Source organism: Parus major, chromosome 2 (assembly GCF_001522545.3).
Source record: "Parus major isolate Abel chromosome 2, Parus_major1.1, whole genome shotgun sequence".
NCBI lineage: Eukaryota > Metazoa > Chordata > Aves > Passeriformes > Paridae > Parus > Parus major.
In genome coordinates this window covers 29,391,547-29,535,725 of record NC_031769.1, presented here as the reverse complement: position 1 = coordinate 29,535,725, position 144,179 = coordinate 29,391,547, and the positions used below count along the sequence as shown (strand labels likewise).

At 37.2% G+C, this 144,179-nt stretch overlaps 1 protein-coding gene and 1 long non-coding RNA gene across 7 annotated transcripts in view; both read left to right on the top strand.

Moving 5' to 3' along the window:
* Positions 1-44,746: 44,746 nt before the first annotated feature.
* Positions 44,747-111,307, top strand: SNX13 (sorting nexin 13). 6 transcript variants are annotated; one of them, XM_015618826.1, is made up of 26 exons: positions 44,747-45,030; positions 66,711-66,823; positions 71,342-71,444; positions 76,304-76,393; positions 76,829-76,950; positions 79,281-79,402; positions 79,549-79,650; positions 80,297-80,385; positions 80,834-80,917; positions 83,288-83,426; positions 83,868-83,956; positions 84,609-84,708; positions 86,198-86,391; positions 87,445-87,549; positions 89,131-89,263; positions 89,993-90,030; positions 94,316-94,385; positions 96,939-97,078; positions 99,439-99,546; positions 100,282-100,392; positions 101,702-101,863; positions 103,072-103,143; positions 103,998-104,143; positions 105,904-105,972; positions 107,137-107,249; positions 107,724-111,307. In XM_015618826.1, the coding sequence occupies exons 1-26, from the start codon at positions 45,019-45,021 to the stop codon at positions 107,969-107,971; spliced, it is 2,874 nt and encodes a 957-aa protein (XP_015474312.1). In that variant the 5' UTR covers positions 44,747-45,018; the 3' UTR covers positions 107,972-111,307. The 6 variants fall into 6 exon arrangements, with proteins under 6 accessions (XP_015474312.1, XP_015474310.1, XP_033367765.1 ...); XM_015618824.1 differs by having other exon boundaries at positions 44,793-45,030; positions 96,906-97,078; XM_015618827.2 differs by lacking the exons at positions 44,747-45,030; positions 66,711-66,823 and adding an exon at positions 73,689-73,795 and having other exon boundaries at positions 71,369-71,444; positions 96,906-97,078.
* Positions 111,308-133,005: 21,698 nt separating this feature from the next.
* The window catches only part of LOC107214509, a 15,185-nt gene continuing 4,011 nt past the window's right edge, over positions 133,006-144,179 (top strand). The window contains exons 1-2 of the long non-coding RNA XR_004495801.1: positions 133,006-133,715; positions 139,776-139,967. This is a non-coding gene — a long non-coding RNA (uncharacterized LOC107214509). The remainder of the gene's footprint in view (positions 133,716-139,775; positions 139,968-144,179) is intronic.

The window sequence follows — 144,179 nt, the reverse complement described above, 5'->3', positions numbered from 1 at the left end:
TAAAACACCATAACGTTCAGTAAACCATTAGACACGTATTTTAGTATGGTTAATGCTGCTTTTGTCAGAAATAGCTTTTGGAAATTCCATGCTTTCACTGGAAACTAACTTAGGTATTAAAAAGGCCCGGAGGTATAATAGCTTATCAAAAAGTACCCAAAACACATCAAGTGGTGAGCAATTCCCTCACTATGATACTGAAAGTGAATGTCTAGGGTGCTCTGTACTGTATGACCATTAAAAATTCAGGTGATACTCAGCTATATCCCTTTCCAATCCAGTTCATAAATCAACATTTCACAAGAGTGAAACCAATCAAGATGAACAGAAAAACCCTTGGACATTTAACAAGAGCAGACTAGACTTCCAGTGTACACGTGCAAGTTAAATTGTGGATATGAGTAAGATGCTTTTACTAAGAATATTTGCATTAAGTCATTCTTTGAAATTTTAAGATTTGTCTTCACTAAGAACACCATCAAAATTTGGTGAGGTGAAGGAGTATAACTTATTTGTGGTATCTTAGTTAGACTGAGAATTAATTAAAAGCTCTTGTTTTGGGTGAGTCTTCCAGTCTTTTAGCAAGTGTCTTGCTCAGTAGCTCATAAACATTTTTGCATGTTTTAGATTGGGTGTAATTGTTGATTTTGTTTACAGAAAGTAGTTGGGTTTTTTCCTGGGAAAAGATCAGCCATTTAGTAGATCGGTTTTACACAACTTGTAAATAAGCTCTTAACTGCTACGGTTAATTGCAATCTAAGTAAATTAACACAGATGCCAACATGTTAAAGATAATAGGATTTTTCAGACTAACATTAAGAAAAGGAATTGTTTTATATATACTTAAATGTCTTATGAAAATATATTTCCCACACATTGGAGATAATTTAATGTGTGATTAGCTCTTTCAGTGCCTGGGCTTTCAGGAATGCGTACACATACCTACATTCAACAGAAACCATTCAGGTGGTTAAAATTTAAACGTGTGATTACATGTTTGTTTTAGTGCCAGTGGTTAGCCAATATTTGGAAATGTGTGGGCTATTTCTTAAAGACATGATAGAGTCAAGTGGTGTTTGATCCTGACCTATTTGTATGCAGAGAATACAGACATATCCCTGTGAATGCACTAAGTCATGAAATGAGTGATCATACTGGGCTGCTCACTTCAAATGTCAAGCCTGCACACAACCATGCCCCCAAAGTGTTTTTTTTATGCACACAAGCAAGGGTGTTTAAGTGGCCCCTAATGCTGTGGTGAGCAGTGCAGAACTCACAGTGAGTTATATAAAAAGCAGATCTAAGTAGAATGCTTTTGAAAGGTTGCCTGTTAGCTTTGGACTAACTGGAGCTGAAGCTGAGTCCTGTCCTTACTTTCCTATACTGGTCTTGATCCTGAGTACTCTTCTGTCCATATCATAAACACTGCTGGTGCAGTTTTGCCTGCTTTTTGTCCAAATCCGCTTTTTCCCCATTTTTTAATGTTGCCTAACTATTTGAACTTTGTCTTGAAGACACTGGTATGTCCCATTATACTGGTTTAAGGGCCCCCTCAAGTATCCTAACCCAGCTCTGATGTCTGACCTTGTCTTTTACTCATTCTGAAGCAGGTGTCTTTCTCAAAGTCATCTGACAATAGACCCCAGTGATAGTCTTATCTGGAGTCTTGTTCAGGCAGAGCAGCAAGTTCTGTCACTCCATCCCTGTTTACATATTCGTGGTGTTTTCTTACTGTCTCCTTGATTTTCTGATGTCCTTGCTTCTTCCTGGCATAAATATGTACAGTTCCAGCAAAGGACTGCATTTGTATTCACACCTCTTTGTAGAAATCTTGGCTTACAGACTGAGAACCTTTTCCTGTCTATGCTGATCCCCAGTTTGGACAATGGTTTGTATTCTTTGCCATTGCTAAGCTAGCAGGCATTTAAGTTTTTCTTTACCTACCCTGAACAAAACATGGATAGAAGAATAGATCACAACTACATCAAGAACTGCCAACATACCATAAATTTATCTAGCTTACAAAATTCCAGATGCATTAGTCTTTGCAAAAGTGCTTAATAATTGCAAAAATAAAATTACTGGCCTTTGCACTTAATGTGTTTTATTTGTTGCTCATAATCATTGTTAGAGGGTAAAGAAGGTAATAGAGGTGAATTTCTTTAGTTCCTAACTGAACAAATTGTGTTTAAGTTGAGAAGAGGAATTCTCTGAGGAACATTAAACCTGACCAGATTGTGCTTGTTCAGATGGATGCTTGTGTCGGGTTTTGTTATGCATTTATTGCAATTAACTGCAGTAACAGATTCTGAATGAAAGAGTAAGCTGAATGACACAAACCTTCCTCACTATAATGATTCATCAGGTAGGATTTGTTTCGGCTTTCTGAATTATCTTTTTTTTTTTGTTATTATTATCCCACGCTCTGTAGTGATGACAGAGGTGTGATGGAGAACAGGCAGAAGTTACTGCTGGGAGCTTTTGTCAAAAGCTTGACGCAGGCAGCCTGGACCTGATGATGATTCATTGATGATCAAGTGCAACAAACAACTCCATGAGAGTATCTGAGCAAGCCATTTCCTGGGGTACACAACAATTTAGTGACATTATTATTCCTTCCTGTAATTTCTTGTTCTGAATTGCTAATTTCCAGTATTGTTTCTTGCCTGAGATCCCACATCTTAGTACCAGGGCAGCATGAACTACGATGTTCACGGAAAGAGAGCTTTTCCTTCAGTTTTCAGCCAAGAGGAAATATCTTGGATTTTCAGAGAGAGATAGACTTCCATGATATGATATAAAAGTCTATTGGTAAAATAAAATTTGACATGTAACCGCTAATCTGGTGGAATTGGAAGAGATGGGCTTAGTCCCCTTGTCTTTTGTGAACTTTTGCAAATGCAGTGTGCACTTCCCAGAAAGTAATACTTGCAGGTATTACTGTCAGGCTGTGTAACTCCTCTTTCAATTTAATGTTGGGCAGAAAACACCCTACAATTATCAGGTCTACTTGGCAACAGCCTTGTCAGCTCCCTTTTGGTGTTCATGTATTATCAATAAAATAACAGTAGTTTCTGAAAATGACCAGTTCCATTTACATTTCATAATCTGTTGAAAGGAAGAACGTTTGTGACTGAGTAAGAGAAGGAAGGAGCTGTCAACCCTGTTTTGTGATTACTGCCCACAAATGTTCTCACATTTTGCTTTAAGAAAGTGTTCTGACAAAAATATTAGCACTAATAGTACAGTATACATATGTTCTCAGAGTATAAATAGTGCAACTTCATCTCATGAGATAGCTCAGGGCTCTATCCAATGACTTTAATGAGGTTTGAGGTTGCTCAGCACCTCACAGCAGATGCTCAGTACACCCAAGGAAGGAGACATGGTAATCACGTGAGGTGAAAAGCACCATCTGTACTTGTCCAAGCCAATGGCAGTCATAGAGCCTTGGCGCCTGCAGCATCAAACCTTTCATTCTCCAACGAATGCAAAAAACCCATTTCTCTATCGCACTGGATCAGCATACTCCAACAGATGCACCCTTCAAACCACAATATGTATTGGCATTCTGCTTTCACAGAAGTGGAACTCTTCTGCCCTAACTCAGGTGACTGCATTGCCCTCAGCTCCCTGCTCAAGCAACAGAGAGAAATCGTGCTGGAGAACAACTTTTCATTAAACTGTGGATGCTGAACACACCTGCAGTGTCTGCTGTCTGTTATTCAGTCTTTACAGGTTTCTTTTTTATTACATTATATCTTACAGGGGAGTTTTTAAGTAGTCAAATGGCCAGAAAAAAAATAGCTTATTTGCAGACCACCAAGGAGACACATGTCTATTCCTACATAAATTCTGGATTTGTAGCTATTATTAGTTTACAAATCCATGTGCCATCAAGGTGATATATGTGTTCAAGAATATCACATGGATGCTCCTTCTAAAATTGTAGTGTTTTGCAATTTTAACACTACAGAATGAAGTGGACTTGAACAATACTAATACATTCAATTTAGAGATGTTGATAGATTGGGTCCTGAAAAATCCGAGGGTGATTTCAGCGGAAAAGTCAGAAGTGAGAATTAACAAGGCATGTCTTTTACTTACAAAAAAATCCTATTAGTAATTAGTCAATTTCAAATATTCCACTCTGGTTTTTTGTGCATCCTCCACAGTTTCATTCTTTTCTTTCTGATCAATCATCATGATTATTATCTCTCAGCTACAGAAATTCAGGAAATGTTGCTGAAAAGAGCCTACCATTTCTTTCTCATGTAACCAAATAACTTTGTTGAGGTCACTTTACTGAATGGATTCCCAGTTTCTGAAAGCTTTCACACAATCTGTTATACCCTAAAGAAAAAAAAAAATGTACTTGTTCACTGAATACCACCTATTCTGTAAGAGTGACATATTCTGCATTTTAGAGCCTTATACATTTTTTGTGTTAATGGCTATTAAAAAATTGTGCAGTACAGCATAAAATCTTACATACATATATATAAATATATATGCATACCTGCATATGATCTCTAGCATATAGGTCTACCATGTAAATATATATACATATATCTTACTTATACATAAGTATGTATAAACATTTGTATAATATTTAAGTATGAACATACAGATATATTCCAGATCATAGCTGAAAGCTCCCTCTTCTTCCCCCTACACAAAAAGTAAAAAATTTTATCTCAACTTCCTGTAGTCTTTTTATTGTATAAAAAGAATTCATGATTTTAACAAAATTCACCTGTACATAACCTTTGAAACTCCTCCTATTCCACCGAGTCACAGTACTAGAATTGCATAACAAGAGAAGTAGACAAAGGCTGTTCTTTCTGGATTTCTGTCTTTCTATGTAAGGGAGAGGAAGTCTGATCTCTGCCCTAAATCTTTTCTGCATACAATGTAGCTACTAGAGAACATTCAGCTACTTTAAAGGGTGAGACTAATAAAATAGTAGTGATATAAATTGCCACAGAATTCATTTAACACACATATTTATTTGTGTAAGCCTGTTTAAATGAAAATTGTTATGACATTTTATCTTGAGGGTTAAGACCATGCAATGTAAGTAATCACTATAACCAAAACTCTAGAAAATTTTAAACTCAGCTATAAAGATTCATATTAAACAAGGATTTATTAATTCAAAAGTTATTATTTATTTACTATTGTTTGAAAAGCATAATATGTGAGGTGAGGGTCTGTAGTGGTGCAGAGTCCCCAGGCAGGCACAAACAAGGGTCACTTTATTCTAAAAATCTGTCAGTTTTAAGCAATTAGCTAGTTATCAGCTACATATCATTACAAACACAATTCAACTGGGCACCGTACACCACGATGTGAACACACAATTGTTATGTAATTTGCTTTTCTACCTCTAATTCAGCTGTGTCACTTTCCCATAGTCCTTTTCTGCTCAGAAGTGGCAGGCCTGAGCCATGATTTTACAAGACCTTCCTTTTATTTGGTTTTACCTATATACAACAATAATATATACATATTTCTGTATTAATGTGCTTCCTGTATAAGACAGAAATTGTCAAAGCTATTGCTAAATAGAGCAATTATTATCTTACTTATTTGTCAGTAGCATATATGTAAGACAAATTTTGAGTACTCTGTTTCTCAGTTTTTCTCTCCTAACCTTCCCTAGTTAGTTTGAATTTGCACAGCTTCTTGTCTAGGATGCAACAAAGGACAATTGTCCATTCTCTAGAAAGCCACATTTTGGCCATTTGCCAATGCCTTACGTGTGCGTTTTTTGATGGTTGTTTTATGTTCTGATACTATGATGCCATTAAAATTTTAGAGTACAGACAGTTCTTGGCATAATGAAAGAATCTAAGATGAAACTACTTCATTTTGATGACTCAAACCCATTTTGTCTTTAAAGGTGATGTACTGGTCAGCAATGACCAAACTTTTGGTTATTTTGAATTAAAAAGAGTTCTTTTCACTATTATATCCTATAAAAATTGTCATGCTGCTTTAATTCTGTGCCTGTAGCTGTAGCTGTGGCTAATGTCTGGCAGGATTTAGTACAAAGCTAAATACTGTCAGCACTGCTGAAACAGAATGATGAAGCATTATTCCTGGTAGCATGGTAAAGAATGGGAAATCATAGAAATGTAGAATCATATAAAGGTTTGAGTAGGAACAGACCTTAAAGATCAGGTCATTTTTAACTCCTTGCTTTTGGCATGGATGCCACCCACTAAACCAGGTTGCTTAGGGTCCATCCAATCTGGCCTTGAACACTTCCAGGGATGGAGCTTCCACAATTTTTCTGGACAACCTGTTCCACTATTCCAATTTCCTCACCACCCTCCATAGGAAAGAATTTTTTCTTAATACCTGCTCTAAACCTACCCTCGTTCAGTTTTAGGCCATTACCCCATGTCCTATCCCTACATACTCTTGTAGAAAATCAGTCTCCAGGTCTCCTGTGGGTCCCCTTTAGGTACTGGAAGGTGCTGTAAGGTATCCCTGGAGTCTTCTCTTCACCAGGATGCACAAACCCAACTCTCTCAGCCTTTCCTGTTAGGAGAGGTGCTCCAGCCTTCTGATCATCTTTGTGGTCCTCCCCTGACTCACTCCAACAGGTCCCTGTCCTTCTTGTGTTGAAAGGGCTCCATTTCCCCTGTTCCAGACAGCAGCAATTTCACCAGACAGCAACAACTTCTCAATTATGGTAAACAGTGGCATAGTCACCTAATCTGTCTGTTTCCTCTGACCTGCAGAGGCATCTCATCAAGTTCCTTGGACTTGTGCACCTCCAGGTTCTTTACATGACCTTAAACCTATCTTGTCCTACAGCAGGTGCTTCTTCATTCTCCCAGTCCCTGTCTTTGTTTTCTGTGGCTTGGCTGGTGTGGCTGGAGCACTTGCCTGTTGAGACTGAGACAAAAAAAAAGTACTGTTGCCTTCTCCATTTGCCAAGTAACCACATGTCCCATTTCCATCTGGTAGGGCACATTTTCCTCGTGCTCTTTCTCTTATCACTGACATACCTTTGGTAGTTTTTCTCATTGCCCTTGATGCACCTGGCCAGATTTAATTCTATCTTTAAATCTATTAGCTTTCCTAACCTGATCCATGTCTGCTTGAACAATTTCTCTGTATTCTCCTGAAGTTCTTTGTCCATGCTTCCAGCCTCTGTAGGGCAAATTTGTCCAGGAGCTCCTTGTTCATCCATGGATGTCTCTGGGTGTTTTTGTTTGATTTCCTCTTTGTTGGGATGCATCACTCATGAGTTTGAAGGAGGTGATCCTTATCAGTCCATGGAAAAATCATTTTCTTTAGAACCCCATCAGAACCCCAGTGCCAATAGAACAATCTGAATGAGAATTATTTTGGTACATGTAGAAAAGTACTTTTTTAGCAGAAACTGAGGACTGGTACAAAATTTAGCATCTTAGTGCATTTTCATGTTACTGACTAGTGACTATCTCTGATTGCTAACGAAAAGTGTTCAATAATAGTCCCTGTAAAAATATACAAAATGTGTCAGATCTGCTTGTGACATCTCAAACAGTGACCAGTAGAACAATTCAAACATGGTTATATTTGGCAATCATTAGATACAAGGAATTTGCTTTTTTACCTTTGCTCTGTCTGAACCAAATCATCCAACTATATTTTCTGGTATTTTCTCTATTGCTCTTTACCTTCTCTTTACCTGAAATCACCTAAGCTTAGGTTTTTGGCCTTTCCCAGTAAACGATTCATATAAGGAATGGCTGCTATATTTTTACCCAAATCTTGCAGAAAACTAATCAGCAATTCATTAGGATTTTATTGTATACTGTGCATAAATGTCTTACAATATCTTATATCCTTTGGAAGTTTAGATCAGTGCTTTGGTCAATGATGCAGAAGCAGATTACCTGCAATTGCAGGTAGTTCTGAATGATAGGCTGAGAAGCTAAAAAATAAAGCAACTTTCAAATTCCAGCTGTCAGCAGCTGAGGAGGGATCCAGTCATTTCTTCAATACAGAATGATGTTCTTGTGATGTTCTCGTGATGTATCTTGTGATACCAAATCCTTTCAAATACAGGAACCTAGAACTGAGCACAAGGAACTTGTACCAACATGAGTTGTTTTTCCTTCTCATTGAAGAGTACCATCTTGACCCAAGTGGCCTCTGAGCAGACATAGTGATAGAATGGCACAATATCCTTTTCCCTCCTCAGCATCAACAGCAGTGCCATTAACTGGTGTATGTGGGTCTCTGATGTAAGAATTTGGAGGTCAGGATTTTGAACGGGTATAGTGCAGAAATACCTATTTTCCTCAGCAGTGAAAGATCTATTTGCCTTGAAGAAAAGCCATTTATTGAAAGGAGCCTTAAAGTGCTTTCATCTAAATGTGAATGTTTTGTTATTGCATTTTAATTTTTCCCAAGTTGGGTCAATGGCTCCCTTACAGACATTATCTGGGAAAGTGTTGGTTATTTTACCCTGATGGGATATTTTTTACTGTACTTAGAAATATGTCAATAATAGGAGAAATAGGAGAACAAGTCTGACAAACCTCAAACAATTATAATCCTAAAGATTAGTTTTCTGACACTAAAAAGAGTTGAAATTGTTGGTTCTTCTAATTTTCTGATAAGCTTCATAACAATCAGAGTTACTGCCTAAAGCTGTAAAATAAAATGGTGTACTCCCATAGCAATCCAATAATGTGAAGATTACTTCTGAAATAGCTAATTCTTCTTTTTTTGTTATTTCTGAATGCATACATGCAAATATGACATTTCCTTAAAAAGAGTCAGAAATATTTCTCAAACAGAGAAACATTTTGCAGTGTTTTATTGCCAAGCAGGATTCATGGGTTAAATGAATGTGAAGAAAAGATACTATAATTTATTCACACAGGTAGAATTTATTCACATATAATAAATAAACCCATTAAGTCTAGAAGAGACATACAAGCTCAGCTGAGTATGGAACTGAACAAATAATAATAATAAAAAAAAAATGTTGATGTTACATTTCAGTAGTTTATGGGCAAATTAATTATGCATACCTGAGACATCCTGTAATCTTTTACTCCCTAAGATTTTTTCATACAAGTGAATAGAAGGGAAGATACCTAGGAATATACAGCCTGTATATTCAGCCTGTTCTTCATGAAGAACCCTGAGATACAAGATGATGGTCCCTGTTCTCAAAGCAGTATTTGAATAGAGTATAAATGAACCAAATAACTCTGTCGTTTTCCCAAATGAGGCAATAAATGCTGATGTCTTGGAGTGCAGAAACAGTAAATTTATTTTCACATTTGTGAAATAGCAAACATTTATTTGAGTGCATGTCATTAAGGCTAAGTGAATGGTCTGTAACCAGACAGAAACAGGAGAGCTACCCATTCAGAATTCAAGGGCTAAAGCTGTATTACTCAAGATAGAATCTCACAAATACTCTTGAATATTTTATGATCTTTAGGAATGAACACAAGTTCATCTATATGCTAGTTACATAACACTGTCACTCTTATGAAAATAGAAAGTGCTAAAACTTCAGCTCTGCAAAAGGTATAGCTGCCCACAGTGTTCCAGTTTATGGGTTCCGTCCTCCAACGCAATGAGCACTTTGGTCCCCGTCCAGCAAACAACTCAGAGATCTGCTTAACAGTTTGCACGTGAGTAACTGTCTTATGCTAAACTGCTACTATAGCTAAATAAGAGAATAACAAGGTCCTGATATCATAGATTACATCTCTTCCTCTCTCTATGAAATGTTAGCTTTACACTTACCTAATTCACTAGGGTTTTATACACCACCATTCATAAAAGTTAGTCTATAATGTGTCATATTCCAGTGAGAGAGGACTACAAAATGAATAAGGAGATGTTTTTTTTTTCCTCTTACCAGTTTCTTCCAGGAGGAGATGCTTTTGGGAACTTGAAGAGATTTTTGGCATTTGGAGCAGGTACTAAAGGAGCTGCCTTCTCTCCATTAACTGTATATAATGCAGTGTATGGTGGACATCACCTAACTGGAAGATGTTGCCTCTCTCTTTCTCACCTCTTTATCAGCCTTTGCAGCAAGGTTGAATGCAAAGCTTTTTACTGTACTGGTTAGCAGATTTAGGCACTGGCAGCTGACAAGGCTTATGCTGCACTCCTCACAACATCGAGGTTGCTCCAGCATGCTCACCTTGAGAGCTTCCAAAAAAGTTCTGTCTGACCCAGCCAGGATTCCTGCCCATGGCAATACAATTCTTCTTACCTCCCTTTTCCCCATGCTGTTTGTCCTCTTAACATCAAAAACATTTTGAAAGCCACATCAGATCTGGCCTTTAATGACACACAAAGTAGTTTGTCATCAGATGAATTATCCTTTCTGATGCACATTATTATTACTAATACTTTATCATTTTTCACATCTCACATGATGAATGTGGGCTAGTGCATTATCCCTTTTTCTATGTGCATCATGAAGCTGCTCCCTTCAATCAGCATTGTTGCTGTCTCAGTTATTTGCTTTCTTGCTATCTATCCATCCGTGTATAATACGACACATTTCCTACTCTCATCTCAGTATGAAAACACCAAAAGAATTCTTACATCTCCAGAGCACCGTAGGTTACTTTTTACCTAAAACAATGTTCAGATGGCTGTCACAAAGAAAGTTAAAGTGAAATGTCAAAAGCTGTAAGGATGAAAAGCTACACATGGTAGATACAAGATTCAGTGCACGGCAACTCCCTCTTAATAAACAAGCAAAGATTTATTGGAAGGAAAATTTCCCTGCATTTGAAATTTAACTGCCAACCATCCACATCCTACACATAACTGTCAGAAAGGATGTCTAAATCTGTCCTCATTTATAACATGTGTTGTGACAAGATTTGACAGTCTCTGAAAGGGCTATAATTGCCACCTAAACATCCAGCATTTTGTCAACTGCGATCATGTTTAGAGAAAGCATTTATTTCACTTTAAAAAAGCTAGCATTTTTTCTTTCTTCTGAATGAGATGACAGATTTTTTTTTTTCCTTTCTCATTAGGGGTTGCAAGTCAGACTTGAGGATTTTTTTTGTTCCTTTTTCGTTTCAGTTCTTTTCCAGTGACAGGAGTTAGAACTTTTGAGACTAAAAGAATGATTAGCTTGAGGAAACCAATAACAATTTAACAGAAAGGGTGTTTACTGACACCACTGAAAATTTCTGAATGTCAAGCTGGTTTTGATAAGCACTATTCTGGAAATCACAACAGGAACCTAGGTCAAAAAGGGGAAAGAGTATCCTACTATTTGCCATTCTATTACTCTGAATAAATGTTACATAGTATTAATCTGTGCATATAGTCATTCTAATATGACCATAAACATTTGTACAGCCTAGAGATGGGAACTGTTGATGATATTCCCCCATCCCATGATGGAAACTTTTGGCCTGGGAATTGAAAAAGCATTTTGGATGAGGGAAATGAGACTCATCTCTTGGGCATTAACAGCCCAATCCATGTCAGGATTGCAACTAATGCATAACCAATTAACTGCCCTAATGTTTCAGTAGTACGAGCTGTTACCAGGCCTATGGCTTAATTGTATTTTCTTGAAGTACTAAGCATTAAAACTCCCTGCTACTACAGCAAACACTCCCCAGCAGTATTGCTTCAACACACTCTAGCAGCATACATGGTTGTTCTGTGTTTGTTTATTTACCAAAAACAATCCAACAATAAAATTTTATTAACAGGAACATTGGCAAAATTCAACAACAATCTGTGCTTTGGAGAGTGTGGTTACTAGAACCGGTACTTTTCCATACATAGTGGCTGCAGTGGAGACATGGCAGCAGGGCTGCATGCAAAGAATTCCTGAGGGTCCCCAGTCCTGACCTGTTCATTCTTACCTGGCCTGCCCTTGCCAGGTGCACTGTTGGTGAGAACTGTTTGTCATCTGGCACATCTGTACTGGGCAGCCATGGGGCTTTTGAGGGAGAACTTGGTAAACTCAGGAGGGTTCAATAATGTGCTAAAAATTTCCTCCTGACTGGAGTTTGTCTAAGAAATGGATTGGGAAGCCAAAAGTAAAAAATTTGCTGGACAAGTAAGAGCACAAGCTTGCATTAACTTTCTCCACCTGTTCCATTCTAATTGCAAGACTCCTACACATTATATTCTTTAACTGCTAGTTAAGGATCTCTTACTCTCAAGTCACAGCCATAACTGGTTCCTTCTCACACAATTAATTGTCCATAATGGGTGTCCACAGCGATGCCACACTACAATCCTGAATGAGAAGTAGAATGGCTACACTGTGTAGTCAATCTAAAGCTCAGTTTCAGATCAAACAACTCATAAAATAATAATCTGACACCAAGGAGGCAGGAAGACTCCTGTTGAAACAGGAAAAGCCTCACAAATTATTAACTGCTATTAGCCAAATTCATTTCCTTAAATGTGTCTGGAAAGGACAGTCCAAAATCTCCAACATCCACAAATGCAGTGAGGCATTTGATAAGACATCAGAAGATGCTTAAAGGAAAAAAAACAATTGATGCCGCTAAAAGCTTTTATGAGTTTACACTGAGATACTGACATCCAGTCATTTTCCATCCATTTTCTTAGGAGTACCCTTGAAAAATAGAAAACTTATTTCAGGAAGAAAGTAAGTAATGATTCAGGTTTATCAGTTCAGCTGATCTATTTATATGGGAATACAAAATTACTACTTCTGGTTCATTTAGATTCACTGAAAGTTAATATCCTTCCATAAATCAGACTCAGTTGAAGCAATTAATAATGAGGGTGTTGGGTGGGGTTGTTTTTTTTCTTTTGTCTCAAATTAGATATCCCTTATATGTTGAGAACTTCTCAACATTCTTATGTTGCAGTGATGTTGCTTGCTTAGCAAAGCCAGTCTCCCACCTATATCCTCTGATTTCTTTGCTGATGCAAACAGAACTTTTGAGTTCTACCCCTGAGTGACTGCCAGGATCAATGGAAGCTGGAGGAGAAAATATTGGAAATAAAGGGCAAATTAAGATACTGACATTGTGAACAGATTTCCAGCAGCTCCAAATGCCTTTGCAGCTGAAGACAAAGGGTTGTCTTAGGTTTTGCCAGCTAGTAAACTCTTACAGAGAAACTATTGTTTCATCATCTCTCTATTGATCTGTACAGTGCAGCTTGTAAACACTAGCATCCTGAATGACCTAAAAAAGTGACATCCTAGTATAAGAGGAGGGAATGAAAGTATTTTCTGTGGGATGAGGGTAAGAAAGAATTACCTAGGACCTCAAGACATCTGTGATAAATACACTGCTCAGAATTTTCAGCAAATTCAAAGTGAATGACAGAGCCCCTTTGATGTCAGGTTTCAAACAGTTGGAATTTATGGTCAGAGGTATTATCAACAAATATCTATAAGGAAAATGGAAAATATTCTTTTCAAAAAAAAAGCTATTTTAGAAATTTTAAGTAAGTTGCCTTTCTTTTTGAAGAAAGGAAAAAAATTCTACTCTCTACTGGTAAACAACAACTTAAAAATTTGACTGAACTTTATGTTTCTAATCAACTGTAATACCAGTGCAATATTGTAATTAAACAAAGCAGTGGTTTTTCACCCATTTTGTTTTTATGATTCCTTGTATATGTCTACATATAATCAGACTGTATCTAACCTTGAAGTGGGTATACATCCAGGAGAGGACAGCAAGCAAGAGTTTTTGAGTGGTTCCTTCTGAGAACATTGCTACACCTGACTTTGTATAGGTATTCAATTAGTATTAAAATGTAGATCATATTTTCAAACCTTTCCAGATGGTAATTTGGAATTCCCTCTGGGGTATATGTGTCTAGTTAGCAAAGCAGAAAGATAAACTCTTATGTCTGTGAACCTATGCAGCCAAGTCAAGGAGCACAATAGAAAAGATCCTGCCTATCCTAAAATGTCATCCTCACTAGACATAAATAAGGGGTTTTGAACATAAATGCTAGCTTACATCAAAATTTTAACTATGTAGATATGAAAAGAAACCTTAAAAAAATATAGTGAAAATTCCATTCTCTACTCCAGGGGAGTTTTAATGGCTATAGTCATTAATGTCTGGTAGTAGCTGTCCTTATGTTTATGTGCTAATTACTCCATTGCCAGAGACTTTAGTAACCAGTCTTTGCATTTTCCTTTTGAGATCAGAAACATATTATGCTGGCTTTTTCTGAGTCACCTTTTTCTTAATACTGAACAGCAAGCATTTGGTTGTAAAAATAAGACTAAAATAGCTGTTTTGATGCTCAAAGGGATGGAGCTGTGCAGCTCTGAATGCTAATAAGCTGCAGGTAAAGAATGTTTCCTCTTGTGGGAGTTGGCTCAAGCTAAAAATAACCAGCTGACCTGCCCTCATCACAATAACATTGTGGAACTTGTTTCTCCTTGAGTGACTGAAGAGCAGGTGACATAGCCATACATTTTAGGAAGGAAAGAGGCAGTTTTTCTCATCTACAAGCTGGCTTCATGCTGGAATGCCATTATTTATGTGTCTGATGGGAAACTTGCTTCATGAATTTGTACTTAAAAATCATTCAAACATAAATGTCAATTCAGGAGTTCTCCAATTATTTTTTTGTAACAAAACACCTCTGCATTATTCATGCTTTGCATTCTCTTGTGTTGCTATGATACAAAGATGCTAACTTTAGGTGAAACAGTGCCAGCAGGCTAATGGCCATGAGAGGAGCACAGAGGACCTGGCTTCAGGTGCCTGCTAGGAGGGCTATAGGAGGGTGTGTTTTGGTGCTTGTCAGAGGCCTCAGCTGAATGCCCATGCAAGAAAGCTTCTCCATGTGAGATAAAGAGCTGATCTTGATGAAAAGGGAGCAGAAGGTTTGCTCTCTAATCCTTACAAATGTGCTGGAGAAGAGCAAAAGAACTGGGAAATATGTTAAGAACACAACAATAGTATTTTCAGATTTGGAATAGGTCAATAATAGATTAACAAGATGAAAACATATTTATCTCAAATAGTTATGTTTCTCAATTATGTTTGTTCCATATTAATTTTCTCATTACAGGATGACTTAGTTGCTGTTTGAGAAAAGTTTTACTTTCTCTTTACTAATTCAACTGCATTCAAGGGAATGCAGCTGTGCTTGTTTATTGTTCTTAAAGACAGTGATGTTCGTGTTCTGTGACTATAAAAAGATGACTATACAAATACACAGGCAACAAATTAATTCTGTTCTGCAGTTTTTCTCTCTAAGATTAAACTATTTGAAAAATAGTTAAATGGATAGAAGAGTTCAGTTCATCTTTATCACATGCTCAGGGTTTTATGGGAAAGGCAATAAACTGGAAGAGAATATTTTGAATGCTCCATGTTACCATATTATACATAAAGCATTTTATTTTCTATTAGATGCTATATGTGCTGGATTTTAGAAAATAAAATATGATCACAGAAAAATAGATCAGCTGTGCCTTGCCAGACTTGAGAGAGATTTTGCTTTATCGTTGCTCTCAAAAACCTCTATAGGAGACGATTACACAACCTCCCATGACATCTATTTTAGTACTTAGTAATCCTTACCAAAAGAGTGGCCTTGTCTAATTTAAACTTTCTCTGCTGCTGCTCTGCAGAAGGGCTGAGGCAGTTTGGTGACTCATTGTTACCTATAAAAGGAACAATTCTTTTTGCCTAGCTAAAAAAAACCAACCCAAAACTAAACCTCAAAGCCACTATCTGACCATGTAACCTTTATGCTCAGTTTCTGGGAACTATTAGTGAATGCTGTTCAGACCATCAGCTTACAAAACATAACCTCTTCAATTTAGTTGTGTCCAGATTGCCTGCACAGAATTTATAGATTAATTCTGTCAATACAGAACACAATTAGTTTACTGATGGCAACATAACCCACCCACCTTGTTAGATGAAAATAGACAAAGCTGTTTGTAAAACATCATAAAAAAACTGGATACCTCAGTTGTAGTTTGAAGCATTGGGAATGAAAAATTGCATGTAAAACAAGCAGAATTCACCTAAAATAATTGCAGGTTGTTCCTCTGGAAAATTGCATATGGATATTTGAATTCCTTGTGTAAATTCTTTGTTCCCTAGATTCTGTCTTTCTCTCCATTGCTCCCTACAGTCACACATAGAATGGAGGCTCTGAATCCCCACTTTCCCTAATGATTTGGATTCACTCAGGCACCCACATCAATGCCCTAACACATTTCCTTTGAGGTATTGCATATCACATATATTAAATATTAGATGCATCTAATTAAGCCTGTTATCTCCAATATATTCTTTACTGGATAACAACATGTCCTGTTTGGATCCACTGTGATGAAAGTCAATAAAAAAGAGAAAGGCTTTGCTTTCACCAGAAATAATTTGAAGAGAAGCTTCTCTTTCCCCTGCTCTCCAGGAATGAGTACATCCATACAAGCACCCTCTCTCACAGTTTAAGTTCCAGACTCCATGTAAAATCAACAGCACAAGTAAGGAATAACTAATTCCATTCCTCTTTAATGTAGTCTTCTACATATTTTTCTGGTTGTTAAGTGTCAGTATATGAATTTGTAGACCACAATGATTTCTGAATTTATCATACTTTTGGGTGGGTTTTAACAACTCTTAGATATTTTCCCCAATAACAGTCATTCAATTTAATTGAGTATCATATTTTCTAAAATCAATTATCCTGTACAGAGTAACTGTCAAGTCTTCAAATAAAAATCCCATGTAAATGTGTATCTTTCTTTAACTTTTCTAGAATTTTACTTGCTTCACATAAAAATGCAACTTTTGATTAAATATAATTTATTTCCTTCAAGTTGAAATGTCTGTTTTTTCAAGATTATTTCTGCACTCTTCTTTGAAGACTGAGATTACATGAACTCACTGTCATTTTCATTTTTAAATTTAAAAAGTCATATGATGATCCTGACCCCTCAGTGGTCATGCCTAATAAGCCTTCTTTCATTCAGACTCAATAGGAACTGCCAAAGTTATCTGAGATTTTTTAGAAGGAATTTAATATACAAATTTGTTCCAATGTGAACTCTGATGAGAGAAATTATATTACTCACATATTCAACCAGGATCTTACTGCAAATACAGGAAATATAAGAGGGACTGAATGGAGGAAAAAAAAAGGCTGGAGATTCTGCAGTTCAAAGTACAATTTCTTGGAAGTGATGGACTTCCCTCGGAAGTGTCACAGTCAGATAGTGTTTCGCATACAGCACAGAGCTCAACAGGCTTTGATTTATTTATATAAACAAAAACATTTTAAAAGCTGCAAATAAGTAACATGATAAAGTAATTAGGCATGCAATGTAATACTGCTCTTCCATAGTTTCTTTTCATCACTTGTATTAATCACTGCAGAGTAGATGCATTAAGAGTGTTCCAAGGTTAAAGCAAATATAAAATAATAAACTGGAGCCATAGCTTATAACCTGAAAAACTTTTTGATTTATAATTCTGAGACAACCTGTTGTAGATTTCAATATCAACTTCATGTGATTGTATTTCCTTTTTAATCAGTCCGTCTTTGATCATGGTGATGTTTATTTTGCATTAATTTTATGTGCCTTTGGAGGTAACGTAACTGTTATAAAGGCCAATTAGTTTTGCACCATCAAGAAGGACAATGAATTGTGACTTGGCAAAACAAAGATAAAATTAGCCATTTGCCTAAATGGTACTGTTCATTGCTGTTTTCTCAGAAGGCTTCCTCTGTAATGTTCAGCTCCATGAACAAAATAACTCAGAATAGGCAAGTTTACCTAAAGTAAAACACATTCTGAAATCAACACTACACCAATGTAGCAGCACAGTGCAGTAATCCAATGTGCATTTTCCACAAGACATTAGATCTGTCTAAAGATTCTATTTACCACACATGAATAAGTGATGCAGTGAGGAATAAGCAAGCAGTTCAGTTCTCGTGGTTAAGGCTTTTTAAATAAGTAAATTGCATTGGGTGGGGAATGCTTCATACCAGCCATATGAAGTTAAACAGGGGCAAGTCCAGATTCTGCAGCTGGGACAGGGCGACTCTGGGTGTACAGACAGTTTGGGGAATGAGACACTGCAGAGCAGCTCTGCAGAATGGGATTTGGGTCTCATCAGCACTGGCAAGTTGAACATGAGCCAGCAGTGCCCTGGCAGCCAGGAGGGCCAACCCTGTCCTGGGGGCATCAGGGACAGCATGGCCTGCCGTGCAAGGAAGGGGATTGTCCCCTCTGCTCTGAGCTGGGGCAGCCTCACCTCCAGTGCTGGGGGCAGTTTTGGGTACTACAATTAAAAAAAAATACATTAAACTGCTAGAGAGTGTCCAAAGGAGGGCAACAAGGATGGTGAAGGGCCTTGAGGGGAAGCCATGCAAGGAGTAACCAAGGCCACTTGGTCTGTTCAGCCTGGAGGAGACTGAGGAGAGACCTCATTGCAGTCACAGCTTCCTCGTTGAGGAAGGGCAGGCACCGATATCTTCTCTGTGGGGACCAGTGACAGGATGTGAGAGAATGGAGCTATTATATCTGAGGAAAAAACAGACCTAAAAGGAACCATAGGTATGCTGAATCAGAAGATCAGAACTCAAATTCCTATTCAGAGATTAGCAGAGAAACATGAAAAAATAAAAGATGAAATACAATTATGAAAGTAAAAATACTATGCTTGGCCAAGAAGAGTGCAAAAATACTGTGTTTCAGTAAAGGTAATTTGAAACAAGAGCTAAGAGTTATATCCTGCTAGAAAGTGAGCATGAGTTAGCTGCTTCATGCTAAACATCAAAAAAAAGCCAAACATCACACTAGAATCAATTAGCAACAACAGAGACTGCAGGAGACCTGGCACAATATTCCTGTTCTGTTCAGATAAATTGATTAGATTACCTCCAAAGGTTGCATCTATTCCTCTTTATAACGCTGCCAGAAGCACTGTTACAATACTTGCTTTATTTCAGAAAAATAATTTTGCTTTAAAACAATGAGATGTTGCTTTAAGTTTGAAATTTTCAGACCTAAGTAGACAACTACTACAGAATTCAGAAAGGTTTGGATTGCTGATGGTAACTGAGCAGTTCCTGAAATATTAGAGAACATTAACAAATGCATAATTCCAGAAAAAAGGTTAGTCACTTTTTAAAGTGAGTAAAAATGTTCTCATAAGTAATACTTGAATTAGCTCAGATATTATTTTTTTTATTAATTATCTCTATTTTGATAGATTGCTGTAGCCCAATTCACAATACAGATTCCTCTCTTTTGGGAATCCACTTTTGCTTTTCTGTAAGCCTAATAGCTTAGCTAATAGCTGCATTTTGATTGGGATTTTTCTTATTTTCAGGCCTGTGTTTCTCTGATAATTCCCACTGCTTCAGAGAGACATTCCCAACTCTCTGTATTCTATATCTAAAACACTATATACTTAGATCCATCTTTATTGAAGTACCTGAATTCTCTCATGTTTCAAATATTTTTTATTGTTCAGAAAGAATATTTTGGAATAAAATCTGTTTTTCAAAAGATCTCTGAATTTTCATGTGTAAGGAACTTTCATATCTTTAAAATTGCCCTGGGACCTGTTAAGAGTTTAAACTTTTAAGGAAAAATAGTCACATTTCATAGCAATTATAAAAACAAGTTATTACTCAATCATAGAAACAACCAAAAATAAAATGGAGAATCAATCCACAAAACTATTCTGTCAAAATAAAACCTGTCATAATTTCAACTAATAGGCAAGAAAGGTCTATTACAGTTTCTTATTTTCATAACAGAGAACACAGGATTGCATGCAATGGATAGCCTAATGCTAAGAGCTGTGATCTGTACAGAAGATAACACAGCATACTGTTTCCATACTGGTGTGTAAAGGAGGGCAGAGAAAGCTGTTTCAGCTTATAAACCTCATTTGTTCTTTTAGAGCACAGGCTAATTTTTTTTTTCCTAAATTTCATTCAGAGACATGGCAAAAGAGTCTTCTCAAAGAATGAGGCTTCCTATTAGCACATTTGGAAATCCACTTGAAGATGTGCACCTCTGGAGGAATTCTGCAGCATTGGAAAAGGTACAGTGGTAGCCATAACAAATGTCTTTAGCACAAGGGGAGAATGAGAGGAAGATGGATGCTTGTTCTGCTGACTTGAGCTTCATTTACCTTTCTGACTGTTTACTTCTGGTGATCAGTGACAAATTTCGAACATGCTTCTGTACAAGTGTGAATTCAGGGAGTTAACAGCATATGAGATATAGGGAATAAGCATGACAGTTTAAACTGTAGAAGAGCATAAAATTAACTACTGATTACCTTAAAGCAATTTGTTTTTCCATGGAAATTTGTACCTTTCCCAGCTAGCCTCTTTTAAAAGATAATTTCACTCTGTTTTTCATGTAGTAATAGAAATATTGCAATTTCAGCAGTTAAAACAAAAGAATTTGACACTGTTTTGATGAATTAAATCAATGATAACTTAATGATAGAGCAAGATAATTTTAAATAATATTAATGCTAAGAGTGGTTTTAACCTACAACTGAATGCTTTAAAATGAGAGTGCATTAAACAAAACCAGTTCTGGATGCCTTAACTTCTCTATAAATATAATTTCAGGAAAATCCAACCCATGGTAAATCATGTTTTACCATCATGCTTTCTGCTATGGGGGTGGTGACATTTCTAAAACATTCCCATTTAGACACCAAACTTCCAAAACTGAAAAAGTAGAGCTTATACTCGACAACCTAAGCTGTCCCATCTTTTTTTTTTTTTTGGTAGTATATATTTTTGAGGAGAAAACTAATTGACAGTATGTATGAATGCAAGAAGGTATTAATTGAATGAACTTAATTTCTGAATCTGGAAACAGAGATGGAAGAAACCCTGGTAATGAAGTCCTTTCAAGCCAGAAGCCTGAGAGATCAGGATTTTTATATTTTCACAGTTAAAATAAAACCAAAAAAGATGAACCCCAAGAGACACATATGGAGGAGTTTAATAGAATTAAACCAAACTGCCAACCTTTTTTTAATGACACCACTTCAAGAACAAATGGTGCTGTAAGGGCCCAGCAGGCACAAGAGCAGAAAGAGAATGGGGATTTTGAAAAGAGAGATGATTGAAGTAGACTAGGGATTTTGCCTTGACTTAAATTGTCATTAGCCAAAAAAAAAAAAATCTATGAAAGCTTGTTTTAGGTTTGTTAGAGCTTGTTTTAGACATCTTACGAAGAGTTACATAAACACAAGAAATTAGGTTAAATTTTAGGCACTCCACATGCCAGTTTGATGCCCATGTCTCTATTCCAGCTAAATTGTGTACAATCTAATATGCCTTCCAATAGAGAAATACTTAAAATGAAAATTTGTATTACTGTGAAAAGTTAAAATTCCTTTACTTCATTTAAAGAACTTAAATTGTCTGCAAGGGTTACATTGGTCATCCACAGAGAGTTTCTGACTCTTAAAGTGAAGTAAACTGTTGGGTCTACTTCCCATAGTTACTTGCAGCAATCTATTGTTCCTCAGTAATCACATTCATCTCAATTAGAGACAAGCTTGGAATTGGATTTCTATGAATATGCAACACTGCATTTTGAAATAGGTATGTCTACCCAAAACCTCAAATAATCTTTAAAAATCTATTTAAATTAAAAATTTAAAACTCTCAGTCTTATCAGCAAGATCCATGTAATACAACAGGCTTGGATCAACTGCAATGCATATAATGACATAGTTCCTTAGACTCTCCCCTAGCCCCTAAATATTTAGTCACTTTTGAAAGCAATACTTAGCTTTGGAATATGTAGATAATTTTAGAAATACTGAGCATCGCCCAAAGTATATTAATCCCTCTCCCACAGGGGTTTTAATACAAAAAAAAAAAACAACATAATTTTGGGCTAAACTGGGGTCTTTTCCCATTCTAAACCAAGGGGTTGACCAATGGTAAACCCTGCATGTTGGTTGGGTAGAATATACTGTTCCCACCTCAGTTAATGGTGTTGGAATTAGTGAGTCTGACGTGGCCACAGTTGAAGTCACAGAATATTTCATCACTGGCATCAGTTACAGCTTCTACATCACTTTCTTTCTTGATAATTTTACTTCCTTCTCTGGCTTCTGTTCTCAAAACATACCAAATTAATACTCTTCTATGTAACTTTGGACATTTTATTTTAACTGTACATCTTGCCTTCCTATTTACTAAACCAGAGTTTAATCCATCAGCAATAACTGCTGGAATTTTAAATTTTAGTTTTTCCAGCTGAAAATCACAGCTCTTGATCATTCCTGCATTTCAAATATATGCCTGAAATGTCATGGTGTGTCAATTGAGACCACTACTAAAATTTTTTATATAGCTCAGGTCTGTGTAGGATGAAAAGGAAATCTGTTGAGTTTTCCTAACATAACATTCAATATTATCCACTGAGTCTCTCAGTTATGACTTATACTGTCAGTCTCAGTAATTACTTCCTATTAAAATGAAGGATGGACATTCCTTCCCCTTGGCTTTCTTTGCATGTGTAACTGAACACCAAAGTCATCAGCCTGCAAAATTAACTTCTCTGCAGAGAGCAGAGTAACCTGGTCTGACTCCCAGCTGACCATGCCTTGAGCAGAAGGTAGGACTAGAACCCTCCAGCACTCTTCCTTTCCAGCCTGAATTATTTTATGGTCCTGCATATCCTGAACATCAGAACCTTCAACAGTGAGGAGCTGAAAAAAGGGTGCAGACTGCTCAGAAGCAGCAGCAGCAACCAACATCAAATACTTGTAGCCAGACTACTAGAGATCATTTATTTAGTAGCTACTGACTGGTTTGGCCAAAAGTATGGTAAAAGCAGAATTGCAGAGGTGTTTTAGAGCCAGTATCAAGTTATTCCCAGCCATCTCAGAAATATAGAAAAGACTAATAATTCAGGAAAGTAAAACTCTAATCATACTCTCTTAAATCAGAACCTTAAATGGTCAGTCACATGGTTATAGGAAGAAATATATTTAAGAAATCAGAATAACTGTCATCACAGTTTTATTTGCTTTCTCTTTCAGCATTTATAATGTTGCATTTACGAAAGGGTGCTGATCACTAGGCTTCTGCTTAGACTGCATTTAAAAAAAATACGGAATAAACTGCCACCTAGAGTTAAATCCTTGATGTTAATATTGGTTACATTTATATTCAAGATAGACAGCTTTACTATTACAATATTCAGGACCCAGGTACCAGAGTCAGCACAGTCTTCGAACGCTGGCAAAGGAAGTACACATTTGATGTACATTAAAAATGGAATCTGATGATGTGCCTAATTTCTTGACAGATATAAATCCATTTAAAAGTCAGTAAGGAGCTAGAGATCATTACTGGCATAGGTTATTCTCACCCTGTTAATGGTGATCAATGGTCTGAGCAAGTATTATTGAAACCAGGGTTTCTTTTTCATTTGGCAGTCACTTTCAGTCCATTGGGACTGCCTGTGTATTAGCAAATCTCAACAAATTCATTTGCTGGTTGATTTCATCCTAGGTGCATTTTAAAGCAAATACATATCTACTGCCCCCTATACCTGCTGCAACAATTCTTTTATTTTTTTTTAATTTGTATTTAAACTATTATTAACTATGCTAAGTAAATGTTGTGAGTTGACCTCATCTAACTGCCAGGTGCCCACCAAACTGCTCGCTCAGCTCCCCTCCTCATCAAGGCTGGGAGAAAAGAAGATTAAAAGCTCATGGGTCCAGATGAAGGTACTTTAATGAAAGAAGCAAAGGCTGTACATACAAGCAAAACAAAAAACAAAAGAAAGAGGAAGATTTATTCTCCACTTCTTATCAGCAGGCATTGTCCAGGCATTTTCTGGGAAGCAGAGCCTCAGAACTTACATGAGTCCTTCAGAAGACAAATACCTTAAAAACAAGTTGCCCGTTTCCACCTTCCCTACACCCCCATCCCTTACTTTTTATTGCTGGACATGATATCACATAGTGTGGCAAATCCCTGTGGTGAGTGTGGGACAGCTCTCCCAGCTTCCCAGCCCCCTGCCCACCCCCAGCCTGCTGACCTTTGGCAGGGGGGGATGAAGAGACAGCCTCGATGCTGTGCAAGCATCACTCTGCAATAGCCAAAACACACATGTGTTATCAGTACTGCTTGGGCTACACAGACAAGCCTCAGCACTACAGTGCTGCTATGAGGAAAGTTCATTCCATCCCAACAAGTAACCTGAAAGTGCTGACAAGTCCTCTGTTGCCCTGTAGGAAAGTAATCTCTGCATTAAGGCAGCTGTGGCAGCTGAGGACAGCAGTGAATAATGCAGGTGGTGATTGACCTGTCCTTTTGTGAAAAACAGAATAAAGCTTCAGAATTTTAAAAAAGTTTATTAGGGAATAAAATAAGAGACTAAAGTCCAGTGCTGTGGTGCTCCTGGCAAACAGCCAAAGAACACACTAGTAGTCCCCAACAATATAACTATACTGTTATATTACTGAGGTACGTGCATATTCATTAGGTCCACACATTTACATGCTGTTGTGAACTGTTTGATGTTACGGGAATTCTTCTCTTTGGTTTCTTCATTTTCTGGTCTATCTGCATGACCTCTTGTGTGTCAAGTTAATATATTTTATTCCTTCTTGTGTCTCCATCCTGTTGTTTTACATCCTCTGATAAGGGTTTAGTATGTCCTCTTTAAATGTAACATGGTATTTTCTAATTGTCCTCCAGTGCTCTGGTTTGTGTCATGGTTATCTTATCACTTGGAGAATTCAGTCAGTGAAGAAATGATTGCCTTACACCATTTATTTGGGTTACATGGAGGTATTTTAACACCCACTGTTTAGTTAAGGCCTGAAACACCACCCCACTACTATTTCTGTAGGCTATGCAGTACATACTTAAACTGGTAGATTACATATATTTTATATATGTATTTTGTTATACTAACAAACAGCTAAATAAAGGTATATATGATACAATATGTAAATACTTATGATCAGTGCAAAGATTAATATATAAATACAAAAGCAAATATCATATTGCAGTCCTTTCTAACAGTCCACAAATGCGAGGAACCACCTAATTATCTTACACTATTCTCTGAGTTAGTTACATGGATAAAAGCATTTTAACTTCACATAGTCTCTCTATTTCAATATTATGCTCCAGCCTAAGACATATTTATCACACTACTATTTATATAAACTATACAGTGCATACATAAACTGACAGATTATACTATACCAAAAAGCAGTTAAAAGGAAATACAAATTGTACCATATCAAAATCTTTGTGATTAATAATAGGCAAAAGCTAATACATAAATGCAATAGCCAATACTATATTGTCATCTATAACACTTTGAATACTTACCTTCTCCAGATACTGATCATTTGTGTCATCTGATTTCCCAGAGCAGTTTACACAGATGTTATATTTTAAAAAAATCTCCCAATCAGAGATGCAAGAAGTACATAAAAGATGCATGTCATGCAGTCTGTGGCAGGAAGGGAGATGGAAGTTAGACCCCTTTAATACCTTCCCTTACACTAACACCTGTCAATCTTTAATGAAGAACAAGCTTATTACATTTTCTTTTTCTGCTAGTATTCTGATACAATGTGGTTGACCAAATCATGCCATATGTTCACAAGTCTGGAAGCCTGTTCCCAGTAAGATATTCATGCATTTTCCCTACAAACCAAACTGGAAATAAGATTTCAAATCTTAAAAAAGCTGTGAAGAAATCTATGATTGAATAGAGAGGATAAACCTAAATTAGTAGCCACCTATAAAGGATTGGCCAACAAGATTAAGCCATTTTACCTCCCCCTCCCCTCTCCTTTTGGAACGAACTGATCAGCTTGTGAGTGAAGAAGTGGTAGGTCAGCTTTGGTGAGCAAAAATTGCTTGAAGAGAGGGATAAGGCAAACCTCCAAAAAAAGGCAGAAAGAGGAAAGAAGGAACTGATGAGAGGAAAAATATGACAGGGAATTATTTTATACTTTTTTTTTTAAATCAGCAGAGCTGAGTGCTTCTTCAGTTCCTGAACTAACATCCACAGCACAGGGAATGGACAGGAGGATGGAGAATGGTAGGATAGCTCACACAACTCTAGAGCTGTCATGGGTGGATGTAGGGTTTTTAGAATAGACTCAGGACGGCAATGATGAACAGGAACAGCCTGTAAAACCTCACTTGTAAAACAAGTAATAAAATGTGTGACAGCAACAGGATGCCCAGCAGTCTGCCCTGGGATGGGCAATGACACAGTTGAAAGCTTATAGACTGGGATGAGAGGAGAGATCAAGGATGGACAATGTTTGGTCGGTGTGTCCTACACACTGTCTGATGAATGAGGTTTCTTCAGGTGACTGAAGCGCCTTCACATTCCCAATTATTCATCAGGAATGACTTGAACCACCAGTTGTCTGATGAACAGACAACAGAGCAGAGCACAAGCCATCCAGGAGGTTTCTGGGGGGCATTGGTGGCCGCTCTCTAACATGGGCAAATAAGGAACAAATAGAGGGTAGCTTTGGCTGCACTGACTCCACAGGACATTGTGGAGTTCAGGATCCTGAGAGAAGGAAACAAATCCAATAAACAGAATCACAGTCCTGACTTTCAGGCCTCTTCAGGAGGTTACTTGGAAGAATCCTGTAAGATAGTCCCAGAGGAATGAGGATTGTAAGAGGTATAGTTGCATTTCAAGGATCCTTCCAGCTGGTAGGCAGGAGGTTAAGCAAAGGCCTGCATGGGTGAATAGTGAGCTCCTGACAAAATTCAAATGTAAAACAAGTAATAAAAACAAACCCAAAAAATAGGTTTGTGCATATTCACTCTATTGTCACTATATACTGGAAGCATGATGCTTTGCTCCTCTGTAATAGCTTACAAGCCTCAAATCCACTAGTAAATTCTATCTCAGACAGTAGCTGACATGATATAACCATGTTACTCCCTGTTACAGAGCTGTCATGCAGAATGAAGTCTGTCACTAGCACTTTAGAAGTATTTATAAAAGCCATGCTGCTACTGTTGCTATATCATCATCATGGTTTGTGAAGAGGACTCCTCACATCACAGACACTGAAATAGTGAAAGTTTGCACAGAGCCATTAAATATCAAAAAAAGTTGAAGCTATTCTTGCAATTGAAGTACTTACTCCTTAAAATACAGGGAAATTGTGCAGTTCAGTCTGTGTCAAGTAGTTGTTTATCAAACTACAGTTACAAAGAAATAAGTTCTTTTCTACTTTGTATGTCTGCTCTGCTTATAAGTTTTTCACACCTCACTTGTGCACAGCAATTCCTTTCCCTTTCATCCACCTAATTTTGTTTAAGTTGGATGACCTTGAAATTAAGGTTTAGACATGTAGTAATGGCAGATAATCCATTTCACGCATTTGGAAATGTTTGTTTAATTTCATTACCATTAAAATCCCTTAAAAATAGAAGAAAAAGGGACTATTATAAGGGGTTTTGTCCCTGTAAGGGACTCTTGTCTGCAATAATTAAGGATCCTGTTCTTTGTTTTGAGCCTACCTGAGATGTTCAGAATCAGAGCCTCATTTAGTATTGTTTGAAAGGGACATGACATGATATTTTCAGGAAATTAGAATTACATACTTTTTATTAAAAGTACATCCGTCTTTGTAGACAGTCAGTCTTGAAGGCCACAGATACCTAGGACAAGCAGCATGAATACCTGGACTATCCATAAATGCATGCCTGTTCCGTAGAAGCAGAGCACTTTTGGGTTTTATTAATGTAGAACTGCTTTCATCTGTAGTATTTACATAAAGGTTTCTTCAAGGACTTGTGCATCTCTGTACTTAAGTTCAATGACAGACAGCTATCAAAGCAAAGGAAAGTATTTGAAAAAGCATATAGTTTTTTCATTCAGATAACTCCATTAAAATATAGGTTTCTAGCTGATCACTTTTTTTTTTTTTAATTAGATCTATGCAGAGGCTGGGTTCTAACTCTACTAGTAGCTCAGGCAGCCTTTGTTCAATAGGCAGCCTGAGTATGGGCAAGATAAGAAAAAGGAGGTAGAAAAAGGAGGTATAAAAATAAACTGCAATGACCCAATTCTAATGTGAACAAACACAACCTATGACCGCCACAGTCTGGAGTTTTGAATCTCAGTCCCATCTGGAAGACAAGAGAAGGGGTCAAATATCCTGGTCTCTACCTGCCTAACGCAATTGCTTTGCTGCATTTGGGTTTATTCACCAGTCACATGCTTTGCCAACTTCATCCAGGACCACTGAAATCATGTGAGTGACACTGGAGATAGTGCTGCACTGCTGCTACACTCTAAATATGCTTCTGGCTGCAGAACTCTGTTTTGCAATTTGGAAGTCAAATTGCAAAGCTTAGCTTAGTTAATAACCTGCTCTGACATCTGTTGTCACTGAACAGGCTAAAAGATAAAGTTCACAATGAAGAAACATAGAAACCAAACACAGCAAACTTTCCTTACAGACCTTCTTCAGAAATTCTAATACTATTAATGTATACACCAAGTACTGATAGAGAGGCAGGATTAGTCTGAAAAAAATCCTTGCTTGAGAAAAGTTCTTTCATCTAAATTTCTCAAGCTAAGTCCTGTTTCTTCAAGCACTCATCAGTAAAGTAGTACCACTTAATGGCTGGTGGGTTTATTTAGTAAGAGCCATTATCTTCTGAAGAAAGAAAAAGAAAGTAAGACTAATGAGTATTCTCGATAAAGGCAGTGGAGTAGGAGGACTGGAGGGGGCAGGCTGAGTCACATTTCCCACCCTGCAGCAACCCTCTGGCACTGCTGGCCCTGCATCACCACAGGGCTCTGGCAGAGACCACAGCACTGACAGGAGCTGCAGGAGGGCATCTCTAAGGTCCCTTTCAACCCAAACCATTCTACAATTCTCCAACACTTCTTGCAGAATTACCCATGGCAAAAAAGATCAGCATGAGAATTCATAGCCCCAGAATAAAAGAAATAACCCCAGTACAAAACCAACATCACCTGGCACATGTTGTGAAAAACCACACAAGACCTTTTAAAACATAAGGAAGCATCCAGTACCTTTGATTCTCCTAGGAAAAGATAATCTTGTTTATTGCACTCCTACTGCTTTCCCCACCACTCCTTCCTCTGTTTTCTCGGATGCCACTGTGGAAACTTAGATCGAGTAATAAGTTAGCTGCAGACTTTTAGACAGAGAATTTGTTTTATTAACTCTACTCCAAAATATTGAGTATGGGGGCTTGAGAAAGAATAGATTTTTAGTACACATGGAAAAATGAGAGTTTTGGCATAGTTCTGCTCCCATTAACAATCAATTGTAGGGGACTTAAGTTTCAAGTAAAGAACAAGACAGAGAATAAATGGAGGTCTTGAGCCAGTGGCAGAAGCTGTGTGGGTCCAGGTCTCAGCTAAGTATTGTCGCAGAAATTTCAGCCTCTCTGTGCACTTGGGGCCCTGAACTATATGTCTTTATTCACCAGGAGAATTCCTCTGGAATTATAATCATCCTGATAAAAAAAAAATACCCCAGAAATTTTGTTCAACTGTTATCATCAAACAACCAGATCATCTCTGAAATCCTCTCAGAAAGAGAATTATCCTAAAAAGGTCATTGAACATAGGTATACCTCTAGAAACATTAATAACACCTGCTGGGATGAAGACTCGGGACAATACTTATTTCCAATTAGTAACAATCTGCTTTGCATCAGAGAATGCAATTTTTAATCTTCAAGAGACTTTGTACTAAGCAATTGTGTGATAAGATACAGTAATTCTTGAAAACAGTTTGCCCCAAATTTTGCAAGAAATGTGTTTTTTGACATGGCTGGATGTCTCACAGGTAACAACTGCATTAGAGTTATGTTCTGACTTTAAAACAATTGTGTGAATTTATACACCTATCAGTAGCTTTGTCCTTTAGTTGGAGACGTTTTTATTTCTAATTTTGAGTCAATTTTTCAGCTAAGCATAAATGTAGAGCCATCATTGTGGAAGATGTAATGCACTAAATTAGGTCCCCTGGGGTGTATATGGGAAAAAAGAAAGAAGGAAATGTGATTAAAAGGAAATTCAGACAGATTGTTAAGAAACTGGCAAAATAAAGAATCTTACGGTATTCCTGAACTAATGTTAGAAGCTTGGGAGAACATCAGAAACTACCACAGATTTTCATGAATAAACATAATTATAATTGGATTGACAGACAATGTAGAACGAGCTTCACAAGTGAAATGCTCGTCAGTGACACCCTGTACTCTCAGTTCAGAGATGACAAAACTACTGGGGAAGTGGCAGGCCTAGTCTATTATACACTTGAGCCACAGAGCAAAGGGTCATCTCTGAATACACATCCAGGGAATATGATGTGACTTCACATAAGATATATTGATTCAGAGGCCCATTCTTCTTCAGCTTTAGTTTGTTTCTCACTTTTTAGCAGCTCAAAATCACATACTTAACCCAATATCACTTTAGGACCTTGTGCACTAGACTGAATGCATGGGATTCAAAAAGATCATGATCAGAATTACTTCTATATAATTGTTCATGGGTTTTATGTTAAATGTACTATGAAAAAGAAATGCAAAAGAGAGTCAAAAGATAATGTGACTTTTTTAAACTTGAATTTGGCTCTCTTTTGCGCACTCCCCTCAGAAGTTATGAAATGGTTCTCCTTGTGAAAGGTCTTCTCCTGGCAATTTGGAAATGACCAGTGACCTCAAAAAGCACTATGGGTTCATGGTTGATATATATCTTCATATTCAGTGAAAAAGAAAATGACACCAATAGAGAGAAAAGAGCTGGTACTAATGTTCATTAGAAGAAAGACAAATAGAATGGAAACATTTATACCCTGTTTAACAGAAGTGCTTGACTGATCTTCTGACAGCACAGGTGTCACTGAATTAGCCATACCATAAAGATGGCAGGTAAAATGAAGGTAGATTTAGGATATGCTGAGTGCTGAGCTATTTGGGTTCTATTTGCAAATTGTGGAGGACATTGGAGATACTGCTAGGGATGAGGCCAATAAAGGTCTTGGAGAAGACCAACTCTGCAGTGGGTGTGCTATATAGACCTGTGGCAACATGGGATTATTACAAGAGTGCATTACTACATCATAAATCCACAAAAATACCAAACTTTAATATTAATTTTCATTTTTTAAGACATCTTATTCTGCTACTTAAGATTTATAACCAGCCTTTGAAAATAAATTTTTAACTTAAATCTACCATGAATATTAAGTTTGGTTATTCTAGGTAGAAAGAAGACATTATAGAAGCTTCCATCATTTTAATTTGAAATTTCATGCCTTACCTGAAATGGTAGGAAACTGTATCTTTATTTAATAAGATAATTTTTCTCCATTGTGTGTATTGATTGTAGTATTTAAGTGAATACATATTTAGTAATAAAAAAGTTTGTCTATAAATAAGTTTTTATGATTGAACTATGGAATGCATCCACAGATATTTAAAGTTTTTAATCACTCTGTTTTTTGATATCAATGGTCTTCCGTGCTAGTTTCTATAGCAAAGTATTTTAGAAATACCAACATTATCCAAAAGCTCCATTAAAGATCACAAGCTCCATAAAAGCATCCAAATTCTTACTATGTACATGCACCCTTACATGAAAAAGCTACTGATATTTGCCTTTAAAGCAATAGTTTCATGCATGGATGATGATTACTTCCCCAAATGCCTTCCATAATTACTTTAAAAGACATAAATACTTGTCCTTATATTTCTTACTATTTTAGAACTTGGAAAATGTATTGCAAAATAAAATATCTGTCAATTCAAATAAATATATCAATAAATCAATTTCTTTTTCTCCTAATTTATATATTAAATGCAGTTGCACATAGAAGAAAGCTTTAGTACTTCATCAAGCATTTTGAATATATTTGCATACAGAATAACCAGAAAAGACCAAATTACAACTTAGAACACATTTTTATAGTAGTTATAGCCTATGCCAAATGGAGAGTGTCTTTTCTATGCAAACAAAAAAAAAATAAATCTAAAAGTGGTATATGACTGTAGTTCTGCTGTTGCTATGGATGTTCTGAATGTCCTCCTTAACATCTTTACCTACTTAAGACAAACTACTAATATACAAGGACAATATAAGGACATATGGATTACTTAATCAAAATCACAAAAAAATTAAAAATTAATTTTATAAGTGTGAAGCTATGGGCTTTTTTTTTTCTTTTGTGATTTGCTTTTATGTTACTAATCATTTCCTAAAGCTTCCTCTTTGATCACAAACAAAGAAACTTTATTTAAGTGTGGGGTTTTCAAGAAAATGAAGATAATGTAAGCCCCAGAAGTCTGACAAAAGTGCCATAGACACATGTGATATTAATGAGAAATTTTATTCTTCCACACAGTATTTGGATAGGAAGTATCAGAAAAATGGGGAAAAAACACAACAAAACAGTTTTAAAGTATCAAAGGGGGCACACCCTGCAGAGTTTCTTACACTTTGGATTCCTTTAAGCTGCTAGATCTAGGGCTCTGGAGACCTTTGAAGGTGGCTGGCATCACCAAGTCTCTGCTAGTCCGTGGAGATTGGCCTATGACTTCAGAGGTGAAAATGAGCTGAGAAGCTTCTACAAATCTAACTTTAGAGGGTTCAGTGAATTATCTGACTGCCATGCACTACAGAGCATCCCAGAGGGTGGAGGGCAGGGTAGCAGGGCAGGATGTATGCTGCTGAGGGACACTGCCTGTTTGGTGCTGCTATCAGCAGGCAACAAACATCTACACTGGCTGGATGGAGGCAACAGGTACCCTTTAAAACTCTTCAAGTAATTTAATGGAGCTGGACATTCCAGGGACTTAACAGCTGTAACATCAAAGGCTGCACATGAATGGAGGACTTGGAGCCTTTACCAAGGCTGGTAAAGAAAGAACATAAAACCAGACAGCTATGCATCTTGAACGTATCTTAATATGCAATACCCAGTTTAGGTATCAGCTAAGAAGTCCTTCATCTGAGGTAATTGTCCAGGGTGTCCTCAAGGTAGCTTCTCTAGTGTCTGATTATGTATGCTCTTACACCACAGCTTCTCCTTTAAAAGAACACTGATAAGATTTCCTTATTTTACTTGGCCATTTTCCAAGCCTTGTAGGAATATATTTATTTTTAGAACTATGGTCCTAAGTTAATTTTGGTTTGAATTAGCCAAAGGGCTCAAAGGCATTAATGGAAAACAGAGAGATAAACATCCATGTGTGCATGCGTTTGACACACATACATATTTGAGCCCACACAGGCATTTTTGTTATCTCATAAAAACCAATTTGAAAATGCAATTTAAAACATACCCTTCAGCAGTAATCTGCATGTTATACAACAATACATTAAGAATAGCTGACACTTTATTTGGTTAGGAAAATTTCCCTATTGTTCATAAAAAATAAAATTTAACTATAGAATTAAACTTATATAGGAAAAAAGATTATTTTTATACTCCCAGCAAGATACTTTAACTATATGTAAGTCCCAACATAATGAAAGATTCCCTGTTTGCCAAGTAACAGCATGGTGGTCTGTAATAAATACTAATATAATATAGCATGTCAGAGATCAAAGCCTCAGTCCTAAAAGATACAGAATAACTCATGAAATCATAATTACTGTTTTGATTTAATCCAGGCAGTTTGCTTAAAGCATTTTTTAAAGACATGCAAGCATTTCAAAGAAAACAATTTTCTAAAAGCAAAACAGGAAATAATCTGGTTGCCTGTCCTTCCTCTTTTTATTTTCTGGCACACCTATTTTTGATATTATATAAAAAAGCCCATATCCAACCTACTAATTCCCTCATCACGGTTTTCCTTCAGTACTGTTGTCAACTGAATCCTATTGAAGTGGAAATAGATTGCTTTAGCAGAGGTCTCCTGCTTTGTGCTTAGTATCATATAGGTTATAACGTGATTAAAATGTGCAGTCATTTAAGATGCAAAACTCAAACCCACAGTTTTGCAGAATCAGGTCATGATTATACAGTCTGTTTAATGTGATTAAATCCTGCTGATTACATACAAAAATGGGTGCATGTACTCTAACTTGCCTGGCTCAAAAGCCTCCTTGCTTGTAGCAGCATTAAGGGAGATGCTGGGAGTGAGCAGCTGGGGACATGAGGAGACAGAGTCAATTTGTGTCAGGTTAACGTGAGTGTGAGCCATCACTGCAGCCTCTGATTTGCAAGTAATAGATGTAGTTTTGCTTATTTCTATGAAGCATCTCATACAGTTGGGGCACTTTAAAAAAGTGAATTTTCCTTGTAAATGTTGCCATTTTTATATAGACAACTTAAAAATAGTTATTATGGAGGAAGTACATTATTGGCTATTCATTAGTTCTACCATAGGATTTTAATGTCAAAACTGTCAAATCAATGCTAATGCCTACACACCTCAAAAGTGACCTTATGACAGTTTGTGGTCTGCATAACAAGATGCATTTTACCTCATTCTTGAAGAGAAAGGTCTACCACCAATACTGGTGAAGTCAGTGAAAATCTTAACCCTACTGCTTCCATAATTCTCTAGAAATATACATGATATATAAAAACTGGACGCAAAAATACATTTGGGGCTGTGTCATTCACAACAGTAAGTATAGTCCTACACATTAAAACTGAGACTTTTGGAAGAAGATGTAAGTACCATGTATCTGTGCCTAAAACCCTGGGAGTTCCAATCAGCAATCACACTAGTAGGCATATGCACCTGAGCCAACAAAATGTTATCTTAAAAACAGCTCAACTCTTAAAATTAAATGTCATTCCTAATTGGAAAACAAATCACAAAATGCCACTCAAATGATTTCATTCTGTACATTTAAAAATATTTTTTTTTGCAATCTTTTAATCAGCAGCTGTGTACTTTACATACATGATGAGTGTGTTAGCTCCAAAGAAAAAAAAAAGGAAAATTTTCCATGGAAATATATGTAGTTTTGCTTTCTCTATCTTGAATGCAGGACTCTAATTCATTCTAGATTCATTCCAATTCATTGAAATTCATTCCACGATTGAACTTTGTCTAGATAGAATGTAAAAGTTTAAGAAACAGTTTAGAAAGACTTTGCCAACTTCTGTGTAACTAGCCTACTCCCAGATACATGGATCCCAATGAATAAATGCAATTCTATTCATATCTCTCACCTAAGGTAAGGAAAGTATTTTTCCTTATCCTCACTGAAATAAATGTCCTTGTGGAACAGAGCTCTGTCTCTTTATAGTTATTTTTGGATAAAGACTGCTAAAGAGGTCTTCTGTGTCCTGGAAATCTCCAGATTTTGGAGAAGAAGACTGATCACATCTTTTTAAATATTAATCTCCTTGTGGAGCACTATTTGGAATAGAGCTACCCAGTCAGTAGCAGGTGACAGAAGATGTCCAAATGTGCTTTGGTCACAATCCTACAGACACTTTAGCATATTTGTGTTAAAGTATAAGTTCTGTGCATTGAACGATTATAAGTTATTCCAGTAGTAAAGTTAACAGATGCAAAAGTTTCTGAGGGCTTCAAGCATTAGGAGTAACCAAGGTGGAGGGGTTTGAATCCAGTGGTACCCATATCACAAACTAGAAATGCATTTTTTTCTACTTACCCTATTTTCTAAGACTTTAGGATTCACATAAGTAAGCATTTCTGTTCCAAGAGGAAGAATAAAAACTTGCTTGCCTACAGCAGAATCTTTCATCATCACATGGCTCAGGCACATGTCTTCACAGATGGCAGCTTTAGGTCAAGCAACAAAACCAACCCCAGAACCTACTATAGTGATGAACTCTATTTTATTTTTCCATTCAAAGCTGTTTCATATTTACTGAAACGCTATATAGTTTAAAGTTACAGAGCAAATACATGCTTTCCCCATTAGTGAGACTATTCTATCCAGAAACACTTTTGGTAGCTACCATCAGCCTTATTCCAGAGCACACTTACTTTCAGAGATAGAAGCTCTTTGGTTTGAGGGAGGGGCAGAAGATGGATGAATCCTGGCAGCTTGCTCACTCCCCTGGGACAGTATTTTCCCCAGGTGGCAAGCAAAAGATATGTTCATGCTGACCTGTGAGAAAGAGAGGTATTTCTGAAAGGAATGTGGAGTTGTTGCCACACCAGGGGCCTAGGAATAGAAAGGAAGCATATTTCTCCTATGAAAATGGAAGAATAGAACTAAGAATGTATTACATCCAGATATTGCTGGGTGAAGAACAAAAGAAAAAATAAAAATGATACTGAGTCAGCAGAGAAGGTACAGATGCATGAATACTAGACTTTGCAAAGAAGATATTTATTTTTCACAGCTGGATGTAAATGGGATTGTAATTATATTTTTATTTTTTTAAAAAATCTTAAATGTTCTCAACAAGTATGTTATTCTAACTTCATTTTATTTCTTTTCCCTGATATATTTTCTAACTGTGTGTTCATTGGATTGCTCCAGAAAGAAGCAAGAAAAGATCTAGCACAGCTGATTTATGTTTTGTAACTGGAAAATATTTGTTCCAGCCCTGTTTTTTGTCACTTCTGTCAGTTAATTTGCAACTTAAGTTAGAGGTGTTGTTTGTTTTTAACTCTGGCAACACCTGAAGGCATTACATAAGTTTTTAATTGCATCATGTATTGAAGTAGTACTTAATATACCTAATTGTTTCTAACTCACAATTTTAAATTTAATAGGTGGATAAAAATTCAAAATAACAATGATCAGATAAGCCATACATTAGGCTCGGACAGAACAAATCTTTTTTCTCACCTCGAAAGCACTGGTGAGTTTGGAGTAAATTGGGCTTTTTCTGGCAGTTATCTGTGTAAATCCAAAATCTCCATTACTATGATGACTAAGCAGATCTAAATTTCAACTCAAAACTGCACTGCAGACTCCTGTGCATAGTTGTTAAAGAGATTTTAGCTTAATTTTTTACTTTGTAATCTCAGCTTTGACCCCAGAGTAGTCTGGGTCAAATGATGTTTATATTGAGTGTTTTCAAACAAAATCCCTGTGATTGTACTTTTGGTTTGAGACTTATTTTGACTGCAGCATCCATACTGTTGGTAATACAGGACATAAGTAAGCCTGAAGTACTGTGTTCCCAGCCTGAAGAAAAGTTAAACCCACTGACATCAAGGAGAAAGGAAAAGACTGAACATGTATTTTAAGCTTAAAAATTCTTTTCCAGCTGGCATTTCCAAAATAACTATTTTAAGAAAGAACAGGAATTATCAGGAAATTATGGGATTTATCATAGAAAATTTCACCGTCCTACTTTAGGATATGCCTTTGCTGCAAGGACTACTACTCAGGCATGTGAGTCACAAAATCCTACCTAAGATTATGCCTTTACTGATTCTTTGTGACCTTAGGTGTATTGCTGATGTCCCTATGTCAGCAGTAGTGGCATAACACGGTCCCAGTTATTTCACAATAGACTGTGGAGAAATGGGTCTGTCTTTCCAGAAAACCAAACTTGTGAGAAACTTAAGGAGAAACCAGCATGTCATAAATAAAGCAAATAAACCATGGAAACAAGATAGAGAATCAAATCTTCATTGCATGCACCTTGCATATAAAATCCACCCAAATGAAATTCTTTGTAATGGCCTCTCTGACTATGCGTCCAAAAATGAGGAAGAGGAGTGCCTGAGGAACAGGTTTGTCTGGTGAAGGAGGGAGTTGGTAGTCCTTGTAATACATGAAAAACAATTTGGCATTGACATAGGACCAGTTTTTTAACTCTCCTTCAGGAGAGCAGGCACTGATTTCTGTTGTAAAGTCCACAGGGGAGAGTATTGTGAGAGTCCCAGATAACCAGAGGAAACGTTGTTATTCAAATAAGCAAAGATTGTTGTGCTGCCGCTTCTTAATGCATTTTGTCTCAGGTGTTTGAACTTACTGTGGCTGTTTCCAGTGGCTAAACTAAATCTCTACATGTTGTAGTTGCATCAGTGTCTGTTAAGAACAAACTGCTGTAAGTGGGCAGCAAAACAAACAAGCAGAAGAGTGCAGCCAATTCCCAAGGTGGCTTCAAAGGTCCAAAGCTTCAGCTCTGAGAACACATAGAGTACTAATAAAGTCCCTTGCACATAGTCAAGATGCAAACATCAGTGATGCACAGTGGAAGGAAAGTATAATAAGCTCTCCAGTATTCTCACAGTTTTTGCCAAGTCCTAAAAGTTTATTACAACTTACAACATTCAGCTTCTTTCTTATATAGTTTTTGCAGCCAAGTAATTTATTGCCAGAGGAAATAAGCTTTTAAAAGATTTTGTAGTGATTATGATTGCAAAGCAAAGCCTAAAAATATGACTTGACAATTTCTTACAGGTTCAGGAGACACAGAAAATGTAAACAACTTTCAGTTCCAATGTCATGATTCTTAGGGCTTGGCTAATGGTTCTGAACACCTGAGGTTGCTGATAATGCAGACAGAATATTTATTTTACTCACAGCTATTCAATTCTTCTCATTTTCTCCCCCACATCCATCCCCTATAAGTTAATTAACTGTCCTAGAAATTTTATTGATTATAGATTAAGCCTTTATGACTCAGTGGAAAACATTGCTTAAAGAAAAGAGGAAAAAAAAAAAGTTTTAGAATCACTTCTAATACCCCTCTGCTCAGATTATTTTTTTTTTAAATACATTTCCTAACCAAGAACATTTTGTACCATGTGATAACTGCAGTACAGTTAGTCCAGCTTCTTAGACTTCTCAGGATGATATATTCATCTGGATTTATGTAAAAAGGACACAATAGACACCAATTTTGCAGAATACAAATATGGTAAATGATATTTTTTTAAATGCATAATGAATAATTTTGCTTTCTATTTGGTTTTTGGTTTTTTTATTAGCTGTTAGTCTTATTAAGTGGATATTTCCTCCCAAAATGTTTTAGATATAACTTACTTAATGTTCTTTTTGCCATTGAAAATCCTAATTTTGTTCTTAAATTACTCACAAAATTCTGTATTGCTGTAACAATCACAGTGCTGGTATCACTGTAATCGCTACTGTAGCAGTTTGTAACCTGAAAATTCAGGCCCAAACTCCTGCTTGGGACCTACACCTAATGTCTGGAAGGATAACTATGATATTATGATGCAAACAAATTCTTCTTACTAGAAAAGCAAATTGAGCCCACTGCGACACCATCATTGAGCAAAACTAAAACTCATGTACACAAATTGTTTGAAGTATCATTCTAAAATTCTGCCTTCGTATGCTTGAGAGAATACCAAAAGTATCCTTTTGAAGTTTCCTTTTGATACTTTTTAGATGGATGGGCCAGTCACATAGGCTGATCTACCTAGCAGATACACTCAGGGGTTCAGATCTCAGAAGAGAAAGCATCTAAACCCTTTTGCATTGAGGAGTTGTTGATACCGCGTCAAGCTTGGGTAGCAGCAAATAGTCTGAAAAGCAATAGAAATATCTTTAAATCACAGATATGCTTTCATGACTCTTGAGCCACTTGAAAGGAGTGGGATAAGTTACCATAACATAGAATAAGAATTCCATTTAACAGGTTTTTTTTTACCATATCAGTCAGGTTACCATATCATTCAGATAAAGAATGGCACTGGTTGCTTCCAAAGGAATTTTAAGAATTAAGGTGAGTTTTCCAAACAGTTTGTTGCATTCTACCTTGCTTGCCTTTGTATCAGCAGCGTACAAATAGCATAGGGAGCCTTCTGTTTGTGTGCAGTATTTTCACAGAAAATCCCCAGCCAGCAGCTAAGCTGATGACTAACATCTATGTTACCATTCTGATATGACTCTAGTTGTGATAGACTCCTGATAGACTTCTGAAAAAGACACCATAATTTTGAAAATTCTCTTTGTATTAAAAAATATAGTTTATCTTTATTCTAATACTTACTTAGACAACAAGGATGAAGCTGCTAAGGCAAACAGTGTCTGACTAGCCTGTCTAGCTGCAGACAGCTGTTTGAATACAAAATGTTCACAATAGCAAAGATGTAAACTGGCAAAAGCTTTATAAGAAATGTCAGCCTCCCATAAACAATTCTGAGAACATGAACACAGGGGAGATATTGCAACCTTATTGCAAAGGATGAAGCAGGAATTAAAGCTGATGCTTCTTCAGTAATTATTTATCTAATGCCCAACATCCACATCATATTGCTTAGAGTGGGCCTTTCACATACAGCCTTGCATCTTCTATCTGTGCTGCATCTCAGGTGAATGATGAAAAAGCTTATAGAGAATGAGATATTTAATTGGAAATTATACAGTTGTGATCCTGACCAGAAACAAAACTTCTGATCAGGCCACTCAGACCAAAGGGCTTAGAACTGGCAACATCCTGAAATAACAAAACATTCAAATTTCACACATAAAAGGTGCTTTGAGCTCCCCTTTCAATCATGTTGCTATGTAGACTTTTGGGGTCATGTGACCTTATTTGAAATGAAATGGAATGCAATTACAGAGAATTGCTCTTAGACAGTCAAGACTTAACACTTGAAATATTTAATGACTAAAAAAATTCTTCAGATCTTCTTGACCTCACCTTCTCCCCCAACAAAAAGAGTGAATCCCAAACTGAACAACCCTATGGAAACTCTAACCATACTGCCAGCCTGAGCTACAAGCAACTTAAACAAGAGAACAGGAGCCAAACTTTGGTTTGCATCAGTTGTTATGGACAAACAGAACTAATTACAGCGTTCAGAAATAATTCTGTAAAAGATCTTTCTAGTTTATAAAGAAAGGTACAGAAGTTCAGGCTTGCTGATGTTAGAAACAGTCTTGTAGCCACTTCCATGAAACTGCTTTGTAAAGCAGAATCAGTCTGTTGTTCTTTCAATATGTCCCTCCCCCAACCCTGCCTGTAATTTCCCCTTTCCTTAGTCTTCACTTGTTTTCTTGTACAGGCTACAAGAGCATATCCTTTTGCTCTCCAAATGCAGGCTACTGCTCTATCAGAGGTTATCGTGATGGCAATTAGGTCACCAATTTCATTTTTTATAAGCTGGTGAGCTAACAGTCATTTAGGTTGTGGAACTGCCCTCCTTTCAGGGCTGGAAAATAATTTGCACACCTTTGTGCTTCACTGCAAGTTGGCACAGTTGCTCTTTTATTGCTAAATCCTGCTTCTGCCCCTGCTTCTGTGTGTGTTGTGTCCTCCTCCCCATGACTATATTTTTGCCTCTTAACTTAGTGCACTTCCTATGATTTATTTTACAAAATCTTTATAAACTTCTGGATGTAGAGCCTGATGGTGTTATCTCTGTCTCCTCCTGTTGTATTTCAGATTTTAATGCTGCATTCATCCATCATTTCTGTAGACAGCCCCATGGCTCCTAGTGTCCCCCCAGTGGGATTTCAAAATGGATCTAGACCATCAGACCACTCTTTTAGCTTATAGTGAAAACTGTAATGAGTGCAAAGAGCACAAAGATGTTTGGCAACAGGTCAGAGTTGTTTTATAACTATGAAGGTATTTGCAGACATCAGTTTTCAGATAGATGAACTAAGCATTTGTCTAGGCCTAAGAGAAAAAAAATTTGTGAGTATTTTAAGAACCGACTGCAAACACTTTCCACCAGGTTTGCCTTTGACTGCAGATATAAATACTTGCCCTAACACACTACTTCACACTGTGCTGTGTGTGCTTGTGGAAGTGACATGAAAAACAAGGCATATGCTGCTCTGCCTGGATGAGTGTGGTGCTAACGTGGCTGCCCTGCTGCTGTTAATATGCTGGCTTGTTGCAGTGCCTGTCCCAAGCTGTATGTAATGAATGCAAAAGGATGACATGGATAAAACTCTCTTATGGATGACTCATCAAGTCTAATGGAATTATTGTCACTTGAAGATGGGAAACAAGCATTCTAGTACTTCTGGACTACTACTGATAATTCTTTCAGTCTCTATTGAAGCTGCATTTCCAGATCTGTTCACAGTAATTTAGAAACACCCTCCTTCCTAGGGAAAAAAAAAAAAAACAAACAACAACAAACTAAACAAAAAACTTGTACATTTTTTCACTTTACTATAAGAATGGGAACAGGCAAAATAACTGCTGAGTTGCTCTCTCTTTCTCACAACAGTTTTTTAAGAATTCCCTGATATCATCCCCTTCCCAAGCTGCTGCCTCTTCTCATCTCTTCTTTATGAGGCCGCCTCTTCTTCTGCCTTGAGTCTGTGTGGTTCAGTCCTTCCTCATAGCCTCACTCCTTGCAGTTGCAATTACACTTTCCCTTTTGAAGTTGAGATGATATTGACCAAAAATTAGAACAATGGATTCTAGCATTAATAACAGTTTGGAACACTATTAAGGCTGTGCTGATTGCTGTATAATCAGACAACAGTTTTCAGCAGAAGTACTGGTAGGTTTATTCCCAGCAGTAAAAGAACAGAAGGTGCTTCCCAAACTATTACGCTGTTGGGATGCCAAATCCCAAGCAGAAGTAGGGGAAAATTAAAGTACAAAGTGTTAATTGTGACTTTGTCTTGCTGGGTCCTCTTTTACATCTAGCACACTTAGGATATATCCATCTTTGCAGTAAGTTGTTAAAAGGGATTATTTATTTTGAAAATTTAACTGCTATTCATAAACACCCAAAATAAAGAGATACAGTGCTTAGAAAGTTTGTTTTTCTACATTATTACCTTGGCTCAATTACTATTATTTATATATATTCAAAAATATAGAGCTTTTTTACCTCCTGCTTAACTCTTACTTTTTATGAAATTTATTTTACCAGTTCATGATACTGTGCCTTGCCCAGAGGACATATTTATTGACTCAATGATGTGTCGAGCAGTATGTGCTTTAAGTATTTTGATTCTCATTCCTATCTACCTATGTATTGCAGTTTTTTCATGATTACACACTACTGATTTCATAACTTCATAATTACACATTTACTGATCACTCTGCTACTTTATGGGTACCTTCAGGAGTTCCTGTAACATAGATCTGAGCACAGGGCATTATTTGACTTGAAGCATAGTGAAAACCACAAATATGGATCCCAGCTGTGTACATATATGACTACCAAATAAGCACCTACAAAATTTTAGGGGACCAAAGCAATACAATGGAATTGGTATTTCACAACTCTTGTTTCTCAGTGGTTTTGAACAATTTTTAATTTATCAAGGTGGTGAAATACCATGTGCAAGACCTCTGCATGGTGCTGTTACTGCCAATGCTATTGTTTAAAATAGAGTTGTGTGTGCTGTAAGATTTGGATTTTCACTGAGGGATCAGCTTGGGGGAAAGAGTACTGCTAACATGAAACATTCAAAATTATAGACTCAGGACTAAAAAAGCGTATTGGGCACTTAGAAAAAATAGTATTTTTTATTAATTATAAAAGGCAAATAAACGATTATGTGTATCAAGGGTTTGCTCTTTTTGCTTCACATGGCTAACAGCTGGGTCTCTGACAGGGGAAAACCAGTTGTATGAATAAAACTGAAACTCAGTAATACCCACAAATAAAAGTAAGAAGTGGTCAACCTTGAAATGTAAAGTATTTAACAATCCCTGGGAAAATTACAGAACTTCTACAAAACCCATAAGATCTGCTTAATGCCCTTTACATTTCTGCAAGGAAACAGACTCTGTTTTTACTGAGGGACAAATAAACACTGCAATTGAAGAAGGTTGGTTTTCTTCACATTAAAATAGCAGTGTTGTTTTTCCTTCATCTTTCCTTAAAACCATTACTATTTCTTTGGTGTGCATGTAGCGTTACTGGCAATGCAGGAAAAAAATCACATCTTGTTTCTACTGCCCTAATGCACCTAAGGTTAGCTGTGTAACTTGAAGTCTAGTGAAAAAGCAAACACACAAACAAAAGCCCACAGAACAGTGATTAAAGGAAGAACAAGTTTCAGACTGGAATCTTTCCGTATATTCAAATACTAAGCTGTGGGGGCGCATCACCCCAGGGCTCTCTGTGCTGTGGCAGACATTGACCTGTTTCTGAGATGTGTTTCTGTTCCATACTTTATGCCATTTCTTAACAATACTGTAGACAAAAGGCTTATAGAAGTTTCTTTCACGGAATCAATGTGTTTGGAAAAGACCTGAGATCGTCATGTTCGAACAATGACCACCACCACGTCCAGTAGACCATGACACTAAGTGTCACATCCAGCGTTTCCTTAAACACCTCCAGGGACAGTGACCCGACCACCTCTCTGGGCGGCCCACTCCAATGTCTAAACATACTTTCGTGAAGAAATTCTTCCTAATATCTGCCCTAAACCTCCCCTTGTGCAGCTTAAGACCGTGTCCTCCCGCCCTGTCGCTGGCTGCCCGGGAGAAGAGACCACCTCGCTACAGCCTCCTTCCGGGGACTTGTAGATAGCGATAAGGTCACCCCCGAGCCTCCTTTTCTCCAGGCTAAACTTCCCCCAGCTCCCTCAGCCGCTCCTCCAAGGACTTGTGCTCCAGATAGGACATGCGCTCTTCCTTAGCATCCAGAGCAGGGAAAGACGAGTAGCGCTGCATACGTCACTGGTGGATGAGAGATGTGCTGCTTGGTCAGAAATTTAACAAAATATTTCGATTAGCATCCACAGCACACCGGAGAGCTCTAAGACAGGTCACACCAAGGGAGATAGGGCAAAAAACGCGACCCGCAGTTCCGAGCTCCGTGCCCTGCGGCCGGAGCCTGCCGAGGGCCGCCGGGCGGGGCGGGGAGCGCAGCGCCGGCCCCGGCAGGGGCGGTCCCGCTGGGCGGGCGGGGCGCGGCGGCGGCGCACGTAGCCGTCCCAAGATGGCGGCCGCTCCGGACCGGGCTGCGAGGGCGGCGGCGGGGCCGGGGCCGGCGGGCGGGCGCTGAGCGGGGCGGCGGCGGGGGCTGGCGGCGCTCGCCTCGCCTCGCCTCGCCTCCCCTCCCCGCGGGGTGCGGGGTAGCTTTCCGCGCGGCCGCCAGGCTTCATCATGCTGCGGGGCTAGAGCCGCCGAGGCGCCGCCGCAGCGCAGCGGGGTAATAATGTTAACAGAGGTAAGAGCGCTGCCGGCGAGGTGCGGGAGCGCGGGGAGCGGCTCGCTGTCCGCCCGAGCGGGCAGCGCTCAGTGCCGCGGTTTAGCCCTCAGCCGGGCCTCCGGGTTGTCTCGGTGGCTGGCAGTTTCCCCCTTGGCCGCGGAGGGCAGAGGCGCTGGCCGGCTCGCCCAGGGCAGCGCCGGGCTCCTCTTATCAGCCTCCCTCCTCTCCCGGCAGGGCGGGACGGGAGCGGGGCGCACCGTCCGCGGCGGAGGCCGGTCCGCCGAGCCCCCTCCGTGCGACAGCTGGGCCCGGTCTCTGTTCCGACGCGGTCCGCAGACGGCCGGGCTGCACTCCCCGGCGAGGGCCCGTGGGGCCGCGCCCCCGCGGCGGGCCCGTGTCTGGAGGAGCGGAGCGCACCTGGTGAGGGGGAACCCGCCTGGGCCCTGAGCCGCGCCGGGAAGATGCCCCCGCCCGGGCCCGCACACCCGCTCCGGCTTCAGCCCCTGTGGCCTCCTTCTCCGCCGTGGCTTCGTGAAGGGAACGTGTTTGTTTTCTTCTTGGAGGATTTGAGCCGAGCGGTTCGGCTGTGCTTGCAGGAGTTTGTGGCAGTAGATAATCCTGAGAAGTTGGTTCCCCCGGTTCACCTCTGCCTGGTGAAGGGTTTCTGTTCAGAAGCAGCTCGGCTGTGAGGCAGGCGGCTACTTGAGGATTAGCGTGAGCTATAAAGGTCTGCTGTGTCCAAAGGCATTCTAAAAGGTGGAATCTAGCAGTGCTTTCCAGTTGCTGGAAATTAGACTTTACCCCGTATTTTGTTTTGTCTACAAAGAGCAATTGATTTTCTATTTTTAATGTGAGCAAGGTGTCCTGAGTGCAGGTGCTTGTCCAACACAATGACTGTGTTACCCATGTTTTATAATTTGTCATTTTATTCTACAGTGGTTGTTATTCATACTAAAGTGAGTTGTCTTAAGTCTTGCAGGCTAAAGGCTTGCTTTACAGCACCTGAACATTTCAGCTTTGGTTTCCTGAATGATATTAAACAGTACCTTCCACGTTTTAATTTACACCTGTTCAAAGTTTCAGGGCATTAAGAAAGCAGTTCTATCGAAATCTATGAGCTCTCAAGTTTCCCCAGGATGGTAAAATTTGCAGAATGAGTTAAAAAATATATGACCTATTTTTGTGTTGAGAGTATTTGGTGGGTGGTTAGGATTAATAAGCTGCATTAAAGAGAGTTGGTGAGTGTTATGCCATATGCATTAGCCATAGTAATTTAGATTATTTTAAGAGTAGCATAGAACATTCTGGGTCGGTGCCTCCTACTGGACCGTTTGTTCCTTTTGGTGGTGGCTGTGTGTGCCCATCCAAGACACTTTATCTTGGAACTGAATTTTTTTTTAAACAGTGTTGGAATTCTGTGTATTGCAGTATGGATGACAATCCACTGGCTTTTTGAGGTAAAGCTTAGTGATTTCATGTGTGATGATCAGTTATGACACTTATCCTTGGTGTCAGGAGGAGAGGGCTCTAATGTCCCCCACTTCTAGTTCCTGTACATAAGTTATTTGTAGACAAGATGCTTCAAGATGAAGTATTCTATGCTTGGTCTTTGCCTAGGAGATGAATTTAAATTTTAAGGGAGTCTAGCAAAATTGCAGGCTTTGCCTGCCTGAAAAGCAATTGTGGGGAGTTCTTCAGGCAGTCAGACAGCTTTAGGCTGTCAGGAGTACCCACCCAAGGTGAACTGGAGGAGTCCTTTCCCAGTGCACTTTTCTGGGTGTTCCAATGGTGACTTGGTAGCTACAGCAGCCTGGGGAAACTGCTCACAGTCGTACCCATGAACCCTTGCCACGCTTTGGAGGAATGTGCAGATTGTTTCAAGTCTACCGATACATTATTTCTTTGTATATGGAAATGGGGATTGGCTGTATGGTGAACTGACATTAGAAGCAAAAACTGCACTAGTTTTTGGTGCTGGATATTTGTGGCCTTGTCGAGTTTGCTACTGCCTAGGGTGGCCAAAATCACTGCAAATATTTTTTTGGCCATTAAAAATTTAGGTCTATTTTTCCTACCATATCTGCTAGTTGTATAACCTAAAAACACAGAAAATATTTTTTATTAAATATGTTTAAGAATGAAAGAAAGGCAGGTCAGGTTTTATGTGTATTGTTATCATGTAATAACACAGTGTTGAGTTTCTCAAGGTCAGTTTCCTACATCCTTTGACTGTATCCGTATATGCAGACCCCAGCAGATTTGTTTCAGTTTTGCGTGAACGCATTTAGGATTAGGAGTTTGTAATCAGTAATTTCAGGGGAAGATCATGCTTCCTGTCAGGAAAAAATACTCTGTGTGGTTTTTTTTCAGCCCTTTCTGCCCGTCTTATTTTAGTTGTATTAAAAACACATGCTGTTGGATGCCAGGTACATACATTTATTTACCTAGCTGGAAAATGCCATTTCCAAATTTTTCACCATAAAACATATTTCTTCAGTAATGTTGAATCCATTCTGTCAAGATGTGTTTATAGTCCTGCTGTGATGATCATTTTCCTAGTCTGTGCCTTTTCACTTGTTCCCCTTTTCTTGTTCATCAGATGTCTCCTCTGCTTTCCAGGCCAGTGTGGCCTGTTCCCATGTGACTTACTGCCTCAGCACTTTCTCATCTGGCAAGGTCATGATGGGCACAAGTTGCAGTGGTCTTTCTCTTGTTTTTTCGGACAACTGGCTTTGTCATGCTTGCCTCTTGTGCGGTGGTAACTGCTGCATGGACTATAGGGAAGCAGTTGGTGTTTTACAGCTTCGACTCTTGGAGGTCACTAGTGTCTTAAATTCTTATGGAACAAACATTCAGTAGGATTTTGACTTAATTTACAAGAAGTTTTAGATGCCTTTCAAATTGATGGCCTGTGCTGCCTTGCATTTGCAGCCTATGTTATCTCTGAAGAAAGCACTTTATCTCAGCTGAAAAGTAGGTTCCTTTTTTTTTTTTCCCCAGCTAATCATTAACTGCTTGGAGATGCTTAGGGAGGACTTCAGAATTTACCAGCAGCTAAATTTTTTGGCAACTTAATTCTCAATTTAGCAAGAGTAACTTGTTGCAGTATTAGTGGCAGTTGAGATTTTTTTAAATTTGACGAAGTAGGAATACTTTTTTTCTTATCCACAACTACAAATGAGCCACACTAAATGAGCTCTGATGTGCTGGTATTTCTTGTTATTGCAACTGGTCAAGATAATTCACTAACTACACGCAGTATTTCCTATCCATTAAACAATCTACATTTTATTGATAAGAGCGGTTTAAAAACTTTTTTTTTTTTTTTTGTTAAATTTTGGTAACTACTAGCCATTGAGAACTGTTTCTGGGAAAAACCAAGAAAATTAGCCTGATTTTTAAGAATAAAGGTTGACTCAGCAGCTTAACTTGCTCTAGAATAATAGTGAATTAGCCTTTCTGCAACAGTAGCACATTGTAAAGTATATAAGTACAGCTCTGAAAGATGCAGGACGCAGTTAACTAGTTGAGGTACTGTGGCATTAACTTTTTCTGTTCCTTGATACAGTGGCAGATTGCTCCGGTGCTTTATGTGTCTGAACTATGTTCTCCTGATAGAGTAATTTTCAAATGAGTAGATATTTACCAGGGTGCTGAAATAAATTAGTTTCCTGTCCTTTTGTGAAACTTATGTGCTGGGGCTTTCTTTAGTGCCAGTGTTTTGCTAGATGAGATGTAGCTGGAGCATTAGTTGCAAGCCCATGAGAGGTAAAAAGCCTCTTTCTCCTTCAGTATTTTCTTTCAATGAGGTTTCCCCTACAGCTGGTCTGTGTTGTGTCCCTAATTGTTCCTATTACAGCTCTTTTAATAACTCCATAGTTTATGAAGTGTCAGTTGAATGTATATGAGAAATGCTAAAATTAAGAAAACTAATCTTTTGTGAAGAACAGTTATCCTAAGTACTTATATATTCCTAAGTACTTGTTTTTAAGTATTTTCTGGCTACTAGTAAAAGATAGTATCCAAACATTCAGGACTGTTCTTAGAGTGCACAGTTGGGCCTAAAATGCTGAGATTGAATGCAGAGTTCTGCAACAACTCTAAAATGTCAGTCTGGACCATTCCCCAAACATCATGGAAGAAGAAAAGCATGAAGTTCCTTACTTCAACAAAAATAGTAATAGCTTGTCTGGTTAGATAGCTGAAGGAGCTCCAAATGAAGATTTCCCGTCTGGTTACACTCTAGGGAATTATCTCTCTTTTAAATATGGTCGTCTCTTCTTCCCACCCTTACAAAGATGACAAAGCATCTTTTCTTTGGGCTAGCATTGGGAGAATTGCTATTATTATAAAAGATAAGTCACTGATATTGTATATAAGTTATTTGCAACAGTGAAAGAATTAATATTTAGAAGTCTCACTAGCAATTTTTGCCATTTCTTGGTTGTGAATACCAAGGCTGGAATGATAGCAAAATCAATTGCAGTTGGCACTTGCAGTTATGTTGAGTGAGAAACTTTGTGAAGTAGAAGGCATTGTAAGGTTGGGCCTGATGCTTGCTCTTATGCCCCCAGCATGTAATGTCCGATTTCGGAATTAATAAAACAAGGCATTATTTTGTGATGTAAACATATTGACAAATTTGAACATGAGCACTTGTTTACATAATTTCTGTGGAATCACACCTCAAAATGATGACGGCATGACTGTGATTTACAAGTTTAAGGTGAAATGGGTGTTTATTTTTACTGTGAGTAAGCATAGATGATAGGTATGCTCAGCCAGGGGGACTACTTTTATAACTGCCATTTGTTTTGGACAAGAGGTCAGTTCCTAGACTGTCACAGTTTGGGAGGACGTGTTAAAGATTATTATTGCTCTGAAACAGGAGTAGCTGTTAAATCCTGAGAGAGTGGAGATGGATCTCTGAAGAAGTTGCAATGTTGATTGACTTTGTGTTCCTTGTGGAATGGGATGTGATCTCAGTGTTGCAGTTAAAATACTGTGAGCCAGATTTATTGCTGTATTCTAATGCTGACATTTTAAAAACATTTTAAGAGTCCCACAGATTTTTAACTATTTTTTTTTTCAAGTGGGATGTTATGAAAAATCAGGGATTTCCTAGGACAGAGTTAGTTTATTTTGAAGCTGTTTTACCAGTGACACTGAAATCTTTTCAGTCCTGCTCTTTTGCCTATTTTCTGAGACAGTGAACACAAGATTAATTTAATTTGAACCTCACCAGTTTGCCAGTCCACTAGTTGCTGGCAGGAGATGGAGATAAAATAATCTCTGTTGGTTTGAATCTCATTAAATCCCTTCATGCATCAGATGGCTTGTATGATGTCCTTTCTTCAATTTCACTTGGAAGGATTTTTTGATAATCAGAAATACTAAATTTCAAGAACTTTTTCTTTGTTTCACAGGTGAAAATAGCACTGTGTGTGTTCATGTGAGGGCTCATATATGCCTAATTAAAAGTTCACAGGTACCACTGATGTCTGAAGTGCTTAATTCAGTATCCCATTGTGACAGGAGTTCTGAGTAGGAGGATGAGCTTTGCATGCATTTTCTTTCTGAAAATGTTCATAAGTTTAGGAACATTCTATGAAGAGTATTAACTGCTTAAATGCAGTTGAGCTTCTGTTACAATGTTTTTTTAATCTTTCATGTCTGTCCCTTTGCTGTTCTTCCCTTAATCGCATGCTTCTTGGAGGAAAGAGGTGATCCTGGTTCTATTTGAATCAAATCTGTTTGTGTCAGAATGTTTTGGTTTCAGAAATGTCACTATTGTAAAATCATGTGTTCTTGTTCATCAGTATATTTTTGGAATTCTAGGGAATGACTACTCAGCACTTCTGCTGGAGCCTCTAAGGCAGTGCAGGTTAGGCTATCTCTATGATGTAAGGCAATGAACTTGAGCAGGAAGTTTGAATTGCTACATATCCTGTAGGGCTCCCTGCATTTCCACGCTTCCAGTCAGCACTGTTATACAAGACCAAGCAGAAAATAATCTAGAATAGCAAAATTTTTGCAGCAGCTGTCCAGTTAGTTATGAAACAGTGCCTCAGACCTGGGATGATTTCTCATATACCTCTTAAGTGATACTAAAAGCAATGGGAAACAAATGTGTATGTTTTCCAAGTCACCCTTTATTCAGGATTTGGCATTCCATACTGCATGAGTGAGTTGAAAATCTGGTGATGTACATGCCTGGGGAAACAAGTGTCCAACCTGTGTTACTGTAGAAAGAGTGATTGCTTTGAAATCTTGCTGATTGTCAGAATGGTCCTGGAACTGTCTGACTTGGGGAGATCAGGGAGCCTTGCTTGTTGCCCTGCTGCTGTTAAGAGCTGATGCAGGCTGAGATATCACTGAGTCTTGAGTCTTTTCTCCTGTGTGAGGCCCACTTAAACCTTTACATTCCATCTCTGTTATAATAAATCAAAACTTTGTTTAGGTTGGGTTTCCACAAAGTTTATGGTGTTTCATACTGTTGTATCAGCTTACTTTTCTGAAGCCTATGGAATGATTTTTTGTGATACCATGAAAATAATGGGAACAGTAAAATATATATATATATATTTGTTATTCATTGAGGGAACTCTTTGTGCCTGAAATTGCATCTGTATTTATCTGTATTTGTGTGATTATTTTTTTTTTTTCCTAAAAATAAATGCCAGTGGTTTTGATTCCATTCCCCACACTTCCCCTCCCAGTATATCTTGGTGCATTTGTTACTGATAGCTATCTTAATTTTTAATGAAGCCTATTGGGGATTGAGGTATCCAACCTCTTTTAACATACTTGGAAGAAAAATACTTTTTTTTTTATAGTTCATATACTCAAACTAGTATTTTTGACCACAATGGTAGCAAATGGAAATTTTTTTTTTTCTTTGTAAAGTAGAATCATATACTGTGGAAGTCTTAAATCTTGTGATTTGATGCCTGAATTGGTACATATAATGAAATGGTAATTACTTTTTACGCTTGTTTATTTCTTCTATAAAATTAAAAAATTCTTCTGGAGAACAAATTTATTTATGTGAATATAATTTTTTTATTTTTTTGATAAGAAGTTATTTATTGGGCTAGGAGAATAAGGTTTTATTTAAAATTTCCACACTTAGCAAAGTTTTTCTCTTCACAGCATTTTTTCTAAATTGAGTTGTGTGTAGTAGGTGTGTTAAAAATAATTTAATCCTAAATAATTTTTAGTCCTTACTTTGTGTATATGAGCACATTATACTGTTACCTTGCTTTATGGTCTTACAACTGTGTACTTAATTTCTTCTTTTGTGCTTTGTGCTTGACTTGCATGTGTGCTTAAACTTTGAAATAAATTTTATATTTATTTCTTTATGTTGTTTTTAAGATCTGGGCTTTAAATGGTACCAGTCTTCTGTCTTTCAGTTGGCAGTTGCCCTACTGCAGCTTCCTAGAAATTGTTATGAAGATTATGAATTAGCAGTAGTGATACCAACAACAAACAATATGTCTATGAATGTTTCTAAGCTCTTCAATTACTTTATTGGATATTTTCCTTTATTGAATTGTCCAATTAATGATGGTTGGCTGTTGCCAATCACTGTTTCTTTTAATTGTGCTTTATTTATTGACATCTTTTTTGTTTGAAACATTTTTTCTATTTTAACAATCTCTGTATGATGCTTGTAGTCTTCTTTTTTTTTCTCTCTAGATTTGCCCATAACTTTTATTTCCTTTATTCTCTATTTTTTTATGCATTATGCCAAATGTTTTTTTTGTTTTCCAGTGATAACAGTAGCTGCATTATTCCTGTGGAGAGTTGTGTACCTGGGTTGGTCTATGAATGCTTCCACCTTGCTGTCTGTGTGGTTTGTCTTTTGTTCGTTCTTTGTTTCTCTCTTGTATTGCCCTCTTCTTTATAATTTTCTTTATATATTTTTGCTTTCCTGCTCCTGTCACTGGAATGGCCATATATTTTTTCTTTAGATGTCATCCATGCATAAAGGCATTTAAGATGCTAGGAATGCCATTTCATGTTTGACTTCACTGGATCTAGTTTGGCTGCTACTAAAGTGGTTTTCTCCCCTCCACCAGACACAAGCTGGTCTGACAGCTTCTTGTTTCAGGTCTAGCAGCTAAGTAGCAACTGCATGAAGAATTCTTTTGCCTTGGTGAACCAGTCTTGTGGAGGGATATGAGGGTGGGAACACAGGATAAGTTGCCAAATCAACAGCTGCATGGTTTGGTGCTGGGAAAGTGCATAGTGTTAGTCTGCATTTCCTTCTGTGTAGATCTAAAATGAGTCAGTATCCAAAATAATTCCTATACTTTTGAAAACAGGGAATGTCACTATTCCTTCTGTCACTTCTCAATGCATCTCTGCCTTTAGAAAAAAATACAAGTAAGGTTTGGTAGTTCCAGTTAGGTTTCTTTTTTTGTTCTTGGCCATGTGGCAATGATTGAAGTTTTTACATATCTTCTTTAAACTTGCCCTCGGAGCCGGATATTCAAATGACTCAATTAGTTTAATCTATAATTAGTTTCAGTCTATAATCTTGAAGTGGTAAGAGTTGATATACCATTTCTGTGGTTTCCTTCCTCCCTGAATTCATTGAAATCTGTTGGAAATATTCCATGCCCTTATATGAGAATGAACTATTCCACCAAGTTCAAAGAAGTGTCCCTTTATGTAAATGTTATTTGTAGGTATTTACACTTACTTTCCCTCTTCTGTGTCTTCATGAGAGAGGTAGTATGTGAACCTGGAAGACACCCAGGAACTAGCTGACATGCTGATTCTGGGCCCAGGTTTTGTATGAGGAAGGAGAGGACTACTTGAGGCTAAAAGATTCATCTAGAATACTCAACAGCCTCTTTACTTCCATAGAGATGGACAGAGGTCATGGAGCAGAATCTTGGAAGAAGTTGTAGGAGGCTTTGCTTTACTTACACTTACCTGCAGTGCTGTCCACAGTGTTCTGTAGCAAACCATTCAGTGAAACTTGTGGAGTTTCTCAGGGTTGTGCAAGCAGCAGACAGCAGTTTTCTCACTAATGGTGTTCAGGAAAAGGCAGAAGTGCAGAAAGGATTGTGAAAGAGATGCACAGAGCAAGTGAGCCTTCCCAAAAGGAATGGGGAGCCAAACATCTCTGGAAAGCAAGCATGTAAAGCACACAAGCAGTAAGGACTGTTGAAGGTATTGGAAAAGGGAGATATTAAATACATGGAGGGGAAAGGTTTTATTTGTTTCTGTTACATTCCCATTACATTTGTCACATTGGAAAAGGACAATAATATTTAAGCAATTTCTCCCCCTCTTAAGCAGGGGCTTTTTTGCTGATTAAAAGCTAAATCAGAGTGCTGATTTTCTGTGTTGGCACTGTCCACTCAGTGAAGAGTTAGGCACATCAGCTGCTTATTAAAGAGATCACAATATATAAAAATTTCGCAGACTATTGAAAAACTTGTTGACCCTGAACCAATCTCTTTCTCTTGCTTTACTTTGTGCCACTGGATGATATTCTGTCCAGAAAAACAGTTGAGAGGAACAGGAACTTTTTATGCTTACTCTAGCTTTGTAAAGGTTTGTGTCACTTTGTATAACAGCTGTTTCCATGGTTATTTTGTCTTCATCCAGAAAGCATGCTTCATATGAAATTTGGCCCTGTAGGAGTTCAGATGTACTTTCTGAGACCACTGGGAATTTGTAGGGAAATAGTTGTATCAGAGTTTGTATTTTGTAACTAGAGAAAACCTGTGGCACTCAGAGAACTGCATAAAAATTGAACTTTTGAAGAAAATGTTGGAAAAACATCACGATCTCCAGAGGAAGGTGCTGGTATTCTGTCAGTGGTTTTAAGTTTCTTAAATATGGGCTATATTTGCAGCTTGGGATCCTTCTTGTTATTTGTGTACTAACAACAAATTCTTTGTGGTGCATACTCTGATCTTTGGAGTTGTATTTTTGATATCCATTCCATTTTCCAGTTTGTAAATTACGATGCTGATTAAAAAGCACTACATAGTTTTAAGAACTGTTGTGAAACTATCAGTACATTTTTGACAAGAAATCAGATCTAGTGAAGGGGTGATCATTGCAAGCACGAGTCCAAACTGAAACTAGTTCATGATGCTGGCACTGAGGTCTTGGAATTAAAAGAACAAAACAAATCTGCCAAAATCAGTGAATACAGTTTTGGTAGCTCTTTCTTCAGTATTCAGTGTTTAGGCAGTAGATGCCCTTTATTACTTGGTGGTAAGAGTGTAGAGACTATTACCCTTCTTTATTTTTGAAGACAAAGGTGAGCACCAGGGAGAGGAGGAAGGGGGTAATACTTGAAAAATTGTGTTACTCCTCAGTCATATAAAAGGGGGTCAGAATGTTGATTGGGAGTACCAACAAGCTTTCTAAATCTACCCTTGGTGGCAAGTGTAGCCAGTGTGTGGCTTTATCATATGGATACATTTTATTTTAGCACAAAAACCTTTGTGGTGGAACTGAATATTGTTTATCGGTTTCCAGATAGATTTGTATTGCAACAGGAAGACCAGAAGTGGACTTCAGGGATGTCCAGATGGACAGGATGGTTCACTTTGCTGTCTCTGCTGGTGACACCTCTGCTGATAGAGGGTATAATACCACCTTTGGTACTATTAGCAAGGCATGCTGCTGACTCGTGTTCAACTTATAGCCCACAAAGAGTGGGCCCCACACTTTGTTGTGGCCCAGGGTTAGTCCACCCCAGATGCAAACCTGTGCTTGTTTTTGTTGAACTTGATGAGGTTCCTGTAAACCCCTTTCTCCAGCCAGTTGACACACCTCAAAACCCTGTGGTATAATGTGCCCTGCTTTAGGATTCTGTGCACCCATTTACTGAGAGTTCAATGTGTCACATCACCTACATTGCTCAGGCATCATCAGTCCTGTATTCATCGGTGAAGGTTCCCACCTAGTCACTGTCTGTACGCTGAACTCTATACCACTGATCATGTCTTTGCATCCAGCATTTTTCACTTACCTTTTCATCTACTCATCCAGCCCATACCTCACCAATTTAGTGATAAGGAAGCTGTGGGATATTGTGCTAAAGGCAAAGTGCTGATCACCTAAGGCCTTGCCCTTGTCCTCTGCATCATGGCCTCACTATAGAAAGCCACAGGGTTGGCCAGACGTGATTTGCACTTGGTAAATCTCTTTTCGTTGCTCACAACCTTCTTAGAGACTGAGGTGATGCTGATACACTGATATGCTGGTATGTATTTTTCCTTGCTCCCTGCCCCAAACCTGCTTTCATGCTGATGGGCTTAAGCTGCTACTACAGTAGATGAGAAATCATTTGTAGTGGCTTTCTGTTAAGCTTTGGTTTTTTTTGGATTCCATGATAGCAGTTACAGCACTGTATTTAATCAAGGTGACATTTTACGTTACAGATGAGAAAGTCAGTGTGGTTTTCCTTTCCACTACATTATTGCTTACAGCTTTTTTCCTCCTTTCTAGTAAATTAAAAAAACAAACAAAACCCCCAAACAAACAAAACCCCTCCCAACACCCTCCCCCCTCCCTTTTTTTAGGGGTAGTAAAAAGGATATGTATATTTTAACCACATTATTTCATTTGCCAAAATAATTCTACAAGGATAGATGGCATGACTGACTGAATTTAGAGACAACAGCCTTTATCACTATGGACAATGAGAAAATAAATTTTTAGTCTGGTTGAGTATGTGTCAATTATGATAAATAATGTGAAATGGCTTCTTCCACTTGTATTCCTTCAGATTTCTAACCCAGCCTAATAAGGCAAGTAGAGTCAATCTTTATATTTAGTACAGTCCTTGATAAAAATATTCTAAAGTTATGTTTTTAGTATAGTATTTTTAAAGTAACTCTTTCATTTAGATAGGAATGTTGCTTATTTGGGATCTATTAGATTGTGGTATGCACTATTCAAAGAATACTGCATCCAAAGCAGTTGCATCTTAACCTCAGTGGAATAATGCTGAAACTTTTGCTGCAAGTAGCAAATAGCAACATAATATTACCAGTGGATTAAAGAACTATGCAAAACTCTTGGATGACGAATTTTATAGCCTGAGGAATCCAGAGTACTAAAATGTTGATCAGAAGTTAATGACTAAATCTTCCTGCAATAAACTTAAGTACAGGATTTTGTGGTTATATATTATATATATATTATATTTATGTATATGTGAAATTGGTATAAACACACAATATGTTTAACTCTCAGTAGATATCCTGCAGATATATATTTAAATATATGTTTATCAGCCTGTTTAGAAGAAACTACTGATTTTAAGGAATTTGCTTGAAAATAATTATTTGCTTATTGTTGCTTTCAAGCAAGTCATCAAATGATAGAAACAAAAATCTTAGTATATTTGAAGTAGTATAAATATATATCTTATATATTTATATATATATCTTATATATATAGATATATATATAAAAATATATATCTTAGTATAATATTTGAAGGTGTTGTCTGCTGTTTACATGTCATGAGTTGTTTAGCAAAAGCAAACCAATAAAGCTCAATGACTGCTGCAGTGAGCAGTTCCAAAATATTCCAAATTTTATATAATTTATCTTAGCTTATACCTTCATATCTTTGACACTTCTGTATTTGCAAAAACTGTGTTCTTTCACTTAATTTCACTCTTTGTTGTGGGGTTGTTGTTTGAAGTTATCATGATTTTCCAAAGCAGATACTGTATCATTGTGCATCATTTTTGTATTTATTCTTTTTTATGCTGGTTCTGTCAAATCAAGATTGCACTAACTGTTTTGGACACAGCCACTGCTATGAAATTGTGTGGTATCTCCATAGAAAAATAGATGTATTTTAAGAAAAGTAATCGTTGTTTATCAGACAATAACGCATCTTTTTCCACTTTGTCCTCCCTGTAAAGATCATAGACAATAATGCGTTGTCTTTGAACAGGAGGCTCTTTAAAAAATAGTGTTTATATTAATAAACTTTATATAAATTTTTTTAGTAATGGTATAAGTTGGGCAAGTGTAATGGAGATTTAAGTTCCAGGAGTAGGCAGATGCTTATTGCTTGGCAGAAGGGATGCTGAGCTGAAATTACCACTACAATGGAAGAACAGCTTAGTATTAGAGATTTCTTCTCTATCTTCCAAAAGCATAGCTCTTAAGGTATGAAGAAATCTTTTTAAAAACATGTCCCATACAACTGTTTCTGTAGTATCCATGAACTCTGCCTGCATGTTTTAATTAGAAACAACATGTATACAGAGAAATTTCCATACAGATAAATATTAGGAGCTGGAGTGGTAGAAATTGTTCTGAAAGCAAAGCTAATGATTCTTAAAGTTCATTAGTGGAATCAGGTTTCTTTAGCATTGCAAAAAAGAAAAAAAATGGTGACAAGAACTTTTAGATAAAGTTTTTACTTTCCTGCAGCAAAAAGTTAAGATGCTGCTTGAACAGTAGCCACAAATGACATACACAATAACAGTTTCTTGACTAAGCACATTCATTGATTTGAACCATATAGGAGAACAGACCTTTCTTTTCCATGTGCTAAAGATTCTGGAGGCTTCCCCCTCTTTCCCCTTTGCCACTATTTTGCACCAGAAAAACCTGAAATAGATGTAATCTGTTTATCCAGGGGCTGAATGTAGAACAGTCTAGATTATCTCATTGGCTTGAATTCAAGGTAGAGGGATTACTTTATTCTCTCACTTTAGATCACCTTAGGCAATCCTTTCAAGCCTGGCCTTGTTTCAGTCATCTAAGATGATCCAAAATGCTTTTACCTTTTTGTCTTGCTTTCTGTCCAGATAAATAAATTAGCTTGGATACAAGTCCATATGGATTGTTAAAAAGGAAAAGGATCACTTCCTTGGACTTTATATTAAAAATGAGTTTGAGTATGTCACTCTTATATTCAAGGCAGTAGTAGAAAGTGGGGCTCGCATCTCTTATTTCCCATTGCTATCCAAGATGCTCAAGTGATTATTTTAATTTTTTCCAAAATTCAGTATCCTTTTATGGATGCTAACTATGAAGCAGAGAGCATGGTGCCTGTGGAATAGCAGGCCGCATAACTTTCTCAGTCTTGCCTGAGAAAGTGACCTGGGAATTCATAAGGAGGAATTAAAACAATCCTCAGAGATAGAAGACAGCCTTGCAGGTGCTGTTTGTCCCTTGTTTTCTTGCAAGAGAAGGTCGAGGGGTGGTGAACCCCACTGACCAATGATGGTGATAGTTTACTAACTAATGATGTTAGTTTACTAACCAATAAGAGTTTTACTTTTCTGTACTTTCACGTATCGGTCTATAAAAAAGATCTGAGGTAATAATCTGGGAGAAATTCTCCAGTTTGACTCCACAAGAGAGTCTGTGTCGTTCTTCTCGCCATTCCCAATAGAGTGACATCCTTTAACTAGAACATGACTCAGAGTGGGTTTTAATGCAAGCGTGTTATCAGAAACAATGTGCATCTGTGAAGGTAGCCCCTATGTTTTTCACAGCAAGTACTTGGGCCACTCAAGAAAAGGTTATATGGAATGAAACTTTGTCCCTTGCTGATACTTCTGCTATATAATAAAGTAGCTGTTAGCAATGGAAATAAAGGTTAGTAAAATGAAGGTCAGTTTAAAATTAAATGTTTCACTTCCTAATTTCATGTAATGATCAGCAATGGTGGCAAAGCCAGGTGTGAGAGAGGAAGAAAAATAATCTTGACTCTTGACTCTGCTCACTTGAGAAGAAATTTTGATGTTGAAAATATTTACCATTTCTTATAGAACTGTGTTAATCAGAAAATTAGTCTTTTCTTTGCAAAAAAACCCAGTTGTATCAAAAATATGGAACATATTTTTTTTTATTTTTCATTATATTACAAGTTGTATAATCATATTCTGATTATTGCAAACAGTGAAGTTTTATTAAGGGAATTTGTTGTTCTCTGGATAAATACTAAAATCGATGTAATGCACATAATAACTAAATCTTTCTAATTACATACTATAATTTTACATATTTTAAGAAAATGTTAGCATGTATTTTCATTTAAATGTTTGCACTTCTAAAAATGAGTTTCAGGAATAGTCAAAACTGCATTAATAGTGAATACAGGTGAAAAATTTTCACCTATCCCTTAGAGCCTAATCCGTTAGACTGCCTTTGTATAGTGGTAGGGGGGAGTAGGGAGGAGAGTATGGGAAAATGATCCCAAAAGCTTTGTTGTTTCATGCAGTGTGAGGAACAGCAGGAAAACCCAAACTCAGTACAGTTAGACTTGGTTGTGTTTGCTTTAATGCAGCTGTTGAATAATTAAGCCATTTGACATACAGAGTGCGCATTAGCGGAAGGAGATGTGGTAGAGAGGAGACAGATGGACTCTTGCTTGCAGCAGAGAGTTTCCTGCCTCTGTTACCTGGGGGGGATCAGCAGGAATACTGCATGTATCTAGGAAAAACTTCACTGGCCAGACTTCTTAACTCTTAGCATTAATTAACATTACCTTATTCATTTAAAATATTTTTAGTGTGAATTTATATGCTTTAGTATTTTAAGCCTTCTCTGGGGAAAAAAAACCCAACCCAAAACAGTCTAAACTTAGAACAATAAAAACAAAATAGACTGTGTAAATTCCTTTTACATTTTTTTTTTAAATCCCGAGAGTTTCCTTGGGAGGACTGCAGTGAATTATCATGTAGATTCACCACAATTATTTTTCCATAGTGTGAAGTAGGGGTGGAGTTTAGGGTGGTTTTTTCCTTTGCCTTTTTGGACTAAGGAAGGAAAAGGGCAAAAGGATAAGAAGAAAGAGATTAAAACGAGACCTTTAGTGCTGTTAGGAAATCATGATATGCAGAACTCAGAACCCTGTTGACATGTATTTCAGATGACCACTTTAACTTGAGCAGATAGGAGAGTGTAACTAGAAAGTTGTAAATGGTTTGTTTTACAATTGTTAAATATTTCTCTGAGTAGTGTAACATAATAATTTCATTGCACTGAAATTGGCACTCTGGTTATTACAGCTTTCCAATTTTACTTGTCATGCTAGTGAAGAGACAGTAATTTGAAACCTAAAATAATGTTTTTAATCACTTGACAAAAGTGACACTCACCTTAATTATAGAAAGGTTTATATGTGAACATGTTCCATTTGCACTCAAAATGGAAGTCAAATTAAAAGGCAGATGTGTGGAATTAACAAAATTAAACTTGACATCTACTGTAAATGCAGTCCCTGACAATTTTTTTAATGTGAGCCCAGAGGAGGCATTAAAAAAAAAACCTAATAATTTAAATTACCCAAATAGCAAAAAATAGTTTATCAGTGTCTTTTAGAAACAGGTCAGCTACTGTAGCTTTTAAAATATTAATGTAAAAATATAATTTGGTAGGAGTAAAAGAATTGTGAGCAAAGAAACATGGGTTTGTTTTTAAATGCTGCTGTTCTTTCAAAGTTCAGATTATTCTGTTGTGACCACTAAATTTGAAAATAATCATAAATTTTAGTCTTTCAAAGTGGTATCAGTCTTTTTGATGCTACTGTTAGGCTTGACTTAAATTGTCTTCTGCCGCAGCTTTAAGATTGACAAGTAGATGATTCCAGAGCCCTGCCTTTCTATATGGATGTTCTTTGTTTCCTCTCGTGCTGTGTCTCCAAACTTGAAACCACAATTGCTGTGAATATGTGTGGGAACTGTGGAGACAAGTGCCTGGAACAGGAGCTTCTCGCTGGAGCAGGAGGGTGGTGGCACTAGAGTCGCATGAGTGGAAACTGTCCTCTGCTCAGTGGCAGAGGGGGGCTAGGAAGAACCTGTCATCTGGATTTGTGGAGTAACGCTTGTTTTGTCCTAAACCAGACACACGTGTTGCTTTACTGCCAGTTACCAGCTAAAATTAACAGCACTAGTTTAAATCCAAACAACAAACCTACATTACCTTGGTGAATCATTTTTAGAGAAAGATGTGTCAAGACTGAGGATCTTGCTCAAAAATGAGTGTGGGGCAAAGGTCTGAAAGATTGTCAGATTCAGCAAATAGGAAATCTATTGAAGCTACTATTCAGTGAGACATAATTGTGTTTGTTTCTGGAATAAATAATTACTGTGGACTGTGGATTTCTAGAAACTTCTGTGTGAATGTTATGTTCAGTCACATAGGCTTAGCTCAGCACTACTAGCTATAATGGCATGCAGCTTGTTGCATTCTGGGGCTGCAGGATCATGTCCAGGGAAGCTACAGTTACTGGTGGCCGACACGGGACTCCAAGAAGATGGGCTTCTGTTTGGTTAAGCTCGGGAAACCATTTATTCAATGCAGGAACAAACTCAGCTTAGATCCAGAGACAGCCCCGAAAAGAGGCAGGGTGGTGGGCTCTATGGGACAGAACCAGGGTGGAGTTTAAGGTCAGGGTTTAATAGGAACATACATAGCAAGGGAGAAACCCCAGGGCCTCAAACCCAATCAGAACACCCTGGGCTGCCACCCCACGAGGGTCTGGGGTGGGGCAATTCTTCCCGGACTCTCAGGGCCCATCCCCCGAGGTAGAGGGATGGACTTCACTCTTCCCAAGCTTTAAAGCTATGCCTCTCACTTCAGCAATGCTTATCTGAAACTAAATCTTGGCCTTTGTGAGGGCAGGGGAACCTCACACAGCTTAGACCATCAAAATTCTGCCTTGTTTAGGAAGCAGAAACCAAATGGAAAAAAGCAAATATGCACAAGAAAGCAAATTCTTTATGTACTAATTTTAATACTTGGCTGTATACTGTGGAAAAACCATTCAGTGTGGAAAATGGACAAAACCTAGTCCAAAATTCCCCAATAAGCAAGTGTCATTGAGGTGACTGTTTTGTTATCTGTAAAAGCTGAATCAAGCACATATGAATATTCACCTTTGTGTGTCTTCCCACACCGTATGAGCCTCTGCAGTGTACTGTTGGAACTTACAGACACCCTTGTACTTCAGCTGCAGTTTATTTTGCTGAATCAACTCCAGCTGTGGAAAGAAAATTACTGTGAGTGACCACAATGCTACGTTAACACGTTACATATGTATTACCATATAATATACTGCAGAAGTCTTTGTAAAATCTTGGACTTGAAAGCTAAGAAGTGATGGTTGTGGGACAACCATAGGGTATCTGTAGTGGTGGTGAGCAGAAGTGGCTAAAACTGATGAAGTGGAACAGCTGTTGACATGAAATAAACATTCTTTATCCATGTGTATGCACACAGTGTATACCCGACCATGTCTACTGCAGCTTGGCGGCCTGTGTATCTCTTTGGCCTTTAGGTAACTGTTCCTAATTCCTTGAAAGTCAGTGAACAGCACTATGCCAGGTCAGCTTGGAAGTTTGCCCTGCCAATGTAGGGCAGGTCAGCTTCTTATAAATGGTCTGGATAGCTGTGGCGGAAAGACCAGCAGTTACACCATTTCTTCAGAAGACTGGTTTGTTCTTTGTGTTGAGAGTTGTAAGCATTCACCGTGCAGCTAACTTTAGTAAGGCTAACAGAGCTTCACTAAATCTGTAAATCTTCTAAAAAACTAACATTATAAATGAAATTTGGAAATAAGCTGTAAGGTCTGAATTTAAATACCTGAACTATTTTCATACTGACCAGCTGTATAGTCATATTTGTGTATGTTTGGACATTCTAGTCAAAATCAGTTGGTTTTTATGTATAAAGAACTTAAGGTTTTAAATTTTTTTTCCTAGGACTTTTACTGCTGAAGTCCCTTCAAGAAGTGTGGAGTTAGGGAAAGTTTTGTTTACAGTCAGCACAAAGGGTACCATCCTGATGATTTAATCCCTTTGAATGTCTCAAAATCTGTAAGACTATAAACCACTTATTTAGAATATACAAGAATTGGACCAATATCTGTTGTACTTCCTGTAGTGTACCAAGTTGTACAATTTTTAAGAAATCCTATTAAAATACCAAATGAGATTTGAATCTCTGTACCCATATGCTAAATTGCAAAACTGGAGCATAGGACAAAAGGTCACTGTTTTATTTATTAGAGTTACAGAGCTTTCTTTGTTAATTATGCATTCATCCAACGCTGACTATACATCCATCTAGTTTAATTAAGTCATTTAGAGTGCTTATCCCATATTTAGAACTTAAACTTTTTTGAATGATGTGATTAAGCATAATGGGTTTTTGACATAAAAAGACCATCATTAAATGCTATCTTCTGTGTGCATATCTTCCTTATCATGCTTGTAGTGCTCTGCAGAAGTTTTAAAATGTATTTCTGAGGGTATGAATATGCTGAATCTTCTTTTTGTATTGAAATGTAGATGTGCAATGGGATCTCATGTTTTAGTTAATTGTTGCACTTGCCAGGATTTTTTTCTTCCTTTTTTTCAACTGGTATGTCTCTCCTTCTGTGTTCCAAAGAGTTTATCATAGAATCTAGAATGGTTTGGATTGGAAAGGACCTTAAACACCATTTACTTCCAACCCCCCTATCATGGGCAGGGACACTTACTGCTAGACTAGGTTGCTCAAAACCCTGGCCTTGAACATTGCCAGGGTTGGGATGCCCACAGCTTCTCTGGGCAGCCTGTTCCAGTGCTTTACCACCCTCTCACCCTCTATCTAATCTAAACTTAGTCTCTGAAGCCATTCCCCCTTGTTCTGTCACTACATGTCCTTGTGAATAGTTTCTCTCCATGTACTGGAAGGCCACAATTATCTACCGCATTTACTTATGAATCAACAAAACAACAAAATCTTCTACTCGGTTGTGATTTAATACTGCCAATTCGGCATTTTCATTGTGTGGATTTAGTGGTTTATATTATCTATTAAAGCAATTCCTCAGCTTAAAGGGAATTTAATAACTTGCAATGCATTTTTTTTTTTAATTGCGGCACTTCAATTACACTCATCTACATACTTGTATGTTTAATTTTTCCCAGCCTCAAACACTAAGAACAAAGCCAGTACAACTTGTATCTCCTGCTAAGGAAGTTCAACCAGGAAGAAAATAGAATTTCATCTCTATGTCCCATTAAACATTTAACTAGGAAGAATTAAATAATTCTGATTATTACATTTTAGATCTGTGAAACAGTCTCTCTTCAGAACTGTGATTTTGCTTTTTTTGATCATGCTGTCAAAAATAATCAAAGCTGCTTTATATAGGAGTCTTAATTTATATTATTTTTCATTGTCTATAGGATTTTAAAAACTTTTTTTGAAAAAGTTGATTTTTTTTTTTTTTAATCCTATGCCTAAGAGGAAGAGATGACATCCGAATAGTTCCTTGAGAGAAATGAGCTGTAGCTCCTTTGTATTAAAAGCTAAAAAAGGACTCCCTGCAAATCTGGTGTTCAACCTCTATTTGTTTTCTAAATGTCAAACTGCAAGACGAGTTTATTTAAATACTTTCTTAGTGTCACTTGTTGACACAGTTGTCTGAGTTCCCATCAAGGTGTCATTTGAGCACTGTTAAGAAAGGCGTAAATTAGACAAGAACAGCAACCAAGAAAAAAAGAAATTAAAAAAATTGAGAACCTTAGAGCTGGAACAGTTTGGGTGGCCTATAAATACTTGTCATCCTTGTATTTCACACTCTTGGGACTTGGATGAAACATGCTTTCCATATTGAACTAGTGACTAGATTGAATTAATTTATATAAGCTTTGTTGACTGCATTGCAGAATTGTGATGGTCTAAAAACTATTGGAGCTCAGATCAGTCAGGTTTTCCCTTGCCTTGCTTTTTTGGATTACCATGCATGTATGTACAGACAGACTATATAGATAGCCTACATAGATGGATAGATCAAGTATGTTTGTTTATATGTGAGTATATATAAATGCAACCTCATACTTACATTGCAACCTTTATTGGCAAAAGAACTGGAATCTTGCTGCTTTTTTCATACTTCTGGTAGCTGCCAATGCAGATGGAGTTTCACCTGCTGCATTTATGCCAGACATCAGCCTTCAAAATCCCACCAGCCCCACATGTGCTCTTTTCACTGACTTCATCATGGGCTTTTCGAACAACCCTTACCTCTCTGCCACTGTCCAAGTATCAGTTTCCGAATTTTCCCTCCCTTTTATTTATGTGGAAGACTAAAATTATACTTGTGCCAATTATTTGGTGCCCCTGTTGACCTGCCTGTGACTTTACTGGAGAAAGGGACACTTTTTTAGTCTTGCACCTCCTTTGATCTAGGGAAGAGACAGCATTGCTTGGTTGTAGAAAAGAACATGTTTGGATGTGTAAAACAAGGCTGCATTGTCTCTTCCTATTCTATCATAAAGCCTGCTTTTTCCTAGGAGATGCTGGAGACCTTTTAACAGGGTGGGGATAAGGGAAGAGGTGAGGAGGAGGGATCTCAAGAAAAAAAGTGCACAAAAGTAGAATAGAAAAGAAAAAAGTGGCACCTTAAAGGATGATAGGTTTATCTGAAGCGAGAGATGAGTAGTATTTGAAAGAAAAATGCTCTAATGTTGGCTAAACTGGATTACTGGCCCACAATATAATAGGGGACATATTTGAGAGCAATGTACTCTTGAAAACAAAGGTAATTTAAAATTCATCAAGCAGAAATTATATCTGGTTAAAATGCATTAAACAGTTTCTATAAGAAACTACAAGTATTGCTCTGGAGACTTAAATTTGTATGAATGTAATATTAACTATTCCTTTTTTATATGTTCTTGTTTACAGACCAGTCGTTCCATATGGGGATGGGGAAGTCTTAGCCTTGTGCTTTTTCTAGTAACTTTTGGACCCTTCGCTATATTTTACTTTGCATTTTATATCCTCTGCTTTGTGGGTGGGTAAGTATATTACTTAGTGTTTAATTTGCTGTGAAAGTAAAAATTTAATGAGTGTATTAGCAAAGAGGTTGCTCTGAAAATCTGAAGTGGCTTTATATAATTAATATTTTCACATTTGAGCACCTCTTTATGAGCAAATTTTTTGTAATTGAAATCTCAATTTAGCTATTTTTAGTGGATGTTAGAAGATAACTGCTCACATAAAACCAGTGGTAATTTCAGTTCATACTTTTTATTAGTGTCAATTCTTTTCCCAGGTACTTCAAAGTACTTACATTTAATTTTCTATCCCAATTTCATTTTTCTATCTAAGGTTCTTGATTCATGGGAGTAGATGTTGTCCTGTGCGTGTGGAAATAATGTTACACTTTGAACAAGTAGATCAGTTCAGCAGCTATAGACTTTCCATGTTATCTATACAGGCCGGAAGGGAGCAAGCAGGGGCAGTTTAGCACCACTGTTACAATGTATATTATGATGTTTGCCTTGTAACCATTAAAACATTTTAATGGCAAGTTAGAATGTCTAATAATATCTAAGAATGGGATATTCTTTTTACCTCTTATTTGATACCATATAGAATGTATGTTTATTCCTGTATATCTCAACAAAAATGTAATAGAGTTTAGTAGCTAGAATTAGAGCTGCTATATTTGGGTTTCAACTATATTGGGCTTGGTATTTCAGCTCTGAGAAGTCTGTTAGAAAAAGGATTTAGTTAAAGTAAAACTAACTTGAAGTAAATGCTTTTGTCTTGTTAAGTCATGATACAGGTATGGTTGGCATATTTTGCTATCTGTTTGTCCAGGGCAAAAGTCAGAGTTCATCCAAAGGACAAGAGTGCATCTGATTGCTGTTTTGTCTTACCACTTTCTTTGTACTTCCATTATGGGAAATAATATGGGATATAATAATTTCTTAAGACGTTATCCTTCATTCTTGCACAGTTTCCATTGTTTGGCTTTTCAAAGCTATCAATCAAAGCAGGGTCTCAGAGCATGTCTGAAGTCAGCTACAGTTTGGCACTACTAAACTGCAAGTGTTGCCTGAGCTCATTCATTATCAAGTCAGCTCTCATATCTCTTTGCTGTGGTTATTGCGCTGCTTTGATACATTTTTGTAGCTAGTCGGTAAACATTGATCTTGCTAAGGATAAATTCATCTAGTGGCAGTGTATCTGTTAGAGCAGAGTGTTTACTTACATATATAGATGTGAAATCTCAGCCCTTGCAGTAGAATGTCATCACTTCATTACTTGAACATCTTGGCTATGGCTGTGATCTGGCCCTTTTTTACATTGTTAATCTTTTTCAGAGTGACACACTTACTTTAACATTCAGCACATAGAACCAGGAGTGCTAACTAGGCCAAATGGGTTTACATCTAAAGTATTCTTGCCTGCTTTTTTTTTTTTAAATTAATTCCCTTGAAGTTTCACAAAATGCTTGGTCATGCTTCTGTTAGAAACAAATTGTTATGAAGTAACTTTTGCACTTATGATTAGCAATTATATGTCATAACATCATATATATATATACATATATATATATTTAGTTTTGGTTCAGGTTTATAGTGGTGTCTGTAATATTTACTGTGCCCTTCTCTAGAGCAAAATAGCAATTTTGGACATGGATTTTTGAGGTTGAATTTTTTGTTGAAACTTGGAGTTCTTATCCAATTTGTCACACAGTTTTTTAGGTCTTTATATTTTGTTCAAAAAAAGAAGTGGCCTGTGTCAAATGTTTCTGACTTCCAGTAGCTGGAAGTCCAGCTTCTGTCCTATTTTGCAGTTTTAGCTAAAGAAAATGCTGAATCACAGCTGGTTGCATTGTTAGTATTGACCTAAGCATTTAAATAATATAGCAGTGAGCTGTGCAGGAAGACAATGGTAATGCCAAATCTCTGTCAATGTAATCAATCTGTTTATCCTATTTAACTCCTATTAAGTGCTAATTTTTTTTTTTATTTGCACTCAAATCTATGATTGCACAGATGTCTTGTAGTAAATGTACTATTGTTTTTGGTGTACATGGAATAATACTGAAACCATTTGTACATATAAATAAAAGTTCAAAATCACAATTTCTCTGTATTTAATTTTATTTTGTTTCAAGACTGATTTATAAAATGTTAGCCTTTTTGGGATCTGGTAACTCAGTCACTTAGGGAACTGAGCTCAAAAGCAGAAAGCTAAAGATAGATACTGTTTACTTAACCTGTATAGAATATTACAGGGTGGTATTCTTCTTTCTTCCTTTCCTTCAAGTACTGGTGTAGACCCCTTTACCTGAGTGCTGAGCCTGTCTGTTACTATCTGCCTTTCCTACTGAGAGTCTTTCTTGTCTTACTCTCTTTCCTTCCCTCTTTCAGCCCTAAGAAAGTGAAATAAAAATTATATGAATGGTGGTTTTGCCAAATACAAAAATTGAAATTTCTTGGATCATCAATTGCTTTGCCATTTAAAAGAATTTGCTCTGTCATCAAATCTCATAGTTATTGATACTCAATCACATTCATATGTATGTGACTGTCTGGCTCCATTAATGATTGTAACTGCTGACCAAATCAGAAATGGTTCTGTAGCTGCTTTTTGACTTTCACAAAATTTTCAGCTGAGACTGTTACTTTTCAGACTTGAAGGGAAAGTGATAATCTGTGTATTTCTATCTGTTACCTTTGTTCTGTTTTTAATCTGCCCTTGAAAAAGCTGTCCATCCAGTAATCTTTGGAAGAATTTTAAAAAATGAAGCAAAATACAATCTTTTTCTGCTCCATTCATTTCGAAAAGACTAAAATGATTTCTCATTCATGTATTGAAAATCCTCTCGATGAATTAAATAAGCATTTACACTAGAAGATTCAGGTTGGATAACAGATGCCCTGAATGGTCAGACTATGTATCCTTCTTTAATGCTTACATTTTACATTAGAGAAGAAAATGTGTTAAGTTTCTGATAGAGAAGAAGAAGCTCCTAGCATTTCTAGCATGAAACTGAAAATACTTCAAGGTATCTAAGAAGATTAGCATTTTTTTTTAAGCAATATTGGTAGTATTAGTATTTTTGAACGAGTCATTAACTTTAAAAGTATCAATATATTTGTGAGAAAACAGAGGTACAATCTATAGGTGGTTATTTCCAAGGCTTCAGTCCTTTTGAATAAAAGAAGATAAGCAACTGGCTGATGGATGTTTGAATTTAAAGTTGATTTTAGGCTGAACTTGAGTATACTGTTTTCTTCAAAAGACAACTGAGGTTTCTAATAGAAAAGTCATAGATAATCAAGAGAAAATTGAAATTTAAATAATTAAAAATGAAGCAAAGTATTAGTGAAGCTAATATTGAGATTTTTCTAAGCAAGTTCTTGTCTGTGAACTCTGGTGTTATGATTTTTAAGTTACAAGGAACAGGAGGGCAGTTAAACCTGCTTTTATTTCTTGCTATCATATGGCAAGTAAAGATGGCTGTAATGGAGTTAGAGTATCCAGTGAATTCCTCTTTTGTGTTGTCAAGTTACTGATAATTTCTGTAGCTTTTTTTTCCCCCCTCTTTCATGGAATTAACCTCACAGCTTCTGAATTGCTGGGCCTCTGGGGGACTCTAAGACGAAATTTTTTAATTTTGGGAATTAAAACCTTTAAATGGCATATTTTAGCTTGGATAGGATTTTTTCTCTAATCTTGTAAGTGAGAGTATCATATATCAACAGCTATCTACATTAAAAGAATGTATTACTTCAGCACATTTCAAGCCTGGAATAGCTTTGTGACTTCCTGTGGTCACAAATGCTGGTCAGCTGGCCTTTAAATTGAATGCTTTGAAATTTGTCTGAAAAGCTGTGTGTGTTTAGTCTTCCTAAGGCTAATCTATTTTCTTATTTTCATTGCTTGATATTTCAAAGGGTACATGCTCTGCTTATTCTAGAATTGGGGCAACACTAGTTTTTCATCTATTTCTTAGTAAAACCAGCTTGATGTTCATGTGTTTTTGTGCCCTAGTGTCATAAGCTATAAATAAATTCTTGCTGTTCTAGCAAGGGTAAGCACAATGTCTAAACATATGCAGTGGTTAGTTATGCTTGCTGCATCAGTTTATTCCTGGACTGTGATTTTGTGGCTTACACTACCATGGAGCAGCCTACAGAGTTTATTCCTGCATAGTGATGGAGACTCTTCATATAAATGCAACCAAAGCAACTTCTGTATGTACCCCTCTTCCCAAGTGCTAATATTTGTGAGCACAGGCAGTGTGCCATCACAGCAGGCACACTGTAGCATAGACAATGCTGTATAGATCTTCTGTGTGGTAAGAATATATCAAGACAGACAATACAAGACTGGGAAACTTCATACTTAGGGTTCTGTCAGTTATTTTGAGCAGCATGTTACAGTGTGAAAAAGCATGAGAGTAAACAGAGAGGACTGTCATGTATTGTCATTTTAAAACTTGCTGTTAAATATTTTCTAGATGTGAGAAAATGGGGCTGTTTTTGTACCTGGTCTTTCTTTTTCCATTTTAGGGGTTTTGTGGTTACTCTTTTATTTGGAAAAAGCAATTCAGAAAAATACCTTGAGCAGTGTGAACATTCGTTTCTCCCTTGTACGTCAGTTGGGATCCCTAAGGTAAGGAAAGTTTTCCGGTCTTAACTTCCAGATCAGATTTTATAATTTGGTTAGACATAATCAGTTTTAATATAAGAGTTGTGCCCATTTCTCAAGGTAAAAGAGCCTGCATTTATCATTCAAATCCTGCAATGTGTAAGTGAAATGCAATATTTTTCTTTCATGAAATATAAATTTTTTAATAGGTTATGGAAAGTTTGATTAAAGTATTGTTTCTTCATTGTGAGAAATGAGTATGATATGACTGGCTAATATCACCTGTTGGGAAATTAATAACCATTCCTTTCTATACTACTTACGTGTCTTGGTTTATTTTGGGGGTAGCTCTTGCTTTTCTGTGCAAGATTGTCACCACTATTTAGGTGTCTTCCATCACTGGATCTGTAGTCTCTCCACTTTTGATTGTGATCACAAAGTTGCCTGTCTAAGAAAGTCAAACTGTTACAAAAGTCTAGATTTGCAGTCCTTCAAGGATGTAGAGGTTATCTTTGGCTCTCTTTAAGCAAAAATTCTGGAAAGGCATAGATGAATACAGAGCAGCAGTGGAATCCACTTTTCAGCTCTTTTCTTTTCTGAATACCCAGCAGACACATCATTTTGGTTGATGGACTTAAGTTCAGGGTTCCTAACTGGCTAAATCTGCATCTGTTTACTATAGGAAAAGTTGTTGACAGCCAAGAGGTAGATTTTCTAGGAGTTCCTCAATGCATCTTGTTAGCTCAGAAGTTTAGATGTATCTTGGCCTAATCCATTAGCACTCATCAGAACAGAGTAAACACTTCACACCAAAGATTGCTAATAATTAAATTATGTTAAATTTAATCTCACAGCTATTCTGACTGAAGCATCCTGTTCTTAGCTGTCAGTTCACTACACTTCATGTTTTCTATCGAAGGGGGTGAATGTTCAGCATTATCAGAGGCACATAGAAATTTGCCTTGTGATTCAGCAGTATGTTTTCTAGTTACAGAACTTTTTCTGTGACTGTTTCATAGCTTTTTTGGTAAGTGGCCTTTTCACTTAAGTTTTTGAATATTTTAAGATAAACCTTAACATATACCCTAAACTTTCAAGCAAGGTCACTGCTCCAGATGAAAAGTACAAAGGTTAAGACTGAAAAAGGAAAAGTCAGCAGTTAGCTAATGTTTCTGTTTTGTTAATGAAACCTCATTTTGGATGGCTAAGATTATTGATGCTATATAGACTTTAGTGCTTCTATTATATAGGTTGTGGAGAATGTCCTGGGTTTTGAGAGCAGATTTAGAGAAGCTTTTCTGGTTTTTAAATTTCCTCTACATGCTGAAACTTTTTTTAATGTTAGTGTTACTTTTTTGGGTTCAGTATGTATGTATGCTCTGGTTGCTTTTTGAAAGAATAAAATCTCGGGAGTTTTTGTGAAATTTTTGCAATCTAGTGTGACATCTGATTTGAGTATGGACTATTGACACAGCACTTTCCTCAACTGACCTGTCTCCACTAATCTCTGGATTTAAGTTTTGTAATATGAAGGTATTTGTTTTTAGCTGACTTATGAAATGCTATTTGAAGCTGTTCACCAAATAAAATCTGTTTGTCTTCTACAATTGTGTTTTCTCTTTTGCCACTGCATTCAAGTAGCATTAACAAGTGCAGGTCAGCTTTTCAGTAGCAGTGCAAGTAGAGATGAGTCCCACCCAAAACCAAACTTGTTGTTTGCTTGTGATTCCTATTAGCTATTTCTGTATTAAATTTCTGCATACTTGTATGGAAAATAATATTTTTAACTTTACTTCTTCCATGAACCTGGTACAAGCTGAATTCACCTGGACATGAAATTATTTTGTGGTCTGAGGAATAATCTGGTGATACTTGTTCTTTATAAGATGCTCTTTTCATCAGAGTTTTATGGATAGTTTTGGGGTATTTTTGGTACTTAGAGACTTTCTTCAGGCTATGATAAATGTTCAAATGCTTGATTTTACAGAAATCAGTTGTAATACAGAGCATCAAAATTGTGGCTGGATGTAATGTGTAGAATGTACCTTTACATTGCAACACCAGATTTGGTGCTGATAGGTTTCCTTGATTGCTACTGCAGATTATACTTATTAGCAAATATATAGTGAATACCTCACATTAAGGAGAATACTTAAGGTACATTTGATGGAGGATTGTATACCTTTCTATGTTTTGTTCGTTTGTTTGTTTACATACACACAGGGAGGCTTAAAAATTAGGCTTAGACCTGCTTTTTCTTTTTGCAAGTCATATATAACTTCTGTCAGGAACCTACAGGATGATGCAACAATGAACTGGCTCTGCAAGATAAACAGTTGTCTGCAGGCTTGTATTAAAACAATGTTGAGTGAAAGGTAAGTTTAGAGCCTTCTGAGCTGTTAACTTGAATGCTGCTTTCAGTTGAAATTACAGTTTCACTCCAACTTCAACAGAAGTGTGAAATTTTTGGTTATGATAGTTGATGTCTCTAAGCTTCACACGAAAGACAAATAATTTCTGAAGGCTGCGTACAAGATTGCCAAGGTGCAATAAGAAAATAGTGATAACAACTTACAAGCAGTACTTGTATGTTGGATCCCTGAGTAGTCTCTGAGTTTCTTTAAGTCATTGGGTAATATCCTATGTCACAGATTTGAGGCAGATGTGTAAATACTCCCTGTGTTTTGTCCACCTGTGAAACCCTGTGACTGCAATTGAGGATATAGTAGCACAGTCTAAAAGAGGCATATTTCATATTAGGCAGTTACCTAACAGTTTCAAAAGAGGACTTAAGAAATACCCATTAGTGCAGTGAAACAAAAGTGTGAAATAACTCAGCGCAGTTAGATGCTTGTGGAGTCTGGATTTGTTTGTGCTGCATCTCACTTTGGGGAGTCTGTGCCTTGCATTCCTCCAAGGTGCTTCCTCCCTGCTTAAAATGAAGCAAAAAGTTGACTTGTTACTGTCAAATAACAAGTGATACCCATTTTTCCTAACCAATGATTTAATACTGATAGAGTGCATCAGACTAACTGTGAGTGAAGTGACGGTCAAATGAGACAGTTGTTGTGTGAACTGGGTCCTTCATTTAAGTTTGTGTTTTGTTTCAGTGTCTGAAAGGCAGAAGTAAAACCAACAGTACTTTTCAAGTGAGACTGGTTAGCTGTTGTACCTCTAATAGAATAAAAGCACATACTCTCTATTTTAGATATCTTCAGACATATCAAAAGCAAATTAAATTATACTGCTGGCACAGAAAAATTTCACTGGAGATAAAGAATATGACAAAAATGGTCTAATCTTGTAGTTGGCTTTGCTTTGAGCAGAAGGTTGGACAAAATACGAATTCCTGAAATCCTGGTCAAAACCTTGATCCTATGAACATTCTGATTTTTACCAAGTAATCTTGCATATACTCTCTCTCTCTCTCTCTCTCTCTCTCTCTCTTTCTTGTGCCTGCTGCTTTTTTTACTGCCATATTTTCCTCTCTGTTTTCCAAGTGTGGTTTTATGAATGCAGTCCTTCAAAGTTATTTTGACATTCTGTCTGGTAATATGTACTATGCTGTGCTTAGTAAAAATGTTTCATTATTCAGTTCCATATAATTTTTGGTGGTTTTGACACAATCAGCACAAAAATACTTTGAAAATTCATTAGTCTATGGGTGGAATATACTAATGGTTTGAATATGAACAGTTTTATTTATATCAAAGCTGCATTGAAGGTTCCCTTGTCTTGAAAGAAAAAAAATACATAATTTTGCAACGAAATATTTTATGTTATGATACAGAGTTGCTTAAATAGGAGGATGATTTTTTTTCTGGCCTCAGGTACTTCACTGCTGTTCACTGTTAACTGATTTGAGTGAGAGATATTTAGGGTGAGTCACATAGAATAAAAACCTTGGATATTTGGTTTATAATTCCTTCATTTATGCTTTTGGCAGTTCTTTTTTTCCAGTAGAGTCATAACTTTTTCTCTAGATCAAAGAAGTTACTGGTTTATTTGAACAATAGTGTAAGTTGTTGGGTTGTTATTTCTGTGAAAATAGAGGAGTTTATTGCCTGTTTTATTGAAATTTTGTAGAAAGACTGCATTAGTCCACTGGAGAGAAGCACTGATAAAGGGAGTTCTTTTTTGTTATGTCACTTGCCAAAAGTCATCTCTGATGAGGTCATTCTTGGTCAATGCTTTGAGTTACAAATCCTTCTATAAAGTAATTTCTTTCCCTCCTCATCAATTACTTTCCAAAGGCTTGTCTGTTGAGTAGCAATGGTACAAAAAAGTAATTTTTCTTCTGGCATATAGAATAAACTGAGGTGGGTAAAGAAACCAAAAACCCAACTGAAAATTATCTGAAATGGCACAGTCAAGTCACAAACAAGAGGGGAGCTGGAGTCTTTCACAAAAACTATATTGTGCTGTTCTTGTGTCTCCCCCTTCCCTCCCTTTCTAACTGTTTATTTCCTTATTACTCAGTAATTTAGCGAACACTTGTTCCTTTATAGTAAGCAAAAAGTAAGTTTTCAGGAGTTCCTCATCAAGTACTATATAGAGAAAGATACAGAAACTTGTTGCCCAGAGAGGTATGTTTCCATCCCTGGAAACATTGTAGGTCAGGTTCAACAGGGCTCTGAGCAACCTGATGTAGTTCAAGATGTCCCTGCTCATTGCAGGTGGGTTGAACTAGACCTTCCAACCCAAATAGCTCTGTGGGTCTATGATTATATCTTCTCTATAAATTATAATAATATAGAAAATGTTTAAAGTCATTACTGGAAGTGTATATCTATATCTATCTATCTATATATATCATAAGCAGTAGAGCTGTTTTGTAATTAGAGTTACACCCTACAAAGTTACATATCCCAATCTCTTTCAAGTGCATAGAAGAAATGAAACGTGAAGCCAGACCTATTAAGATTGACAGAAGACTGACAGGTGCAAACATAATTGATGAGCCTTTGCAACAGGTAAGTTCTAACCAGGACTATTTAACAACCTACTTTTATTTTTTTGCAAATATTGAGTATATATGTAATTATGTAATACAGAAATAGCTGAGTGACAAATAAAATTTCAAAATTTTACCATATATGAGTGATAAATGAAAAAACCATGGGAGATGGGCCAGCATATTGGGCAATATTTAAGTATGTTTTCAGTATATTTTACTTTCTCAGTGTACTGGTGATAAAAACAGTATGTTCAAACCAGTCTGAAAAATAAGTTTTAGTGTGTGAATTTTATTGTTTTACTCCCAGTTTCATAATAACAGAGGAGTATTGTTCACTCTGGTAATCTTTCAGGATAACTGCTATTATGTTATCAGACACAAAAAACTGTTGTACATTTTTTGTCCTTTTTCATTAGTTCTTTTTTTATTTTTTTTTTCTTTCCAATTTCAGGTAATCGAGTTTTCTCTGAGAGACTATGTGCAGTATTGGTATTACACACTAAGTGATGATGAATCCTTTCTTCTGGAAATTAGGCAGGCTCTTCAATATGCACTTGTTCAGTTTTCTGCCAGGTAAGATTTGTTTTATTTACATTATATACTGTGGGTTGTATGGTAGTAGATAAGTGATTAAGTTTATCTACTAGCATATTTCAGTGCATTTTACGGAAAGAACATAGAAAAATTTAAGATTATAAGAAGTACAGTCTTTTGCTGTGTAATGGAGATGATGGCGTTTGAAGTCACGATCTTTCGCAAAATGACCATTTCAAAATTTAGATCAATGTCTAAAATCACTGAACTGATTTTTTTTCTTTTTTACAACTTAAGCATTAAGCTTGTGAACCATTACATCTTTGTATTCAGGTCTTTTTCATCTGAAGAGTACGGCCACTCCCAAGGTCTGAATTCAACATAGGTATCATCTCAGATGATTTTTAGAAGTGGTGTGGTTCTTTCATATGTAAGAACAATGGGTATTTTAAAAAGAATAGTAGTCCAGGGAATAAAGTAGAATGTCACATATGCAAACCTTTTTTTAAAACATGATTGATTGAGGACAAATGGATAGTTTGTTCATTACCCCTTGTTCTTACTGCTGTTCCCTGACTTCTTGCTACTTGATTAAACAACTCCTCTGGGAAACTGTCAAAACTGACAAAGTATGGCTGATTTCCCAGCCTGGGTACCACGTGCCTTTATATCCATATACTTGTTTTTATTTCAGGTATTCATCCCACTGTGCTTGTTGTTACGTGCTTTGTCTGCAGAGGAGATTGTGGGTCACCTAAATATAAGTAACTTCTTAGCAATTTCAGGTGTTATCCCCTCCCTCTGTTGACTTGAAAACTTAGGTTACTGTGCTTTTCTGATAATGAGGGTCAAAGATGGGAGAGCAGGGTTTAATACTAGGAAGAAATTACTATAATAATAATTATAAATAGAATAATGTATAATGTAATATAGTAAAATAATGAAAATCCTAGGAGACGTGTTGAAATGGTGAAAACTATGCTAAATAAACTGTTACAGCAAACAAACTTATGGTTGCATGAAATGGACCTGACTACCCAGCTTCAGTATTTTTATCTGTTTGGCAGAGTTACTTCATTGGAAAGTGTCGAGCACTGAGTTTGTGTCAAAGTAGGTCAAATTCTTGCAAGTTTATTTTTCTTTCCTACAGTACTATAGCTCTTCAAAAATAGACACTGCTCCTGTGCACTTGTGCTCTGCTGTAGAAAGCAAATCAATTTTACAGGCCTAGAGCAGTTCTTCTGCAGAAAAATTGACATAGTGTATTCATAATGCCTGTAGTTGGATATAGCTGAAGCAGTTTAAGTTACTACCATCTCCTGTACTTTCATCCAGCCTGTCAGCTTCTGGGGAGAGTGAGTACAGTGGGAATTTCCCAAATCCCTGACAGCCGTAGCTTTGGGAGCCTGGTGTAAGGCTGCCACCCAGAGGTTTTGTGCAGGTCTGCCGGTGTTAGATCTGGACTGTTCAATCGATGGCCCTTTGGGACAGTTCTGCTTCTTATTTACACGTCTAGATTTTGTGGGAGCTCTCCCTTTCTTCCAGAGTTCCTTATCTCTTTCTCTGTCCTTGAGAAGAGCAGGTAAGGAACAACACAAAAAAAGGAAGTGTTCTAGAAGGACTCCTCCTATAATAAAGTAAGCATCTTGAGGGAGTTTAGGCAATAAAATATTTAGTGCAGGGTAAGAGCTATTACTACCATCAAGGTTCATTAAACCTATAGTGCCCAATCACATTTTCATATTGCCTCGTAAGGCACAGATACCATAAAAATGCCTTCTATCCTTTTCACACCACTAAGGAAGCAGTTTTATGTAAATCTAACAGTGACTGTTTTCTGATCTAAACCTGTGTGTGTTGTTAGAAGAGTATGCTAAGTACCTCATACAAGCTGTGGAATCAATTGTTGATAATATTAGATTGTGTTTAGTTTCAAGTGAAATGTGTGTTTTCTCACTGGTGCGTATTCTGCAAATTCAGAAGAAAATGATTTTGATTCGATGCCTTCCAAAATGGTAGCAAGTACGGCTGAAAAAGACATGGAGAGTATTTTAGTTTTACCTTGTGAACTGTTTATATCAGGACTTCTCACAGGTATTTGACAATGTCACAAATCAGAACACTATTCTAGATGCAAATGTTGACTTTCAACTAAATCAAGCATAAATATTAATGTGGTGCAAGAGTGGTATTTTACAATATTTGGTTTTTCAGTGGATAGGCAATTAGGAGGCTGATTTATTTCTTTGCTTTTCCATGTTTACTGTCAGTGTGGTTCTTGGCAGGAAGGAAGAAAAAGTAGGAATTTATTATTGTTCTTTGTGTTCACAACAAAATAATTAATTTCCATGGATGTCCTTTACTAATAGGTCAAAGGAAACAGACTGGCAGCCTTATTTCACTACACGACTTGTTGATGACTTTGGCACTCATCTTCGAGTTTTCAGAAAAGCTCAGCAAAGGATAGCAGAGAAAGGTGATCAGATGAAAGGTAATGTGAAGTATTTTTTAATTTGGTCTGAATAGGTTGTTCCCTTATGTGTGTGAAGTATAGTTAGCTTTATTTTATAACTCAAATTTGCTCTCAAGTTTCTAGTCTTGACAAAAACATGCTTTCTTTTATTTTCTTTTGCATAGATCAAGCTGAGGAACTTGTAGATACATTCTTTGAGGTTGAAGTTGAAATGGAAAAAGAAGTCTGTCGTGATCTAGTCTGCACTTCTCCCAAAGATGAAGAAGGTCTCCCTATTATTTTCTGAGTAAATATTTTAGTACAGGAGACTAAACTAAAATACTAACAATTATGTTCACAATATGAAATGAGTTAAAATCTTAGCATACGACTTTCAAAGTGTGGTTATATACCATACGTGTTTATTTCCTCTGGTTTGTACATATTAATGCTATAACTAAAACATAGCATGTGCATATGTAAGTTGTCCTCCTTTCATTGGAAGAATTTTAAGATAAAAGTACTTTTTCTTGAGAGAGAGGGGATGGTTTTGCAGATTCTTACTGCTTTTTGTTATATGTGCCTTCCTTATCACTTTTCTGTAGTCTTCCTTGAAAAACCACTATAGTTTTAGGCAAGGTGTTGAAGGAGGGGAAAAAAAGCTCTATATGTTAAGTAAGGAAAATGAATTAGAGTTAGGTTGTTGGGGTTTTTTTAATCTTGCAATTTGGCTTTTGTTGTCTTGGGTTTGAGGTAGATCTTTTTCATTAGTGCTGCTTATATTCCATCTGAAAGATATTCCTGTAATGCTTGGAATAAAAGAGATACATGACTGAATGATTGAACTCAAAATCAAGTATTTATCTATGGGATTTGGTTATATCAGGTAAGTATCATAATATGCAACTCTGCTGAGGGGTTTTCTTTCTCTAGGATTCCTAAGGGATCTGTGTGAGGTTTTACTGTATATATTGCTACCTCCTGGAGACTTCCAGAACAAGATCATGCGATACTTTGTCAGGGTAAGTACAGACTCTGAAAGCTATCCCAATTCTTTGGTTTAATGTCATAAAAAAAGATTTAGATCTAAACTGCTGGTCTTATTTTCTAAAATTGATCTAATTTAGTATTATTTTAAACTAGAGTCTTGATAAGTATTTAATAGCAGTGAACAGTTTGTCTGAAATGTTTTTGAAGGGTCCTTTAACTCCATCATGACAAAAGCATGAGAAAATAGATGTTGTTTTTCTCGAGGTTGTTTTTTTCTTGAGGAGGTCTGTCTTATAATTTCTTGCAATTACAAATTACATTTGTAGTGTTAATTGGAAGAGAATGTGGTAGTGCCTATTAAATGTTTTCTGTAAGTAGACTTGTGTGTTTGAAGGTCTACACAGTGATGTTTAAATTGTTGCAGTTATACTAGCTTTAGGAATAAACATATAAAATGGTCTATTATCCTTTGTTTTTTAGGAAATCCTCTCCCGAGGAATTCTTCTTCCATTAATAAACCAGCTCAGTGATCCTGATTATATTAATCAGTATGTCATATGGATGGTAAGATTTAAAATGTTTAAAATTATTTGTATTTCCAGAACATTTTCATATAAAGCTTTACTCGTGTTCCCTATAATCATGATGGATAAGTGTCTGATATAAAAGTTACCAACGGCTGTTGGCAGAGATAGTGAACTTAGGGCTGCTGTATTAAATTTTATATTATATTGAGTTACAAATACACATAGACACAGAGACTATATATATCTGCACTCTTCATTTTGATTGTTCAGCAAAAGTTGCCTGAGGACAAATGTATCACAAAATGTAGAGTTCACTCCTCTGAATATTCTGTTTGGCCGTTTGGGAAGTGTGGCAGTAACCATGGGGGTGTATTCCTCTGACTGTGTTTACAGTTTGGCTCTTCAAGCTTAAGAGGCCTCAAAAATAAAAACTGAGAAACATTTATGCTAAGGAATTTCAGGGCAATTGTTTTAGGAACATTTGTGTTAACCCTAAATACTTCAACTGAATAGGCAGAAACAGTTTTTTTACTTTGATAATTCTCCTAATGCACTTGCAAGAAAAGCCCCCAAACTATTTAAAGTAGTATTATAGTAAAGCTAACATAAATAGAATATTTGTGCTTTAATTAACAATATTAATTCTTTGCAAAGCAAGTTAACACTTACTTTTAAATGTTATTATCCTTTATAGTTCACAAATCAAGTTTAATATTTTTCCCCCAACTTCTCTCTTTTTATTCATATATTTTAGTCTTATAGTATACACAAGTTCTATGCTGAAAACACCCTTGAATTTCAAAGTTCTTATTACAAATGGAATTATGGAATGGCTTCAAGTGTATGTGTACAGTGTTTCCTTCACTCCAGCCTCCTCCATTTCATGTAAAAGTTTGCATGCATTCTACAGGTACCTGGCTGTAGCAAGAAAAAGTACTGCTCATCTGGACTAGAATTTGCAATTTTCAATTCCCCCTTCCTCCTTCGTGTGTTCTTTATTTGTAACTTGGCCTCGTTCTTTATTTACTGAGCACTGCCCCCAGCTGCATCCAGAGATAGGATTCTGAATTTTTTATAAAGCTTTCTGTTATGATAGTGATGTCCCAAATAACTAATTTTCAAAATTGCTTTCTGAGATAGAGAAGCAAATGTGCTGGGCAAAAGATAAGGAAAAAATTTAATACAAGTCTTATGAAATAGAGATTGTTGCAGAAATTAAGGTCAGAAGTAGAGATGACTGAAATAAATCCTGGCTGCTTTTGGAACCTTTGACATAAAGTCAGACTTGAATGAAAAGATCAGTTTCTGGAAAAGAGAAGTTTAAATCCAGGTTTCTAGGCATACCACAGTCTGATACTAATTCTGTTGCAATAAAATACAAAGCTTCAATATAAAATTAGAAATTAAGTCAAACTTCTCTCTTCACAGTGAAATTCACAGATTTACAAAATGTTTTAAGTTCGAGTGTTGCCTGTATTATTGCTTTTAAAAGCAGATTTCTAGGGAGATTTTTCTATTTACTTTGATCAATGGTATCCAGTCTTCATTCTTTCTGCTTTGTGCAGCTCATGTCAATGCACTTACTCGGTATGGACCAAGTATTACATTTCCATATCAAAGTGAGCATCTAGAAGAGATGTGTGTGAAGTGACTTTTTTAGCTTCAGATGGTAAAACAACATTATAACTCAACCCTCAGCACCTGCGTGCACGTGTTGTAAAGCTGCCAGCCTTTCCCTCATCTATGCTGCATTCACAGCACAGTTTCCAGTGATCTTGGCAACACAGCAGGCTTCCTTCACTTGCACAAATTCCTTTGAGTCCCTAGAGCAGGTTCACTCTATGCTAATAGTGGTAAAATAGTATATATTTAAATAGCTTAATAGTATTTGCCAGGGTATCTTAATTAGGATTATAGAGTGGAGTCATTTGCTTTTTTTTTTCCTCTCTGTAGGTTATGATTACATTGTAGAATGTTTTAATTATTTTTGTAATTTTGTATCTCAAGAAGCCATTACTCTGGGAGCATGTATACTTGCTGGGGATCTTGGCAAAGCTGAACCTATTCAGTTGTCTCATCATTTTCTGCCTGCTTAGCTAAGGAGATAAAAGCAGAAGAAGGTGGATTGGATTTTGGAGATCTTCATTAAGGAGGTTGATGGATTTTCCATGTGTCTGTGTGTACTTCTTGAAAACAGGAAGTGATGGTGTGAAATAAGTTTTGACTATGCATGCTTTTTTCTGTCCTATTCAATGTAAAATTTCAGTACCAAAAGGAAGATTTAGAAGTGTCAAAGAATTTTCAAAATGCCACTTTGCAATGCTGTATCAAACTAATTCACTTGAAGAAAATGTCTTGTACTTTTAGCTGTTTTGCATTGTTTATACTATAAAACTTTGTGTTTCAGATTCGTGATTCCAACTGTAACTATGAGGCCTTTATGAATATTATTAAATTAAGTGATAATATAGGAGAGTTGGAAGCAGTGAAAGATAAAGCAAGTGAAGAACTGCAATATCTTCGATCTCTAGATACAGCAGGAGATGGTTAGTGCTGGATTGTTTTCCAAATTTGAAATGCATTTACCTGCATGATCTCTGTAGAATATTGCAACAATTAAAAAATAAAAGCTCTGATGCAGCATAGTATAAAGTATTTTATTTTTAAAGAAATTGCATAAGAAGTGATAAAACTCGAGCTTTCATTTTCATAAGTGTTTTATTGGTTGGTGTGTGTCTGATTCCTTTTTGTAAATACAGAGAATTTGATTAGCTAAGTGTATTTCTGTTAAAACTGCTTGAATGGTGGTTCTGAATTTCAGTAATATTTAAGGTATTATTGGTAGTCATTTAACCGTTAATCTGAAAAAGGAGAAAGAAAAATATTTCTTCTTGTTCACTTTCATTAGCAAAGTATTTCAACTGAAAAAACACCCCAAGACTTTGGGACTTCCTGCATTGCTGAATTGTCTTTGTTTTTGCTTTCAGATATCAATACTATAAAAAATCAAATAAACAGTTTATTATATGTTATTAAAGTATGTGATTCAAGAATTCAGAGGTTGCAGTCAGGAAAAGTAAGTGTTTTAAAACTTTTTTTAGTTTTAAAAGAGTGAGGTTACAAATGACTGACTTGTTCATTTTGCTGGTTTTATAACTAAGGGTCGATAGAGTTAGTGTATTTGGCTTTACTTAGTTTCTTGACTCTCTTAAGTTGACCTAGATGTGGTTCCAAGATAATATAATATTCTGTATGTATTGACTACTAAAGTGATTAAGCATTCTATAGCTGGACCTGAAGGCATTGCTGTAATGGCAAGAAATGCCATATAGGCAGAAGAAAATGTGACAGAGGTGAATTTGTGGTGACCTGGGCTCATCAAATACTGAAATTAATTCTTGTTAATTAATTTTCTACTGCTGTCATTGTTGATGAGGTATTTGGGGTTAATTTGACCTGTAGAATATTACATGAACAGCAATATTAAAATCCAGTTTACTATGCAGCAGAATAGCTGAAGCCTGTTTTGAAGGCAAATAATTAAGGAAACCTGACCTTCTAATCTAGATCTTCCTTTACTAGTGTTCATGAAAATAGCTAATAATTGAGATGCTACTTTATTTTATGTAATGTAATATTTTTTAACCTATATGCTTTGTGGTAAGTAGAAGTTTTAAAAGTTAATTTAAAAAAAAAAGGTTATAAACACACTGAACTGTGTCTTACAGGAAATAGATACTGTGAAACTGGCAGCAAACTTTGGAAAACTTTGCACAGTCCCTCTGGACCATATTCTGGTAGACAATGTTGCACTACAGTTTTTTATGGGTGAGTGTTAATTTATCTGGTCTGTTTTACTTATAAAGAATATGCTAACTCACAGCTCTGTATGCTTAGAATTGCTTAATGTCAGTACTAAGAATATCCATCAGTTTTGTTGATGATTTTTTAATGCAGTGGCTGGAAACATTCCAGAAAGTTCCTGGAGTGCGTGGGAGGTACTTCCTGACACAGTTGATGAGGCAGCCAACCTAGGAAAGCACCTGTCTGAACTTGTTTGCAAACAGGGTGATGTGATAGTTGGAGGCTGCCTTGGGCATAAAGTGAACACCCTCAATCAGTTTACAAATGACACTTAAGTTGGGCAGGAGTGTCCATCTGCTGGAAGGAAGGAAGGCTCTTTGGAGGGAGGAAGGCTGGATTTATGGTCCAAGAAAATTTGTATGAGATTCAATGAAGCCAAGTGCCTGCACTTGTGTCAGCCCCAGGCAGTGCTGCAGGCTGGGGGCAGAGTAACTGGAAACTGTCTCTCAGAAAAGCACCTGGGAGTGCCAATTGACAGCAGCTGAACATGAGCCAGGAATGAGTCCAGTTGACCAGGAAGGCCATTGGTATCCTGTCTTGAATCAGCAATAGTGTGGCCAGCAGGATTAGGGCAATGATTGTCCCCCTGTACTCAGCACTGGTGAGGCCACACCTCAAATCCTGTGTTGAATTTTTGGGACTTTCACTACAAGAAAGACATTGCATGTCCAGAGAAGGGCAACGAAGCTGGAAAGGGTCTGGAGCACAAGTCTTACGTGGAGTGGCCCAGGGAACTGGGGTTGCTTATGCTGGAGAAAAGGGTGCTTGGAGGGACCTTATCACTCTCTACACTGCCTGAAAGGAGGCTGTGGTGAGGTGAAGGCTGCTTTCTTCTCCTAGACAGCTAGCAACAGGTTGAGAGGAAATTGCCTCAAGATGTGCCAGATGAGGTTTAGATTGGGTATCAGGAAATATTTCTTCACCAAAGGGGTGAAGCATTGGCTTGACAGGCTGCCCAAGGAAGTGGTTGGGTCGCCATCCCTGGAGGTATTTAAAAGATATGTAAATGTGATGCTTCGGAACATGGTTTACTGGTGGGCTTGGACGTATTAGATTGGCAATCTCGAACATCTTTTCCAGTCTAAATGATCCTATGATTCAATGAACCTGAAATTCAGTTTGAACTTCATCTCCATTTGTATCATGCTGTACAAGCCTGTTATATTCACACAGTAACAGTGGATGCACTTTCTACATGTCCATTTGAGGATTCAGTGCTTAGTTCCTAGACTTTGCTATCTGTCTTTTTTACTGATTATCACCAACATGTAGATATGTATACATATATACACATATATATCACCAATATGTATATGTATTTTTGTAATTGACTCTGTGTGACAAGTTTTCCAGATGCATAACCAGATCCTGGTGTTCCATATGTAGTCAGCATCATAGAGAATTCCAAGATGCACAACAGTAACTAAGGTCATGTGGTGTCTGTTTTCTGTAGATTACATGCAGCAAACTGGTGGCCAAGCACATTTGTTTTTCTGGATGACAGTAGAAGGATACAGGGTTACAGCACAGCAACAGCTAGAGGTACTTCAAAGCCGGCAGAAAGATGGAAAACATCAGACTAATCAGACCAAGGGTCTATTAAGAGCAGCTGCATTTGGAGTTTATGAGCAATATTTATCAGAAAAGGTAGGAATAATTTAATTCTGCAGTTTGGGGCTTATTCTTTGTACTGATACTTCTGTGAATAGTTATGGCTAGATTAATATGACATGATTATTATGTAGCACAAGTTGCTTACATGTTGACATCTAAGCTATTGCTTGTGTATCTTATCTCTCTCATCTTAAGCAGTAAGAAAGTCTTCTTTTTGTGTTCCCCCTCATTTAAAAAGGCTTATATTGCCACTGACTGCCCTGTCAGAGCACTGAATATGTTCTTCAGAAGCTGACTTTCTAGAGTTAACAAACTAGAGACAATGTAAAGACAGAAAAAAAAAGTGTCTCTCTGCTTATTGTCTGCTTGCTGTCCTTGTCCTTCCTTTTATTCTGCCCTTCACCCTTGCCTGCCCCCTTAAGAAATGTTATTAAAAAAATGGAACTAAGTATTTGTCTAAACTTGAATTAAGATTGAGTTATCAGGTGAAATAGCTTCCTGTGCCTCTCTACCACTGTCCGTGTAAATTGCTCAAGTATCACCATTGGGTATTTTTCAATAGACAGTAAGGATTCCTCTGTGGAAGAAACTGCTCATCAACTGGGATTGACAAAGCATCTTGGTTCTGAATTTGTTTGTGGATAAAAATCTCTCACTCAGAAATGGGCAGTTGACAAACTGTTAACCTTTCCTCAGATGTTTCAGGACTTCATCCTATTACTTTTTTATTGACCTGTTCTTGATTTCTGAATCTTAATGTTTTTCATAAATAAATAAAAACTGTTTATAAGTCTGAGTAAATCTGATTTAGGTACTGCTTCAAAATATATGTGTAAATTGTTTTTGAGGCAGTTTCTATTGTTTAATAGTGAAACATCCAAGTTTTAATACAAACTCTGAATTGAGTTTAGTTTTGTGGGTGGGGGGGATCTGACTCCTGTTGTATGTTCTAGACCGTTACAGAGATATTTGTGAAGAAGAAATTTAGTTTACTTAGAGAGCTGCAGCATTGCATTGGATTTTATTTGTTAAAGTACAACTTTCTTATTTTTATGCTGCAAAAGTTGATTTAGATCTCTATGACAGGCATCTCCAAGAGTTAATATTGATGACAACTTAGTAGCAAAACTTGCAGAAACACTGAACCATGAGGATCCGACACCCGAAATCTTTGATGACATTCAGAGAAAGGTATACTCTATTTGTCCCTTATTTCATAAGAACTGTTAATGCTATAGAGTGTAAAACATAGTTGCAGACACTAAAAAAGAAGGAAGTCAAATATCTAAACCCTAAAACCAGTACTACCATTTGCCTGTTCTGTGAAAATCACACTCTAAAATTGTCAACTTTTGCTTTGCCATTTTTTAGCTCATGGTTTTCAAAGCAGTAGACAGCAGTAGGTGTCCTTCCTGTATTAGTCTAAATACAAAACACAGTTTAGAATTATCATGTTTTCATTTCTGTTAATGCACTAATGTAAGAAAAATGTCATGAGTAGACTAAAACATACAGTTTTTGTTCAGTTATACTTCTCTTTTTCAGAGAAGTGGAATGTAATGATCCTATATGAAGTCCAGTAGCTGTTTCTAAAAATTAGTTTGACTGGTCTGTTTCTGCAAACTTGCACAGTGAAGCACTCAGAAGCAGCAAGTGCTGAAGAGAAAACCAGTATATTTATTACCTGCCTATGTAGACTTTATCACTCAAGTCTAATATATGTATTTAAAAAGGAAAAGTGAATGATTAATATTCTGGCAATAACTTACATACCCAATCTGAAATATTTTTATATTAGGTTGTTACTTTGATGTTCTCATTCATGCTACAAATTAGTGGATATGAGCTGTAGAATTTAGAATCACACTGTTGTACTTGGGACTCCCATTTAAGACTAATTAAAGCACGTTGTGAAATCTGGGCCATGCTTGTGAATTCTGCTGAAGAGCATAAATTCCCCTATATTACAAAAGAAATGAACCTCCTTTAATCTGGATGGATTGGGTTTTTTTCTGTTCTTACTAGATAATAGTACTTGAACAGTGGTCCATTAAAAAAATAATTAAAATATTCTAGAGTTGACATGAGTATTAAACATTATGAATTAATTCCTGTTATGTATAGATACTAGTTTGTATGTATATATATATATACTGTATAGACTGAATACCTATGAAGGTATAGTGAATACCTGTGAAGGTAAATTGTATGAGGTGGTGTGGTTAAATCTTTGTGAGGTACTGCTACATTGTATTGGCTAAACTAGAAATTGTCAGAAAGGTCACATATGATGTCTTCCGTCCCCTTCTTTCCCTCTTTTTACCTGTTGCCCTAAGTGTTTGCAGGTCAACATTTATAGTTTGTCCACAAGGAGGGACTGAGATAACCCTTTATGAAACCGATAAAGACCAAATAGGTTTATACTGAAAATGCAAGGATTAAGAGCAGAGGACAGAAGTATTTACAGCTATTGTGCTACTTCTCTTCCTAGATATGCACGTCTGACTAGTTAGTTATTTTCTGATTTCCATTAAGAGTAAGTCAGAGACACGTATGCACAAGTACCACAGCAGTTGAGTTCCTAAAGTTTCTATTATAAAATAAATTGTATGCAGTTCATACTTTCACTGGAAGAATTTGGAAGAGAGGCTCAAAACTTTTTTTGAGGAGAAGTTGCTTTACAAAAATTCAAGTAGAATTTATGAAAACTGCTTGGATTAATTAACAAATGCAATAAGTATTCCTGAAGTGGGCATTTTTGTTTCAATGAAGGTGTATGAGTTGATGCTGCGAGATGAGAGGTTCTACCCTTCGTTCAAGCAGAATGTGTTGTACGTGCGTATGTTAGCTGAGCTGGATATGCTGAAGGATCCCAGTTTCAGAGGATCAGATGATGGTGAAGGAGGTGAGCTATGTACCTCTAAGGGGTATTTCCTGGGACCATTCTTTTCTCTGCTTTAAAATGAAAATTAAAAAATTATCCTCACTGTTTTTAGGAAATTAAATACTCCTGTGGTGTTTCTGATATTTAAATTTATTTTCCTCCTTGTGCTTTTGCATGTAAATTGTTTTGGGATTCACATAGGGTTTTCATTGTTATAAGTATATTAATCTTATACAAATTCTTGTCAGGTCTTGGTAACTAGTTTGTCACTAAAATAAATATGTGATTCTTCCATTCTACGTTTTTCTTGAGAATATTAAAACTCTTCAATATGTTGGGTTCTTTTAATATATAACTCTATACTCCTCTCTGGAAATAGAAATTGAAAGTACATAGGAGATGTGGCTTTTTAAAGCAAATAAAGTCATCATTCTTGTTACCTGAAGTACAAATCCAGTGGAAATTGTTTTTAAACTAGCTCCTTAACAAAGCAGTACCATGTGGGGATATAAACTTAAAAAAATGTTATCTGAAGCATTTATTTAGTGTCTTTATAAACTTACATTTCTTTAAGTGTCTTTACTGGAAATTTGAAACAATTCCATATTGCATGCAGCATTTTGCTCAGTGCCACAGTTCTCCCTCATTTTCCATAATGTGTTGTGGATGCATATTTATTTATATCTTGCCCTATAATGGGAGAAAGTCTTCTAACCTGTTTTTTCCTTTCCTTTTCCTCACTGCTCCCAGAATCTTTTAATGGGTCTCCTACTGGCAGCATAAATCTGGTAAGTGCTTGGATTTTTTGAAGATTTTTTTTCTTGCCCTCAACCATAGAGAAAGCATGATAAAATAATTTAATGTCAATGTACATTACAGGTTTCACTTCATTGCAGTTGAATTTCTGAAAAAGTTTTTGAATCAAATTGAAACCCACAAGCCATTAATTACTCTGTAAGATAAAACTTCTCTGTATTTTCCCAAGTTTAATGAAATTTTACATTGTTTTTCACAGAAACAGTTAATTTATAGAAAACATGCTTTCGTATCCCTATTTGTTTTCTTTAAATAGGTATAAATTTGGAGTTATAAAATAATAGGTGAAAACAAATTCTTTGAAACAGAAATCTCAAAGAATTAAATTCAAATAGACTGAAAAATGAGGCATTTAATTACATTTTTGTTGGTTGATTATTTTTTTTCGTTAGGACTTGATTTGGAAACAATAAAGTATCTGGAGTTTGTTCCAGCCATGAGTCTTTATTTTTTTAATCTATCCAATTTCAAGTTCAATTTTTTTTTACGTGATTCTTGACCCACGTCAGTTTGTCAAAACCTTTTCTTTTTTAAATGAGTGTACCTAAACCAAAAATGTGAATACAGTTATTTAAAAAGTAAAAATCATTAAAAATTTTGATATATATCCCATGTTTCTCCAGACAGTATAGCTGAACCACAAGGTATGCAAGATACAGGTGGGCATATGAGAGTATGTTTCCAAACCTTTTAGCTTCATGAAGGTTTACCTAGGGATTTACAATCTGCATGCAATTTCCTGGGTTATGTGATGCCTGGGCCCTTCTAGTTTGTTCTTGGAAGGTGCTGGTCATGTTTGCATGCAAAGGAATGAGTGTTTTCTAAGGGAATACACGTAACATTAATGTAAATGTGTTTCAGTTTGGGGGTTGGTTGTTTATGGAGTTTGGTTTTTTGGTTTTTGTGGGTTTTGGATTTTTTTTTAATTTAAACTGGAATTTTCTTTCCTATTATTATCTTGTTGTTGACAATTTGAAATGTAAAGAAAAGGGGAAGAGTTTATCTGATACAATATATGCAAACTCCTGGTAGATGTAGAAGAAAAACTTAATTTAGCCATGCTTTTTTCACATGAGCCTTTTAACTGACTAATCTCTTTAAAAGAACTTTCAAATGTCTTTCAAGTATTCTTTCAAATAATGTTGTGACATACCAGAGTTATGTTTTATGGATGAGGATTTGTCATTGTGGTGGCTTATCTGGCTAGTGGTTATCTGCTGCTTTGTTTCAAATGACTTTACAAGCTAAGTTAGAAAGTCCTGAAGTCTTTACCAAGCACTTTTGCGGTACAAATAGGTATTTGCATGGGACTCCTCGAAGACTTGATTTTTGTTTTTATTGTTACAAGGGTATTTGTGGAATAATACGTTGATTACAATGAGTTAGAAACATTCTAGGAGAAATACACAAGTAAATTTCTCTTTATGGAGAACTAGTTTTACTTTTCTGTAGTCCATATTGTTCAGGGTGTTCAGTGCTTTTACAGGTGTTTGAATACTAGCAGATTAGTTTTTGCTGGCTGAATTCCATGTCAAGAGTAAATTTCTGGACACATAGTTCAGCTCCCTTGTGTTAGTCTGTTACATAAGAAAAATAGATGTTGGAAAGGTTACTTCAAAGGTCAAGGAATTTCTGTACTTGCAGCTAATGACAATGTATTAAATAAGATCGGGTTGTGATGTGATATTTTTAGGTTTTTAATTAACTTGTGTTCCTGTGAATATATCTAATGGCAGAGATATTAGCTCGTATTAAATGTCTCTCTGTTGTGTTATCTGTTCAGGTTTCAAACTTTTAATTTACTTGTATTAATAGTAGCTGTATAGTGTCTTGCCACAGCAGTTGAGTTCCTAAAGTTTCTATTATAAAATAAATTGTCTGCAGTTCATACTTTCACTTGGAAGAATTTGGAAGAGGCTCAAAATTTTTTTGAGGAAAAACTGCTTTACAAAAATATCTTAATTTCTGCCTTTTGATTTGTCACATTAATCTACTATATTAAATCAGTGGGTCACATTTTGGGAGTATAAAATAATTTAAAATATTTACAGACTCTTGCAGGTTTCCTCTAAAAGATCCATAATGGGAGCTTTGCATTGGGTAAATAGGAGTTACACAGGTGTTCCAAGACCTTGAAGGGCAGCAAAAGTGGCTGGGTTGAACTTCTGGCAGTCATTAGCATATGTCAGCTTGAACCCCACTCAGTAATCACAAAGAAATCTGAACTTCAGTGACAGTGAAGGGAAGCAGAAAAAGAAGAAACAATTATGTCTTTAAAATAGTACTTTAGTGACAGTATTTTGTAGCAAACAAAACATTTGAGCAGTTGACACTTACTTGTCTTCTCTTATAGCATCATATCCCTTCCAGCTTACTGATAATCAAATCCTAGAGCTTTCACAACATCAAGCACCTTTTCCAAACTTTCACAATTGTCTTCCGTTAGCCAGTCTCAGGCAGTACTCTGCTCCCAAATTGAACACTGCACTACAGAGCAGCACGCCTGACAGTGTCACATCTGTCCAAGGGACTTGCTCAAGAATGGACTAAGTTGGAGTCCTGTGTCCAGCAGTGACTGAAAGCAAGCACAAAGATTAAAGGAACACTCACTTATGGTGATACTTTACCAGAATAACTCCCCAGCATCCAGTAACTTATAGATTCTTGAGGTAAAGATGATGTCTGCTGTCAAAATATTTTTGCATAAATTCATCTGTTCTACTGTTCGACAGACATAAACTTCTGGCACTGTAGCATGTAGTGGCAAAACAGATTTCCCCAAAAGGGCTTTTCTTTCTTTTACCTTTTCTCAGTCTGGGACCTTAGTACTGTAAGTCTACAAGCATATTATAAAGATATTCAGGAGACTCCCTACTGCAACATGTGTTATTCAGACACTTTTAAGCTGCCTTTTATTCGGTATCTAGACTTTATAACAGAAATGTTATTTCCCTCACCTTCAGTAGCAGACATTTAGGCAGAGACTGGTTGAGGTGGTTGAAGCAGAAAAGAGCCATTCCTTGTAGAGAACTAGAGGAGGAAAGAATGGAATATTATGTTGGAAATTGTGGAGTTTAGATAAAGATTCATTTGAAGAAGGGACAAGAGCAGAGTCTTTGAATAATTCATGTTTAAGTCCTGCCTATTTTTTGATTGTAATCTGATATATTGTTTTATATTTAAGGAAACAGGGGAGATTTAGAAACTGAATTGATGTAGATAGAGGTTTTAGTTTGATATGGGCTTGGCACTGCTGACCAGTATGTCCTATTACAAGTAACTTTTTGTGGTAAATCACTGTTAAACTGGCTTGGTTAAATTATAAAAGATAGCAGATAGCTGTATTCATTCTGAATGTGTTTCTTTGGAGAATTTTAGAATTCTGGGGTAAAACATATAAAGGAACTGGTATCCCATTGTCTGTGAATTCTACTTAGGTATCTCCAACTCTATTTTTTTATTTTTTTTAACCTGGTAATTTAAGATTAGGATGCATAGTGGCCCATCCTCTATTACTTTCAGTTGCATATGCAAGCCTTTCAACAGTTTCAGAGAGCTTTATTATGTTAAATCATAGTAATCAAATGTATTAATTTTAACTAAAAACAAAGCTTCTCTAAAACACCCATTACGGTTCTTTTGATCCCAGTAATTATTAAATATGGAGACAGAGCATTAACCAGCTGAAGATATACCTGCTCATTTTTTATGTCAGAAAATATTCCTGAGAAAAATCTTGGCTGTTTTTTTTTTACATAAAGCAGAACTTCCAGTTTCTACTGCTGTGTAACATTTGTGTAGTGCTAAAGACATTTGAAAGAAAACAGAAAGCTATGAAAGCAAAAGCCAAAAGACCTGTTAGATAACATCTGTATCTCCCCAGTTGTTCTGGAGATTTTCTGGTTTGGGTTTGGGTTCTTTTTCCCAATGCTCAGTAAAAGACCATTTTTAGCTGTGTTTCCACTAGAGTTGAGATATCAAATTGAAGTGGCAAATATGTTTGATCAAATGTGAGTTGTCACAAAAGTATGTGTGAAATCGGTGGGGGAAATGAAGGGCCCAGTACTGTGCAAAAGAAGGGCTTTGGTAGCTGGGTAGTACAAACACCTGCATTGTTACAGGGCACTAAGCTTTTAGTATAGTGAACTTGAAAGTTTGAAAATTAAATAGATTAATCAAAACACATCTCAAAACCAATGTATTTCTGATATTCTTTTTTTCTCATTTTTTCCTCCTACATTCTCTCCCCTGCTGCAGTCCTTAGATGACCTTTCAAATGTCCCTTCTGATGAGACAGTTCAGCTCCATGCATACATCTCAGATACGGGTAAGTGAATCTGTTATGATATCTGCTTACTTTTTTCCCACCATTTTGAGTTTTGCAGTATTATGGACCCTTGAAATCCTAATTGTCTCATTTTTTGGCCTCACAGAACATCTAAATTCATATTTTCCATTAAATCCTTTTGGAGATCTTTATAGTATTTGTTGTGTAGGTCACAGACAATGTATCTGTACTTAAAAAGGGATTTAATTTTTATTGCTTATTTATTACTACTTCTGCCTCTGGAGAGTCATTCATTGAACTTACTATTGAGTAGGATTTATTTTAGCAATTATTTAAAGAAATTCTGAAAGCCATTTCTCTTTCTAGTCATAGAATTATAATTCTTGACTGTTTTATTGTTTTACTATAATATTTTACCCTTATTCTTTGTGCTTCCTTACTGATTTAGCTTAGTTTAGGGAAGTGGCTTCTGTCCTTATCATGGTGTCATTTTTGGTTATCTTTTAAAAAAATCTTTGCCTAGAAAGAAATTATTTTTCTTTATTACATGAGAGTAAATTAAAAAAATCTCAGTTATTATTTGCAAATACTCTAGTTAAATGAGATTACATTGGTTAATTAAATTGTGAAGTGGTCTTCAGATACTTTTTTTGGTAGATTTTACTATGCAATATGCTTTTAAATCTGTGCATTTATGTAGTGGACACCTGCTGTCAGCAAGCATTCAGCTATTTTATATTTTAATTAAACCTATTCCAACTCATTGTGAGGGCAATGTGCAGTCCAAGTGTCATGGTAGTCAGTCCTCAGGGAAATGGGAAAATGAGTTGAAATAATCAAATTCTGCTTTTTTATAAAAATGACATGTGGTACTTTTTTTTCTGAATTAAACGTAGAAGTTTTTTCATTCTGACCTAGAAAAAAAGGAAAACTTAAAACCACATAAATTGTAAATTTTATAATCTTGAGGGCAGCATGTATTGGTAACTACCAGTCTGAATTCATAATGCTCATGTTGAAGCAGGAGATCTGTACAGGTTTGTATTGCAAGATTAAACTGCATTTGTGGGCAGGTTTTTTTCCTCACTCGGTCACTATCCTTTACTGTGCGTGAGGGTTATTTACAGACAGGATTATCTCTGTGTGTTTCAGGATTCACACTGTCTTGGGTTGCAAAATAAATACTAATTAAGAGGCTATGACATAAGGGGCAGCAGGACAACTTCTTTCTTTTTCTGCCTGAAGTGGTTCTGAAGATGCCACTTAGCAGTGTCCCTGGGATGTGGTCTGGTGGCTGCAGGGCCAAGTGGTCAATGTGAGTGTGGAGGACAGGGCTAGTGCAGCATCTGTGGGGCTGGTAGTTCCTGTCTCCACTCTCTGGCCAGTCTTTTGGCACCATCCTGACTGCCTGCTCATTCGCCTGGGGGCTCAGCACTCAGCATTCTTCTTTTAGAGGGTGGAATGGCAAAGATGAGTTGCTCTCTGCCCACTCTTCACCTTTCTAGTGTGTAATTCTTGCATTGGCAGCAGCTGCCACTATCCTACAGGTGCTCCTTGGCTGCTTAGACAAAAGCATTGAAATTCAGAGAAATCAAGACTTAAAGTACTACAGAGGATGGAATTGATAATTTCTCAGGAAAATTGTATTTTATTCGGTGTGGGTGCATAGAAAAATTCAGAGACCTTGATTAATAATATTACCATCTAGCCACTGGAAAACTGTAGATAGTGGATATTGGCTCAGTACTTAGAAATACAGCATGTTGCCAATTTAAAGGGTGTGCAATGTAAACAATATTGGTTCTAGGTTATTCTCTAAGTAAAATGAAAGGTTTTGAAACAAACTACTGGGAAAATTCTGAGGGAAGAATGTCCAAGAAGACTTAAATATTTAACAGAGATCAAAAAGATGTTTGCTTCTATTTCATGTAGCTGTATGTGTTCATTTAATGTATGAATTGACTTTTCCAAACAATGTGTGCACACACAGCAAATGCATTATATATATGTACACATGTCTGTGTATATATAGTTGACTAAAATAGCATGGGGAGTGTTTATCATCTTAGAGGTAATAACAAACTGCTGAGTTTATAACAAACTACTGATGCCAGTAACAAAACTAGATGCTTGCAACTTGCAATCATTCTCTTGTATTTATAGACTTTTTTCATGAGCTGACTTTTGCAACGTGGTTAGACTACTTTGCAGACGGGAATTTCTTCTCGTTTCACAATTCTCTTTCACTTGAATTCTTTAGGTCAAAATATCTATTTGCAATTTAAAAGTTGAAAATTTTTCTGTTTGTTTATGTTTTGCATGTCATTGAAACCTGTCTAACTTTAAAAGCTGCTTAATCTCTATTTAAGTTTATGTGTAGTAAGTTTTGGATGGTATCATACCATGTTTAAGTTAAAGGGATAGTTTAGTCTTCTGCTTGCATGCCCATTTTTGTCTTTCAAGTCTGTCATTCCAGACATTTCTTCACTTCACATTTGTGTCCTTTCGTCTTCCTTCTTTTGTTTGTTCCTTTTTTATTTTTGTTTTTAAAACTACTAGTCTATGCTGACTCTGACCCATATGCTGTGGCAGGAGTGTGTAATGACCACGGCAAGACATATGCCCTGTATGCCATCACCGTCCACCGGCGAAACGCAAACAGTGAGGAGATGTGGAAGACATACCGGCGTTACAGTGACTTCCATGACTTTCACATGAGGATCACTGAGCAGGTAACCAATCTCATGAAAATCTTTAGAGGTGCACATTTCTATAGCTTAATAACCAATGACTGTATGATTTCTCTATAAAAAAGAAGTGCAACTTAGAATGTCTCCCCCTCTTCCCACACGGCTTAGCTTTACTTTAAATCTTTGTATGGAAGTGCTGTTGGTCTCAGAGAGAGTTAGTTATATTTGTCACAGAGATTAAGAAATAAAAGCTGAGGTTGGGAAATAGGTATTTAGGTTTTAAGTGAATGTTAAGAATTGGTGGGGTCCCAAAAGGGAGAACTGGTAGCACTTCACTGTACTACTAGTAATCTGCCTTTTACTGCTGTACTTGATTTCTCAGACTCTTAACCCTCCTAAAATGAAGGAAGAAATAGAGAGTTGTAATTCACCAGCTGGTACAAAGTAGAATCTACTGACATGAAAAAATGAGGAAAACATGGCGCTTTTAAACCAAGCCTTTGGAGAAGTCAGATTTGACTGCATAACCTTTGAACTAGTCAGAAGTGTCAGTTTATATCCCTTTACTCTGTTATTAAGTGAGAGTCAGAGAACAAATTCTGTGCAGGTAAGTTAGCATTTTAAAGTTACAGCAGTAATAAAAATTGAAAAGGCTTTTATTGAAAAAGCAAACGTGTTGAATATTTGGATTACATACAAATGAAGTCTGACTTCCCTTTGAATTTCTTATGATCTTAGTGTGCTGTCAATAAATTCAAAATACCAATTTTTATACTCCTTCAAATTGATTTTTTAAAATTAATTCAGTGTTTTGAAGAATTCCAGATCTTAGAGTGAATTAACATTTTGCTGATATGGAACAATCCTTTAAAATTAACATAACTCTAAATGAGTAGAAATGAATGGCAAAAGCAAAGATGTTCAAAATATGAAAGCTCAACATTTCTGGTTGCTAAGTCTGATTGAATTTGCAGAGACTAGAAATATTACCCTAGAGCACTAAGATTGCAAAAAGCAAACAGATTTCTGTGATTCCCTGTGGCATCTCAGATGCTCCCAACAGTTTTGCTTTGTCTTGACAATAAAATAGACATTCTTACTGTCTTGTATGCTTGTCTGAGACATTTTTATTGACATGTTAAGGGTAAAAGTTAGAATCATTGATTTAAAATTAATAAGAAGGGAAGGGATTATTTTTCAGAGAAAATAGTTGGTCCAAAATGGAATTGAAATTAGCAGTTCAAAGTATTTGAATTTTTTTTTCCTTAGAGCACTGAATAGCTTCACACCAGTTCCTTTAGTCAGTCATGTAATGAATACCATTTGAAGTAGATTCTTATATTTAAAATCGAGGCTGTTAGTGGCTTACATTGCTTCTGCTTAGAGAGGAGAGTCCAAATGAAAACTAGACCATCTTCAGTTATTTTCCCATATGGCCTACTTGCAAGGGAGTGGGATTTGTAAAGTTGTAAAGAGCTATTCTTTGGTGCTTCCTACACACTGTAAATTATATATGAGCTTTGTGGCCTTCCAAAGTTTAATGATGCAAAAAGAGATCTTGCAGGGACTGAATGGAATCCGTATCTCTAAATTTGTAATGTTGTGGTCTTTTATAAAGGAAAAGGATGCAACCTGTTTCCAGATTGTTTCTTAAAGCCTAGAATACTGTATGTTTTTCTCTTTACCACCTTAAGGATATTATTTACAGGAAGTCTGGATTCTGTATGGGGATAGTCCTGATTCTTCAAGTTTTGTTCTTGTTGTTTTTTTGGTTTTTTGTGCATTTTACCAAATATATTCAGCCTTATTAAATCTTAAGACCTCTCCTTTTCCTTCTGCTTCCCTGGCACTGCCATTCTTCCTGCAAAACTAGATCAGAATACATGTCAACCAGTGCCAATCACTGTCATTACACAGAAAGGGCACAGGTCTCATGACATATAGAGTGTGTTGTGTTAATGTATGTATAAACTGGATCCTGCCATCTAATTATTTCCTTAATATGCTTGATCAGGATAGGAAAGGAAAGATATTTTAGAAACATTTACATGTTCTCTTGGAAATCTTTACTCTTTATATAGTCTCATAATCCTAGTAACTTCATTCCAAATAGTAATGATAAATTTTGAGCCTAGGCCTTTTACACACTCTATTGGTTTGTATTTCAAAAGAGAATTTCACAAGAAATTAAATTTTACCCTTGATAGTGTCCTGGGAATTCTCACGTATTTTTTCTTGACAGCTCTCACTTTGGCTTCTCTGAGGATTCTGAGTTCCGGGCATGACGCAGAATTATTTTTGTCAGGTGTTAGATGTTATACAAGAATAGGTGAATAGAATGTCCTTATATGAAGACTTGAAACTCTTGAAAACAGAACAAAAAATCTTCTCTTTTTTCCTAGTTTGAAAACCTTGCAAATATACTAAAACTTCCTGGCAAAAAAACATTTAACAATATGGACAGAGAATTTTTGGAAAAGAGGAAAAAAGATTTAAATGCTTATTTACAGGTAAGCTGTTACTGTTTTATTTTAGCTCTGTGCTTGGAATTACTTTTTCAGAGATAGCTTGCCTTTGTGGTTTTTTCTTTTTGTTAAAAAAAAAAAAAAGCTGCGTTGTAGTTGGAGCTAAATAATATACCATAAAAACTTGATACTATCTCATAAGTTTGCATTTTCTTTGGTGCTTTGGTTTATTCTCAGCCAGTTCTGTCACAGCTTTTCTAAGCTGATGAGGTTCCAGATATCTTGGTTTTGAGCTTCAGGCCTTTGACTTTCTCCCGCTGACATGTTTGTGGTCACCTTCTCTTGTGCTGCTGCGTAAGGATTTCTGTCGCACCCAATCCAGCAGTGTAGCAAACCACACAGTTCCTCTGTTCAGATAAGGCCTGTATCAGCCCAAACGAAAAAATTCAGTTGTCTTTCTTCATAGGGACTTTCTGGTCATTTAGCACTAAAATATATTGACCAAGTCAATGAACATGTTAACAGTAAATAATGAAGATGAGTAAAACACTGTGTAATGCCAGTTTGATGATAAAGGTGTATATTTTTCTGTGAGATGCTATAATTACCATAGTGGTTAAAATTATGCTAATTACTAAGAAGCCCATTGTTTCTGTCTTGAGATTAGTGTAATGTTGGAATAAAATTTGGGAATGAAAAAATGCATTGCTAGATGTGATGTCTTTGATTGTGTCTTGTTCATTATATATTAAAATAACTTTAACAATTTATTTTACTCAGCTCTTGTTAAATCCTGAAATGATGAAAGCTTCTCCAGCTTTAGCCCATTATGTGTATGACTTCCTGGAGAATAAAGCCTACAGCAAAGGGAAAGGTGATTTTGCACGGAAGGTAAGAATGTTTTGTACAGTCAAGGGAACTGCAGAGCATTCATTCATGCAATGGTTACATTAAACAGACGTGTTGAACTGATATTAAAGAGCCATGTAGCTCTTTGAAATCAACTTGCAAGTGAGTTGCTTTTAAAACTTTCAGTGGCAAATTATCTCAGCACATACAGAACCAAATTACCATTTTAATAACCATAATAGGTAAATCTGTTTGTAAGACAAGGAAGTTAAATTTTGAAATTGGACACAGTGAATTGCACTGAGACTATTACTCTAGAAGTGTTTGTTCCAAGTCGCTTTCTGTTAGACATCTGAGTTGGGTTTTTTTTTATGGTCTTATTCTTTCTGATTTCTTTTTTCAGTTCTTTACTCTGTATTTGCTGCTGTTACCATGCTTTCCACTCTTCAGCTCAAAAACATGATATGTATTTCCCTTCAAAAGCACCTGTTATGTGTTTAGGTATAAATTATCCAGAGTCATTGTTCAAATTCAGATTTCAGGGCTCTACATCCTTTTTTTTAAGCCACCAGAACTGTCTTCAGACAAGTGGTTCTTTGTTCAGTTGACCAGTTTGTGTGAGCATCTGCTTTGCAAAAGTAGCCATTTCTAAAGTTTTAGAGACTTAGATATAAAGAGCATCTGCAGCTCTGTTGTCACCTTAAATTACTGTCCTGCCTATTCTCCTTAAATAATTAACAGTGAAATAGTTAAATATTTATCAAGGTTTATATAATGACTAAGATGTGTTTTCCAGCTTAGGAGATTCTTTATAAGCATAACTTTTCAAAGGGCATCACACTGGTATTTGTGCCTCTGTTTGGACTGAATTTAAAGTATATACTGACAGAAAAATTGTAACAGTTTTTGTGGAGCTACTTTGTCTTTAATTATTCTTGCCATGATACATACTATTCCAGTGCTGTTTAGAAGAGGCATGTTGAAAAGATGAAGAGCTGAAAGCAGAATTGAAACATCTGGAAGTAGAAAGCTTGGAAGGGAGAAATGGTATTGAATGCAGAAGAAAAGGAAAATAAATTTAAGCTAAGAAAATCCAAGAGATTGGAAATGAAAATGACTCAGGAAAACATCTGTTGAAAGATGTAAATAGCTGCAGTAGGGCTGTAACAAATAAGAAATATAAATAGAAATAAAATTAAAACTGTATTTTGCATTCTGTAATGAAGTTAAGTAATTTTAGTTATTCTTTTATATTATTTTTCTCTGGAACAGTGTCATGCTTCTCATAGTGTATTAATATGCTGGTGTCCTCATAGATTATACAATTCTGGTTAAACATCTTCCCCTTCAGATGGACACGTTTGTAAATCCACTGCGTAACTCTATGAGAAATGTATCAAATGCAGTCAAGTCTATCCCTGACAGCCTGGCAGAGGGAATGACTAAAATGTCAGACAACATGGGTAAAATGTCAGAGAGACTGGGACAAGACATAAAGCAATCATTTTTCAAGGTAAGAAAATACTGTTGGTTAATACATACTAGTAAATTAACAGAAGAGTCACTACTGACTTGCTTAAACTAATGTTCTATAGAAGAGTCATGTCATTAAACAGAAGACCAATCATTTTTGTACCTGCATCTTTTTAATAAAGTTCAGCAGGCGTTTTATTACAAAAATGGAGGTGTTTGCTATTAAGTAATGTATTTTAAGATGGCATCTGCAGACTGTTACAGTTCTCCTTCACTTAATTCAGTGAAGTAACTTGAGAACAACATGAGATTCATGGCTTTTCTTCTATTTTAACCAACCATTCTTAATCAGCTAATTTCCTGTATCTGCTGTTTTTGTTAGGAAAAAAAAAAACCATATATTTTGAAACTCTGGATAAGAAGAAAGCCTCTTTTCTGCTTGTTCCTGGCTGAATTCTGGTTTATTTTTTTTTTTTCCCCTGTATTTCCTACCATCTTCCCTCATCTCTTACATTCATAAAATATAATACTTCAGAGATGGGGAATGATAGCATGACATACAACCTGTGAGTCCTATGAAAATAGTTATGTTCAGAACACGTTGATCTTCCCTTTGTTTCTCTGGTCTTCCTCTTTCTGTGTGTAGCTGTAAAGTCTGTGGTCAGGGGTTGTTCCATTTTGTGCTGCCAAAGCAGTTATATATGGCAGATGTAGAACAGCAACTGAGATGGGTGAATTAACTCTTAAATCACAAAAAGGAATAACAAATTGGGGCCTGGGGGATATATGAGGTCTTTTAATTACTTGCATGGTAAAATGAGTGTCTCTGGACTTTCTCATTGCTAGTAAGTTCCCTGGTGTGTGACTATCAATATATTGCAGTTGTAGTCACTGGGAAGCCTGTGAACTTGGCAGAACTTAAGATCAGGAAGAAATACCAAAACAAGTACCAGTCCCACAAGAGTTTTTAGGTGTTTCTCAGTTGAAGAATTAGGCACTTTAGATAAATTACATGTGGATTGTCTTAAACATGTTTCTAATTTTGGGAGCTAAAAAAATATGTATGGGCTTGGTTTTTGGTTTTGGAAGGTGAAAGGGCTACTTTTATCTGCATTAGTTTGCAGTTACTTTTGACCAAAGGTTGTTGTTTTAGATTTTCATAACCAAACTTTTTATGATACTTTTTTTCTGATTTATTCATACTCTAAAGTATTTTTTCTGCAATTAACACAGCCTTTTCTATTGTAGGTGCCGCCTCTGATGCAGAAAACCTATTCAGATCCTGACCATTGCCGTGTTGCAGCACCAATTGATGACAATGTGAGTCTGACATTTGTCCTTTCAAAGTTGACACCTCTAAAAAACAAACGAGTTACTTATTCTTCATTGAGCTACACTTTTATTGTTTTCTGACACTATACCAGGCACTTCAAAACAATTCTAAGCTTTTTAAAAAGAAATTTGCACACTTCCTTTTAAAAATAACATTTTTGCTAGCACTGAAATGGTTTGCATAACACTGGAATAACTGTGGAGAGTGCATGTGCTGTTTCTGTTTTATGGGTGGGGTTTCCTTTTTTTGGTTTTCTACTCCACTTCCTCCAGCATGTTTTTTGTTGGCCAATCTGTGTAACATTATCTTCTAAAAAAAGTAAAATTATGATCCTTTTCATAATCTTCAAGCATAAAAGCACTGGATAGTTATGCAGGGTACAGTGATGTCTAAATAAAAAGTTCATTGCAGTGAAATGTCACTGGTTTTAGCATCCATAAGAAAATGGTGCCCAAGAAAAGCTCCTTCCTGAGTTCTTGTAAGGAAGCACAGCAACCAAGGAAGAGGTCAGGGATGGTCAGGGATGAGGTCTCTCTTTATGACATATTTACATGTATTAATTTTATTCAGCTTCTGTAATAACTGTTGACTTTTGAAATAGCTGCTACTTCTTGTCTTGCCTTAAAAATTCAGTGTATCTGGTTTTATATTTGATTTTCCGTCCTTCTTTGCTACTAATTGTGTTACAGAAGACTTAGGGAAGGTTTCATATTACAGTAAAATACAGAGTGAAGTGTTTGTCATTGTGCTTATACTGAAGACACATAAAGTGGCTTATAAAAGTGTAGCTTTCTTGAACTAAAATAGAAGTTTACTGTTTATTCTTTTACTTGGTGGTCAGGTGGATGACAATATTCCGCTGAGGGTAATGCTCCTACTTATGGATGAAGTCTTTGATTTAAAGGAGAGAAATCAATGGTTAAGAAGAAATATAAAAAATCTGCTTCAGCAACTTATTAGAGCAACATATGGTGACACAATTAATAGGTACTGTTTTTCTTATATAAAGAAATCACATGAATGACCCTTTATAGTCTCTGTCAATACATCCTTCTTGGTATTACTAAATTAATGTGGTTTAAATCTGCATGCATTCCTCTTAGAAGAACATCAATAAACTGAGTGCAAATGTGGTGTAAAATGGAGATAAACACAAAACGTTACTGAAAGAAAAATACCAGTAACTCTTACATGCCAGAGGACTTAAAAAAGAGCTTTCACATATGAGTTCACATTTCTGTGAATGTAACTTAATATTTTTGCTTTTTGCCCTGTTTTACCACTATATCTTTTTTTATTATTGCTTTCTGCACTATTTCTGCTTACATCTCTTTGATGCCACAAATGATACACTGGTACTTTCAAATCAGGTGAACTATACTGAGTTGCTGTGTTAAGTTTTTGCTCTCACACTTTAAAGATGGAGGTGGGAAAGGAAAAGGACTCATGGGGTCTGTTTTTGGCTGCTCCTTGTTCTTTGTAATTCATATGTACGCTTATACACACAAATGGAAAGCCAGTTAGTAGTCCTTAATTAAGTAATGTTTCTTACCCTCAGCTTAGAAATATATAGTTTCCAGGCTTGCCTTCTAATAATTTGTTTTTGAAATGTGAACAAATATAAGAAACAACAACAAATTTTAGATACAGGCTTAGAACTGCATTGTTACTTTCAATTTAGTGCCATGAATCAAAAACTAAATTTCTAGTGAAAGTAGCTTCCTAATACCTTTTTTCAGGACATTCCTCACTGTATAATTTTTTTTTTACTCTTCACAATTATATTTGTGATGTTTTCATCATCACTGTTAAACATATAGACTTGTGATAGCAGTAATGATGTGACCGTGTGATAAAGTAGAACTGATTTTTTCTCAATTCCTTATGGCCAGTTGAAAACTGTCTTGAGAACTGTACTTCCAAGAATATGCTGGCCTATTGAACAACTCTGAATACTTTTTGCTGTTTCCAGATTATAGTATAAGCATCAGAGTGTGTGCACAGGCTGCTGCTTCCTTATTGCGGAGATGGCTGTAGTGTAGTAATAGTTTGCTTCTGCATTTAGAGCCATTTCAGGTACTCATGGCTTCCTCTGGTCAGCAGTCATACCTTGTCCTGGCAAGTTCTTGGGATTTAATGGCATTCTGCAGAAAAAAATTGTCTTTTTCTGTTTCTCAGAAAACAATTCAAATTGTGGTTAGGGAAACAGTCCTGGGATTGTGTTGATACACACATGTATGTATCATCCTAAAACAGGATCCTAGATTTGGATATAGATTTTGGATATAGATTTGGATATAGAGCTGAATGATGAATGATCAGTCTGTATCTCCTGTTAAGGACTGTGAAGTAACTGTACATATTGCAGCAAGTATTTTGAGATTCTGAGCAGGTCCTGAGCTTACAGAAGCAGAACTTAAGGGTGCTGCATGAAAAGGAGTGCTCTACAAACCAACCGGTTATCTAATGCTGATCGGAGATGCAACAGCAGCTTTGCAGCCAACTTCATTATCATCCATTTACCTAAAAAGAAAAAAGCTTTAGCTTTTGGGAGTGATCAGTGAGCTTAGATGTCTATCTTGAGAATCAGTGTTTGCCTTCCTATTATGCAATATTATAGAACCTACTTACAGAGTTGGAGAAAGTTGAAATTATACTTTGTTGGCCCTAGAATGCGCTTTAAAATGCTTCACTTATGGGTTCTCTGCTTTAAAAATTAAACAAGAGACTTGTTGTTTTGATTTTAGAAAAATAGTTGATCATGTTGACTGGATGACATCTCCTGAGCAAGTAGCAGATGCAGTGAAACGCTTCAGGTATGTCTTTTATCACAGATGTTAAATACGAAGCACTCACCAAATGGTGTCTCATATCTGTGTCCTCCTATTCTCCTTACATAAGGAAATTATTATTCTCCAGAACACAACTGGATTATATACTGCTTTTTACACATGTTAAGTGAGAGAAAGCAATTGTCACATAGCAAAGCATATTTTAAAGTTTTCTACTCTACCTTAAAACCTTCTTTGTTAACCAGTCTAGAAGAGCTAGAGTACAGGTAAATTAGAAATTTCATCATTTACCGCTTTGGTAACTTGTGGTGCCTTGTTTATAACTTGTAACTTTGGTGACTTGTTTGCCTTGATGAAGGCAAGTACGTGCCTTGCTTTTAAAGGCAAACAATTGGTGCTAAAAGAGCCCTGGTTCTGAGATTGTTTCACTTTGGACAGATACAATGGCACTGAAGTCTGAATTTGCAACTATCAGTTTCCTAAAAGTTTTAATGGCTTCTACATTGGTGTTGAGAAAGTGTTGCACACTTTTTTTCTTTCCTTATAGTTTGGAGTTTTTTTTGTTGGGGTGAAAGTCAAAGTAGGGTAATGTATTCCCCAAAGGGTTTTACTTGGCAAATGTACTTTTATTCTTAGATTAACCTGTAAGAATGCGTGCTTTTTATTCAGAAAAAAATTGTCTTTCACCGAGGCAAAATATTGTTAGAAGAATGTCTTTTGCATTGGACTTTCTACTACATTGAAACTATTTCTTCTCAGCTTTATCTTGTTGAAAGGCTAACTGCTAGTGTCAAAATTCTAATGAAGCAATTAATAGATCTGGAGTCTCAGTATCAGGAAAGCCTGGTAAAAGCAAGGCTTAGGTCTATTTTATGTAAGAATTATGTGGTATTTGAATGGTTTTGATTTGCATTATTTTATTAAAATTTCATTTCTTCTGTTTCCTGTACTAAAAAAAATACGGTAGCTACTGATATGTTGACTGTATTGTACTACTTACTTTTGATTTCTTCATCTTCTTCATAATTCTTCTCTTTTTTTACCTCTTCTGATGTTTGAGCTGTGTGTTAGGTTGTGTGCAAATTACTTTCTTGTACTTATTTTATGAGATAGCCTTGAGAGATTTAAAAGAGCTTTTCACTTGATAAAAAATGTTAATGTATTTTGACAGATTTGCTTTTGTTACAGAGACGCTTTTTGGCCTAACGGCATTTTAGCAGAAACTGTTCCACGGAGGGACAAAGCTATTAGAATGAGAACAAGAGTGGCAGGGAAAACCAAATTGCTGGAGATAATGCCAGGTGAGTCTGGGATTAAAGCCTAATAGTCCATACCATATATTATTAGTGAAATTAATGTCTGTATTCTTGTTGATTGTTTTAAGTACTGAGAAGAAATGTTGATATATGAACTGTATTTAAATAAAAAGGTTTCTAATTATTAAAGTATTGGACATTTTCATGTGTACTGTCAGTAACTCTCTTAGAGCCAGCCCAGTATTCAGTTTCTAGAGGATTTAAATTGTGCCTGAAATAGATATATTCCAAAACAGTACAATTTCTTGCAAACATGGTTTGCACATATATAGAGTAAGAGTGAAGTGATTTTCAGAAACAATCTCGTCTGTAAGACAACTTTTAGTTTGGTCATGTTGTGTAGAGGCACTGTTACCTCAAATTTCAGGCTACATAGTTTGAAAGACTTAATATTCAGTTTAAGTTTGTTAACATGGAAGTAGAATTTAGCTTAAACTTCTGTGTGACTTGTTTTTGTAGATGAACTGAAGCACATCATAGGTGCTGAGACTACACGGAAAGGCATTCTTCGGGTCTTTGAAATGTTCCAGCATAGTCAGCTGAATAAGAGAATGGTGTATGTGTTTCTGGAGAGATTCCTAGAAACCTTATTTCCACAAAATAAGTTCCCTGAGCTGTTCCACAAACTGCATTCAAGGTCAAAGCAAATGCAGAGATATAAGCAGAGACTACACTCTACTCAAGCGCCTTCCTTACAGAAAAGGTGACACTTCAAATCCATTAAGCTGGTGTTTGTTTGCCCAGGATTAATTACTTGGGCAGATTCTCTGGGGCTTCAAACTCACATGCTGTCATTTCTGCACCAGTCTTCTAGTGTCACATATTAGATTATTAATGCATCTGTAAGACCTGTGGATCTTCTCATCTTCACTTGTAATTCAACCACTACCAGAATGGTTTGTGTGTCTTAAATGATTTGGTGCGTCTTCATGCAACATTGAGAAGAAAACTGGCCCAGTATATCAGAATGCTGATCCCTTCCGTTCCTGAGTCAATGTTTTGCCAGCAATGAAAAGTGCCAGACTGTTCAAGTAAAGCACAACTATGGTGATACAATTGAAGAAAAGAGTGTTTTGGCACTGGGAGATAGTGCAATGTGTGTGAGTCAGGTGGAATTGTTCAACATTACAAGTGTTGAGGCACTGTAGGGCTATTTCAACATTCCTGTAAAGGCTGAGTTAACCAGAAAAGTAGTCTGTGCAATAGCAGGTTCATAGGAGCAGGGAGAAATAGCTATAGCCCCATCATAAAAGTACATTTATTGAATAAAAGTGGAGGTAAGGTGGCTTTTAGGCCACATTTGCATCACCTTTCATATTTTGAAAATTAAACTAACCTTATATCTAATGGAGGTTTTAGTAAAAGCAGAGGTGCAGTAGAAACAAACCCTTTATTCTGGTTATTCTGTAGCTTTAAGGGTTGTATGTTGCTCTTATAGCACCTGGCATACATTTTGCATGTAACTTCAGTGGAGAAGGAGCATCAAATTTATGTTCAGTTGGTCAATTGGAACATAAGTCAAATTGATTGTTGTAGAAGGAAAGGGATAGGTGTTTCAAAGAGAATAGATATTGTGTTACAAAGTGAGGAAGTTGCACTAAGACACAGTTTACACACACCTCCCCACTAAAATCTGGAGCTTTTTTGGGATGTGAAAGAACTATGTCCTACTTAATTGAAAGATTCCTTACCTTTTAGTGTGTAAGCCTCATATGGAAAAATGTTAGAATTACTTGGTTCCTCACAGGTAAAAGATTTCATTAGTCATATGCAAACACTTGGAAATTTCTGAATGCATCTCAGTGTATATATGAAAATAAAAAGGAAATAAAACGACAATATTTTTTTAAATAATTTTTTTATTTTTTTGCATAGTGTAAAATTTTAATAAAAATTTGACATCAAGGCCCCACATCCATCTGTTTAGTTTCATTGAAGAAGTTCTGTCTGATTAAAAATGCAGTAACATCTGAATAATCCTGTTTGGCCACAGCATATCTCAGTTTGTGTTTTCTTTTTCATAGTCCATGACTGTTTGAGCACTACTATCTCGAGTGAGTAGAAGGTAATCTTTTAGAGTCCCTTTTTTTTCTGAACGCTAAGCACAGGGTAAAATACAGTTATGGATCAAGGTTCCCAAGGATCCTTGTAATTTGTGTCTTAATGAGAACAAATGGTCCTTTTATGCAAGAGAGAAACATAGACCTTTGATGAAAGCGTTCTGAGACAAGATAGAAGGCTCTCAAAGGACCTTGTTAAATTGACTGACACCTCTATATAGATAATTTTTCTCATGGACTCTATTAATGAAATGTAGCCTTTTATCATACTACTTAATGATGATCATATTGTACTGTTAACATTCTCATACAGTATGCATGGGCTCAAGTGCACTTGTTTTTTTCTTTATTGCAGAACTAAATGCTGTAAAGTAAATCCCTCTCTTTTGTAATCCCTAGGAAGACAACTTAGTAAATATAGAAGAACCCCTCACCCTTCCTCTCTGCAGGTTCTGTAGAAGTGTGACGGTTAAATGCTTTTGAATTTAACAAAATTTTTTGAGTTCTGTGTGAAATAATCAACATAGCCAGCTCCTATTGTTTACATGCCTGTATCTTCCTCTGATGTCAGAGTGCTCAAGCATAACTGATATCTGACTGATGAAATATCATTCAGCAGTTGTTCTTGGTGATACAGTAAATATCTCATTAATCCTATCAAATCTAATTTATGTCTTTTAAGTCACTGAATTCGTTAAGCAGTATGAAAGTGGGAAGTTCAAATACTGTTTTGTCAAATCTGTGGAACCTTTTAACTATCTGTAGGTACCATGAAAAATTTCAAGAGAATAGTGATAATATACAAATTTGGCTTTTTTTTTTTTTTTTTTTTTTTAGTTATCTGGTACATTTCTGTACAAAAATAAAATAATATTTCTAGGAATGTGAACTGAACATTATACACTGTGCGTCTTAGTAGTTTTACTTAATGAATTTATTACATATACCTATACACACATTTATATACGCATGTGTGCATATGTATATATATATTGAAGTTTTGTCTTCTGTATTTAATTACAGAATGTGGCTTCCTAATTCAGTGATGCCTGTTGACTGGCAAGAACCATCAGAAATGAGTACTTTTAGTTAAAGTGAGTTTGGATGTATCTTTATTTAAAAGGTTTTCCTATCGACAGTTTGAAGTACCCACCCTGTGAACCCATGCAGCCTATTGTCCTAGGAAGTCTCCAAAACTGAATGTTAATATACAGCACTTAAGTGTCTGGGTGTATCTTCTGGCCTTTAGGTGCTGTGACTGGCCGCTGAAAATTGTGCCACTGTCAACAAATGCACTTGTTTTAGCCTTAATTATTTTTAAGAGAAAACGAGCAATTGAATTTTTCATTTGGTTCATCCTCAAGCTTGTGCTGCTGGTGTTTGCTAGAACTAAACAGTAAATTTTAAGTGCTACCAGAATGTGTACCAAAATGAAACTATATAAATTCCACAATCTAAATTTTAATTTTGTGCAATATTTTAATTTAATGCATGTGTATTTGAATGGCTGTAAAATAAATGAATTTTTAATGTTCTGAAGTCTAAGTTAAAAATGTCTTCTCAGCTGAACAATTCTGCATTCTGTTGTTCCATTAGTTTATTTAAGGACTTGTTTTAAAAGTCTTACGTGTTACTCCTTCGTTAATTCCTTTGTTCTCAATGATCCTTGCTCTCCTGAGCAAAGCTCATATATGACAAGGGAAGAATCTGAAGAACACATCTCATAAGCTCATAGAGCTGTTATAAATTACTTGTGCATATCATTGTACAGTAAGTGTCAGCTGTGTGCCTAATTGTTCTATTGATGCTTTTCCCCTCCCTTCCCCCTCCTCTCGTTTCTGTAACAAAGAATGAACATGAAACGTGCTGCCATGGTCACTTCTACTGAATGGCAGAGGACTCTGAATTTTTTTTGGAGTTTGCATTTATGTTCTGTCCAATAGAAAGCTAAAAAATTACACTAATAAAGTATTAACAGGATTACTATGAGTCTCCATTTGTTTTTCAAATAACTTTCTCACCAGCAGGTACGAAAAGTCACTAAATATAAAACTATTTCTGTTTAAATAAAAACAACTGTTCTTTGATTTATTTTTTTTTTAACATTTTATAAACTTGGTTTGCTTATAACAAATTAATCTTTACATTCAGTTTTGACCAGTGTTTTAGAGAGTCTTGTATTTTAAAAAGAAGCAGAAACAATGGGATTGTATGATGTAGGAGCGGTTTATATTGCCGTTTTTTTAAATCTTTCGCTTTTTCCCCCGGGTTTATTTTTGCAGCAGCTGGGTCTACCACGGGTTCACAATTGTTACCCTTGATATGTTTATTCCAGCTGTTTCACATTCATCAAAAAGATATCCTGAGCTAGACTGATGTTAGTTCTTTGACCCTTGAGTAAAGTGTTTACCACTTTCTCTTGCTACAGGATATAGACACATATCAGGAATTTTACTAGCTGATTGGAAGTTCTTATTTGTTGAACCTGTTATCCTAGGGTAATTTCATGGCAAAAATAAGCTTCTTTTTCAAAAAAAGTCTTTGAAATATCTACCCTTTGCTAACTGAGGGTTTTGTGTGTCTATGTTTATTTAAATCTTCAGTCTATCAGATTATTTAATTTTGGTATTGATGTCTAATGCAGTGTGATTGCTAAAGTTTTTGTGGAGGGGAAATTATATCATGAAAACAAATTAGTTCACTTTTGTTATGTATTTCAAAAGAAATTACACTTTAGTAAACACTTGAAATATGTACACCACTACAGTGTGTCCCTCTCCAAAAGATGTTTGACAACTTTTGTATTTAGATGTCTCAAATAACTGTTTCCCAGTTATTTGAGATATTTTCCATGTCTCTGAATTACTGTGGCATGTTGGGCTTGGGATAATCTGCATGGGTCAGTTGAATAATTTGATACCTGGTTCAGCAAGGGCTAACCGGAATTCTTATTTGGCACATTAGAATTGGATTAGTCCGCAAATTAATCCTGAGGTTGGGTTTAAGTGGAGAACAAGATTATATTGAATTTGTTGGCAATCAAGATGTAATAAAAGGAAATAAGGAATGTAGATTTAAAAAACTGTATTTTTCTTTCTTACTATAACACTTCTAAACATGAGTCCAAAATAGTCCTTAGAGGTTTTTGTGCTGAATTTTCTCAGCTTGAGCTCTGGAAACATACTAATTTTGAACTAAATTGAGAGATAATGATGAAATTTTGCTGTTAGCAACTTTTGGGTGTTTTAGGTAAGAGATTATCAAAATTATTTTATTTGGGAACATTCTTCTTTGTTTGGAGCATGTGGAATATGGTTCTGCAAGTTACTTGAGAATTCCATGCACAGAATAGCCAGAACTTCCACTTTTTTTGTTCTTTTCCTTAAAATAGCCAGCCTTTATTAGGGTAAGTATGAAACTTTGCAAATGTCATCTCCCCTACAGGTTATTTTTCAGTGTGATGGTGAAGTTGGAATTCGATTATCAAAGGCAATGTTTTTGTTATCAAGAACTTCATACAAAGTATTCCTTTATAGTACATTTAAAAAATTGGTTTCACATCTTACTCAATTTTATGTTATCTATGTTGATTTAAAACAATGGTTTGCCGTTAATCCTGAACACCATTTCTGCAAACAAACAAGCTTATGCTGCTCCTGTCTAATGTAAAAACATGGGTATCTGGGGGAAGAAAGGGATAGGACCTCCATGAGATGTTCTTCTGTCTTGTGGGATTGTATCAGTGCAAAAGTGAACCCGGGATGTCAGGCATTTGGAAATTCACCATTTTTGCTGAGTGTGCAGTGCCATGTGAAGGAAACACGGATTCGTGGTTCTCCTGTGGATCTCAAGGAAAAGCATTTTAGTTTTGTTTTTACTGCATGTGGGTTCTGAGTGTTGCTGAGGCTAGAAGTGAGTAGTTGTGGTGAGTGCCTCTGAATGGCTCAGAGCCTCACTGTCCTACTTGTGAGGAAAGTGTAGCCTGTAGAAATGTGTCATTGACAGGGCTTCTCTAGAGCCAACACATGGGCCTGTCACCACTGAAAAACCTTGAAGCACCTGAGTGATTCCACAGAGAAATATTTGTGCTGTTCTATTTGCTATAAAATCCATACTTTTTTACTTTCTGTCAGTGGTATTGCTATTGCCAAGAATATTGTGGTCTCTGGAAGGTGTGTCATCCTGAGCCTAAGGAGTGTAGTAATACTGGATAGTGGGCTCTTTGTGTGGGTGGACTCTTGGCTTGACAGTCATAATAACTTTCTTCTAGTATTGTGGACTACAGCTGAAAAGAATCCATAAGAAGCAATAATAAGATAAATTTTAAATAATAATTAAGATTAATTATTAAAAATAATAATTTAAAAATTATTTCAACTGGAAATTTTTTTACTGATGATTTGTTTATTTGATAGCAAGTCAAGTGATGACTAACTAAACAGAGATGTGGCTCTCATAGTAACCCATTTCTTAGAAAACAAATGGTAAAATTTTGTACTCATTTAGCAACAGCATGTGAAGTACAGTATTCTCAGTTCATTAACTTGAGAGAGAACTGAATAATCTGGAAAGAGAGGACTGCAGGAGAAAAATTGGTAGGTCAGAAATATCTCTCAACTTCAGATTTATTTCGAAAACTTAAACCTTTATGGATATCCCATTTCAATACTTTAACCTTTTACACTCTTAATACAAATTGGATGAAAATTGATTGAAATTTGCAGTGTAATTTTTTTTTGTGCATCTCTAATATTGTGTGCATTTGTACTTTGGCTACACAGAGTGTTTTCAGTACTTGGAATGTTTTTCATGATGGTGCTTCTAAAATACAGACAAATGTAAACACGTTTATGGTGAATGATGCCACAGTGCATCCACACACTGCTTAAACAGGGATTAGCTTAAAGGCAAAGGGGTTGGGTCTGTAGAGGAGATGTGGGCAAAGAATTGTGTTTTGTGGGCATTACAGATGTTCAGAGAGTGGAAACACCAGAGATGTTTACTTTCAAAGCAGAGGAGGACAAAGAGTGAAATCTTGGCTAGCAGAAGGTGATTACAAAACAGTAATGCACATCCTGGTGGAGCATGGGAACGGGCTCCCCAGGGAATGGTCACAGCACCAAGTCTGTCTGAGATCAAGGAGCATCTGGAAAACACTCGGGCACATGGTGTGATTTTTGGTGGTGTCCTGTGCAGGGATCCAGGAGTTGGACACGATGATTGTTACAGTCCCTTCCAGCTACAGGAATACTCTGTTGTGTGATTCATGAATTGCTGTCTGAGCCTGTTTGGACCACATATGCTTTTGCCTTCTACATGGTGGCAATTCCATTAAGTTAAATAAGAAAGAAACCACAGTTAGGAATCTTCTCTCTCCTCTTAACAGTTCCACATGTAAGCTAAATTCCATTCTTTACAACCTGATGATCTTTTAGGTAATTTCAATTCACAAGTCCTAATAAAAAGTATTGCAAGAATAATTACCTGAGATTTTCCATACTTGCACAGTGTATTACCTTCACACATCAAGTTAAAAATACTCTTGATTTTTAAATTTAATTATGTTTGAAATAAATCAGACAATTCTAATATTGTTTGTGCTCAGTAGGTTTTACAGCAACAACTGTTTACTCAGCGTAGGAATAAGTTTGAAAGACTGTTTTTTGTTGAACTAACATAAACTTAAAACAAAAGTAAAATACTTCCAAATACAATTAAACTCGGTAAAACACGTTTTAAAATTTGCTTTTTTTCAACTCTATAGTCAAACATTAACATTTTTGTTATTGTTGCTCCTCAAGTTGTTTTAAGTAGCACAGCATAGTATGTTTCTAAGAGCAGATGTATTTTGAAGGAGGTTACATAGTGCATATGTAGAGTTGAATGATACATGTGACAAGGTACTCGTGGACTGTGAAGTTACTGAGCTCAGTTAAGAACTGCAGTAGAGGAGCTGAAACTCCTCTTGAACTGTAGAGGTTAAAAAGAGGTCAGGCACTGAAGTTCTTGGATCTCTACCCCTTCCTCTTGTCCATCCTTCCCACTCCCTGCAGTGTTTTGGTTATACTTTATGGCTTGAAAATTCAAGAAGCTTGTCTCCTGGCGTGATTTGGGGATGACATTTCGTAAGAATAATTGGTTGTATGAGATGAAAATAAATACTTCAGAAATATTTATGAATGTTCATCCAAAGCTTCATGGCAGATAGTTCCAGGCCTTTGTTCTCATTTATCCTAACCCTGAGCCATGTTCCTGGTCTACATTCCTCTCTCTTCACCAAGTGTTTTATGTTCTGTGGTTTTTATCAGTGTGTGTGTGATGGTCCAATAGTGCCTGAGATCTGCTTGGAATAAAGAAAGGGGTTGTGTGTGTCAGTGTGATCAGTGCATGCAGTAAGGGGGCTTCACTGGGGGAAAACTGACACACAGCAGGTGTGTAAGGAATAAGCAAAAACATTTTACTATGATAAAGATCATGAAACTGAAGGCCAGAGAATGTCAACTATTTCTAAGACCCCTGACATTTTCATAAAATGGTCTTATGCCATAAGCTTGCCATCATCTGTTCAGCTGTGGAGGGTTTTAGAAAAAAAATGTTAATTCAATGCTGCTGTCCTCGATAGAATCACAAAACGTGATATTATTGCACAAAAGTCTGTAATCTTAAAAAAATTAGTGGAGGGTGTAATTTAAAGTATTATCTTACAAAGCACTTGGTCTTTGTGCATTGTAGTATGTTTGGGGTTGTTTATGGGTGTGATCATGCTTTGAACTTTGGTTTGAGGAGTGCTGGAGTTTGTGTTTCTGTGCCCCACAGGATAGGGCTGAATATTTGCTATAGCCAGATGTGATACAAGATGGGCACAGCCTCACACAGACAGAGGTGAGCTCCACAGAAGACATTTGTTCTGATAATTCTGGTGCTTTTGGGAAGAGGGAAAGATCTGCTTTGAAAGCTGCACTTGTTCTCTGTTCCCACAGACCTGCTGATCTTTTTGTGTCAAATGAGACTTTTCTGAAATTACACAGGCTGTGGTGTACAAGGAGGTTGGAAATGGCATATCTTCTATTTAACCTTATCCTACCAAAAGTCAGGGATCTCCTTGGCACCTGAGTGTGAGGCACACCTCAAGAGAGGTGTGTTTGCAGGTCAACTTGCTGAAAATCTGCCATAGTTTCCCTCCTAGGAAAGAAGTGTTGAGCAGGACCAGGTTGTGTGGAGAATGCACTGAGCAGAGGCCTTGAGGAGCCTCTGGAGAGTTCCTCAGCTGAGAGTGGGCCAGTGCTGAGCCCATGGGAGCCTCTGAGCAGGAGAGACTGCCCAGGCAGTGGAAGAAGAGTTTTGCACGCCAACATGTGGTGTGACCGGAGGAATGGTGTTCAGTGTAGCGGTATCAGGGTGATCTCCTGCACCCTCACAAGTAAAGCCTTCCTTTCATGGGCCCCAAATGGAGCTTATACAAAATCATGGTTCTGCTTTCAGGGGCACAGAAAGAGCACAAGGCTCTGCAGGGAGCAATCTGGTCCTGTGCTTTTCATTTTAGTCTTTCCCCAGAGCTTTAGAATGGTGCTTATTGGTTTCAGTTTATTTTCTGAACAAGAACTATTGGGATAAACTTGAATGATGTAGATAAATAAATCCATGACTTTTCCAGCCTAGTGCTACTTTAAAGTCCTGTCTTTAGCGTTTAGTTTTTTTAAAAATAGAATGTAACTGGTTGCATCATTATATTTTTGCTTTGGTGTATCATCTGGCCAGCCCAGCTTCACAGTAGCTGGCATTTTAACCCTCTTAGAAAAAAACCTTGCTACAGGTGGTTGTTTTTTTTTTCTGTAAGGGGGTTCTAGAAGGTCACAGAAGCATGAAATCTATCCTAATTCAGCTTAGCTGCTAATCACAGAGAGAGAAAGGAAAGTGTGACTGAGTATTGAGTAAATGTCAGTTGGCACCTGTTTTCACAATCTCAATTTGTTTTTCTTCTCACACCATATTACACCTCTTAATTTAATTTGTGACCAGCCTTTTCTCCTTCCAGCTGTCCAGGGCTGCAGGACACACGTTCCAGCTGGTGTTATCGGGGGATTTGCTTAGCCCGAGGACTGAGCTGAGCAAGTAACCCAAGTCCCGCAGCCGCCCAGGATCTGGGTACTCTCTTGCTGCCTTATCTCACTTACAGGCTGGTAACTTGATTCCCTGGACCTGAAATGGAATATGCATATTTCAAATACCTTTAAAAAGTCTTTCCCATCCTAACTATGTTGTTTTGGGATTAAAATGGACTTTAGGTAACAGAGTGGCCCATTCATCAGCTTTGCAATAATTATGGTGCTAATGTTGATTTAAGTTTGTTTTTTTGAAGAGAAAGGTTCCTAATGGCATTTGCAGAAGGGCAGGCTGCCTGGCAGTTGTACTCTGAGTGTGTCACATGTAAGGGCTGCATTCTCCCTCTCTCCCGTGTGAAAGCACATGAAAAACAGCCGGGCTGAAGAAATCCAACATCCCACCCCCGTGCCCCAGTAAAGTTTAAGACAGTCCCAGAGTGACGTTCAGAGAAGTAGCAAATTTAATTTCTTGGACCTCAGGCTATGATAGCTTAATCCTTCCTCTCCAGAACAGCTATCTTCAAAAATAAGATGCATGAGTGTCTGGCAAGATTAACAGACAGACTGAGAGATGATGAATTTGTAAGATACAGAAGCCAGTGTTATCGCCAGAGCTTCTCTTTGTGTAGATCTTGGCATCCAGGTCAAGAAAGAAGGAAATTGCCCAGCCCTGTTCTCCCTGAGCAAATGTTTCTTGTCTTCAGTCAACTCTCTGAATTTCTAAAAATTATACTGTGTGTATGTTGTAGTGCATATTATTAAATAGCCTATTAATTTTCTGTACAGAAGCTATTTTTTTTCCCAGCTCTGACTACCACTGAAATCTGATAGCTAAGGATACTTCCATTCTGATAAACTAGTTTTTTTACAAAATCATTGTCACAATTTCTCTGACTACTGTTAGCAATTTCTCCCATTTTAATTTGGAAAAAAAATCCTGTAAAGTAGTATGGTCCCTATATTAAATGATACTGCTTCTTTTCCTCTCCATAAGTTGTTCCAGAGTGAATATGTCAGCAGTTGTCTTTGAGAAAGTAGTCAGATTGAAAATGTATTTCTGAAAATGGGTTCTAAACTGAAGAGCTGTGTGAAGGGTTTTTGTTGACAGTTTTTTTGTTTGCTCGTTGTTGATTTTTGGAGGGGGAGAATTGATGGCTTTGGATGGAAAAAAGAATTGAAAAACATTTAATTTAGATGCAGTTTTGGTCAGCACAGGTTGTGGTTACAGGTGGTATTGGCAGGGCAGGCATCAGACACACGGCCTTGGAGGTGGAAAGGGCAAAGACCTCGATGGGCATGGCTGGCAGCCCTGCCAGCTCCCAGAGGCTGTTTAAGGGGGTTCTAGATAGCCTTTCTCATTTTCCCAAACCCCAAACAATTGCATTGTTTGTATCAAGGATGACCCAGTATTGAATTTCATTTCAGCAGGTCATTCTCTGTTGCCCTTTTCCACCATTTTCTTGGCTTTGTGTAAAAGCTCCTTGTGGACAAAGGATCTGACATCTATTGAAATGTTACCCCCATTCTGCATGTATTTCATGGATGTGGGATGGACATCTGAGAAGAAACAATTTTTCAGTCTTCAGGTTTTGATTTTTAGTAAGTCTCTGCCAGCACATGATGACTAAAGAGGAATTTTCAGAAAAGTCACTCTTGTCACAGCTGGTGACTGCTTGAAGCTTGAAACTTAACACATGTTGAGGCTATCATTACATAGGTTATTGCAGCTTGCTTTATGCCCCAGCCTTGGCAAGGGCAATCTTACCTCTGCAGAGTACTGCCACAGAGACTGCATTTTTAACAGGAGCTATTATAATTTTCTGCTTTTCCCACTACGGAGTACACAATCTTTTTTAGTCCCCCAGAACCTGTAGAAACAGTAACAGGAAAAATTAAGCTGCAGAGAGATCCCATAACAAAGTCAGAAAAGTACACTTTGGCAGTTTTTGGCAAATGATATTTAAAAAAAACCCTCCACATGCTCATTTTGATTTGCAGTAGTCCTTTTATCCCCCTCCCCCAAGAAACTGTCCCAGCTGTACTACTTTATAGTTCTCATAGACCTGCTTCCTGTGTACAGCAAACACACCTTGAGCAAATGTGAAAAGTCTGGTGCCCAGGTGCAGTGTGGTGGCTGATCCTGCAACTGGTAGGAGACCTGGGTCTGCTCATAGCATCATCTTCCAAATCACCCTGGTGCAATGCATGAGATAGATGCATCCACTGAGTAGTATAGGGATTAATTTTTCTTGATTTTTCTGATGTTTCCTCTCATTGTCATGCCTGATAATCGGCAAAATTAGGCCATAGAAATTGGAAGCTTCTCTCTTTTGAATTTCCATATTTCTTTTTCATCTCTCCCAGTCTTGCAGGTTTGCCATAATGAAATTATTAGGCTGATTTTTTTTTTTGGCCTATATTTACTTATATTTTGTGCTGATTGCCACTACTTTGAGTCAAAAATGTGCAGATGGCAACATTTGATTTTCACAGATATCCAGCTAAACTCAAAATGTAGAAGGTTTGTATAAGATGTTGGAAGAGATTTCTGACTTTCTGGCAGACTTCCCTCTCTCTTGCCTCACTTTTCCATCTTTATTTTAACCCTTACATAGAACCCTGCCCTTTCAAGAAGGTATCATAGGGCTGATAAGATTTAATAATTTTACTTGCATGCTTATTGTTGATGACAGAAATGTCAGGTTAAACTTGAGCATGTGCAGGTTAATCTGTAGAGGCTGCTGAGTTTCTCTTCCAGTCTCTCTAATGAAGGATTACTGTTGCCTAAGATTGTTACACTGAGATAGGGAAAAGTGAAGCTTGGAAGAGAAGTAAACACTGGGAAAGTTTATTTGCCTAATTATACCTTGTGGGAGCAGGCTGGATTGAACTTCCTACTGTGTTCTGGTGACCTTTTATTTTTCTAAGTGCAGAGAAATTCCCTAACAATAAAACAAAGACTAAGGCACTTGGCTTTAAAGTAGGACCACTTAAAAATAAGTATTCCACTTTTCCTGCAGTAAAAGTTGCTATTCTGAGTATTTCAGGCCCAGCACATCTTAAAAGTAATGAGGAGCAACATCCAAACAAAGTCTGTGAGGAGAAGTGGTGTATCCTTTTCCTGCAAGGAGGAAGAGGCTTCTCTTGAAAGGAGCCACATGTTCAGACAAGAGAAGCAAGGTTCCCTAGAGAATAAAATATAGAGATTTATTTTATCAGCTCAGAATAATTGACTCAAATCTATGAAATGAAACTTCTAAAATAATTACCGGCTTTAGAAGGTCCCTATTATATGGATTTTGTAGTGTCTATATTACTTTTCTGTCAGACCTGAACAACTCTTGTCCTGTGTCTCTTAAATTGTTCACATACAGCTCCACTCCCAGCCCAGCATGGTGGGAAGAAGGCAGTAAACCTGTCAGTGTGTGGCAAAAGAAGAGCTACAGAGCTGGGGAAGGGTCTGCAGCACAAGTCTTGTGAGGAAGGAGCTGGGATTGTTTACCCTGGAGAAAGGGAGGCTCAGGGGAGACCTTATGGCTCTTGACAAATGCCTGAAAGGAGGCTGTAGAGAGGTGGAGGTCAGTCTTTTCTTCCAGGTAGCAAGTGACAGGACAAGAGGAGATGACCTCCAGTTGCCCCAGAGGAGGTTCAGACTGGAAATAGGAAAAATTTATTATCTGAGCACATTGTCAGGCACTGAGGCAGGCTGCCCAGGGAAGCTGTGGAGATGCCATTCCTGTGGGTGTTTAAGAGATGTGTAGATGTGGCACTTAGGGACTTGATTTAGTGATGAACTTGGTTAATGTTTGAACTCTATGATGTTAAAGATATTTTTCTATTGATTCCATGAGTTCCTGAAATTTGTCTGAAGCCTCTGCTGCTGGAAGGACATGGCCAGGGCACCTCCTCGTTGGTCTCTGCCTGTAGGACTCCAGTCCTGCAGCATTGCACTGATTCAGCCATCTGTGTTCACCTGGATCTTTTTGCATGAGAATTAAAATTGATGTTTAAGGTCTTTTGATAGCAGTATCTAATAACTGAGAGCTGCTGTTTGTTCAAGCTGCCTTTGTTAATTGTGCGCCCTTGTCTCTTTCTGTTCAGGTTTTGTAAACATGCATTTTTAGGTTAGACATGCTTCACTACAAATCTACTTGTTAAAGGAAACTTTCCTGCCTCTGGTTTTAATGGCTGACTACCCTGACTTAAACACAGATGCAGGTTTCCCTGAAAGATCATCTTTTCCAGGGTAATTGTGACTTTGCTTTTGGCTGCTGACTCCTGTGCCAGTATCATGGTGTGTGACTAAGGCAGGAAATACATGACTATAGTTATTACCTGTCTTGTACTTCCCTAGTTACTGGCAAACTCTCAGAGAAATGAAATGTTCAGAGCAGAATGTTTCTCCCAAAGTTCACTGGCAAATCAGGGTTTAATAACTGGTAATATTTGGGTGCCTTTAGACAAAATTATGTCTCTGTTGAGCTAAAAGTGCAATTAATAACTGTAACTGCATTTATTTAAAAAGTTAATCTTTTATGTAAAAAACTTCCCGAGTAATACTCAAACTGATGGATATCAAGCATTTATTGAAAGGTGACCTAAACTTTTCATGTGCAACTATGCTAATCTGAGCACAATGAAATATAACAATACTATTTAAATTCAAGGGGAGAAATTATATTGGTTTTTTTGCACAGTTTAGCACAGTGGTGGTGTCTCCCCCAACATTTTCCCTCACAGAGGGATGGCTGCAGGGCTTTCTGGCAATGCAGAGAGAAGTATGCTGCTGCTTTTTTCTTTTCTTATATTTACCAAGAAGGAGGGGTGCTATCAGCAACCGTAACAAACTTGAGCAGAGAGCATTTCCCAATGACCTGATGACTGACTGGTTTTAATGACCCTCAGCTTTTCTCTGGGTCATTAACTCTCCTAGGTAGTTATTAATCCCCAGGAAACGTCCTGTTCAACTCAATGTTCAGTGTTTAAAGACATGACAGTCTCTTGCAGATATTTTTCCTACAAAGCATCCAAAACACATATTCAACAAAATTTTTTTTTTTTCTTTCCAGATGTTCCAGTGTTTTTCAGTCTCCAGGAGGAATCTTCTCTTATCTTAGTGATTTATTTTGGCCTTATGTTGCGTTGGTATGCAGCTAGTGTACATCTGTGAATTGAAGGTTTCCACACCCTCTGGTCTTGGGGCCTTTAGTCTCATTTCATTAAATGAACTGCAAATGTCTGTGCACAACACAATGATTGCTGTGCTTTGACATAGAATTTATTGACCTAATTCTTGCTTTCTGTCTTTTGCAGTCACTGTGCTGTAGTGATGCCCAGAACAGCAGCCTCTTGCAGAGGACAGAGGGATTGATGCTGTAACAGGCACAAACCCATCCATTAACTATTGGAGCCAGGAATGAGGAACCCTGGGCCCCAGCAGCCACAGCATGGCTTGAATGGATGGTGTCTCAAAGCACCAGAAGTTCTTTGAATCTACTCTTGTGTCCTCTTATTTCCTTTAATATACGACTGCTCAGAGTTTTCAGGACGATTCTTTGAAAAAATTTACCTGGGGATGAAAAAGCATCTGCTGCAAGCAAGGCACAGCTGAGTCCCAGAGAAAACAGCCCATTTCAGGTGCTGTTTTGGGAGGTACATGCATTGGTGCACCAAACCCTGACTTGGCAGTGGTGGGGGTGCTGACTCTGAGCATGTCTTGGGACACTGCTGAGAAGCCTCAGCTCCTGCTGCTGTCTGTGAGCAAGCTCTTGTTCAGAGTTGAATGTTTTGGAATCTGCAACATCTGGAATGAAATGGTTTGTTACTAATGGTAGACCTCTGTAGAGGCTGATCTCTTAATTTTACACACAGCTTGCAAGATGAAGTTCTTTTCTCCAAACATAGAACTTCTTGAAGCATTTCTGGGGTGAAAAATACCAAGTTGTGTTTCCCGTGTTACAGTAATCTCTCTGGAGAGTGGAAGCACAGCTGTGATGCCTGTGGAAGTTCCCAGTGAATCTGTTCTCTGTGATACACCGCTGTCTCTTGGTGCATCTCTGCCTACACCCAGGACCTTGAAAAGGCAGAATGGCCAAACTTTCCCAAAATGCACAGAAATACTGTGGCAGAAGGGTAGAGTTCAGGGAATGAAATATCATCTTGTGTTGATCTGTGAAATATCAGACTTGTGTTTCCTCCTGTTCAATAGGGGTCACAGAATTTGTTGTGGTAAATCTCCCATTTCCTTCACTGGATAAGGTGTTGCAGGTGGGATCCAGGCCCTGTGTAAGAAATAGCTCCTTCTTCTTTATTTGTAGGAAATTATTTTTCTTTTTTTTTTTTTTTTTCCTGCAAACCAGGGCTGAATTTCTTTGTAGTGGATGCATTTTTTATTTTTTTTAGTACATATTCAAATAACGTTTTTGTATGTTCAGACACCTATTAATTTTTTTATTTTACTCCAGGTTCTTTCAGGAAGCAAAATTTACAGCATCTGTCCCACACTGAGCTCCTCTGTGCTCATTTTGTGAGGAAGGCAAAAATCCCACCTCCTGTAAGAAAGAAGAGCTTTCAATTGAACCTACTTCCACTTCAAAAGTTCTGCCTATAAAATAAGCCCATGATCAGTTTCTCAGCCCTAAATGTAATTATAAATAAGAGACCTGTTGCAAAATAATTCTACTTACCAAGAACAACTTTTAAAAACTGTTATTTCCAGTTGGAATGCTCAACTTTAATATATCTTTATTTCTAGAGATGAGATTTCTTTTTCTCTTTTGATGTTGTGCCTATAATAAGATGTAGCTGCCAATTTAAAATTGAGTTGGTTTCATTATTTATTCTGCAAGCTCGCACAGGTCAAAGCCCTGACGCTGGAGTCTGGCTGAAAACAGCACAAGCATGAAACAAGATTGCCACCTCCTGGTTGGAAACTGAGCTGAACTGGGTGGATTGCAACATATTTAAACAGGTTTTATATGACAATATTAATTAATGCCTGCTTTTCTGGCTCTGTGCTAGCTAACTGCATGCCTGGTCAATGACTGCGATGAGTTGGGATTGCTGGGAGAGGGTGTCACACAGAGAAGCCACCATAGTCATGTTTATTACCTTTACTCAGCTCAGTGGCCCCTTTCAAACCCCAGAATCCAGGGGGACATACATAAAGAAAAATTTAGAGATATTAAGTAATTATAGCTGTGGGATACCCAACCAGTTGGAGCTGTATTTTCTACATTAAAAATGGGAAAATAATTGTAGTGCCTGAAATATTCCTGTAGTGATAAGGCAAAGCCAATACTTAAATATTAGACCTCTTTAAAGTATCTCCTTAAAATAACAATGGTGGGCAGTGAAGATTTTACCAAAGTATTACTTTCTTTTCTGAATTTTTGTACTGATTCCCCAGTTTGATGCCTGGAAATAAAGTTAACAAATACTGTTTCAAGCACTGTGATAATATCTCCGTATTCAACGTACAGTGGTATGAGTAAACATTTGCAGTCCTATTCAGCTCCAAACCAAGGGTCCTCAACAAGCAGGAACTGCTTGTTCAACCTGAATCACTTCACTGATTGGTATTTTTCTAGTGGAACAAGCAACCTTACATTTATGTTCCTACTGCATGTACTATTTTTAAAGACATATATTTAACAGTTGGCATGTCAGTCTAAAGAAAAGAAATGTTATAGAGCTTCAGACACAATATTTTATAAACAAACTATATTCCTAATGATTTTAAAGGGAGTATTTATCAAAACTGTCTGGCTGAGACCACTGTGGGTGGAGAGCCTTGCTGCAGGTCCCCCTTCTTGGCCCATGCAGGGGTGGCAGTGGCCAGTCCTGTCCCCAGCTGCCCACTTTATGAGTGTGGTATTTCTTGGCTGCTGGTTCTCCCTCTGACTGATGTCTCCCTCTGGACCAGGGACAAGCAACGTTTTTGGTTCTTTTCAGCTTTTTCATTAAAACATAACTTGTCTTCTTGCCCTGTCATCTCAAAGGGCCACACTTACTGTCAGCTGTTTTCTGCCACACAAATGGCATCTGAAATGGCATTTTTACTACAACAATATAATTAAAAATATATATATGAAGGTTAAAGTTACTTCCTTGACCTTTTCTCAACTGTAAGAGAAGAACAGACAGGCTGTATGGAAGTTGTAGAAACATACATCTAAACTGAGGATAAATCCAAAGTGGATGAGCAGTGGTTAAATGTTTTGTCACCCAAACAAAACCAGGTAAACTCCATTTGCCTTAATGACCCTCTAAATATGTTAATGTGCTGTATTTTACCTCATGCATTTAATTTGAACAAGTACAAATTATGATATATGGCTGTAGATTACAATACCTCTTTTCAAGGTTAATTTAGCTTGTCTCTACTCCCTACAGCCTACTGAAATTCTCTTACATTGTTACCTGGCCATAAGGACAAGCTGCAGAAGAAAACATATGCATGAGAGAAACTTTTTCAGTGTGCACTTTGTTAATGAGGTCCAGAAAATGGATGTAGAAATAATGCTGAGGGTGCTAATTACTTATTATTGCTTATTCCCAAAATAAAGAATAAAAACATTCCAAGCTTTTGAAAGCTGGGCCCTTCCAGTGCTTAGAGGTGACTGTTTTCGTCCAACTCTTTTTCTGGAAACTGAAATATCCTCTGAAACTGAAGCATCCACAGTGTGTGAGGTGCCAGGAAATGCACTGTCTGAAAGAGCCCTTGGTGTAGAGGAGATTGAGCAGAATACTCTAAACTGTGCTTACACTGGTGGATGTTGGAGGCTGCCAGTGCTCTCGGGTAGTTTGTGTGACAGGAACATCCAGTCACTTGCGGCTGCAAGGTCTCAGCTGCGGCGCCAACCTGACACTCACGCACTGGGGTACAGCTGGTACAGCAGCTACAGCAGGACAAGGCTCACATGCCCTGTTTCCTGCCCAAGCCTGGGTAAAGAGCTGAAGGGGAGATGTGTGGTGCTATTTATCTGCTGGGAGTTGGGCTCAACCCACTGACTCACTTAGCAGAGGTCATTACTTGGAGATTTGCAGCTGTCTGGGTCACATTGCTGGGAGGAAGACTTTAGACTCTCAGCCATGAAGCACTTGCAAAGTAATGCATTAACTCCTATTAAATTCAGCACTTGTTCTTCCTTTTTCAGGGTTTGCTTGGTCAAACAGCAAAATGAAAGTGTATGCCTGAAGACAGAGCTATAGCACTAAGCATTACTGTTAAAAATTTGAGGAGAGCTGCCAACTAATTAACACATCCAAGCAGCTAAGCTTTCCTGCTGAGTTACAGCTGCCAAGGGACCATTCAAGGAGCTGGTTGGGAGCACAGTGGTGCTCTGTGCCTGTTCCTGAACTTTTGATATGTAAGCACATGACAAACTGGAAGAAGAAAAACATTCAAATAAATACTTTTAAAGGACCTCAGGAATTACTCATAAGCACTCTTTCTTGTGAATAGTAATGTGTTATTTATTTTTTTTTTAAATATCCTTCTTAGGAACATTTAAAATACACTTAATACAGAAGGATTGATTTAGGAGGGATTATCATCTCTCACATTTATGATTCTGACACCTCCTGAGAGTCAGATTTGCCCCATCTCCTATTTCATCACCTGAGATCCAGATTTTCAGAAGCAGTCAAACTGGTAAGTGTATTTGAAAACCTAATTCTAAAGGGCTCTTGGTTGTTTGGAAACCCAGTGCATGATTTACTCTCTGAGCAAGGCTGGAATTTGTCCTGTTGGGAGGGTTGGGACACACATGTGAATGGGCCCTTCTTTTCTGTGGCACACAAATAAGATATGAATTGTGGACTTCATAAGGCCTTGCAAGAGGCTCTGCACCTCTTCCCTGTGCACTGGGTACCTGTCAGACCTGCCCTGGAATCCTGGCTCTCCTTTCCATGTCTCACATGCAGCACTGTCTGCCATTAGCTCTGTTTTGTAGCTAGACCACAGACCACATAAAACATGATCACATAAAAAATGATCATGTTCAGGATGAACATGATCTTTACATCAGGGAAAAGACACCAAGGGGATGGGGCTCTGGCCTTTCTTGGGCAAACATTGGGTCTTCGCTTTGACAGAGCACTTTATTATTTTGACTTTACTTTACTTTTTCTTCGCTTTTCCTCTCCATGGGCTGATGCTGGATAGAGACCATGTCAGCTCCTGGCTGCACCCACTGCATCCACAGCCCATGGACAGACAAGCTGGATAGGCCTTCAGGAAAAGTAACCCACCAAGAGTGCTGGAGAAACAGCACAGGCAAACAGCAGGGCCTTTCCTTTACTATTGAAACAAAATTGGCTTTTCTTTCCACCTTTCTCTTGGTAACCAGCCTTGTGAAACATTGGCTTGCTGGCCAAACCAATGCTGGAGATCAGAGCAGGTTTCAGTGTGTTTTCCTGTACCATCAGTCCTGCTGCAGGCTTTGGTGAGAAACCCTTGGGCTGGCACATCCACCCTCCCTGAAAGTATGTTTGTCTTCAGTGGAAAGCACTGGATATTGTGTCCCAAGTTATTAGCTCGTCAGGTTAATAAAAGTCTATTCCCATAATTTTCACATATTTTTCTCAATAAAGATCAGCAAACCTACTATATGGGCTATTGCCTTATGTTTTAGCAATCAGGAAGTAAATAGATACAAATAAAATAAGTACCACATATTATTAGTATTATTGCAGCTCAGATTATCATTAAACATCTAGGATATCAAGCTTAAGGCACAAATTTGTTGTTTCTTCCTCCCCCCCATGCTGGATCTTTCAGTTTATGAAGTTTTATCACCATTCAGAGAAATATAAAGTGATTTATATGCTGCATTTTCTGGATTTAATTTCTAATGGAAAAATTGCTTTCCTGCTCAACATGACAAAACATGTCAAGTTAAACCCCAGAAGAGCTCTTAAATAATGCTTAAAAAAGATAATGTTGTTTTTTCAGCCAGACATCTGTAACAATTATAGCAGAAAATACTCATGAGCCTTAAATTCACTGCTGGACTCATAGTGCCACCTAGTGAATAGGAAAGAATTAGCCACCATACATAATCCTCTACTAAATTAATGTATTTTATACAAATACATCATAAAGTTTGAAAGAGTAGCTTTGAGAGTAAATATACTTTCATTGGATTTCAAACTTGAAATGCTCATACATTAAATACAGGTTGTATTTAGCCCTGTGAAAAGGCTTGTCTACTTGATAAAGTGTTGCCACAGGGCAATATATATCGTTTTATGGACTTTTTTTCCAGATATGCAATTTCACAGAAAGCCTGTGCAATTTTTTTTTCTTTGTGGCCTTTTAAAAATTTTCCCATTCTGTTCCTGTGTAAACTTGTTTTATTCTCAGTCCTGATCACAGGGGTAGCTTGTACATTTAATATTGCTTCTAAGTGACAAATTCACTGGTGGGATTTAAGGATATTTTTTAAGGAAATCAAGAGCAGATGAGGTGTTTTTCTGTTTATTTAGTTGGGTGAGTTTGTTTTGTTTTGGGGTTTATTTTTTTAATTTGATTTTTTTTGTTGTTTGCTTTTGGGGGGTGTTTTTTGTTGTTGTTGGTTTTTTTGGTTTTTGTGGTGCAGGTTTGGTTGTTTCTCTGGATTATTATTTTAAAAAAGGAACTCTCAGATGTCAGATTTTGATTTTCATTATTAATCCATATTTTGTGTCTGTTGTTCCCAAGGTGACTGCTTTCTGCTTTGTGTAGCTTTTCACAGAGATATGCACTGTAAATATTTGGTCTTACACACAGAGAAAGCATATCTAGGATACACAGTGTTTTGCCTTTCTTGTATATCACAACTTGGTTGAATCCAAACAGGTTTTAAAAGGTATTTCCTTTAAAATATGGAAAGGAAAAAAGGAGCAATTCAAGTAACATGGAAGGAAAAGCAAGAAAAAAAGATTGCCTCTGTATTTTGCAGAAGTATTTTCTGTATTTTTCTACTTCTATTTAAGCCATTCAAAACACACTAAATTCTTACAGGAAACAAGAACATTTACCATCAATAACCTTGATGTGTCACAGTGTTTGCTTCCTGCTTTGAGCTATTTATCTTTTACAAGAAAAGAGACCCTTAAAGAAGAATTTTTTTTTTGTAGTTTTCATCCACTTGTTTGAATTATTTGGGGAAAAAAGTCTGTATTTTATTCCTGCAGTTTTGGCAATAATTTTTTATTTTGGTAATAATTGCTGTCATTTCCCTTCTTATACTGTTGCCCATATACTACAAGTTCTCTGCCTGCAGCTGATTGCAAAGAAAAGCTCCCTTGTGGCTCCTTTGTATCTTGCTGCTGTGGGATAGCTCTGATTAAGTTTTATATTTTTGGGGTTTTTTTTCCCCTTCCCTGCTCTGAATAGATCCCTTTGGTTAATTTTACTGGGATCTAAAGGTTTGTGGTTGCTCTGCTTGGCAGCTCTTTCTCAGCCAGAAGTAATGGAGCAGACCCTGTCCCCGAGTGCCTCAAAAAGCAATTCCAGGTTGAAGTGATGAGCCCCTTTTTGAATGGGGCCATGGCAAATTGTTGAAGAAAGGAAATGCAATTAGGGAAACATCAGCCTGAGCTCTTAGATATGAGTCTTCAGGAAAACCTACCAACAACAGATGCACAGTCTATTGCTGACCTCCAAGGTCAAAAAACTGGCACATTTAAGAGAAAAATGCTTTGGTGACTAATGGAACCCTTGCAGTAACATCCTTTCCCAGCCCTGGAGAGTGACCATTTCAGCTTCGTCAGAAAACTGCCTCTGAATTGTATCACAGCCCTGATAACTAACTCTTTCAAAGTAGAAACAAATTCTAAAGCATTCAAAAGTGTGTCTGATCTTTTACCTTTATCCATACTGTGGTGAAAAGAGTGTGTGGACTCTGGGCAGGCTATGAAGAGGGGTGCAATAAGTATGTTGGCAGGTGTTTTTTTCAAGGAGGCCATTCTATTTAATACACTGAATCAAACTCCTATGAGGTTAGATTTCAGATATAAAACTAGAAAGTGGAAATTTAGAGTTTAGCTTTTAGTTTAGTTTTTTCTTTTCTTTAATAACTCCCTTGTGGATTATGTGAACTTGTTTTAATGTCAGTCTTTCATGCCACAATTATGTAACACTGACTAGCCTCTCCTGCTAATATATTTGATGATACTGATCATCATGTAATAACTAAATCAGTTATACTGAAGTTATAGATATAAATCAGTTAAATGAAGTTAATGTGTTTGAAGTGCTGTGTGGTGTTTTGCCAGTTTTGCTGCTTTTGGTGCTAGCAGTAGTTTCAGAGGCACTTCAGCTTTCTGTGTACTCTGTCAGCTGCTGCTTGGTTAGCTGTGTGAGGACTGTCTTTTTGAAAACAAAGGAAAGAGACTGTCAATAAGATTTCAAGGCCATTTAATTTTTGTCTTTGACAGCTGAGATAGCTATCTTTATTCTTAATTAACTGTAGTCAAATGGCAACTAGGCACTGAAATAATTTTTATTATGAAAAATATACTGAAGGTCATGTATATTCACCACTGGTTTCAGGCTACTGTAGGCAGCTTGCTTCAGTACTCTTCAGAGGGCCAAAATCGGAAGCCTAGACTTTTAAAAGCAATGCAGAGGGATATAGATATTAACTATGCATAGCCACAATCACTAGTGCTGATGGGACTCCAGGGAAAATTTCTTGCTTCCTTGATTTTGACTTGTATGCCAGCTAGAGCCAAAATTTGTGTGTCTTTCTTGTTTACACACACTCTGTGTTTCTATTCTGAGTGAAGGAACAGGATTATGTTTTTGTAGTACTGCAGTTGTTTGCCGTGCTGAAGCTGGTGCTAATGGTGGAAGCAGGTGAAGTTTAGACTGACTTTCCTGAGCTGCTCTTATCAAGCAATGCTTCTGCTTTGGCATCCAGTAAGTGTCTTGATACATGGCTTTCATAATAAATCTCAGTGACTCTTGCTGAGAGACTCTCAAGAGGTATTCCTACAGGACCAGGATTTGCAGACAGATGTTTGGAACATCAGCCACTGGCTGATGCTGTTATCCTGTGGATGCATGTCTGTGCATGCCTACACTAGCTGATGGCTGAAAGACAGCTCCTTTTCCACTGCTAGGTGGCATTGTGTCTTAGGGCAGATAATTCTGCACAGCTCTATGCTCAGTTTTATCAGCACAGCTTTTGAGTTTGTTTTAGCAGCTGGTTTTGTTGTTGTTGTTTGGTTTTTTTCCAAACTGGAACAAGTTTTTGTATTCCGATGCAAAATACCTATTCAATTAAAAATGTATTATTACTATGGTTCCTAGTGTGGGGAAACCATATCTCAGACGTTTTATTTATAATCACTACTTCTTAAAGGTAACTTGCAGCCTTAGGCTTGAAATGTGGCTATCTAACGATGTGCTGATTGTGCTTTTGGAAAGCTTTCATTTTGTTGCAGAATGATTCGAAAAGGATGGCTTTTTGAGAAGTTTACTGGGTAGAAAAGATGATTTGGGTATTTGAACATCAAATTAAAGTCACCCAATCACACATCTTGTATGATTTGGCAGGCTAATATAGAAAGGCATCTAGCTCAAATCTAACCTTGCCTCATTGAGGGCTGGGGTGGGGAGAGAAAGGAAAAGTTACACAAGGAGTAAAGCAGAAAATTTATGGCTTCAGCTGACAGAGGCTTGGCAAAATAGGCTGACTTCAAAGTGTACTAATACTCTGCAGAGATCAGTAAACATGATTAATATATGGTCTGTGGGGTATTATTTTCTCTGTGTGTGAAGTTATATAAAAACAAAAACAGCTTTTATATTTAATGTCTAATGTGTTCCATATGAGGGAGTGTGTATCAATAAGCTCCTGCTAAGGGAGAGACTGGGGACAAAGTGCACATGCTGAGTAGTAACTTAGTCTGCAAATAGTGCAACAGCACTCTTCTAATGAGAAAATAATTAGCATATGAGTTTAAATCTCCCATATCAATATGTTTAGAAAACCAGCAACACATTTCTCCAAGTTTTCTCCTCTGTGGTCTCCTATTGGTCTCCTATACTGGTTTTCTATGTATTTTTCTCTCTGGGGTCTCCTGTTGGTCCCCTTTAACAGGCAGCCTGGGGAACCATGTAGCTCTGATACTAATTTTTATCCTGTGGTGGGTCTGCTTTGTCTGATTATGTGGTCTGTGCTACTCATGCCGGTGCAGCTTTACTGGAAATTCTTTCCCATAGCCCACTCTTCCTTTGTGCATTTTTTCCTAGTTTAATGGGTGATACATGTTCCCATCAGCGAATGCTGTGAGCCTAGAGCAGTGCACTGCTGGGTCCTGTGTCTCACATGGTAATAATGATTCTGGTGTCCTGAGTCATCTCTTCATCTTCCATTGCTTTCTTCAAATGTCAAAATTTTGTGAATTTTTATTTTGCAGACTTAGAATGGTCTCCTTTAGATATTTATATTAGATATTATTAGAGCAGTTAAACTCCAGCCTTTCTCCTACCTAGGTAAGGGTATAATCTGTTCTGTTCTGTTCTGTTATCATTGGAGTTTCAGCTGATACAGGAATTTGGTGTCTGTAAATGGCCATGTCATTTCCCTGCAATTCTCTTACTTCCTTTCAAAATGGTGGAGGCAAGGGACAGAATATATGTTTAATGTCTTTGCTTTCTTCTTCAATTTCTCCTTAAAATTACTTGTACCAAAGCTATATGATGTTAAATTGTAAAATTTCCCTGTTTCTCCTCCTTTCCTCTGCAGCTGCTAAACAGTTGGCAGCCAGCTGCAGCTTAAAAGGAGAGCTTTGATGGCATTTGTGATTTTCTGCTGGCATCATGGCCAGCTCTGCCCACAGCAGAAATCCACAAAATGTCTGTATGCAATGTGCAAAGAATTGCCCAGTTGTGCAGTATGGGTTATCCCCTTCTCAAAAGGCAAGGTAAATTTCCATTCTTTCTAATAGGAGGAATGTGGCACAACTGATGTTTATAACTGCAATAAACAAAAGAACCTTTCCTTTTTGGGACTATTATTTAAAACAAAGCATTTTGAGGTGTAAATCTACTGTTGCAGGTGTCCAAGAGAATGAATTCCACTCTCTGAACTTCACCTGTCCATTTAGAGATGGGCCATGGGTATTCCGGATGTTGGAGCTCTCCCATTCTGACTTTCACGCTAACACTGATGAGAGAAGACATCCAGGGTGGAGTTTCTGAAGACTCTTCTTCATCAGGCTTCATCAGGCATGGATGATGACGGAGAGAAATTACTGAGGGTGTTTCCATTGCTGCAGAGCTAGCAGAAATGGTGAGGATTTAACTGATGCTGGTGAGGCATTATGTAGGGTTTTTTATTTCTGGTCCATGACATGAAGTTAGAATGACAAAAACAGTAAGCACTTGCAAGGATTTGGGTTTGCTAGAGTTGTTTTCATTTTGTGTGAATTACTGAAACTTGTAATTACAACTTCTAAATGGATTTTTACTGCCTTTAATTTGACCATGGATCAAAAGAATTAGACCTATTATACCATGTGCTTGACAGCATGTTTGGACTGGAAATCTCAATGTTCAAGATCCATTCAGTATGCTAAAATCTTATCACAGGTGCTTTACTCAATAGCAACAGTCAGTTAACCTAGAAACTAAATATATGCAACTTTTTCAGTGGGGTTTCCTTGCTTGTGCAAGCAGCAGCGTGCACCATGCTTTGACAAAACACACTGTATAGCCAAGATCAGCAGAAACTGAATATATGAGGTTTCTGCTGGGGAGAGTGAGTTCTGGGAGGGAAATATTAACCATATTCCATCAAAACCAAAGTGATTAGACATACAGTATTAGTGTGATAAATATCTGCTTTCTCAATGGAGTAGTTGCTTGTTCAATGGAATTCTTCTTTTGAAGGTGGAATTAAAGGCCCACAACATTGGATGGAGAGAGATTAGGCAGTGAAGTTTTCCACAATCTGCAGGAATCTATCTAAAAGATTGAAATCCATTCCCCTTTGCCATTTGTTATACTAATCTTGATTTGTAAATTATCCCAGGTTGCAAAGAGTTAAACGTTAAGATGTTTTAATTAAGGATTTCATCACTCTGGATTTCACAGTATTCTATCAAAGAGAAATACCATGATGAAATAAATATTTTGAAAGATATTTCTCCTCTGGGACAGAGACATTTACAGAAATTCCGTACATGAAAATGTCAAATGTTACTCATCCTCTTTGAGGCTTTTTTTTTCTTTTTGAAGTATATTTACTTCCATTTGCTAGCTGAGGGTGTCACTGCTTGTTATTTGATATGTGGAACTGGGGCACACAAAAGGATGACTAATCCCATTTACTGGAATTTTACAGTTTTCACCAAGGCCACAGTTTCCATTTCAAGCTTTCTAGTAAAAGCAAAACATCAACTGGCAAACTGACTTCTGGTTATTGTTGTAGAAAATTAACATGGGTTACTATTAAAGGGTTCTTTTTGAAGGTTGTTTCTTGAATTGAAAAGAACTTACATTTAAATATTTTCTCAGGGGCAGTTTATAGTAACCACATTGACAGTACAGAAAGCTCCCAGTCCTTCACCCGGCAGAAACAGGCAGCACATTGTGTCTTTTTGCAAATACACAGGCTCTCTCTTTCTGTGTCTCAGTCTCCCTCTCTCCTTCTCTCCTTCATTCCATGGTTTCAAGACCAATGGTTTGCATCCAGGCTGAAATAAACCTCTTGTTACAGCTATGTGACTCTCATAGTTGTCAATGAAAAGTGCATGTACCCCTTGTATCTTGAATAATTTTTCCCTGTAATTCAGCAGATTTTGAGAAAAAAGGAAACCTCATAGTCACCATCTTAAGCATCAAAAGCCTCTTCTTCCAATTTCTCAATGCTTTTGTTGCAGTGGTGTTTCTGGAGCCTCAGTGGTGGCAGCTATTGTAAGCTGTTCTGAGCTTATTGTGACAAATTTGACTCCCCTTTTCTAAAAAAAGAAATCAAATTTTAAGAGCTGCATTCCAGCGCTAAGCCCCTTTAAATCACATCACTGTGGTGAAGTGCCTTCACTAGGCATAGATTATACCTGCTTCTTTCCCCTTCTTCTCCCATGAGTTCCAGTGAGTCCACATTTTGTTTCCTTCCATCTTGCTCTCTCCGTATTGCACCTACAAGTTTAGAGACTTCATGGATTTTAAACCAAATCTGTTTGCATTGATCCATCCTGAATATAAGACATCTTTTTTTATTGCTCAGTGGATTTTTCTCCTGTTTTCCTCTGGAAATTAGCAAAGTCTCCTTTTTGTGATGCTATATGCAATTTATTTTTGGGAATGGTTAAGTGCCCGTTCTGATGTCATCAAGTAAAGAAACTACCAATGCAAAAAGGACAACAGAAATCTTTGGAAAGAAATGAAAAGTTGGGAAAGATCTCTGTTGTAAAGTTCTCTGACTCCTGAAGACTGAAGTCCTCTCTTGCTGGCAGCACTGGGACAATTTTCCACCTCTTGAGACTGAATGCAGGTTTTGGCCACATGCTGGTACCACGTTGGGACCAGACAGACGAATTGTGCAGGCTGAGATGGGAAATGTGGGCTGTCTCTCTGCCAGGTCCTTGGGGTACAGCCTGTCTGGGTGGGTGGCGGGTCCCACCGCCCTGCCAGCCTGCCCCATCTCTCAGGGCTGAGAGCTTGGCAGCTGCAGCACCCAGATGTGTTTTGCTCTGGGCTGAGACAGTGCCAGCCAGCCCTGGTGGATTTGGGCACAAGGGTCAGTCTCCTGTGAGTACAGCTGAGCTCACCTGACTAATGCCTTATTTTGATAGCTGTAGTGACTCTTTCCCACGTAATACAATTTCCTCTCCCACACGATCCTGTGTCTAAATTAAAGGTCAACACTCATCTGGTTTAAATCATCATGGCTGTGCTGAGTTCATGCTTGCAATCGTAACTAATGAGCTGGAAATTTACAGCTAGCACTGTTTTACAAGTGGATGGAGACTCATGGCACAAGGGTCATCAATGACAACGTGAGTAAGGATGTTGAGACATTTTGGACTTGGTTCTTGTGACGTCAATAGTTGCGGATTTGGAAAATCACCCTGCCATATTTTTGTGGGGGGCTAACAGTTCCGTTTTATGTTAGAGTTCATCTTTGTATAATAAACTGTCTCTACTCCTACACCATCCTTGCACAAGCTGCTCATCAATGTAACTCTGCTAATTAACCAAACGTGGCCATCCCCAGATCCCAGACCTTCCTTGTAAAACTTTCATTTGCTTAAATGGCAGCCAATCTCAAAGCCTTCCTTTTCTCTAGGTCTGGTGAGACGCAACAGAGCCACTCTTGTGACAGTGTATTGAGAGTGGTCTCAGAGACTGCTGCTGGTGCCAGGGTAACTCCTTTGTGTGTTAAACATTGAGGGAGCCTCCCAGAAACTGGGAGCCCTGCCATGACAGTAGGTTGTCAGCAGCTGAACTGCTCTCTAGAAGTGGAAACTGTGTTTTCACGTCTTCTGCTAGTTTTCTCTAATGAACTTTGAGGGGTTTTTTCCCTTTTTTTTTTTCTGATCAAGCAAGTTGTCCAATCAGCTAAACCTGTGTACTGAAGCTACTGTTGTCCCTTAAAGATTTAGCATTAACACAGATTTCTCTCTTAACATATAGAAATATTTTTAGACAATATTTCAAAGAGAGTAAATGTTAATCCAGCAAAAATAGTGGCTTCTAGTTTTTGGTTTTTTTCTATCTCTCTGAGATGCTAAAAAGAATGACATTATGACTACCCTACACTTTAACACTGCTTTATGGAAGAAAACAAATGCAAGCAGATTAATGACGCAGCAATAGATTTGTTTTTTTGGAGAGAGCTGAACTGTAGGGTGTCTGTAATAGCACTGTACATGTATTTGAACATCAAAAGTCTACCAGGAATAAGTGCTCCAAAGCTGATCTGTATTGATTCACATCTGTCCCCTAAACACTCTCCCTTTATGGAACAGCTTTGCCTCTCCTCCTAGATTTTCCAGAAGGTGTCACTGTAAGGCAGTGATGGTCAAAAGTCCGTAGATTTAAAATTAAATGAGTGAGAAGTACTTAATGGCTCTAATTTTCTTGCAATGATTATTTAACTCCTAATAAATCAAGAAGAACAGTTTAAAACATTAGAATAAGAACAAGAATTGGGAGTATCAAAGTTTCTTCATAGTTTGAATTTACAGCCTGTCTGAAAACATGTCATCTCAAACAAAATTCAGCTGCTCAGGCCATTAATTCAATAGCTGAGAGTGCAAAACTACCAAAATGACTGAGCAGTTTTAAAGCCTGCTCTTTTAGTGCTGATATTGTGTGTGCACATAGGGGTACATCTGAGAAACACATGTGCACACCACTGGATGCAACTTCATAAGGAAAAGCTGGAAACATAAATATCTGTTTTTCCAGGTATTCAATGAGATGCAGTTTTTGCTGGCAGATTTCAGCTTCCACTGATCTTGGGGGCTCAGCACAACACACTGGGGGCCCTTACAGAATATGTGGGTGACACAGATTGGGAAATGATGCTGTTGTGGTAGAAGGATTGGAGGGTAGCGCTACAAGAGTAAATGAGCATGAGAGCTCCAGCCATCTGAAGGTGATACCATTAAAAGGGAATGCAAAGGCTCAGACTTAGGAAGAATAAGCCAAAAGTTTGTCTGAAGGCTACAAGTGAAGAGATGAGAAGGCTCAAGTCACACTGGAATCTAATGCTCCTGATATAATGTCATGAAAAGTAAGTTTGCTGTAGAATCAAGGGGAAGAGTTTCCAGTGAAGCTGGAGGAGCTTTAGCACCTCTGACCTGAGGCTGGCTGAGCACTCGCCTAGAATGTTGCATCCAGCTCTTGTCCTTTGCCTTGGGAGGTGGTGAGTGTGGGCTGAAATGACAAGAGCACTGGCATGCCTGGGAAGCCAACTGTAGCGTGCCAGAAACACAACCTAGGGTGCAGCAAAGTGGCAGCACTGCCTAATTGGTGCATAGCGGCCATTTGAGATGTAAAATAGAGAAATAAATAGAATTTGTGGGCAGCACCCTTTGATTAATGTAAAATTAACTATAGATTATATGATGTCCATAATTATAACCTAAGACTAAAGTTAACAGTTCTGGAGTCACCTGTGTCCTTCCTGTTTCCTCACAAAATAATAACATACAAATACTGGATTCCTCTTCCTCCTAGCAGGGGGTGAGTGCAGCCCCAGAAGTGATGCTATGTCACCTATCATCTGTTCCATGCTATCCCAAGCATAAACCTCTATGGACTGTTCTAGGGGAGGAGGAGAGCAGCCTTTTTGTGCATGCCCTGTGGTTTACCAGCACAGAGGTGAGCCCTCCAGGCTCCCGCCAGTCTCCTCCACCTTGCTTGTTTAAAATAAAATCCATGAGATAGGACATCCACTTTATTCTGTTCTTGGCAGTTTTTCTGGAGGAGCTCTGTCTTGGGAAGAAACCCTGTGGCAGGAACAGTTTTAGGGCAGGGACGGATTGAACTCCTGGGGCTTCATTGAGTGGGAAGGGGATCCCTGCAAAAAAACCCCAATAGATACCACAACAGTCCTGGCTGCACTTTGTGCAGACTTGGTTTGTGGGTCCTTTGCAGTAAAAAGGTGACCAGAAGGGTGAGCAGAAAGCCATAATGCTCCTGTGATTTCTGCTTCCCCAGGACAGTCATCAGAGTGGAGAGAGGAAGGGAGAGCAGGAGAGAGCTGGGGGGAGACAAGGCAAATATTGGAGTTATGTCCCTGAAGGACCCTACTGGGTCACACTTTCAAGCATTCATTTTTACAGCACATTCTTTAGCAACAAATTTTCTATTTAACCAAAGTGTTGACAAATAAATCCTGGTTTGAATTTGTACATTGCTTTGATTCTTCAGGCAACTCTTGGATACGTAGCCAGATTCTTAATATAGAAGCAACTGGAAGTAGGTCATTTCCGCCCTTCAAATACCATTAAAAAGTTTCTCTCTGCTATGGAAGAGAGGGAAAGGTTTTCCCTGTCTTTTCATCTTCCTAGGTTTCTGCTGTGCAAAGCAGCCTATGAAAATAAATTGGCATCAAATAAAAGTTGTTATTTCCTTTTTCCTTCGATTTTACTCTTCATCAGGACAGTTTTAATGAAATCCATCTATTTAGTTTGTGGGATTCTAGTAACGTACCTTCTCATTATACCATAAATAATGGCTAAGTAAGAATCTTACGACTATTACTTTTAAATCAAAGTTATGGGTTTCCTAATGGATTCCATAATACAGATTTCAAAGTTTACAGTAGTTTAACCATACACAAACATTGTATCCTCCCCTCCTTTGTAATCCAGCTGCTCTTTATTTTCTTCTGCAGCCTCATATGGTTTAAACATCTGGGCTTTCGGAGCCGTTCCATGCCTGCTCGCCTTGTTAGAGGGTTTGGTGCTGGAGCCTCCGACTGAATGCCAGAATCCTTCCCTTTGTGCTCCTCAGTGACGTACACAAGAACTTTGAGGTGGTGTAAGAACAGAAGGATTCGTGGCTAATAAATACTTCATCTAAATGGGTGAGTGTTCGAGCTGGGCTGTTAGCTTAATTCTAACCAGAAGGAGAAATAACCACAGCATACTTAGGGTGGGAGAAGATATCAATCACTGTCACTTTTCAGCAGAGGAAAATGAGCAGAGAGAGAAGAAGCTGGGGTAGATTTTAGCTTTTGGAAACCAGGATGTAAGCTTCACATCCAGGCTAGTTTTATTCTGGATTACTGGTGTTCCTAATGTTTCATTTCAGTAGTAGCATTTCTCCTGTTACTAGGTAAAATAAGCTGATTAATACATGTAATATGACCAAGGCTGGCTAAAGCTACATTATTCAATTGTGTTTGATCTTAGAAGGACCATATTTGTGCCTTTTTACAGAGGTTTTCAAAGTAATTCCCTTGACATACCAGAACTGACATACCTCTGCTGTGCTCTGAAGTTTATTCCAAATTATTCAGCCTGGGAGAAGTGCTGTGAATCTTGTCACAAATTAACATGCTGCCATATCAGGCATTCAACGATCTTAGAAGCTTCTTTCTCATGGTCATTTTAAGCTTAATTATATCTCCATTTGTAGGCAATGTAAAGATTTGCTTTTAAATCATCATGGTATGTTTATCAGGGGGAGTGATTCCCTAACAGAATTATTTCTGAGGTGAAAATTATTCATTCCCTTTAGTAAGTTTTGCATTCACTATTTTACATACAGAGGATGAGCTCCTGGCCCTGTAGGTGCCAGGGGAAGTTTTGTCTTTGATTCCAGAATTTCAAGACATCACCTTCAGTCTTCAGTGCAGCCTGTCTCCTCATAATCCTCATTTCCCTGACAATCTCCTCAGAATTCCTATGAGTAATAAAAAAGCTCATTGGCACTGTCCCTTCCTATTTGGTTTTCATACTCTATGTGCACCCAGGGAAATCTCATTTTCATCAGCAGCATCAGTGCTGTCACTGGCGTGGGGAGAGGGGCAGCTGTGGCACTGCATCGCTGTCTGTGCCCATTACCAGCAGAGGAACGAGATCTCCCACACGTCTCATTCATTTAGAAGGGAGCCTTTTACCCCTGCAGAACTTCAGTCTCCTAACTGTAATCCCCATGGAGGTTTTCTTCTCTCAGACATATTCTGCCACGTTGAAGCGGTTGAGATTTTGTAAAGAAAATGCATTTTCCTCCTCCTTCTGGAAAACTGCTGGCATTCAGATGAGTTGCTGCTTCTCTTAAATCTCTCCCTCTGCCCAGGTTGAGTGCCAGCTGAATAACATAACAACACATAAATGAGAATTAAGTGAGAAGGGCTTTTGCTTTATATTTTCCCCTTATCATTATTTCTCTATCCATGTCATCTTCAGATTTACAACAGATTAAATTCTGAATAGAAGGAACGATGACATAATCCAGCAGGATCTCCTAATTAAACTCTTTCAATCAGTTGTATTTTTCCCTCTTGGTAACTTTTCAAGTTTAGTGGCCTGATCAGGTTGGAAATGAGCTAAGAACATTTTTTTGCATCAACAGATTTACTGTAATGCCCATTGATAAAGGTAGGAGGAAAATAAACACTTAATGCATTTTAAGTGTGACAAAAATTAAGTTTTGTCGTGTATTTTTTTCCCCTAATAATAGCATTTTCTAAACGGATTTTTCAATTGAAAAGGTTGGGTTTTTTCACATTTAATTACAGCCTGGCTGATAAAAAGATCAGTTGATTCTGTTGGAGTCTGAGATACAGTGTGTGTGCCCTTGTTTTTAATATTTAGTTCTAGAATTCAAAGAAACACTGAATTTCATATAATATGAAATTCATGGGCATGTTTTCATGGTGATACATGAGAACAAATGCTAAAGTTAGATAGAAAAAGTGTAAATGAGTAGATTAGAAAGTTTTTTAAATCACTGGGTGAAAAAGTAGTTTAGAGAACAGGAGACAAGATGGAGGATTTAAGGTGTTGTCCCTTGTTCCTTCTTCTTTCTTCTTCATGTTCATCTCCTAGAGGTTTTTGGGTAATAGTAAGTGATTGGATAGAAAACGCCGCAGTGCATCACAGAGGTGATGGGTCATTGGGTCTTTAAGAAAAATAATATACGTGTCTATTGTTAATTGGGTAAGAATAGGTATAAAGATAAAAGAACTGCGTAGTTCGAGGCCATTTTGTGCGTCAGACACGAAGTGAGCCACAAGGCCTTGTTTGTACCATCAGAAGAAAGAAATGTGCCAAATTGCAAAGATTGATCTTGTAACCAGCCTGGAGAGACCTGTTAAGTTTTGTAAGGATCCTTCAATAAACACGAGAAACAAGATTCTAACGAGCTCGGGGGTTTTCTTCAAATAATAAGGACTGAGATACGTGGGACTCCCTATGAGGGAGGATCCCAGGAATTCAGCCCAAAGGAGGCTGAGAGACTAGAGAAAAGTTATATCCACAGGGAACTGAGCCCAAAGGAGGCAAGAAGAAATAGAACGTTACAGATTCAAGGTTTTTTTTAATACTTTGTTGCTTCTTTTTCTCTTTTCCACCACCATTTCTTAGAATCTTCCTTCTATTGCAGTTTGTTTTGTCTTCATATTGGTTCTCATTTTTATTTGCTTATGTATATCTGTATGTATGCATATACACATATGCATATTTTCTTTTGCTCTTTCCTTCCCTCCCCTATCATCTTTCTTGTCCATGCTTCTGCTTCTTTGTACTGAGGAAGTGACTAGAACCTCAAACCTATGTTTAAGATCGTAATTTTACTCCTCTCATTTGAAAAACTGAGTTCCTTAGTACCTACATCTATCAGGCAGCTGCTAAGGAAGGAAGGTCATTCTACAGATAGTAATATCTATAAAATGGAAATGGACAGTGTAAAGTACCATTCCTGAGCAGTATGTATTTGTATATATAGTATATATAGTGTATATATATATATATATATACACTATATATAAATACTAATGTGAGTATCAGAGGAAGAGAAGACCACCAAACATTGTACTTGGCCTCAGTTGTGGAGAGACTCAGTGCAAGGTGGTACTCCAGTGTGCACCTGGGGTGTGTAAATCTAGCAGAAGCCTGGGAAGGTATGGAATGGTTACACTGGGCCTTTCTGAACACATCTGTGCATGGAGATACTGGTAGTTTGCTCTGAAAATTTCAAAGCTGTAAATAACTACATGGTGAGCAAGATTTGCATTAGTAGGGAAGATGCAATTTTGGTGCATATGTAGGTGATGGAGAACTAGAAATATGATGCAGCTCCTGAGAGCAAACCTGATGCAACAGCACCCAGAAAGGACTGGCAAAAGACAGTCTCAGTCTCTTGAGCTGATGACTGGAGTGTGCACCAGAAGCTCATCTGGTTTGTGTAAATTCCTGTCAGTAGCCTGCCTTCTGCTTAAAAAGGTTTGGGGTCAAGAAATTAGACTTCCTCTTGCCTTAGTTCTCTGAAGGTTTTGTTTCGAGTTGTGTGATTTCTGAGGCTCCTAATACATAGTGATCACATTCATCTTAACACATTGGGGTGTGTGTTGAGCAGTCTTGTGAATAATAGCCAGAGATCAGAAAGTGGGAGATTTAGATTTCAACTCTAGAGGTTTTTAACAGCACTGTACACATAAGAGTGCTTTAGTGGTCTTGTCTAAGTATCCTGATAAAGTCTGACCCATTTTATCAGTGGGGTTTTGCTTTATGCAAGTTATCTGAATAGTTTTTTGGAGCACAGAAAAAGATTACTTTCCAGCCTCATAATTTGGTTCGTTGCCTTGGGAGACCAGAAAGCAGATTTCAAACCTGTGATTATTTCCAATTATCATTTTGGGTTTTAATATGAAGTGAGGAAAAGGAATAGGAGTTTGAGGGTACCTTCAAAACCATATATATCTGGTTTTCCATATATCTATACATATCTATAATCTGGTTGTTCAGACATTTATTCAGAAACTAGATTATGTTGTTTTAAAACTCCTTAATAAATGGAACCAAAATCCCTATAGTTTTAAGCATTATTTATTTATTATTTTTTTTTTGCTATTAGGAGAAAACCTTAAGCATTTTAAAATGTAGTTTTGTTTCTCAAATTCTTACTATAGGCACTTCAGGGGATGTACTCTCTAAATCAAAATTTTCTTTCAGTCTATGACACCTTCTTTGAAAAGCTTTTTTTTCTTTAAGCCAAAATGTTATTTTTATTTCTCATCATTCTGTTCTGTTTTGTTTTATTCAAATCAGTTGTCAAACTCTTCTAATAATCT

What these genes read in the sequence shown, in the direction of transcription:
- SNX13 (XM_015618824.1), top strand. An exon ending in TTCTCCCAAAGATGAAGAAG is followed by an intron (nt 79,651 to 80,296) that starts GTCTCCCTATTA and finishes TTCTTTCTCTAG; the next exon opens with GATTCCTAAGGGATCTGTGT. An exon ending in GATGCAGTGAAACGCTTCAG is followed by an intron (nt 105,973 to 107,136) that starts GTATGTCTTTTA and finishes CTTTTGTTACAG; the next exon opens with AGACGCTTTTTGGCCTAACG.